A 114,612-nucleotide genomic window follows, 5' to 3' on the forward strand; every position below is an offset into this window, starting at 1 on the left:
TATTTAGACACTCAGTGAATTTGCGTAACGTATTTTCAGCTCTGTGACAGAGCTATACCCATGCTCATCAAGTGAATGATCTTGAGAAATCTGAGGTCTGAGCATCATGCTTCAAGTTCTGTGAGCCATAAGAGGCAGCTCTCTTGCCTGTTGTGAAGAACAGGTTATATGATGTAGATTCAACGTATATGTTTCCAACACTTATTATATAAGCGAGGCACTCCCACATATGTTATTTTATGACCTTCATTTTGTAAATAATGAATGTAAAGCTGTAGTAAATTGCTCAAAGTCATTCACATTATAAGTGTAGGTTCAAGATTCAAATCCCAGCTCTTTCTGTCCGGCACAGTTTTAAGTGTGTATCCCAATTTTCAATGTATGTTCAAGGGTATGTCCAAGTCTAGAATACTTTCTGCTACACCAGATGTGAATACTGTTGGGTTTGGTATGATGAGAACTACTTTTATTTAAAGCATTTACTCTCTTTCTTCCCCTCATTCCACTTCTATGATGGTTTTTGGAATATTTTACATCTATGCAACCTCTGCTTTTTTCCTTGGTGTCTCATAATTACTAGTCCTGGCTCCAAACTCTCATTCTATTCCCAGAGGCCATCCCTCACCATGCTATGGCCTGTCTCTCAGTTAACTTTTCATGAGAAATATCTCCTCTGTGGCATATACCAAAGGGAAAAAAACTCCCAGGCTTCTCTAAATAGCATAAAGTAATGCTTTTCTCATAGTCTTAAAAAGGGTTTTTTCCATTTTTCTTTTCTTTTTTTCTAAGTTGTATGACTTGTCTCATTAGCGGGACCTAGACAGTTTGCCACATGAAAACTATTCAAGTAAACTTTCTTCAAGTCTTTAGTATGACTAAGACTGATTTACTCTCCTTCGCCGTGGGTGATCTCTCGGGAATACGTTATTATTTTCAGAAAGGGGAAAATATCAAGTTAAACATCTGAGATTTATTTTTAAAATTAATGTCTCTGATAAAACTCAGTAGAGGTAAGTACCACATTTGGGTGGGGCCACAATAATTATGCCTGTCGCCTTATGAACTGCTCTGCAACAAATTCTATTTTTCTGTCTTTCTTGCATAAACCCACCCCCACTTGAAGGCTTCATTGAGGTGACCCTTGAACTGAAAAACGAGAGTGTGTCGATAGGAAAGGGGCCATTGCTACATTCAGAAGCTGTTATGTAGTTCTGGAGTTCTATCAAGGGAAAGTTGGGAGAAAGGAAGACTAACACTACTGTGGAAAAGATAAGTAAATGGAAAAGATGCCCTAATCTTATCAGAAACTATCCTAAATCAATGCTTTCAACTAACACCTCTGTGTGCAAAGTAGTAAAAAGCGAGGTGTCTGAACGGCCAGAGGTCAAATCCCATGTCAGCTACGTAACTGCAAGAGACTTAGTATCTCTGGGGTTAATAATCATTATTACCTCACAGACTGTGGGGTTTAAATGAGATAAAGCAAGAAAAGCACTCAGCACAGTGCCTGTTGATCTTTAGTTCAGTAAATATTCTAGCTGTTGCTATCATTATCATTATGTATTAATTATTAATACTCTATTTTCTAGATGTAAATCTTCAGTCAAGTCCAAGTGTTGTGACAGGACATTTCCACTTGGGTATCTAGTCATAACCTTACGTTTGAATCCTGTACAGCAGAAGTGGATTTCTCTGAGATCAATAGGAGAGAACTGGTGGAACAAATAGTATTGACTTAGGTATAGATTTAAGTTGTTCACTGACACCAATCAATTATGCATTTTCAATGCAGGTGCCTTGAGACCATTAGTGTTTAGTCCCCACAGGCATAGGAGGCTAGATTTCCAAAATGCAGAGAAATTCTATGATTCAAAGTGCCAGCATTCACAAACTTAAGTAAGCACAGGATATAAATCCAATGTTTTGAGAGGAAGAGAGTTTGGCAAGAAGAAATTTGGAAGCTATTAGATGATGCTGGGAGTGGTTTGGAGAAGAGAGTTGTACATTGAACATTTGACTAATTATCCAGATTCTGAAACACAGACCTTGCATTCAGGAACTTTTAATTTTAGTCTTTTAGTAGAATTTACTAAAATTCTATATAGTGTTTTCATAAACAAGTGGCATTAACATTTGTGGTACTGCCTACAATCACTCCCCATAAGTAATAAAGGATATACACCCCACTCCACCCCAATCCAACCCCACACACAAGAATATCCAAAGTGAGGAAAAGCTAATTATTGGTAGAATTTGAATAGAGCATAACCTTAAAAGAAATTATTAAACTTTTTAAGGGCTTGATTACTCCAAAAACATTAAAAAATAATCTAAAAGTTCAATTGCAACACTCCACTCAACCTATATGATGAGGAAATAGATGTGGGGACTGGTATTTTACTTTTGACTTGTACTGGACCCTATGTCCAGCCATCTCAAGAATGCAGACCGTTAATATAAAGGCAGGTGAGTGAGTGTAGGCATAGCTCACACCTAACCCATCACCACTGGACAGAGCTCAAAGCCCATGCAACTCTGGTGAGTCAGAAGTAGTATGGCTCAGGCGTGTTCTCTGTGTTTTTGTGTGTGTACATCTCTCTGTGTGCACACATGTACATGTACATATAATCAAAAGCAAATTTATGCATACTTATTCATCATTAATGCCCATGAATGATCAATAAATTGTATTATATCAGCCTGATTGCTACTATTGTCATTAGGAACCATTAGTCCATCAAAAAAGTATATTTGTTTGGGTTGCTAAGGTGCTATAGTGTGCAGTTGCTTTACTCTTCTGTTTCTAAAACCAAGTTTAAGGTAATGGGAAGAAGCCACTTCTTGGGTAAAGTACCCCATTCAGTATTTCTATGCCACCATAGTATTTACCATCCTGTATTGTAATTGTTTACTCGTCTCTACCAACTATTGGGATATAAGCTCTAGGGGGCAAGCAAGCAGCTGTCTTTGTTCAACATTTTATCTCTTGGTACAGTGTGTGCCATGTGCTAGATGCTCAAGAAATAAATATTTATTGAGAGAAATAAGTATCATTCCAATATGTTACATAAGACAACACAATACAACTATCTTTAATTATTATGATCTCCATTAAAATGATCTACTGAGAAAAAGTACAATACGCCCACCACCACTTACAAATGTGCCAGCCCAGGCGACCTGCTGACTTCACATTATCTAATTTGGGGATTTACGTTGAGATCTCCACATGAATGTATACAATGTGAGCTGCGGAGCATATAAGCTCCCTTCATGGTGGGAGATGGGCCTGTACTCACTGCCTATACACACACTCAGACACATTCGTGCTGGACAACCTTGGACTTAACATTGAAATGGTTTCACTGTGAAAGCTCCCCAAGGTTGTGAAATCTAACTGAAATTCAAGTGCAAAATAAAAGTTACCAGAGGAAAAATATGTTTTTTTCCTCTGCATAAAAAAAAGATGATTTCCCCACCCCCACCCCCACCCCACCCCCCAACGATATGGGACCATAATGATTCAATTTCTCTTGCACCAATCAGCATCGGCCTGTGAGATCCAGACCTGGCACATGGAAATTTCAGCCTTAAGTCAAATATTATTTCAAAGTTAATGACAAAATCTATTTTTGCAGTGGTCTTGTTTAAAATATTTCCCCTTAATACTCTTGAAATGCTGTAATTGAAAGCAGTTATTTGAGATGCCAGTGCATACTTCTTTAATTATGTCCTGGCCCATCTGTTTCCAATGAAAGGGCAGTATCTGTTTGCAGTTACCAATCTTATGAAAAACAGGCTTGTCCCGAAATAGATTGGAACTAAAACCAGAAAGCATTTCTTTCAGAGGCATCCTTTCAAGCCAATTAACTTTAATCATTATAGAAATGTTTATTTCCCATCTTAGTCTCTCTTCACATGTAAATTCCTTCAGGGGAAAAGATCTCTTTTTGTGACTGTTTGAATAGTTCCAATTTGGATTAATCAGAACCTGCTGGCCTGTTTATGTTCCAATTGTGAATGCTGGCAGCTTCCTTGATGCAGGAAGCACACAGCCCACGAGAAGAGGAGACCTAGCAGGGCAGCACACCACACACCTACTGGGCAGAGCAAGTTGGCTTAACCTCCCGGGTCCCACGCTGGCTCCTGTGCTGTCTTCTAGGGTGGGAAGTGATGAAGCCACTTGATGGGTGGGGGACTAAGATTCCTAAGCCACGTCACTATGAAACCCATCTCCTCTAAGGAGCCAGACATTCTTTTGGACCGCAAGCTCCCATGTCACTCTCATAAAAGCTATAAAAAGGCTTGGTGACCTTGCAAAATGCAGTATCTGGGATGGTGGCTTACAGCAATATCACACCACCTATGGAAGAGGTAGTTCTAAATTTCCTCTGTTCTTCAGGGAAATTTTCTATCCACAAGTTTTTTTAAAAATGGTGGTTTTTTTTGCAAATTTTTAGTTATTAAGTACCTTCACTCCTCCAAAATGTAAGTTCCTCCAGGGCAGAGATTTTTGGCTGATTTGTACACTGATACATCCCAAAGACCTAGAACAGTACCTGGTCCAAATAGACCCACAGTGAATATTTGTTGCACTTATTCTTCTAGACATTTGGGGATATGTTAACATAAGACAGAGTCTCTGCTCTTATGGTAGCTTGGAAAAATGAAAACAAAATGGTCAAAAGACAAGACATGCCGACCATAAGCATTATGAGGGTATAAAAACAAGTTTGTCTCTGTGCCTAGACAATGTCTGATGCAAAGAACCCGGGTCAGAGTTGGTGTTTAATAAACATTTGATTAATTCAGCTCAGCAAGCAGATGTGTCTTGGCCACCACCTAAGAAAGCTACCATTTACTGAGCCTTTAATAAGTTCCATTCACACACATGAGCTTCTCTAATTCTTAAAACAAACAAACAAACACCCCGTGGAGTAGATTTTAAGTATCTCTCATGTGTAGATACCGCACTGGAGTGTATGTAAGGAAAATAACTTACTGGGGATAATCGGATAATGAACGCCAACACGGGATGAGGAATTCAGGTCTGTCTTTGTTGAAAGTTGATATTCACACATGCTATCTCCTGTCTCTTCTGCACCATTCAAAGTGTCCTTCAGGGCTTGCCTCTGACACACCAAAGCTCAGGGATTTCATGCTCTTGTATTTACAATCTGAAACCACATTGTCATCATCTGGGAAACAACAGTTTCATTCCCATTTCTCCCTTGAAGTTCCTGGTGTTACACCGACTGGGACTCCTATTACCAACGCCATCCTTCAACTCTGGCTTCCTGAAGTACAGTATCTGTATTGAATCTCACGGGTTCGGTCCAAAAAGCAGATATTCTCCTGTTTCCCAAGAATCATGAAGGTGAGTGATATATTTTTTCCCTTTGAAGTCGGACTGTTATTTTGTCAGGATGGATGGACTTGGCAGGCTTGAAATAAAGAAAACCACCCATCTATCCCATGTTCTCTTCCTCTGATGATTTAAATACAAGTGTAACAAAATCCCTTACACCTTAATAATCGAGTTCCATCCCCAACTTTCCAGAAGTCAGACAGGAATTCACTTGGGAATGTCAAGTGAGAGACGGTACAGGGTGTCGCCACAATGGAGAAACATGGAAGGAAATGATGGAAAGTTGGGAAAGAGAACCGAGACACAGTGATTATGCAGTGGCGAGCATCTTACAAATGAGTGGCTTCTGAAATTATGTGGTCAAGGAGGAAGCTGGTCTCCATGTCCTTGAGCCCGGCATTCAGGGACTATGACTCACATGCTGGGTCTGGAACAGACTAGTGAGTTATGAACAAACTACAGGCACTAATTCTGCATTACAGTGTCTATGATTTATTTGTCAACTGTTCATTTATCACTTCATAATATCAGTCACCACTTCTTCATGCACAATGTACTAAGTGCTATCTTAGCAGCAAGAGAGATGGATCTCTACCCAGAGAACATTCCATTTAAATTCATTAAACACACAGATGCACAAATGTGAGATAAAGGTAAGAGCACCCTCAAGAAAATAGGCATGTCAGGATGGGGAAAAGTCAGTATGTTAAAGTGAAAGACACTAATAACAATAACAACAAAAATAGTAAGACCATTTATTTCGTTCCTTCTATGTGCCAGGCACAGTGCTAGGAGCGCCATAGCGGTTTTATAAGGACCCTTTGCAATGAATGTTCTTATCCCTACTTGACAGATTAAAAAATTGAGGCTCAAAGAGATGAACATTTTTAAGAGCCAGAGCTAGTAAATGAAAGAAGCAAATTTAAATCCGGCTATTTCTGCCTCCAAAACCTCTGATCTTTCTATATTAATGCAGAATATGCTAAGGATATTAGTAGCAAATGTGGTGCAGAGAACTCTGGTTGTTGAAGGAAGATTAAGAAAATAGAGAAGTGCCTGGCTGGTGTGGCTCAGTGTTTGAACATCGACCTATGAACCAGGAGGTCATGGTTCGATTCCCAGTCAGGGCATATGCCTAGGTTGTAGGCTCAATCCCCGGTGTGGGGTGTGCAGGAAGCAGCCGGTCAATGATTCTCATCATTGATGTTTTCTATCTCTCCCTCCATCTCCCTTCCTCTCTGAAATCAATATATATATATATTAAAACTTTCTACAAAAATAAAATAGAGAAGTTAAAAACATAATATAGGATCCTGGAAATATTCCTGAGCTATAAATTAGATTTAAGTTCTATTTTTTGCTACTTCACTAACTACTTTATACCTTGGGTAAGTTACTATACCTCTCAGGGCTTAAGTTGTATCATCTCTTCTATCAAATTAAGGAGATGAATTTAATGCTATTAAGGATTTCAGTAGGGCGTTTTAGTGTCCAAATTCCACAATACCCCTAACTCAGAGTTCTCTGTTAAAAAAAAGAGATATGAGTAAGGCTAAATAGCCAAATGGGAAACCATACACCAGAATTTCAGGCGGAGAGCTCCTTTGCTAAGTCAAACTAAAGCGTGTGGGCTCTGAGTCTAGACAGGGCCTTCCTTTCCCTACTTGCGTAAGCAGGGGATGGAGAAGAAGCAGAAGAAAATATTAATTTCTCTCCTCCACAAATGACTTCTAAGGTCATTCCTAGTATTCACAGACCATGATTGATGAAGCCATTGCCCATCAGCATCCAGGGCTAACATTTGATGACTATCATTCAAACTGAGGTGTGTGGTGAAATTGGGATTACCTATGGAGACATGACTATGAGAACCAGGACTGCTCCTGAGCCTCACTTGACAGCTTTCTTCTCTCCCCTGTTTTTTAATGTGCCTCTACCCATAAGGTAGAATATTCAGGGCTAAGGGGATGTACCTACCTGGAAATTGCCTCTCCTTCTAGACCCTGGCTCTGATACCCAGAACCCCAGAACTTGCCGCCCAAACACCCCAGATCCTACTTACAGATCCTATATGGATCTCTTTCCCCAATCAGTTGTCCTAAGAGTGTGAGGTACCACTGATGGTCATACCCCTAGACCAGTGATGGCGAACCTTTTGAGCTCGACGTGTCAGCATTTTGAAAAACCCTAACTTAACTCTGGTGCCGTGTCACATACAGAAATTTTTTGATATTTGCAACCATAGTAAAACAAAGATTTATATTTTTGATATTTATTTTATATATTTAAATGCCATTTAACAAAGAAAAGTCAACCCAAAAAATGAGTTCGCGTGTCACCTCTGACATGCGTGTCATAGGTTCGCCATCACTGCCCTAGACACAAGAGGTGACCAGGAAGTAGCTATTTGCAAGGATTCTGAATATGGCTTGGATGTATGGGAGCGGGGCACTATAAACACGTATCCAAGGCCTTTAAATGTGTGACCTGAAGCCAGAGTGAAACAGGATGGTACAAGCTGAAGAGTAAAGGCCAGGGGCCCACTCCTTCCAAGCCATGAGTTTCTGGCTTGGAAGTCCAAGAAATCTAAATGTGAACCTGGCCTTCTAGCTTTTTAGGAAAATGTATTTGTCAAGAAGGAGGCTAGAACATCATTTATTTAATAATGTGTAGGCATTCTTTACAACTGTTCAATACTGAGGCATAGGTAAGTAGGCCTCCTTTTACTAGTATGTTCTTGATCTAAGTCCTGCAAATATTAGAGGAAGCTGAGAAGAAAAGGGAGCCTGTGGGAAAGGAATGGAATAGAAGAAACAATGGTAGATATGGAAATTAATAACCCATGCCAACAAGTCAATAAATCAGTGATCATAAGAAAACTAATGACTAATTTTTGTAGGTTAAAAGAAGGCCAAAAATAAATCAATAATTTTATATCAGCCCAGCTGGTGTGGCTCAGTAGTTGAGCATTGACCTATGATCTAGGAGGTCATGGTTCAATTCCCAGTCAGGGCATATGCCCAAGTTGCAAGCTCGATCCCCAGTAGGGTTGTGCAGGAGGCAGCTGATAAATGATTCTCTCTCATCATTGATGTTTCTATCTTTCTCTCCCTCTCTCTTCCTCTCTAAAATCAATTTTAAAAATTTAAATAAAAAAAGAATTTTATATCATATGAACAAGGATTATTATTGCAACATAGCATGTAATATTGAAATATTGGAACAACCTAAATGTCCATCAGCAGGCTAACTGTTATATAAATTATGGGATATGTGTTTATGCAATGCATTCCTGAATACATGATGATGCAAATATATATCTATTGACCATAAGGGGTAAAAAGAAGGTTAGCATCTTATAATTCAAGAGGAGGACGCAAGTACTGATTAACTCTATATTCCATTAATAGTCTTGGAGCTAATTATACATGATAAAACAATAGAAAGTTTAGGGTAAGTACTAAAGGGATAGAACTACTACTTAGTTTCTGAACTTAAAGAAGAAAAGAAAAAGGAAACACATTAAACTCTATTAATCCAACAGAGAAAAAGGTAAAGGAAAACTGGAACAAAGAAAGAGAGATACAGAAAAACTGAAAATAAGACTGGAGGAATAAATCCATATCTTAATCCACATTTTTTAAAAATATATTTTATTGATTTTTTTACAGAGAAGAGGGAGAGGGATAGAGAGTTAGAAACATCAATGAGAGAGAAACATCGATCAGCTGCCTCCTGCACACCCCCTACTGGGTATGTGCCTGCAACCAAGGTACATGCCCTTGACCGGAATCGAACCTGGGACCTTTCAGTCCGCAGGCTGATGCTCTATCCACTGAGCCAAACCAGTTAGGGCTTAATCCACATTTTAATAATTAAAATAAATGTGAACATTCAGCTACCTGATACTTACAAGACACCCAACTGAAATAAAATCACACAGGTTGAAAATGAAGTTATGAAAAAAAGATATAGCATATAAGCTCTAACCAAAAGAAGGCTTATTTTTTAATGTTAATGCCTGATAACAGGATTTAGAACAAGAGAATTAATGTACAGCCCGGCCAGTATTGCTCAGGGGTTGAGCACTAACCCATGAACCAAGAGGTCACAGTTCAATTCCTGGTCAGGACACATGCCCAGGTTGTGGGCTTGATCCACAGTAGGAGGTGTGCAGGAGGGAGATGATGGATGCTTCTCTCTCATCGATTAGTCTATCTCTCTATCCTTCTCCCTTCCTCTCTCTTTAAAATCAATAAAAACATATTTTTAAAAGTAAAAAAAAAGAATTAATGTACATAAAATGTGATATAACATAACAATATAAGGAGAAATCAACCAGAGAAGTAATGCAAATAAAATGCAATGCAACAAAATATAAGGAGAAATCAACCAAGAAGAAATAGTAATCGCAAATGTGTATGCACCTAAAAAGCATAATTTCTAATATATAAGTAAAAACCCAAATAATTATTTTCATCAAAGAAGACCAAAAAGAAGCAAGTACATAGGAGATTTGGGCCAAACATTATCAAGGTTAGTTCAATATCCATATTTCTATCTTTATACCTATAGAGATGATCCTTTTCCCTCTAGTTAGAAAATGTACATTTTTTTCAAGAATATAAAATGTATTCAATCACATAGTAGTATAAATTAAAATATCAATAACAAAAAGATAACTAAAATATGCCAGGTATATAAAATAGTTTTAAAGTTTGAAAAAAAACTATGGTTTACAGGAGAAATGATAAATAAAACAAAAAATATATATACAACTAAATAATGATGAAAATACTAAATTTTGTATTTATGAGGTTTGGCTAATGTCATACTTATGTGGAAGCAAGTACAAGAAAAATTAACTCTAAAATAGAACAGAAATTAATAAGACTTACAAAACAAGATAACAGAAAGTATCAGATTGGAGGACAGATAGATGAAATTAATTTTTAAAGAATGAGATGATACTTTTTATGCTATTTTAAAGAAAATGCCCAACATTTTACTTGAAGAAGAGAAATAAATTGCTGAATGTGAGATAAGGATTTCTTATGTATCAGAGTTACTACTTTTAAAAAATCCCTCTAACTTTAAAAGAAATATATGAAGAAAATTATTTGTGTCATTGTCATTAAAAAAACACCATATTTCTAATTTTAGTACAGTTTTTTCTCTTTGCCACCAACATTGAAGCAATTGTCACTGCTATACTTCCTTAGTCCTCCCACCTTCCTATTTGTGTTGCTTATATTATATTTACTTGTTTTAGGGTTATAACACTTATATTGTATTTTGCAACCATAATTCCTGCAACTGTTAAATGTTGCTCTATTTTTAAATGGATTCAATACTCACCAGTGCTTGTTTTTAATTTTACCACAACTTTGTAATCTGGTGGTTTCTAACTTCTTTTAATCTCGCTTAGTTGACCGGTTTTTATTATTGAATGTTTTAGTCAAGATATCTTCACTGAGTCCTTTACATTTTTTTTCACATATGAGGTGTCTGCCTTTTCTCCTATTTTTATGAATGGCAATTTGGCTGGGTTAACTATTCCAGGGTTGACATTTGTTCCTATAGAAGGTCGTAGACATTGCTTCATTACCTCCTGGAAGTCCCCTCCCCCCCCCCCCCCCCCCCCCATTCTTTGGTGACTCACTTTTTCTGCCTAAATATCTAAAGCAATTCCTTAAAAATAAATTTTTTAATTCAGTCATTTAAGCAGGACTCTAGACAACACTAACTTTGTATCATTGTTTCTCATGTATGCAAAGTGCCATCAAGTTGTAAATCATCTTCATTTCAGAATTTTTTTATTTTTACTGTAGTGGATCTTTGGAGGAGGTCTTTATTTCAGGGATGCCAACTGCCTTCAATGCCAGATTATATTTGTCTGTCGTAACTATCAGCTCTGCTCTAATGGCTCAAATCTCTTGTCTGTGATTATTTCAATGTCTTCCCCCGCCCCCTGCCATGCCATTATCCAGTTTTTTTGCCATGCCTATTCCTTCCCTTGGCCTTTCTAATTTATTTATGAATTCTGCCATGCTGTTATTTTAGTTTACAATCTGTTTCATTATTTCTACCAATTCCCTTTCCATCTCCTCCTTTTGCCTCATCCCATCTTTGGGTTCATATTTTTACAAAGTTGTTTTCTATTATGAAGCACTATGCACCATTATACCAGGTCAAAATGGTAGAAAGACGCAGGGGTGCAAATCCCCCATGACACCTAAAACTGAACAAAAGTAATTTTTTTAAAAAATGAAAACTCTACATAAAGCATATATGGTGTGTGTGGAGATGAATTGTTACATCACTGAGATGGTTTACCTGTGGTCCTAGAGGTGAAGAGGAAAGGCTTAAAAAATTTTAATGTCCATTCTAAGCAGAAGTACTTAAAAATAAATTTAGACAAAGCATTGTATTATCTGAATTTTATAGTTGCATGTATGTGTCTATATATCAAATTATCTGTTTCTAGAGGGGGAATTAGGCAATCCAATATAACTCCTTTTAATCCAGTTTATTTGGGTTATATCAATTTAGTTCAGGTCAGATCAGCTCAGTTCAATTTAACTGAATAGTACCGCTTGCTCTAATCTTGGTCCACTTTCATATTAGTATGAGAAAGTAAAGTCCAGCCCCAGATAACAGGTAATAGTTCTGTTGCCAATACTGGCTCCAGGCATCCCCCTCTCCCACTTCCCCACTTACTCACTTGACCAGCTTTGTCCAGCCCTCACCTCCTAAATCTTTGATCTTTTGGCTTTGTGGTCCAGCTCCTATTACTTACCTCCTTTAGATTCCTTTTTGTTTTGACAAATTATTTGGACCAATTTCTGAGTCCTTCCCATTTCAGTCTATTTCACTAATCTGTTGACTTCTTATAATCCATTCAGTTTTGATGACTGCAATTCAAAATGAGAAACACTTTGGCTAAAGACTAGTTCTAAAAAATTCACCAGCCTAGAAGACTATACCTTGACCTCCCTACCAGTGTATATGTGCACCATGTTGCAGTGAGGCATAAAATGGCAGAGAAAGACCATGTATACTGTCGACTGAAAAATGCCTCCTTGTGAGGCCTCTTTGTCCTTCATTGCTTACACCCTAATTGGATAGAGCCAGAAAGGCTGGCCCAACCTAGAACTCCTTTTATGTGTGCTAATGCAATTCCCACAGAATGCATCGGGAGAGGCAAGCACATAACTGAGCCTCAGCATCAGTCCAAAGTTCTCAGAATAAATTACTTTCCAAATAGTTCAAAGAGAATTAAAAAAAAAAAAAAAGGCAGACAGACTCTGTATGGCTGGCAAAAGTTGGCATCAAAGGCAGATGATGGATTTGAATAGCAGTTTGCTGTATTTTTATGCTGTGAGTGACAGCATAAGTGTCTTCCTGTTATTCTTGGCAAGGCAAAAAACTCAAAATTTGCCTTTGGGTTTTTTTTTTTCTTTGTTATTTTTTAAAACTCTAGTAATGCAGTGTTTTCCAAAACGGAGGAAAAGCATGAAGTCACCTTCTCTATTGCTCTGTCCAAAGAAGTATTCCCTATGATGAGTACTCTAAGACTTCTATGAACGAAGTTAACCTTTAATTACAGTAATGCTCTTACTACTCTCTCTGAGACACGTCTCCCAAAGCGGGTGATTCTTATTATCAGATATTTCTTTCTGTTTCCGATTTTCCTTTCTGAATTTCTAAAATTTCTACCCATATTTCTCTGAACTACATATGTCTATATCACGCTATCATCCTGTTGTGGGGTTGTGCCCCTCATATTAAGAAAGGCATTTAAGCATTTCCCTCAGTTAATGGACTAGGAGTGGGGATAATTTATATAGAAGAGTGTAGGATGTTATAGAGTGTGAGAGAGGACTTCCTAACCCCCAAGGCGTAACATCTGATTAAAGTAACATTAGATGGCACCTTGAAAGGAAAATAAAGCGTCAAAAGGCACCCTGGCGGACGAGTATACGAGGACAGTTCCAACTGTTCCTTATGGTGGGGAGAGCACGTCACCACCTAATTAGCTTAGCATTTATTGGGTCTTTATTTGATTCTCATTCTGTTCTAGAGGCCTTTCCATTGCTTTTTATCAAATCTTACATGTTTTCCGCCCTGTGTGACTTATAGGAGTTATTTAGCTCATAGCTTCTCAGTAGTTGTTCTTCCCCCACTAGCTGTTCAGTGCCCAACCTTATAGAATCTTGCCCTTAGTATGTGCAGCTTATGATTTGGCCAAAACTTCAATACAGATTTCTGAAGCTGACAAGGAAAGACATCCACTTACCACTCATCTTAACATTTTACTGAACATCCCACCCGGTTGAATAAGGCAAGAAAAATAAATACAAACACATTCAACAGGAAGATATAAGACAGTGTTTTTTCACAGATGACATAATCACATGCATAGAAAATCTTGAGAAGTTGTCAATCTATTATAACTAATACATAAATTTAGCAAGGTCACAGAATATAAGAATAATTAAAATTTAATTTTATATAGTAACAATTAAATTTGGAAAATAAAATTAAGAAAACAGTAACATTTACAATAGCTTTCCAAGCATTGGAAACGATTGACCTATACATATAAAACTATAAACATTGCTAAACCTGAAGAGCTAAATAAATGAGGACAAATGCCATATTCATAGGTATACAAATTTAATATTGTTATGATGTCAATCCTCTTGAAATTAATCTATGAATTCAAAGCAATATCAATAAAAATCACCAAGCTTTTTAAATAAGATTGACAAGATGTTTATAAAATCATTTCAGAACCTCAGGTTGGCAGCTGTAACTTGAACAGCCAGTGAACTTACACAGTTCAGTGTGTAAGCCCAATGTTGTCTAATTCCTTCTCCTTTCCTTGCACAGAATGCTGAAAAGACATATTAATCTATGCGATTGAATCATTTATATTTTTCACTCTTTCCTACAAAACCTCAATAAAAATCAAGTAACATTTCATCAGGGAAGCCATCAAAAAACAAAAGACAACCTACTGAATGGGAGAAGATATTTACCAATGATACAGCTGGTAAGGGGTTAATATCCAAAATATGTAAGGAAATCATACAATGTCTCTCTCTCTCTCTCTCTCTCTCTCTCTCTCTCTCTCACACACACACACACACACACACACACACACCACCACCACCAACAACAACAACAACAACCCAAATAAAAAATGAGCAGAGGACCTGAATAGACATTTCTTAAAGATAGCTAACAAACAAATGAAAAGATGCTGAACATTACTAATCATCAGGGAAATGCAAATTTTAAAAAACATACTGAGAACTTGAAGCTAATATAATCTTAATAACCAATGTCACCCCAATAAATTTAATAACATTTTTTAAAATGTTGGTGAGGATGTGGGAAAAAAGGGAACCCTTGTGCACTATTGGTAGAATTTCAAATTGGCGGAGCCACTATGGAAAACAGTATGTAGGTTCCTCAAAGCATTAAAAATAGAACTACCATATGACCCAGCAATTCAAAAACACTAATTTTAAAAGGCATATGCAGCCTGGCCAGTGTGGTTCAATTGGTTGAACATCATCCCATGCACCAGGAGGTTGCCAGTTTGATTCCCATTCAGAGTACATACCCTGGTTGCGGTCTTGATCCCCAGTAAGGGAATACAGGAGGCAGCCAATCACAATGTGTCTCATTGATGCCTCTATCGTTCTCGCACTCTCCCTTCCTCTCTCTAAAATCAATAAAAAACATTTTAAAAACAATTTTAAAAATGTATTGCACCCCTATGTTCATTGCAGAATTACTTACAATAGCTAAGATATGGACATAACCTAAGTGTGCATTGATAGATGAATGGATAAAGAAAAAGTAGTACATATTACAGTGGAATATTACCCAGTTATAAAAATAAATGAAATCTTGTCATTTTTGACAACATGGATGGACCAAGAGGGTATTATGCTAAGTGAAATAAGTCATGCAGAGAAAGACAAATGCCATATGATTTCACTTATGTGTGGAATCTACAAAACAAAATAAACTAATAGATACAGAAAGAAAAATTATGGTTGCCAGATGGGAGGGGAGTTGGGAAGATGAGTGAAAAGGGTGAAGGGATTGGGAAGTACAAATTGCCAGTAATAAAAACAGTCACACAGTTGTCACAGCATAGGGAACATAATCAATAATATTATAATAACTTATGAACTATTATAACCAAATGTGGCACAGCAAAAGATAACTGAGCTTAGGTATCAAGGGTAGGGAAAGTGGAAGTGTGTGGAGGTGTTTATCAACTTTCTTTTCTGAAGCCCAAGAACCAATGATGAGACAGTTTTCATAAAATCACAAAACTTTGGAACTAGAATAACCTGCCTTTACTCCTTTCTTTCACTGAAGAGAGAAAACTTGGGCAGTCACACAGGTAGCAATCAAACAGTCCCTAGAATCTAGATATAAAGATTCCAATAAGACAATCTATGTGTTTCTTATGTCTCAGAGTTGTATTTATGTGGAAAGTTCATTCATCCATGAAACCAAATATGACTAGGTATCTTATTTTGAGATTTTCTAAAAAATTGAGAAACAAAGAAAAGAATCGGCGCAGTGGGGCTGAGGAGTCTAGAGCAGACTACCAGAACATCACTCCCTGGCAAGCAGGAAACCGAATCATTCCCCACCACTCATCTCTTTGTTTTGCAGGGTCAAGTTTTCAACCTTAGGCAGTAGAACCTATACTCTGTCTGGTCTCTGTTCTCCTTCCTTATTTGAAACTTCATGGCTAAGGAGATCATCCCAAGATGATGAATGGTCATCCCAAGAACTCAATAATGACAGTGCTATGGGTCTGTTTGGAGGCCTCTGAAAATATCATTTATTTGCCTTAAAATCAAGAAAGAAAACATTTGTGTTATTTGAGAATGTCCTAACTGTTCATGGAGAACACCCAAAGTAAACACTTTCCTTCCCAGTTTTCAAGAAGGGTGTATATTACTCGCACTGCCAAGAACAAAGCTTTAATCTGTGACGCACTTGAGAGCTAAAGTGGATTTCAAATACATATTCAGCTTACCTCTTAATATAGGTCAGTTATTCTTGGAAAATTTCAGTGGCCAAATTGAAGAAGTATTCACAAGGAAATTAAAAATTGAAGTCATTATTTAAAATATTGTCTTTAAAATGTATTATCAATCAAAACGAGCCTTTACAAAAGTCAATCAACCCTTTTTATGTCTCCTCGCCATGTCAATTGTTGCTAGGAAAGAAAACTATGAAGCAGTTACTACTCTTAGAGACCGTTTGCATACAGGGAAGCATTTTGTAAACTAAGCAGGAATTTCAACAGAGTAGTTTAGTGTCTTAAAAACATTTCTCAATAACAAGCATGCTTGCAAAAGAACCACCGTTCTAGCAATTATTGAACTACTTGTAGTCCCATTGACATCATGTCTTTCCATATGCCTTTTCACATATTCGTGGTTATTCTTTGCAACTATACCAACATTTCATAAAAGGTAATGTGTTAAAGGCTAGTTGCACTGTGGAATCTAAAATCATAGCAACAAACATGTCATACTCAATTACATTGGGATGCATTTGTCTGTCTTGAACTTTGAGGATGTCTTTTACTCATGCCTGGCTTTTTGGAACATCACACATTGGGAATTTGGAACATACTGCTTGACTGAGTTATGCAGGTCTTCCAAATGTTGACACAAAATCACATTTATTAATATCACTGACAATTTCATCACAAAAGTCTTTAAGTAGTGGGAAGCTGTTAAACTCATGGTGGTGGATAACATTTTCCAAGATTCTAATTTTCTCTTCAAAACTTTAATTTTATCATTGGCAACTGATACTTATTTTCCCTGAAGTGACAAACTTCATTTGTTTTTGAGAAAATGTCTGCCAAACACCCGAGTCTGAATAACCATAGCGTGTTCTTCTTTCTTGGAAGTAAAAAAATATATATTTCATAACTAAAGTGGTGAGTTTCTAACTAATATACACAACCAAATGCATAGATAGAGAAAATGTGGTATGCATATATAATACACGCACAATGAAATATTACGCAGCAATAAAAAAGGATGAAATCTTGCCATTTGTGACAACATGGGTGGACGTAGAGGGTATTTTGCCAAGGGAGATAGGTCAGACAGAGAAAGACAAATACTATATGCCACATCCTCTTTGTGTGTGTGTGGTGTGTGTGTGTGTGTGTGTGTGTGTGTGTACTATCTGGGATAGGCAGGATTCGGAACTCATTCTCCCAGTAAATGAAATCATGTTTTAAAGGCCCACTGGCAATAGTTCTTGAAAAACATTGTGATGAGTTAAGTGTAAATGAATCAGAAGTAGAAGGATTGGGTTTCCCTGGAAATACACATGGGCTGAGAAATGAAGGGAGGGGAAAATTTCCACCCAAGGTCCTTAAGAAAGAAGTGGAATGTGTTGCCAAGAAATGACAACCTGTTTTTCCAACACTCATTTGAATTCCCTGCCTTTCCTTTTCAGGCACCTGACAAAAAAAAAAATATTTGATACTCAGATGCTTTCTTCCACCCTGAAGTGTGACTTCATTTCAATGAACTAAGGTCCAGGCTTTCTTCCCATTACACACATGAAGGGGGCAACGACAGACCTGCAAGAATAGCTCGTGGAGCAGGGGGAGGCAGGCAACATTCATGAAGTACTGAGACTCTAATGAGCCTTTGATCACCAGCTTCTCACAGGGCCAGAAATGGATTATGTTACCACTCCGAGTTAACAGGCAGAAGTTTCCATCCACAATAAAATCTGCTTTTCTGCAGGTAAAGGTGTAAATGATGGGGGCGTGGTGTATAAGGTATACCCTTTGTCTGCTGGTTCACTTGTGCCATTCTTCATTGAAAGTCGAATCCTTCCTATCTCAAATATTATAATAATGGAGAGAAGAACAATGGCTTCCTGGGTTTCAGTAACTAAGTGTATTGATTAGCTTTGTGATGTAACAAATCACAGCATAATTAGTAGCTTGAAACAATAATGATTTATTATTTCTCAGTATCGTTGGGTTCCTTGTGTCTGGCCAGACTCAGCTGGGGCGTGATGGTTCAGAATGGCCTCACAACTCTGGGTTGCGTCTATTGTCTTATCCTTCCATTTCCACTTGTTCCAAATTATGTATATAATCACTCATTACATTTTTTTGCATATGGCAAGCAATGTTTTGTCTCTTTTTCTTTAATGTTTACGTACTTAGATTCACAATGTATGTCGTTTTGCACTCTGATTTCGTTTAGTAAAAATTACACTGTTAGAGCTTCTCCACTTAAAATAATTCCCCCAAACATAATTTTAGTAGATATATAATATTATTTAATTTGAGGCTTACCGCATAATTGAGGTCATCGGTTTTCTTTTGTTGATATTTGCATGATTCCTATGTTTCACAGTATAAATAATACCATGAGGAAAGTCTTTGTAAACAAAATTTTGAATGAATCTCTTTCTCTTTTAGATCTCTGGAAGTGTGATTGCTGTGTTGCAGGGCAAGAACTCTTCCGAGGCTTTTGATGTTTCAGAATTATGGGGTGGGGAGGTCCAGACACATGTTCCCAGCAGCAGTGAGTGCAGCCCCACAAGGCACCCTCCTGCGGAACCCCTGGGATCTCGCATTTTGATAAAGAAGTGGAGAAAGAGAAGTGTTCTGAGATGGAGAAGCAGCAGCTCTGAAATGTTGGAGGGGAAGAAATCAGCCCCAGTAAGAACAAGACGGAAATGAGAGTGACGTCTTGTGGACAGGACCTCCCTAACTTCACCTCTTCCTCCAGAACCTCATACAGTGTCACATATATAAGGTGATAAAAATTAGTTTGCACGAGTAAAGGCTATTTTTTCCCAATCTTGGCTTTACTTATTAGCCACTGCTTTCCTACAATTAAATCTCATTTAGTTCTGTGTTTCTATCCCTTTGGATTTTGTATGTCTGCATGTGATAAAAACTTGAGGCAGTAGATGACAAGTTTATTTATCTCTGTTTATGCGTAAAGCCCAGAGGTAATTGTACAAGGTTGCCAGGTCAGTTCCATGATCACAGAGCACCTCCAGGTAGGACTTTCACCCCATTGTCCAGTCTGCAATGATCATGTCCTTGCTGCAGCCAACAGGGGGAAAGGACGGGAAGACAAAGCAAGCCTCTCCATTTAAGGATGCTTCCAAGAATATGCACATGGACCCTAATGAGGAATCCTGGGAAATGTAGTCCTTTTTCCAAGCGACCATGTACTCAGCTAAAAATTGGTAATTCTATTATTATAGAAGGAGAATATGCTACAGTATTTAATAACTTTTTGAGGTATATAAAAGATAATTTTAAGAGTACATTAAAGAAAATCAAAATATATATATGAAAAACTTGAGGAAGAACAGCCAGCCAGAAGAAAATGCTAAGCTTGCATCTTGGGATATGCCATCAAATACTTGTCACAAGCACTTCTGAATATGTCAAAAGAATTATTCCAAGAAAGAAACGACTGCCTTCCTTGTCTCTTTTTCTTTTCCACCTTCTCTAACTCTCATTAGGGAGTCGAGGAAGAGTTGAGGAAGAAAAAGGGAAGAAACATTCTTTACCTCCTCCTGGAGGCTGCCAGTTCTACCTTGGGGAAGAAGCAGCTGAGATTTGGAATGAAATAAGTTGTTTTATTACATGAAATTGGACCATTTTAGTTACTAAACCGTGATAGTTCTGCTACTTAAAGTGATTATAGAACTTTTTAGGAGCAACAAGAGATCATAAATGTCACAGATGTATCTGAGGTTTTTTGGGGAGCAGGGAAGAGCTTTCCTACTGAGCAAAGTTGAAATGGACAATGAGAAATAAAAGTAAAGATCACTTGTGATTCCATGAGTAGTGCTTATACAAAGCAATGGATGCAATACCTCACAGGGTTGGGTGTGTTTTCTTTTGGTGAAGATTATATTAAAAATGAACGTAAGCAGAGGATGAAACACCAGGGCCACATGTGCATAAGAGGGATGACCAGCCCTGGCCGGTTTGGCTCAGTGGATAGAGCGTCGGCCTGCGGACTGAAGGGTCCCAGGTTCGATTCCGGTCAAGGGCATGTACCTTGGTTGCGGGCACATCCCCAGTAGGGGGTGTGCAGGAGGCGGCTGATTGATGTTTCTCTCTCATCGATGTTTCTAACTCTCTGTCCCTCTCCCTTCCTCTCTGTAAAAAAATCAATAAAATATATTTTTAAAAAAAGAGGGATGACCATGTGAAGAGACAGCAAGAGGTTTGGCCATTTGCAAGCCAACGACAGAGGTTTCAGAAGAATCCAGCCCTGCTGGCACTTTTTATCTTGAACCTTGAACCCCCATAACTGTGAGAAAACTAAGTTCTGTTGTCTAAGCCACCAGTCTGTGGTACTTTGTTATAACAGTGCTAGCAAGCTATTACATCCACCTATAAAAGAAGTGCTTTCAGTATCCATACTCAGAGGTATGAGACCTCACTGGATTTCTTTAGGCAAGATTACACCAGATTTTATCTATGAATTTCATAACAGGGTGACAGAATTACATTCCTTAAAATTATATAAATAATGCAATACTTTAAACAATAAAGAATTTAAATTTTTTTTAAAAAATTACATAAATTTTAAAAAAATGAATGTAAGCAGCAGAGAACAAAGCATAAAGAGACATTAAATTAATGTTGGTTTCCACCAGGCCAGTGTAGCTAATGGTTGAGCATCAAACTATGGGCCAGGAGGTCACAGTTTGATTACCAGTCAGGGCACATGCTTGGGTTGCAGGCTTGATCCCCAGTGGGAGACATGCAGGAGGCACCTGATCAATGATTCTCTCATCATTGGTGTTTCTATCTCTCTCTCTCTCCTTCTCTCTTCCTCTCTGAAATCAATAAAAATATTTTAAAAATTAGTCTTGGTTTCCTTCCCTTGATTCTTACTATTCATTCAACCAATATGGGTTGAATTCACACTATTTGCCAGTTTTTGGCTTTCAAAATAAAGACACAGAAGGCGGGGGGGAGGGGGGGGCGGGAATCACAGCAAACAGTAGGGATGGATTTTTTAAAAATCTTATCTTGAGTTTCCTTGTCTAAAGATAATTCAATTTACCTTACTTACTCCCACCTGGGGCCACTGTTAAAATTTTAGACATGATTTCCAGGAGAGACTCCATCACATGAGACTTGGAATCTCAACTGCATTTCATTAGCATATGTCTTGAGTTTTCTGAGCTCATTTACTTATTTTTCTGTTAAAAACTGATGCCAACTCAAACAGGTCCACACACAGATATGACAGACAGGATCTGAAACCATTTCCTGGGGGTAATGGGTAGAAACTTCCGTTTTCTCCATTAACATGGAGAATTTCCCTTACTGCTTTCCCAGTTATACTCTCTAATGCAGTGGTTCTCAACCTTCCTAATGCCTCGACCCTTTAATACAGTTCCTCATGTTGTGGTGACCCCCAACCATAAAATTATTTTCGTTGCTACTTCATAACTGTAATTTTGCTACTGATATGAATCGTAGTGTAAATATCTGATATTCAGAATGTATTTAGGCGATCCCTGTGAAAGGGTCCTTCGACCCTCAAAGGGGTCGCGACCCACAGGTTGAGAACCACTGCGAGTCTAATGCCTACAAATTTTATCTTTAGTGACACCTAGTGGCTCCATGTTGTAATGAGTATGTGGTTAGGCTTTGAAGTTTTCTCTGGCTGAGTATTAGGCCAAAAGAGGCAGGGTTTGGATTTGCTTTTCATCTTTATCCTTGTCCAATTGTCATGTGAGAAAAAAATGACTTTGTATTCTCATGGCAATCCAGATTGTCCCACTCCTAGTTATAAAAGAGAATTTAATATCTGTGCTCCCACATCATTGATGAGATGTCAAAAATCTCTGGAAGAGAGGAGCTATGTGGTAATAATTGTAAAGCAGCTCCCTTCCCCTCCTTTGGAAGCTAGGGAGGTGTTACAAAAAACACTGGGGGGGTGGGGGGGGGGGGAAGGGGAAACAATGTCAAAAGTTTCCTTTCTTTGGCTGGAGCAGAGTCATGCTACCAAGATTTTTAGGGAGGAAGACGCCAATGATTCGCATTTTTCTGTCTGGTTTGACCTTGTGATTATTTAAAAGCAAAATGAAAACCAGAATTTAACATTCCAGTTTTGAAAGCCATTTCAAGATCATTTTATAACAGGCCTAATTGTGGTTCAGCACTTATTTATCTCACTCCGTCTCTTGTTCTCTCTCTACCCACAGATTATAAAAAATTGGACAGAGTCAGTAATTCCCAGAGAATAGAGTAATTCAGTTCAATATGACATTCTTCTTTCTGAGTTCTAAATAGAGAAAAGCACAAAAATAATATTCATGCTTTATGAATATTATTCATATTTTTAATTATTTTAAAAGTTAGTTTTTTCCTTCTTCATTCCAATCCCATCCCCCCCACCACCACTATCATCCATTTATCCTCATAGCCCAAGTTTTATAAAAATAATTTTCTGTTTACATATGCACTCATCAAATATATTCTGTGTGTTTTAATTATATAAATATTATACTTCAGGTAGCATTCTATAATTTCTTTTTATGGCTATTCATGTGTAGCTATATAATCTTAGTCTATTATTTTAACTGCTGGGTTCCATTGTATAAAGAGAGCACAATTTTTTGTCCATTCTCTTACTATACGAATTTTTTTCCTATTAGAACAATGCTGTGCAAGGACTTTTGTAATGGTCAAGTAAGAATCTTAAAATATTTGTTCCTCCAAAAAAGCAATAAGAACATTGGGAAATTTGTCAAAATCAATTTTTTCAGAACTTGGAGAGTCAATCAAAGATTTACAATCATCTAACAAACATTTACTAGTAAAAATGGCTGTAAACCAGCAATAGCTATGAAAATCAGCAGCCTAGCTACTATTAAAGAGGGCAGAATAGATTTATAGCTCCCCCCAAATCCTCCATGGAACCATCATTATTTGACTTATTTGTAATATCCCTGAAAATGTACCATTCACAGGACTTGTTTTTATCTCACCTGATGCAAAGCTCTTCCAGAGGATTGCAGGCCTGTTCCAGGAGTATTCGTCAAAACCAACCAGTGGCAATTGTTTAACACGGCAGCTGCCTAAGGTAGCAAGACCAGTGGGGCAAATAAAAAGCTGACCAAATCACTTAAAAGGAAAAATTGGGGAATGAGATGCCCACAGCAGACTTTGAAAACTCTGACATATCCTGGAAACCTAGAAGTCATACACATGTGCCAGGCTCTGCACACGGCAAGAAAAGACCTGAGGAGATTGTATTCTCTTCCCCTCTGGGCGACCTTGAGGTACTTTGCAATTAGGAAGCAAAGGCCAAGGCAGTATGATAAATTGCTGGAAGTGTGGAAAGCATTCCACAACACACACAGCCCCTTGACAAAGGTTGGCAGACATATTGGTTCTAAAGCCTTTACGAAAATCTGCCATAGTAGTAGCTAACTGCAAAGAGAATTCAGTGGACACATGTGACAAAGGATATAAACTTTACAAAATAAGTCACAAAAGATCACTACATTCACAAAATAAATCCAACAACAACAATAACCATAACAATGAACTCTGAAGAGGGGGGATAATATGATTTCCAAAGCTGCTCTATTATATTGTTTTACATATCCAGATTTTAATGAAAATAATCACACATGCAAAGAGAAATAAAAGTATTGTCCATATACAAGAAGAAAAAGCAATAATAGAAAATGTCCCAGAAGAAACTAGACACTGTACTTACTAGACAATGACTTTAATATTATAAATATAGTGAAAAAACTAAAGGGAAACATATCTTTATTATTTTTATTTATTATTTAAAGTTTTACATATGTCCCCTTTTTCCCTGATTGGCCCCTCCCCCAGCCATTCCCATCCTGGGCAAGGCCCCCACCGCCCCAGTGTCTGTGTCCATTGGTTATGCTAATATGCACACATACAAGTCCTTTGGTTGCTCTCCAACCCTCCCCCCTCCCACCTCCCTGCCATTTGTCTCTGGATCTAATTTTGTTCATCAAATTATGTTGATCATTATATTCCACGTATGAGTGAGATCGTGTGATATTTATCTTTCTCTGACTGGCTTATTTCGCTTAGCAAAATTCTCTCCAGTTCCATCCATGCTGTTGCAAATGGTAAAAGTTCCTTCTTTTTTATAGCAGCGTGCTATTCCATTGTGTAGATGTACCACAGTTTTTTAATCCACTCATCTGCTGATGGGCACTTAGGCTGTTCCCAGTTCTTAGCTATGGTGAATTGTGCTGCTATGAACATAGGGGTGCATATATCCTTTCTGATTGGTGTTTCTGGTTTCTTGGGATATAGTCCTAGAAGTGGGATTACTGGGTCAAATGGGAGTTCCATTTTTAAATTTTTGAGGAAACTCCATACTGTCTTCCACAGTGGCTGCACCAGTCTGCATTCCCACCAGCAGTGCAAGAGGGTTCCTTTTTCTCCACATCACTTGTTGATTTGTTGATGATAGCCATTCTGACAGGTGTGAGATGGTACCTCTTTGTTGTTTTGATTTACATCTCTCGGATATTAGTGACTTTCAATATGTTTTCATATGTCTCTTGGCCTTCTGTATGACCTCTTTTGAAAAGTATCTATTTAGGTCCTTTGCCCATTTTTTGATGGATTGTTTACCTTCCTTTTGTTAAGTTGTATGAGTTCTCTGTAAATTGTGGAGATTAAAGCATTATCTGAAATAGCATTAGCAAATATATTCTCCCATGCAGTGGACTTTCTTGTTGTTTTGTTGATGGTTTATTTTGCTGTGCATAAGCTTTTTATTTTGATGTAGTTCCATCTGTTTATTTTCTCCTTAATTTCCATTGCCCTAGGAGCTGTGTCGGTAAAGATATTGCTATGAAATATGTCTGCTATTTTGCTGCCTATGGAGTCTTGTAGGATTTTTATGGTTTCCCATCTTACATCTAAGTCCTTTAGCCATTTTGAGTTTGTTTTTGTGTATGGTGCAAGTTGGTGATCTAGTTTCATTTTTTTGTATGTATCTGACCAAATTTTTCAGCACCATTTATTGAAGAGACTGTCTTGACTCCATTGTATGGATCTTGCCTCCTTTGTCAAATATTAATTGAGCATAATGGCATGGGTCAATTTCTGGGTTCTCTGTTCTGTTCCATTGGTTTATATGTCTGTTCTTGTGCCAGTACCAGGCAGTTTTGAGAACTGTGGCTTGGCAATATAGCTTGATATCTGGTATTGTGATCCCTCCAACTTTGTTCTTCTTTCTCAGGATTGCTGTGGCTATCTGGGGTCTTTTTTTATTCCAGATGAATTTTTGGAGAGTTTGTTCTAGACTTTTGAAAAATGCCGTTGGTCTTTTAATGGAGATTGCACTGAATCTGTAGATTGCTTTGGGTAGTATGGACATTTTAATGATGTTGATTCTACCAATCCATGAACATGGTATATTCTTCCATTTGTTTATGTCTTCCTCTATCTCTTTTTTCAATGTCCTGTAGTTTTCTGAGTACAGATCTTGGGAAACATATCTTTAAAGAACTAAAGAAAAGTATACTAATAATGTCTTTCTCACCAAATACTGAATATCAAGAAAGAAATAGAAATCATATGACCTAACCAAACAGAAATACTGGAGTGAAAAGTGTAACTGAAATAAAACACTGACTAGAGGATCTCAAGAGCAGATTTAAGCAGCAGAAGAAAAAATCAGCAATCTTGACAATAGGTTAATTGATGTTATCTAATCTAAAGAAGAGAAATAAAAAATAATTAAAAAAATAAACAGAGCCACAGGAACTTGTGGGACATCATCAAGCATACGAAAATATGCCTAATATGAGTCATAGGAGAGGAAAGGAAGGAGCAGAAATAATATTAATTTTAAAAAGGCCAAAAAGCTCACCAAATTTTATTTTAAAACCCTAACCTACACAAACAAGAAACTCAGAGAACATCAAGTAGCACGTCTAAAGACAAAAAGAAATATTTAAAAACAAATTAAAAACAACTCAAATCATATAAAGTACTGTCATAAGATCAACAGCTGATTTGTCATCAGAAAGTATGGAGGCCAGAAAGTATTGGGATGACATATACTAAGGGATGAGAGGGGAAAAATATGTCAACCATGATTTCTATATCTGACAAAAGTTTGCCTCAAAAATTATAAATGAAATAAGCACTCTAATAAAAAAGAGATAAGTAGAATGGATAAGAAAATGATCCAAATATTTACTGTTTGTCAGGGATATAATTTAGATTCAAAGATACAAATGAAAGTGAAAGGATGGGGAAAAGTATTCCATCCAAATAGTAATCAAAACAAGCATGATGTGGCTCTAATATTACCAGACAAAATAAACTTTAAAACAAAAATTATTACTAGAGATAAGAAGGTCATGTAATGATAAAAGAATTGATTTATCAGGAAAACATAACTGTAAATGTTTATACAATTAGCCAAAGAGCCCCAAACACATTGAACTAAAAATGACAAAATAGGAGGGAGAAATAGAAAATTCAATAATAATAGTTGGAGACTTCCATACCCCACTTTTAATAATGGATAGAAAAATCAGGAAAACAACATGAAAATAGAGGACTTGAATACCATGAACCAAATATTTCTGAGACATCTATTGAACACCCTACTAACAACAGCAGAAAACACATTCTTCTTAAGTGTACATGGAACATTCTCTGAGATAGACCACATGAAGCCATAAAACAAGCTAGAATGCATTTAACAGAGATGAAACAATGCAAAGTATATAGTGCATAATAATACAAAGTATTCTGTCCACTGAATGGGAGAAAATGTTTGCAAATCTTATATCTGATAAATGGCTAGTGTCCAGAATATATGAAAAATCACTTGCGACTCAACAAGAAAAGACATAACCCAATTTAAAAATAGACATTTCTCTCCCTGACTGGTTTTCTCAGTGGTTAGAGCCCATGGACTGAAGGGTGGTGGGTTCTATTCTGGTCAGGGGCATGTACCTCAGTTGCAGATTTGATCCCCAGCCCAGTCAGGGTGTGTGCAGGAGTCAACCAATGGATCTGTCTCGCTGACATTGATGTTTCTCTCTGTTTCTCTCTCTCCCTTCTATTCTCTCTAAAAAAAATCAATGGATCAAGTGTCAGTACTTTCTAGGCAGGAACCACATCCATTCCAGAATGGAATCTTTGAAATATGTGGTTGCCATGACAAGGGACAACATCTCAAAGGATTCCTTCGGTTGACTGAGCATTTTATCTTTGGCTAAGAGGTAAAGTTTCTCTTCACTACCCTGCCTTGCCAACAATTAGAGAAAAATTACACACATGTAAGTGACTTTTCTCCTATTAATTCTTCAGTCAGTCAAATGCCCGTCTTCTTTCTAGCCTTGGCTACTTAGTTTTTGTTCTGTTTAAAGAAAGAAGTATGGAAATATTAGAATTAACCTCACCATGGGCCCTCCTCTAAAGTTCTTACAAGATTTACTATTTGGAAGAGTTTATCTTTGCTAATTAATCTCCTAACTTCATATACATTTTCTCTTCTACCACCCGACTATATCCCTCCTATTTTGAAGACATCTTGAGCACCTATGTTAAGTAAGTCACCCATTAGTTGACACCCACCAATGTTTGGTCTTCCCCCAAGCACTCCAGCCCTGAAATTGAACTCTGTCCAGAAAACATTTCATTTTACTCAATGAAATAGAAAAAAAATCCATGAGGTGGTGAAAGGCCCGTAAGACTAAAAATCAATTTAAAATGTCGGTCACAATTTATTTATTAAAATCAAATCATACACATGTAAAAACATAGAATAAGAAAAATTGCATTATGGGGAAACTCTAGATCTGTCCTATAATTTCTTCATATATGTATTTAATCCTGTGAGATTTTTAGCTGAATTCTGCCAACAACCTAAAGGACCTTGGGAGAGGATGTAGAGTGTCAAATGAGAGAGCAATCCATGAAAACCACTTGACTCCAGCCATATGAATAAATACTTCATCCTATTTATTTAAAATTCTAAACAGAGCCTGACTTTCTGACCTACAGAAACTGTCAAATGATTAATGGGTAGTTTTTTTTTTTAAAAAAAAAAAGTTTGTGGTAATTTGTTACATAGCAACAGAAAATTAATACAATCTAAAATGAATACCACATAATACAGTAGCATCAAATTGATAAAGCACAACAAAACTATAGGAAACTTATTGGTTTATGTACTAATACAAAGTACTCTTTTGCAGCCTTAGTAGTAGAGGACTAATTCACCTCTGTCATCATGATAGCAAAGATTCAGAAATTAACTAGGAGTCCAAGACGGAGTAAAGAGAAAGGTAAGTGTGTGTGTATGTGTGTGAGAAACACATATATCATACTCTATCCATGAAACAAAAAATATATCTGCTTTTCTAATGCTCACGAAAAGGTATATTCATAAAGGATAACTATATATGTTAGGCTAGAATTTCTGTATAAATCCCAAAATGTAGAAATATTCTCTGATCACAATGCAAAAAAAAAAAAGAAAAGAAGAAACTTATGAAACAAACAAACATATAAACAACCTACTATTTGCCCTCTAAACTATTTTATTTTTTTAAATATATTTTATTGATTTTTTACAGAGAGGAAGGGAGAGATAGAGAGCCAGAAACATCGATGAGAGAGAAACATCGATCAGCTGCCTCCTGCACATCTCCTACTGGGGATGTGCCCGCAACCCAGGTACATGCCCTTGACCGGAACCGAACCTGGGACCTTTCAGTCCGCAGGCCGACGTTCTATCCACTGAGCCAAACCGGTTTCAGCTAAACTATTTTATTTTAAATAATTCTAGGAACAAGGAGAAAATTAATACAGAAATCATAGAATATTGACAATATTTAATATTAGAACCTATAGCATACAGCCAAAATGGGATAAAGAGAAAAATTCATAACCTTAAGTATTCAGAATAATAAATCAGAAAGAATGACAATGAATAAGTCAAATATCCAAAACAAGAAGTGAGAAAAAGAACAGCAAAATAAATCCAAGAAAGGCACAAGGGAAGAAAGCTTACCTACATTAAAGATGAGGCTGTATTCTTGAATTTGAGAAGAGAAAAACAGTAGGACCAAAGAATGAAATCAGCCCAGGCAGCACAGCTCAGTGGTTGAGAATCGACCTATGAACCAGGAGGTCACAGTTTGATTCTCGGTCAGGGCACATCCCTGGGTTGCTGGCCCGATCCCCAGAGGGGTATGCAGGAGGCAGCTGATCAATGATTCTCATCATTGTTTCTATTTCTCTCTCCCCCTCCCTTCCTCTCTGTAATCAATAAAAATATATTTTTAAAAAGAACTGCAATCAACAAAATAGATTTAAAACTTGACTAGAATTTCAATAAAAATTCTCAATAAAATTCTCAATATCAGCCAAAACCAGTTTGGCTCAGTGGATAGAGCATTGGCCTGCGGACTGAAAGGTCCCAGGTTCGATTCCGGTCAAGGGCATGTACCTGGGTTGCGGGCACATCTCCAGTAGGAGATGTGCAGGAGGCGGCTAATCGATATTTCTCTCTCATCGATGTTTCTAACTCTATCTCTCTCCCTTCCTCTCTGTAAAAAATCAATAAAATATATTTTTTAAAAAATTCTCAATATCAAAAATTCTCAATAAAAATTATCATGTGAATTTTCTCTCTTTTTTAAAAGCAATTAATGTTGAGAATTGTATAATAGGTTTTCTTTTATTGACCTATCCTTGTATGTTTGGAATAAATACCACTTGGTTATAGTTCACTATTCTTGTAATGTGTTTCTGTATCCTGTTTGATAATCTTTTTGTTAAGTGCTGTTCAGCAATACTCATGATGAATTTGTCTGAAGTTTTAGTGTACGTGTGGGTATGTGTTGGGCTTGGCTATCAAGGTCATACTAGCTTCAGATTTTGGGATATGCCCCACTCAGTGATAAGAAATTAAATGTACTTCCTTTTAACTGGTCTCCTTCTCCTCCCTGACTAGTAACTAATCTCCAGATTTTGCAGTCCGTTGTGAAATGGCAACACCTGGTAAGTTCTAATCTATAAGGATATTAATGGAACTAAAATCTCTTGGGGGAGGAGGGAATTACTTGTTCATTCTCTCCATCATAAGGCTGTCATAATTAATGTTTAAAATAGTGTCTGTGGATGAAAGTGGGAAAATGGCAGTTTGGTTCAACAGTCTTTGGCTTTTTCTCCCTACAAAGTCATGTTCTTTTGCTCACCCTTGCATGCCCTTGGAAATGACGTTCAACACTAATTTAAAAGGATGAAAGTTTGACCCATCTCACTGTTGGCCCACTCACCCCTCTCCTGACAGGTCTGCTGCAATATCTCATATCCTTCCATTATCACAGTGAAAATCCTTCCCACCAATCTGTTCAAAGTCATGACCAACAGGGAGAGGACAAGAATTCATGCTGCGGGCAGACAAAAAAAAAATGTATATATATATATATATATATATACACACATACATACACACACACACACACACACACACACATTTTCCCCAGTTCACAGTCACAACCCCAGAAAAATAAAGATGAGTAGAGCTGTGAGAGAGAGAAAACCCCTTCCCTGCTCCGTTAATAGCAATTATAGCATGGCATTTATATAGCATATTAGGCATGCTCTGAATGCTTTAAATAAATAACTCATTTAATCCTCACAACAAACAGCCCTACGGGATAAGGTCTACCATTATCCTGACTGGACAAATGAGAAAACTGAGTTTCCTGTGGTCACATAACTACCAAGTATCAGAGACAGGATACAAATTCATGGAGTCTGGTTCCAGAGTCACTGGTATAAGCACCAAGCTAACCTATGTCAACCCTGAAACCAAGATCTCACCTGCACTGGGAGTGGAGGATGAGCTGTACATAAATGATGAGGTTGAAGATTTTAAACAGGATTTGGTATTAATAATAATGGTGAAGTTATTTTAATAACTCAAAGAGTTGAAAAATGCATAGAATCAGAAGTCAGTAAGATAGACAGTTACTTAGAAGGGATTCCAGGGTAGGAGGAAGGGAAGGAAGGGATTCCAGGGTAGAAGGTTGGCAAAGCATAGGGGCAACTATTACAGAAAAAATAGAACCATTTTCTAGTCTTCTCAGCCAAAAGAATGCCATTAACATTCCTATCTATATATATAAAAGCCTAAGCAACCGTTACGACCAAATGACCAGAACAACCGGTTGACCAGTCACTAAGACACACACTGACCACCAGGGGACAGACGCTCAATGCAGGAGACGCTCAGTGCACTCCCACAGCCAACCTTCCATAGCCAGCCAACCTCCTGTGGCTCCTAATCCTCCCCCGCCTCCAGCCAGCCAGCCCTGATTGGGACTGGGCGAGATGCCTCAATCAGCCCCTATCACCATCCAGGCCAAGGGATCCCGTCCATGCATGAATTTGTGCACCAGGCCACTAGTATGAAACCAGCCACAATTGTGCACTCTAGGATGGAAATATGGGTCTGGGAGATGGCAGAGGTGGGAGGTCTTAGAGACTTTGTCCACTGTTTACACATCTATACATGTGTGTGCATTGCTTTTTAAAATGTTTATGTAAGAGTTTGTTGAAAGAGACATTTCTATAGACAATCTACATTCCATCAAAATACGCATTTGTATGTAAATTTGCAATATTAAGGATCAGTGAAAACCAGAAGAACCATAATACTGAGAGTGCATAGTGTAATGACACTGGTTCTGGGGACTTCTACAATAGTGGGGAAAATTTTAATTAGCTCTCGGAGTGGTGGGTGAATTTATTCTGAGTGTAGTCTTCAGCTCTCTCAGTATCTGGCCTTGGCAAGGGTAGTGGGGACATGACACCACCAGCAACAGCATCACTATGTTCAGTAAAACCCCAGCACAGACAGCAAGCCTAGTAGATAAGGGCTTGAAATATTCATGCCCTCACCTCAGATATCCCATCTCTCCGCACTTTTTTTTTTTTTTTGGTCAATCCTCAACAAAGGATATTTTTTTCCAATGATTTTTAGAGTGGAAGGAAGGGAGGGAGAGCGGCAGAAAGAGAAACGTTAATGTGAGAGAGACATCAATTGATTGCCTCCGACACATGCCCCAACCTGGGATGAGGACTGAATCTGCAACCCAGGTATGAGCCCTTGACTGGAATCGAACCTGCGACCCTTCTGTGCATGGGCCAACGCTCTAACCACCAGCCAGTGCTCTCTGCAAATTTTTGATATTTTGCTCTTGTCTAGACTCTAGTGATCTAGAAATGAAAGAAAAAGGTGAAGATTCACATAATACTTCCGAGCAGGGGTGGGGAACGTAGCCCATGGGTTGTATAAGGCCAAGGCATTAGGGTTGAGCTAATTAAATATTTGACCAAATATAGCAAGTTAATTTTTAAGTTGGTAATTCTGTATGGCCCAAGAGTAATGTTATAAGTATCCAAATGGCCCTTCGCAGAAAAAAGGTTCCCCAGCCCGGCTCTAGAGGACCAAGTCTGTGACTCCCTTCAAGTATTCCCGGAATTATTTGGGAATCATTACAGGGGGGTTCAAATTCCCTCAGAATAATGACTATTATGATAATCCTATTTTTCCCCCAGACTAAGGTGGCATCAGAAACACCCATTACATGCTTGTGCTTTGAAACATCTGACATTTAAGGAACTAGTGAAACTGGCATGACTCCAATTTTTTCTGGCCAAGAATGACAACAGATATGGAACAAAAAATGTCAATGATATAACATATATATGAAAAGCAGATGGTCATTTTAGAGAAGAAAGCCAAAATAATACATTTGAAAGCTTAAGGCCCACCAGACTGGCCCTAGAACCTAGTGTTATGAAATATGTTACAAAGTATAGGTTTATCATTTACTGTGGGTTTCCAATGAGGATCCATAGTGATTAGGAAGTAATTGAAAATGAGTTAAAGGAGAACTTACCCATAGAATAGACGTTAAAGCCAGAATGGTAACCATACCTCCCCAGAGAAGGCACTGAAGAGTCTCTGGGAATACTGGTGAGCATGTTATATATTCCAACCAGTAACAAAATGCCTAATTGGGAAAAGCAGCTGAAATTTCTGGCGAATTCTTATAACTTCCTAGAATGACACCCCCGGGGAAGCCGTTTATATAAGCTCGCAAACCCTTGTTGCTCACCAGTGTGTGCACTGGCTTTTGCATTCTATGAACATTAGTGATAATACAGCACACGTGAAAGCATGCCAGCACGGAAGGGACATGCTGTAAGTCAGCGACTCAACAAAAGATGTGAGGTCAAAGTAAAAGGGGAGGACAATGACCTGGTGATAGAGTTATAGTGACACATTGGCTCCATAAAAAAATTTTTAAAAAAAGGAGAAGCTAGCTAACAGCTGGAAAGCAGTGCTCCATGTTATTATAGGACAACAGAATGACAACAGTTACAGTGCTGCGCGGAAAAGCACCTGGTCAAGAGCATTCCTCCCAACACTGTGCTGGGAAATGCTAATTAAAGAAGCACAGTAGTTGGCTATCAAAGGCTGGCCATTAGTATCGTGGGTTTAAATTACAGTTTGCTTATCTCAACACATCAATGAACTTTTGGGCTTGTATTCCAGTTGAATGTGGTCCCATTAGTCCAGTCCCATGTGGTCCCATGATGCCATGCGTCTCACAGGCCTGTTACCATGGATTCTTCTCTTTTTCCTGATACAGGAGTACACAGCGACCTCTCTATGGGATACCTTAGCAACCATCTTCAATCATCAAGCCCTAATCCTGGCCGTAAACTCCAGGTATCATAAACTGTCAATCTCTCTTGTTTCACTGATCGACTACCTTTAAAATGTTAGAGAAGCCCGGCTGGCATGGCTCAGTGGTTGAGTGTTAACCTGTGAGCCAGGAGTTTATCGTTCGATTCCCTGACGAGGCCCATGCCCAGGTTGTGGGCTCAATCCCCAGTGGGGTGGGGGGGTGGGGGAGCGGTGAGCAGGAGGCAGCCGATGGATGATTCTCTCTCATCATTGATGTTTCTATCTCTTTCTCCCTCTCCCTTCCTCTCTGAAAAAAAAAAAAATATATATATATATATATAGATATAGATATAGATAGATATATAGATATGTAAAATGTTATAGAGAAGGATCACAATGGTGAAAAATAAAACATTTTTCCAAATTCCTCCATCCTAACTCAGCAAGTATTTCTTTCTTTCTCATATTCTTTCCCAATCATTCTATATTGCATGGATAGGCAGATAAATTTAATGACTGCAGAATCATAAGCAGATTGCACACACAATGTTCTGTAATACTTTTGATTTTGGCATTTTTGTCTTAAGTTTTTATTCTTCTTTATAATCATATCTTCATTAGCACTTCCTTAGCACTTGTGGTCCAAGGCTCTTCCTACCCTAATCCTCCTGCCTTCCTTTCTCTCTTAGAAACTTTGTGCACCTCTAAATCTTGTTTTGGCCTCTGCTGCCCCTGAACCCCAACTAATACAGATGGGATGAAACTTCTTAGAGCTTTTAATAAAGACTGTCAATCTGTTGTCCGGAAGAACTGCACTAATAATAAAGGCTTGTTCAAAGCCTAACCACCGAAATTTATATACATACCTACTTTTTTCTATTTTGCTGATGTAATAGGTTCAAATTTTTGCCTCGTTTTAATTTATATTACTTTCAATATGAGCAAGACTCAATATTTTCTGTTATGCATTTATGAATTTTCTCATGTTCTTTGCCAGTTTATTGTGATTTTAGTGGCAATATATATTAAATAAGCGTCTTGTGCTGTTTTTATGGATTTTAAATTTGTTCCTCTTTTATCTTGCTACAATTCATTTTATGGTCATAGCTATATTTTTTTCTTTTACTTTTTTGTGTACCTGATAAAAATTAATGCTACGTTGCTCTTTAATATTATGTTCAATATCCCCTAGCTTTTTGTTACTTGATTTTTGTTACTGTCTAGTCTCTAAGTTATTTTTATTTATGAACTAATTTAAGTTGGGCTTCACAATTCCATTATTCAGAACAGAAGTGGACCAATCATGCCCCATGTGCTAAATCCTGTTGTTTTTGCAGCTTCATATTTTTGTACCTTCTGAGAGATAAGAATATTTTTTTTACATTTTTAAATAGTTGGGATAAAAATCAAAAGAAGAATATTTCATGACATGTAAATATTATATGAAAGTCAAATTTCAGGGTCCATAAACAAAGTATTATTGGAAAACAGCCACGCCCATTCCTTCATGTATTGTCTGTGGCTGCTCCTGTGTCAGAGTTGGAGCAAAGGCTAGCAAAGCCTAATTTGTTATCTGGATCATCGCAGAATATGTTTGCCGACCCCTGATACAGATAATACTTATTTAAAATGCTGCATTTCCAAAGGCATATTTAACCCTTTGAGTGATTTTTGTTAGTTGGTGTTTTTTGTTTTTTTTTTGTCTGTCTAATGAAATAGTTGTAGGTTTAAAGGGTTCTGAGCTGATTAGTATCTTGATAGGAATGGTGAATATACGAGTCTCCATGTGTGATAAAATCGTATAGCACTAAATACACACACACACACACACACACACACACGTAAAATGGGAAATCTGAACAAGCTCAGTGGACTGGGTCAATGTCAATGTTCTGGTATTATACTATAGTTTCTGGAGAATGTTACCATTGGGGGAAATTGGGTGACGTGTCTAAGAGGTCTTTCTGTATTATTTCTTACAACCGCATGTGAATCTACAAATACCTCAAGATAATTTTCAAGTAAAAAAAAGAGGGTGGAGGGTTGATAAGATTGCAATGTGACCCAACATGAAATACTGTCACAATAAATTAGTACTACATTTGGCCTGGAAAGGGAGATATAATATTTATCCACATGTTCGCTATTCCTACATCAGGGCATTTTTTTTTCTTTTCTTGTTGTTATTAATTTCAGAGAGGAAGGAAGAGGAAGAGAGAGATAGAAACATCAATGGTGAGAATCATTGATCGGCTGCCTCCTGCATGCCCCACACTGGGGAGGGAGCCCACAACCCAGGCATGTGCCCTGACCAGGAATCAAATCGTGACCTCTTGTTTCATAGATCAACACTCAACCACTGAGCCATGCCAGCTGGGCCATCAGGGCATTTCTATTCTATTCTACTATTCAGACTCTCATTTGGTGCCACCACTACACTGTTTTGATTTAGTGCTATTTTGTAATAGATTCTATTATCTGATTGAGTTGGGTCTTCCTCATTTTCTTGATCTTTTTCAGCAAAGTGGTCTATGATAGCCCTCCCAGTTTATTTTTCCAAATGAAATATAAATGTATTTTATTAGCTCCTGATGAAAAGTTTCTAAAATTGTAATTGCCATTTCAGAATTTGTAAAAATAATTTGAGAATTGAGATTTATAAGCAATCTTCTTATTTATAAATATATTTTTATTTATTCAAAGTTATATCTCCCTTTAAAATTTGAAGGATTTTTAATGTAGATCTTCCACATTCCTAAATTAATTTATTAGATACAGTGCATTTTGTGTTCTGTTTCATTTTATTGTTTGGAAAACAATTACTGATATACTGAGATGTAAGTGGAGTTTAAGGTGGGGTTATATTTAGTCAATATTTGATTGAGCTTAACAAACTTGTTTTTATTAGATCATGTCTTATTAGAAATACAAGAAACTCCAACACAATATTTTAAAATATTAAATTAAATCCTTATGCGGTTCCTGTTTTTAATAAAAATGCACTACTTTTTGTTCTTGGTTTAAATAAAACCTTTCAAGAAATTATTTGCTTTTTTCTTAGAAAATGATGTTGAGATTAAATACTTTTTCAGGTTTGGTTAAAGTACTATTTTATTATTTAATCTATTAATAGATATGTATCAATTAATAGTTTTTAGAATATTGGGCTATTCTTAAATTTCAATGATAAATCATGATTGGTGGTGTTATATTACTTTTATTATTTTTATAAACCACTGTTGTAAAAGTTTAAACTTAAAACTCTTTTTAAAATTTATTTATTTTAATCCCCACCCAAGGATATTTTTTATTGATTATAATACTCTTCAATTTAAATTAAACATTGTGTTATATTAATATGGCCCTCCTGATTTCTTTCTGATCACAATTAATAGAATTTCCTCATACTACTTTTATTAGGAGGCATCTACTTTCTTTTATTCAATAGTGATTCTAGAAATTATACTTGCAAATATATATATATTGCCTTTTGTCTATTGATCTCATCTAAGACTTATTGCTTCATTAAAAAAATTCCCAATTTTTTCTATTATATTTGGTCTACTACTCACTTCAATCTTTGAAATAAATATTTAGCTGAAAACTTTAACAAAAGCAAACTCATACAGTAATTTAGTAAGAAATACTTTTTCTTTCTTGTCAAGTGCCTTTCTATACCACCTGGTCATGCATCCTGGAATATAAGAAAGCATTTACGCTAAGATGTCACTTGTGGTAACACACATCAGTAACTTAATACCTGCTCTTTTGGAAACAAATTACATGCAGACCAAAAAAACAAAACATACAATTGGTCATGTTTACCCATAGAAATGCATGTGACTTTCTTCTTCAGTATGTCAGCCTTCCTCACAGTTAACATCTGAAGATCATTTGTCCTTTATGGCATCAGGGTATCATGCTTTCATAATCCTCGCTCATGACTTGGATCATTTTAGAATTTTTTTTAAGACTGGTGATATGATTTCAAAGTACATTGAAAGACACGGTTTTCTAGTTCATCAAAATCTTAATTTCTTAAACCAGATCATATATCTCTAGATGTTAAATACCTTCCACTGGAAATTCAACTGGAAACTTTTGACAGATAACTGTTCAGAGTCTGGTAATCCATTAGAGCCCATGAATGTCAAAACAATCTTCCAGGATTTGAAAATTACCTAATATATTCCAAGAGATTCCATTTCAAACAGTGAATCTCAGGTAAAGTATCTTGTCCAGTGGAGAAAAGAGATTCTGAGTCCAACACAAGATTTCATACCTTACCATCTAATATCACCATCGTTTTAGAAAAATAATTATTTTCACCTCAAAAAACAAAATCAAGAAGGACTATTATCCAGATCACATAGACCAAATGAATAACAACCGTTTCACAAGTTATTTTTATAGCTGCTGCTGAGTGGGTTTCTTTTGCCATCAATTAGAAAATGCATTCCAATATCAGAAATACTAAAATGTGAGAAACAGGATCATGGGTTAGAGAAAATGTGGCTGTAATATGTTTCAACTGCCTAAAGCTCGGCATGGCTTTGTGGGCTTGGCTGAGACTATAACCACTTTATCTCATTATGTCTATGGAGAAAAATAGTCTGGTTTCCAAATAACTTGTTACATATGACATTTGCAAAAAATTCATCCCTCTATATTTAAAGCACCATTGTCAGTTTTATGAGACTATTTAAAACCCACGTGTCCTATAAAGCCAAAGGCTGAGTCTCCTTTTCTAGTCCACTCTCTCTTATCACTCAGAAAAAGTCACTAAAGTTATACTTGTTTTCTCCTCAACTTAATAATTACACCTCCTTGCCAGCTTTGTGGATCCCTTACTGCAATTTGAGACTCAGTTGAACATCATAGAATCATCCTTTAAAGTAGTATTTGCGATGCCAACTCTGAAAGAAGTGAGAGACATTGGGAACAACGAATCTGAGGAGCTGGACCTGGAGGTGAGAGTTTGCTTCCTTTGATCGAGATGAGACGTCTTCACGCACACAGTCCTGCACAGTGTCTCTCTACAGAGCATGACTTTTGTGGTTTTCTCCTTCACTCTCTTTTTAAAATATATTTTTATTGATATCAGAGAGGAAGGGAGAGGGAGAGAGAGATAGAAACATCAATGATGAGAGAGAATCATGGATCGGCTGCCTCCTGCACGCCCACACTGGGGATCGAACCCACAATGGGGGTATGTGCCCTGACCGGGGATCGAATTGTGACTTCCTGGTTCACAGGTCAATGCTCAACCACTGTGCCATGCCAGCCGGGCTCTCCTTCACTCTTTTAAAATACAATAGATGCATAGCACTTGCCGGCATCTGGCCTACACCTCTGGCCTCATGAAGTCTACAATCCAATGGGATTTAATGGGTAGTATGGGTTTATAGGAACAAATGGGTAAATGGATCTTTGGTTAATTGGTTGACCAAGGACAGGGAGTTTACTGGCAAGTTCTGCAAAGAAGGAAATGTGAGCAGAGAAAGATGGACGTGGGAAGAGTCCCATAGTAAGATCAGCAATATGTGTGGTCTCTGTTTCCTCAGCAAAGCTGCACAGTGCACTGGCTATGTGGGGTGCAGAAGAAACACATGGCATATGGCATTGGGTGAGCTCTCGTCACCATAGCTACCACTGTCCTTTCTTACCTTCAGTTTATGGGAAGAACTCAGGACATCAGGATGCAAAACAATGGGGTCAAATTTTATGTAAGGCTGGCGGGCTGGCTGGTTGTATAACTATTTTTGTTTTTCAGGAATTATACCAAACTATTTTAAACATATTCGAGGACACTCTGCTGATCTTAGTGTCTAAAGACCTCTACAAACTGCAAATCTTAAAGGTAAAGGGAAAATGAGCAATTTTGGTTTTGTGTCATACATCCAAGTATACTCTACTTCACTTATTATTTTCCATTTGCCATACTTAGCATCTCCGTCAAATATCTGGCGGCTGAAAAAATAATAATTTTCCTCCAAAGGTGTGCGAGTATCCCCCAAATGAAATCACTTCCGTTTATTTGAATTACAGAGACGCCTTTTTAAGAATTTAATTTTGGGAGGATGGCATGAACTGACACTTGAGAAGCAAGTGCTATGAGGCAATGTAAGAGGGAACACAACAGAGAATAGGATGACTGACCTAAATTGTGATCATGAAATGGTGAAACCTGCCTTGACAGGGCCTATGTGTGCATGCTCTCCCCTAACAACTCCGGGGCTAGGGAGTTCATGAGCATCCTATCATCTTGGATACCAGGGTATCACAGGAAACCCTAACAATCATCCAAAACCCACTTTCACATCCAGAACCTCCCTGTGTCTTTAAAGTCCCAGCCAGGGATGTAAGTCTTCTCTAGACACCTTAGGGTCTTTATTTTTCATTCCTTACATGATGGCATCAGGGGGTAGCTGTTTGGAAATACTATAAAACCAGATTAACTTACTCTATGAGGGTTGTCCAAATCATAAAATACATTCAAGTAAAGAAGCAGAATTGGTATCTATGAGGACAAGAAGGACTATGAAGAGAATATATTAAGCTAATTGGCTAATTGGTGCCTAATTTGAGCCAAATGTTTTCTGCACCTTTTTTGTTGTTGTTAATCCTCACAGGATGATATTTTTCCATTGATTTTTAGAGAGAGTGGGAGGGAGGGGGAGAGACAGAGAGGGAGAAACATTGACGTGAGAGAGACACATTGACTGGCTGCCTCCCGCATGCACCCCAACCAGGGCTGGGGATCAAGCCTGCAACTGAGGTATGTGCCCTTGACTGGAATTATACCTGGGACCCTTCAGTCTACAGGCTGATGTTCTATCCACTGAGCCAAACAGACTAGGGCTTCTGCATATTTTCAAAATTTTAATTTCACAACTTTTTAAAGTATTGTTCTTGCTCCATGATTACAACCCTCTCCTCATGTGTGCTCTCTCTCACACACACACACACCCACAATCCCCATGCTGCATAGTGAGCAGTTACTCTAGGCACTAAGCTGAATACTTACTACATGGGTTATCTCATTTGATACTTAACCCTGTGAGGAGGTTACTCTTATTTCTCCCACTTTACAGATAAGGAGATGAAAGCAGAGAGAGGAGCAATAGTTGATGAGTGACAGAGCTAACTTGGGAGCCTGTTACTTAACCATCTTAGTCTCATTCCTTCCATGTCTAGAAACTCTCCTGATTCTCAAAAAGCTCTGAACCTCAATCCTGGAAAAGACAGAGACTGACTCCCCTGGAATTTAGATATGTTTCTGCCCTAGGAAATTGACTTCAGAACAGATTTATACAGTGGGAGCAAGGGTTGGGAAGAGATCTGGCCAACCAATGGCTTAAATACCATGGATTCATCAGACTGCCTTATGAAGTCTGTAAACAGTGTATGGCCTGTGAAGTGTATGCAGGTGTCCTTCCCTTCGTAGGGTTCCCTGAGGATTTAGGACAAACAGACAGAAGTTACAGCAAGACAGATGGAATCAAGATTTGCAAGAACTTTTTAACTGAGCCCCCTCTGGGAATGTACTCCACAACCAGAGCCAGGAAATATCTGGGTGATGAATTCAGAAAGAAAATTCTGGGATAAGATGACATATCAGGATCAGATAATATTTCAATTTTTTAAAACTGAAAATCAGATCCTGTGATTTTTAAAAAGAGAGAGAGAGAGAGAGAGAGAGAATATGTATTTTAAAACAAAAAGTGGAGAAGCCACTGATGATCCCCTCATCACCTCATGTTCAACTTTTCAGGACAGCTTCCAACATGACTGTTAGAGTGGATATCAGGAAATACTTGTTGGGTAGAATTAAATAACACCCATTATAGTGGCAGTTACTATAGTAGATGAAGGAATGTACTAGTAGAGATTAGTATACTAGTTGGTTTTTATATATTTTTTAAAATAAATATAGGTTAGGTGTGGAATAATCAGAGACCGTGTTGACCCTTGATGTGGTGATGCTTCCACTGATTTGGAAATGGAAACACCATGGCTCTACAATGACTCTTGTGTTTTCCACAGGAAATGGCCGTGTGGATGAATGAAGATAACTCATACTTGCAGCATAGAGTCTTGGTGATCATCTGCAGGGTGCTAAACTTTGCATCCAGGAAAGCCAAGGGATATGTAAGTGACAGTGTGCTATCTGGCTCCCTGCTTCTGAAACCTGCATTTCTGTCGTGTTCTTTTCCAAGACTTAGGTCTTGAGAGCATGTGATGCCTGCTGGGTCTGACTGTGCTGGTAAGCTGGGATATTGGGAAAGGAGTCAATATCCTGCATGACTCTGTCAATCAGCAGGATTTCTCAAGGAACTGAGACAGATGCCTCCTGCTTTACACCAACAGTAGGAGTGAGTCAAAACCAGGCTTTTGCTCAGTCTCAATTTTCCCCTGTGAACTACAATCAGTGCTATTTACAGAGGCTTCCATCCTTACTTTTCTTCTTATTTCGCCTTTTCTATCATCTTTTTAAACCATTACTTATGTTAAATTTATACAAGTGATTCTTGAGTACTTCCATTTAAACCTGCTAGAGATATAGCTGAAGTCTTCCTTTACTACCTTCTCCACCCCAATTCCTTCTTAGCCGTGTCCGGTGATGTGCGTCCTGCCCAACAGCTTTCAGGAAGACCCACACATGCACACATGGGGTATACTGCTTTGTTCTCTCGTGTTTCTTTACTAAAGTGACCTCCTACTTACCTATGGTTCTGCAGTATTCTTTTTGCACAAACAATACAGTGGGGCCTTGACTTACGAGCGTCCCGACTAACAAGTTTTTTGAGATACCAGCTGTCTCTCCGCCGATTTTTTGCATTGAGTTGATAGAGTAATTTGAGTTAACGAGCTCCTTAACGAGCTCGATCTCAGAAGGAATTAAACTCGTAAGTCAAGGCCCCACTGTATGTCGTGCAGATATTTTCATAGATTTGCTTCATTCTTTAACCACAGTACACATTCCATAAGTTTCATATATTGTAACTATTCTTTAGCTAATAGACTTTTCAACTGAATAGTTTGGTATGTTTTGGTGTGTGTTTTTCCTACTTCAAACAATACAAAAATGGTCATTTTTGTGCAAGCACATGAGTACTTATAAATGCTTACACAGATAATAAATCAAAAACTATGAGTAGATTAAAGTTAAGTGATGCACAAGTGTCCTCCAGTTAGCATTCCCTGAAAATCAGAGTGCCCCTTTCCTCGCACCTTCACAATGGAGAAGAAATCGGTATCTCCTTGTCAGCATTTACTGGGGTTTTCTATATTTTGAGTGTCCCTGCCTGCCTTTTACACTATCTATGAACATGTCTCACTCTTGTGGATACTCAGTTACAGTCGTAAAGGCCGTTGCCCCCCGCACACAGGCCACCCCTCAACAGTGAAAGAATAAATGCGTAAATTCACACGTGCCGCGGAAGGCTCCCGTGCATCGCTGAAGGTTCCGAGCTGTGGCTGAGATTTGTTTGAGAGCCAGGTGGGGATATAACCTATGACTCTGTTCTGCAATGTTTGCTAAATACCACCAGGTGGAAGCAGACCAGCGTTTTCCAGGACATGGAAACAACTCACAGTCCTGGAAGCATCAAACTTGACTAAGTTAACTTTCTCTTTAGATAATGTTTTCTGAGGATGGCTAAGTCAGTGAAATTAATGGGGGTGGGTAAATAAGTATATAAAACAATCAGAGACAGTATAAATAAATTAAGTGTTTAAAATATTTTAATAAATTAATAAGTTCTCCACAGGCTTGATCTTTGTATGTCTATGACACAAAATCAATGAAGATTTGTTCTGCCCGTCTCTAACTAAATGTAAGTGCCAATTCTATACTCGGGAGTATGCACCTAACCCCTAATCATTCCATTTACTGAATAAAGACTTTTTTCTTCATAAATTACCCTAGCCTGTGTCTTCCAGAGTCCGAGGCTCCCGTCCTATTGAACAATCCTGACCATCATTCACACTCAGAAATATTTTTAAGTGTTATTCCTCTTAATGATCCATGTGCCCATCAGGATAAGAAAAAAACTGCTATAATCAAAGAACACTTGTCCCTTATTAAAATATTAAGGAGATGTGAGCTAAACATGTCATCTTACAGCATTAACAGAGATTTTTTTCCCCCTCAGTTTGTCCCTTTGGCACATGAGCATTTTAAAAATGGAAGAAAGATCTCTAGTCAAAGCTAACTAATAGACACGTTTTTATCTCATACCCTATCTCCAGAGTTCTCACAAAATGACAGCAATGAAATTAGTTGAAGGTATAAATCCACAGCAACACAGAGAATGAGTGAAGGGTTTCCGGTGGGCTAGCGATGTCAACAAACTTCTGGATGAGATAGTAGAATGAAGAGGGTAGCTGATAAAGCCTGTCAGGGAAGGCTGAGAGGCCGGAGCACAGGAACTTAGGGTGGGGGCTGAAAGGGAAGGCAGTATGCCCTCTGGAACCACGGAGAGACTGGAGCTGTGGAAGCCCAAGTAATGATGGTGGGTGGGAGGCAAAGGAAGGCTGAAAACATAAGCAGTAACTAAAGGGATTCATTGAAAGTTTGTGCAGAAGAATCTACATTGCCTCTCCTTCCTGACGCACACACTCTATTCTACGGGGACATGAGGCCACTGGCAGGCAAAATCAGAGAATTTTTTTTCTCAAAACAGCTGTCAATTCCCTAACAAAATTATCTTGGTTCTATTGTTTAGATCTACATGACCCCATGCTCACCTCCTCCTCATTCTAAAGTGAAGCCCACTGGTTGACAAGCCTCGTTCACGTAGGAAACCCCACCAAGGAACATCACATTTTTAAATATGACCAGACAACCAAGACCCATGAGAAAACCCTTCAAATACAAAAGACCAACCACCATAAATAAAGGGGGGGGGGGGAGATGATAAGAAATAGGTAATCAGGATACAGATGAGAATTTAGTCTCAAAAAGAGTAGCTAAGACATTTATAGGACTCCTAAAATAGGCAGATTCCAAAGGCATCCACAGAAGCAAGAGTTTCTCTTCCCTTCCTTTGCTGAGATCATCATTCTCAGCATCCTAATTCAGTTATGCTCTGGGTTCATGGCCCAGGTCACTTGAGATTCTTCTTCAGAATTACTGTGTATGTGTATGTGTGAGAGAAAGAGAGAGAGAGAGAGAGAGAGAGAGAGAGAGAGAAGTGTGGGTGGGTCAAGCAACATGAGAGCATGAGGGACAAGGATAAGGGAGCATGAGAGAAGTAGAAGGAGAAACAGGCTCGGGATCCCCCTAGTGGGCTGACTTGAACTCTACTTTTACCGCCAACAGTTGCTCGAATCATCGACGATGATTTTTACCTAGGAAAAGTAATCACTTGTCTTGGACACAGGAAGATTCTGCAGGCCCACTAGCGTATCAAACATTGATACTTATATTTTCACAAAAACAAAATGTTTCTTCCACCTCTCCTCTCTTCTGTCTCTACTGCCTTTTTTTTTTTTTTTTTTTTTTTTTGCATTTGAACAAGCCAAACAAATTTGTTGAGATAAAAATCTAAATATTTAAGCATCCTGTGTCAGAGAAGTTGTGGGGAAAAATACATAAATGTTGTGGTTGTAGGTCTGACATCAGAAGTAAATGCTCTGAATTTTTAAAAATTAATTTCCCTGGGAAGAATCAGAGCCATTCCAGAAGGAAGTCATATTTCTCCAGTGGCCAAAGGAGTCATCTGAAGGTTTTCATACAGGAAGAAGGGAAGCATGATCTACATGCTTCAATCAATCCCTGTACCTCCCCTCGAGTATCCTGGGAATTGGCTATCTGCAAATTGCTACCTGATTTATGAAATACAAACGAATAGTGCCTCCATGAGTGAGTCACTGTTATCTCTGAGCACTTGGCTACAAGCTTTCTTTTCTGTCATCCATGCTACCCTCCCCCCCTTAATCTCCATAATAACGGTTATGAGGTAGAATTTGTTACCTGCATTTCATAGATGAGGAAACTGAGGCTCAGTAACAGAGCCGAGATGGGAACACAGATTCTGTGAACTCGGAAGCTCATCCTCTCGTTCTAGGCTGACATACACACATTAGAGGTTAAGGTACTGACATGTAATGTTGACACTGCACAGCAATCCATTTTTCTTCTTTGTTTTCCGACAGGGAAGTGTGGATGCTCCCTGTCTGGGGGACCTGGCAGCAGAGCTGTCTCTTCTATGTTCCCACACTGATGGGTCCATCACAGAGCAAGCATCCTTTGGAATATATCACCTCCTCTGCATTGCAAACTGTGAGAATGGTAAGAAAGAGTCACCACCTTTCACTAAGAATAGAACAAACCCAATAAAAATTGAAAGCAGAAAAACAATAAGAGAACAGCAATGAAGCCAAAAACAGATTCTTTGAGAACATGGGGAAGGGGGGGAGATTAAAAGACAGAAATTATCAATATCAGTAATGAAAGAGGTAATGTCACTAGAAATTTTATGGGTATTAAAAGAATAATAAGGGATACCATGAACAACTTTATGCCAGTAAACCTGACAACTTAGACACAGTCATTGAAAACACAAATTACCAAAGCTCACTCAAGAAGACATTAATAACGTGAAAACTCTATATCTATCAAAGAAAATGAATTTATATTTAAAAGTCTTCTTACAAAGAAAACTCCCACAAACGTTCAAAGAAGATATTATACCAATTCTATACAAATGCATGCAGAAATGTGAGGGTGAGAGAATACAGCCTCATTCTATGAGGCTGGCATTGTTCTGATATCAAGACCACATAAAAACATTACAAGAAAAATAAAAACAAAAAACTACAGATCAATGTCTCTCTAGAACATAGATGCAATTTTTTTTACAAGTTTAGCAAATCAAATACTACAATACATAAAAAGAATAATATAGCATGACCATATAAAATTTACCCCAGAAATGAAATATAAATTTAACTTTTGAAAAATCAATCAATGTAACATACTATATTAACAAATGAAAAAAGATAACTATATGGTTATCTCAGTAGATACAGAAGAAGCATTTGGCAAAATTCAACATCCACTTCTGAATTTAAAAAATAGTAATAATAAACTCTTAGAAAACTAGAAATAAAAAGAGAGCTTCCTCTACCAGCTAAAGTACACCTATGAAAAACCTATAGCTAACATCATACTTAGTAGCAAAATACCAAGTGATTTTCCTAAAAGATCAAGAAAAAGACAAAAATGTGTACTGTCATTACTTCTATCTAGCATTGCACTAAGTAGATCCAGAAATAGACTCACATATACGTGGTCAAATAAATTTTGACCAAGCTTCAAAGGCAATTCAGTGGCTAAAGGATACATTTCAATAAATGGTGTCTTAAAAATTGGTTATTGCCCTAACCAGTTTGGCTCAGTGGATAGAATGTCGGCCTGTGGACTGAAGGGTCCCAGGTTCGATTCCGGTCAAAGGCATGTACCTTGGTTACAGGCACATCCCTAGGTGGGAGTGTGCAGGAAGCAGCTGATCGATGTTTCTCTCTCATCGATGTTTCTGGCTCTCTATCCCTCTCCCTTCCTCTCTGTGGGAAATCAATTAAATATATTATTTAAAAAATTGGTTATTTCATATGGTGATGAAGGGAGACTAGACTTGAGGTGGGATAAACACACAATGCAATATACAGGTGATGTATTATAGAACTGTATACTTGAAATACATAATGTTATTAACCAATGTCACCTTATTAACTTTAAAAATTGGTTATTTGTAGGCAAAAAAAGAACTTTGATCTATATCTCATACATGTTCAAAAGCTAATTCATAATGGATCATAGGACTAAATGTAAAACTATGAAACTAGAAGAAACCTTTGTACCTTGGATTAGGCAAAGATTTCCCAAATACAGCACCAAAAGCATGACTTGTAAATGAAAATAAAATAATTTGTATTTCTGCCTTTGAAAGACACTGTTAAGCCCTATCAGGTTTGGCTCAGTGGATAGAGCGTTGACCTGCAGACTGAAGGGTCCTGGGTTCGATTCTGGTCAAGGGCAAGTACCTCAGTTGCAGGCTCCTCTCCAGAGTGGGTTCTGGTCCGGGCTTGTTGTGCAGGAGGCAACCAATCGATGTGTTTCTTTCACATTGATATTTCTCTCTGTCTTTCCCTGTCTCTTTCACTCTCCCAAAAAATCAATGGAAAAATATCCTCAGGTGAGGGTTAAAAATAATAATAATTATTTAAAAAAAACAAAAGACACTGTTAATAGGTAAGCCACAGACTGGGAGAAAATATTTTCAAAGTACACATGATAAAAGACTTGTACCGATAATTTTAAAAGAATACTCAAAACTCAATAAGAAAACAGACAGCCAAATCTAAAAAAAAAAAAATAGTAGTTGATTTGAATAGTCATTTCACAGATAGCACAGATAGCAAGGAAGCACATAAAACCATGTTCAATAGAGGAAATGTGAAATGATACAACTTTGGGAAATCATTTGGCAGTATCCCAAAATGTTAAACACGTATCTACTGTATGATCCAGTCATTCCACAATTTACCTAAGAGAAATGAAAACAAATCCTATATAATAAAAGGCTAATATGCAAATTGTCCCCTCGACCAGGAGTTCAACCAGGGAGTGGGGCCAGCCCGCCAACTGCCACGGCCCCTCACCCTGGCCAGCCCCGGCCCTGATTGGCCCCCCACCTCCACCACTATGGGGGGTGGGGGCAGTTCCAATGTCACCTTATTAACAAGTGCCCCTATTGGGGCAGACCAGCTGGACCCCACCCATGCACGAATTCATGCACAGGGCCTCTAGTATGCATATAAAGACTTCCACGTGAATGTGGACAGCACCTTTATTTGTAATAGCCAAAAGCTAAACACAACCCAAATGCCCATCAATCAGCAGGTGAGCAGATAAACAGATGATAGTATTTATAGATGCATTCAGTGAAGAGGAATGAACTATTGACACATGCAACAGCATGGATGAATCCCGAATAATTGTGCCGAATGGAAGATGCCAAACAATGAAAGAGTACACGCTAGATGAATCCACTTACATAACATTAGAATAGGAAGTAGATCAGCAGTTGCCTTTGGATCAGGGGATGGGTCCAGGAAGCAGGCGTGAGGGATCACAAAAGGGCACGAGGGAACTTTTGGAGGCAATGACTATGACCTGTTTTGCTTTACCGTGGTAATGTTTTCATGAATATACACAAAAACTTACCAAATTGTAGACTTTAAATATTTTGTATGTCAATTGTATCTCCATAACTCTGTTGACAAATGAAATCATTTAAAAACTCACCTGCAATGGAACTAAAGACACCTGAGGCTTTGGTTGAGCCCTCTGACTTTCCTGCAACACAGTCCCCCAGCCCTGGCAGAACGAGTCCACGTCTGCTCTTCCACCAACAGATTCACCAGTAGCTTTTCAAGTGCCCCAAACAATGCATCTGATGTCTAAATGTATGGACATCTGGTCAACCTATTAACATGATCTATGCTCTTCATTCACATTTTACAGAAGCCTCTCTTAAATACTTTATGAATTCTGGGTCTGTGCAGTCATAATAGTTTATGTGACTAGGGTAGTCAATAGTCAGAAAACCAGGGCTCCAGAATTAGGCAGAAAGAGGAAATTGGAAAGTGCAAGGTTGGAGAAGGAACCAGGGATCAAATAAAAATGTTTAAAAAGCTTAAGCTCTTTCTTTAACACAGTGAACATTGCAGAAGGCAAACTTACCAAGTGTGATAAGACTGGAAGTTACAATTGGCTGCCTTCGCTCTTGGATACAGAATACCTCCCTGACATCTTGCGAGGAGACAAAACTAAAATTGCGCAGGTAACTTAGCCGCTGCTTCATCGTATGGCTTTTGTGTTATGTGGGGGTTTTTTTGTGACAACGTATTTTGCAAAAGTTATATTTTAATATTTTTTCCACTTTATATATATGGAATATACACAATAAATATATATATATATACACACACAACACACACACAAGGAGAAAATGTGGTTTATCTTTCTTAACTGAGAAATGTATAATCATGTAATTTTGTTCACATTTCATGGTCTGTGGATATTCCTGTAACTTTCAAAGGGGACTGTTTGCATTGTGTTTTTTGTACCTCAGTTACAGACACAGGGGCTTTTTTTTCTCTTCTTGCTCCTTGATCCTTCTCTGGGGAAGAGAAAAGTCTACACCCTTTCCTACCCCACACTCTTCTGAATCTCCTACTAATTATGCTTGCTTCTGATCTGAGCAAAATCATTTCCAAAGCTGAAGAGCTTCACAATGATTTCTAATATGTGAGTAGCTGAGTTGGGGTAAAATCAGTATTTTACATTTCCTTTTCATTGGAATGCCATGGTTCTCCACTTCTCCCTGGCCTGCCCTCAGAGCTAACTTACCCAGATGAAAATGTTTTAATTGCTTTAAAAATCAAGGGGGGAAAACAAATATAATTTAGCTTGGATTACAGTCATCTTAATACCAACACCGTTGTAAATTATAATTTTTAACATTTTGTAATGGAGGAAGAGGCCCACAACAGCAAAAGTGCCTAGAGCCCACAAGAGTCATGGGGCCCTCCCTAGCCCTGGAGCTTCCCCGTGATGTCTGAGGTTACATTGATGTAGATAAGGCCTGAGGTCATGGCTCTCTCTTTTTTTATTTCAGAGTATAGGACACACCTTAGAGCCATCCCTGCTGACTGACTTTGTGTGGAATCTCTTTATGAGACTCAATTCGCCTAATCCTGTAATGGTAAAGGAGGCAGCCAACATGCTAAAACTGACTCTGGAATTCCACGCCAACAAGGTCACCATGGTAAGATCCTTGACAACGAGCAGGGGAGCCTAGCGCTTACCCTCTAAAATGCTCCTGCTGCCTTTGTTATATAGCTACTTCTTTTGCATATATAGTCCTTGCCATTGCATCATTATGTCACTAATTAAACAAGGCTCTTTTTCTGAAATATCTCAAGTGTACAGAAAGCTTAGAAAATAACATTTCACCCACCAATCACACCAAACATAATATTTTCCTGAATTTGCTTCAAATTTTTAAAAAAGCACATTAATAACAATAAAATAGTACAACTATAATTCAAATCACCATTAAGGAAAGTTTCCAAGGTCCCTCATTCTGCTGTAGGGCTGGCTACCTAATTTGTAGAGCCCGGTATGTAGATTTTTCTACTTTGTCAAAATAAATTTGAAGTATATGGTTCCATTGTTATTCTGTTCCACATTTTGACTTTCTTCTTAAAATATTTGAATTATATGTTGTTCTATATTGAGCTTATATGTCTTATGTAATAAAGTCATCTATACTCCCAAAACAAACTTTTAAAAAAAATATTTTCCCACTATCGATAAATGCACAGGTATGTTTATTCCTCATGCAAATACATATTTTGCATTGTGTGGCCATGCACATAAACAGTACTTATTTGTGTGATAATTGCTGCCTTGGTTATTCTGAGAAGGAGCGAATTCTTCAGTCCAAGAACTGCCCAGGAGAGTCCTCTTGACCTGTGAAATGACTTTTCCAGGTGTCTAAGATTGTGAATACTATTTATGAGCAACTGTCTGGGAATTCCACTCACATTATGAAGCAAACTATGTTGAAGGTCATCACCTTATTGACGCGCACTTCGCCGAAGAAGGTCATCTTTCAGCTTATGGACTACCCAGTCCCAGCAGACAAGTAAGGCTCCTTTGCCCCTTCCACAGGGTTTGCTCAAAGTGTCCAGAGTCAGATCTCTCTGGACATGTTCCAGGGGACCATACCCTTATATAGGAACTTCAATGCAAAGAGACTGCGCAATAGCATTCAGAACCCAGCATGGACTGACAAGATACCAAGAATTCCCCAGCACAGAGGTACGCAGAAGTTTTTAAAATGAGCAATGCAATAATAATTTTGAAGAGTGGCCAGGTATGTAGGGAAAGAAGCTAGGGGCCTGGAGGTTGAGAAGCTTGGGTTCTAGTCACATCCATTTCACTAAATATGTGGCATTTGGCAAAACAGCACTTATATTTAATATTCTAATCTTTTAATTTATATAGTTTTTTTATTTAGTTTTTACCTAGTTTGTTTTTTCAATTGGTGTATTTATTTACATATTAATTTGTATTTCCATCCCAGTTTTTAAATATCCCAGTTTTTATCCCTGGACAAACTAGTCACAAGGTGGGAGGAACAGTATTGGGGGCAGAAAGCTGATCAGTGCTTCACATTGAGCTTAACAGATATTTAAACAGGAAATGAACTTGCAGGCTTTGCATACTGTATTTTATTTATTTTATGTAGACAGTATTTTTATTACTGAAATTCTTCCTCTGTTTCCAAAGACAAGTGACTCCAGAGGATCATTTGAAAATGGGAATTTTAGCTTGTTCTGGATTGGTCTACAGTGTCTTTTTTGCTAAAAAACAAAAACAAAAAAGTAAAACCAAGACCATTCTCCTGATTTATGTCCCAGCATTAAGTAGGAAATGAACCACTTATGATTCTCATTATACAGTGGGTTGTGTTGGCAGCACCTTGATAATGATGTGGCATGCAGCTGGGAACGAGTCCAGCGTGGCCCCCTACGTGCTGAAGACAATCTTGTTGATACTGAAAGGAAAGCCTGGGGAAATTCAGGACAGCTTCTTGGAAAGAAGACGTTCCTCTCTGGATGCTACTAATATGATGCCCGTGGCGGTAAATAAGACGAGTGTTTCTTATTCCTGGTGAAAATTCCCATCTACCCTCAGTTTCAGTCATACTTCCTTTCACAGTCCTGCTCTCATTCATTCATTCAACACATATTTATTGAGTGCCTACTATGTGCTACTCTCTGTTCATGAAGCTTTATGCTCAGGTGAGATGCACAAATAATGAACCAAAAAATGTGTCATGTGTCAGATGATAGGAAGCTTAGAAGAGATACAAAGTGCTGTGGTGAAAGGGGAAGGACAGGGAGGGTTTAGGTAAGTTGTCCAGGGCGGGCTTCTCTGCTGAGGTGACATCTAATCAGAGGCCTGAATGAGGTGAGGGAGTGATCTTTGTGGTATGTGGGCAACAGAGATGTAGACAGAGAAAAGGAGAAAAGTTCTAGAGTGATGGGAGCTCACCTGGTATATCACTGAAGGCAAGGAGGACAAACAGAATTGAGCAAGGGTGACAGCGTGGAAGATGGTTTCAAAGAGGTAGCCACCAGCTGATCATACACACTTCTATAAGTATCTTAAGGAAGACCTAATCTCATTTGTGTCCATCATTATACATCTCCCAAGGACCAAAACCACCATTCCTGGGAATAAATTTGAGTCTTACAGAGATATCCTATTGTAATCCTAATATATAAAAACCCAAGGTGTGTAACATCCAAAACGACCAAAGGCTCGACCAACCAGAAGTCAGTGCTGGGTTGCCATGGCAATCCAGCACTGACTGCCACAGCTGTGGGTGCTCTGACCCAGCACTGACTGCCAAGGGGCTGCGGATCAGGCATGAAGAGAGGCCTAGAGAGAGAAGCAGGGTCTGATCCGTAGCCTCCGTGGCAGCTATTGATCAGCACTTGCCTCTCTCTTTCGCACCAGGCCTGGCCAGCAGCCGTGCCTCTCTTTCTCTCAGGCCTCTGCTGGGTCTGCTGATCAGCCCCACCTCTCTGATCAGGCCCATTGATATGCCCGGAGATGCTGACTGGCATAGAAACCGACCAATCAGAACCAAATCTGGGTGAAAAGTATGAGAAGCCAATGGCTGCCTAGGAGGCAGAGCTTTTGACGCTGACTGGCATAGAAACCGACCAATCAGAAGCTAATCTGGGTGAACTGCGAAGACAGAACCTAAGGTGGGGCTGAGGAGGGGTTTTAAGGGCAACAGCTATTTGGTATAAGGTGTAAGAAAACAGTTCAATTTTTTAATGACTGGTTTGGAAGTATAGTGCATATGGCTATCAGCCCAGATATAGGGATTATGTATTTTTGTCTGCCAAGAGCATCTCTTCCTGCTGATAAAGGCTCCCCTCCTCCCCCCCCCCCCTCATTTAAGCAATTCTATCCTATATAATCTATCTATACTACTAAAAGGGTAATATGTTAATTAGACCAGGTTGACCGGCCATCTTCTGGACGTCCAACTTCCTTCCAGACAAAGCCATGGTGGTGGGGGCTGAGGCAGAGGCCATTAGGGGCAATCAGGCCAGCAGGGGAGGGCTGTTGGGAGCGAGATCAGGCCTGCAGGGGAGGGCAGTTAGGGGCGATCAGGCAGGCAGAGGCAGTTAGGGGTGATCGGGTCAGCAGGGGAGAGGAGTTGGGAGTGAGATCAGGCTGGCAGGGGAAGGCCACTGGTGGTGAGAGCAGGCCGGTAGGGGAGGGCAGTTAGGGGCGATCAGGCGGGCAGAGGCAGTTAGGGGTGATCGGGTCAGCAGGGGAGAGGAGTTGGGAGTGAGATCAGGCTGGCAGGGGAAGGCCACTGGTGGTGAGAGCAGGCCGGTAGGGGAGGGCAGTTGGAGGGAACCAGGCCAGCAGGGGAGGGAAGTTAGGGGTAAGATCAGGCCAGCAAGGGAGGGCAGTTAGGTGTGATCAGGCAGGCAGAGGCAGTTGGGGGCAAGATCAGGCCAGCAGGGGAGAGCAGCTGGGGGCAAGATCAGTCCGGCAGGGGAGGGTAGTTAGGGGCGATCAGGCAGGCAGGCAGAGGGGTTAGGTGGAATCAGGCCAGCAGGCAGAGGCAGTTAGGGGCGATCAGGCAGGCAGGCAGGTGAGCAGTTAGGAGCCAGCAGTCCCAGATTGCGAGAGGAATGTCTGACAACTGGTTTGGGCCCAATCCCTGTGGCGGCTGGATATCCCCCAAGGGGTCCCCGATTGGAGAGGGTGCAGGTTGCACTGAGGAAACCCCCCCAACCCGTGCACGAATTTCATGTACTGGACAACTAGTAAAAGCCTAATATGCTAAGTGTCCAGTCATCTAATCTTCCATTCAACCAATCAAAGCATAATATGCTAATGATATGCTAAGGCTGCTCAACCACTATCTATGACATGCACTGACTACCAAGGGGCAGAGCTCCGAATGTAGGTTAGCTTACTGCTGGGGTCTGGCCAATCAGGACTGAGCGAGACAGGCCGGACATGCCCTGGAGCCCTTCTGCAGTCCCTCTCTGGCTGGCTAACCTCCCACGTCCCTCCTCGATCCCGATCGTGCACCAGTGGGGTCCCTCGGCATGGCCTGCACCCTATTGCAATCTGGGACCCCTCAGGGGATGTCAGAGAGCTGGTTTCGGCCCGATCCTGCTCAACTCAGGAGCTGTCCCCTGATGGTCAGTGTGCTCCCACAGGGTAAGGGCAGCTCAGCCAGAAGCTGGGCTCATGGCTGGCAAGTGCAGCAGCAGTGGCAGGAGCCTCTCCTGCCTCCACAGCAGCGCTAAGGATATCTGCCTGCCAGCTTAGGCTCACTCCCCATGGGAGCGGTTCTAAGCTTTCAATCAGATATTCCCCAAGGACTCCTGGACTGCAAGAGGGCGCAGGCCGGGCTGCCCCCTCCCCCTACCCACCAAGTGCACGAATTTCATGCACTGGGCCTCTAGTAGAGAATAATGGAGAGTGCTCTACAAACGTGAGGTTGTGAGATGTGTTTCTCTGATGTGGTTGGTCAGTGGGCCAAACAATGTGTTAGTGACCTGGCCCACCTCCCTTACTATCTCATTACCCTGGATTGTTTAAGCACAGGGCGGACAAGTTATTGGTAGGACTAGTCTTCATGGCCACAGAGGAAGGAGCCCTTGGGATATATGCCCTCCTTGGGGACCAGCTTGCTTCCTGCTGATCTGGTGGCAAGGTAGGGATTGCCCATGGTGTTTTGGGAGCTCAGTGCCATGGAATGGTTGGCACAAAATGGATTCAGCAGCTGCTATTGGATGAAGGAACACATGCATGCTTCAGGCTTGCTTCAAGGAGGTGGGGATGGGGTTTGCCAAGTCCCTCCCCCGGTCCTCACTAAGGCTGACTGGGTTCAGAGGGAGATGGTGACATCCTTGACTCTGTCTCCTTCCCTTGCAGGCGTCCCAGGCCTTGTGCACATTGTTGCCCGTTAGCTCTTACAAGAAAGCGGTGGCCCAATTCTTCCCGCAGCTCTTGATGGCCCTCATGTTTCAACTCTGCTACAGCAGCAACACGCAAATGGATTCAGAGGACAACTTAATGTGAGCTGGCAGTGGTTACTTCAGATTGAATGAGAGCTTGCTTCCTGCTCTCAGTGTTTCTACCCCCTCGGGTTCAAGTGGAGTCTTTATAATCCTGTGGGCAGTGTATTCATTTATTATGTTTTCTCTCGCAAAGTAACTCCTCTGAGTACCTAGAAGTTAGCCAGGACCTTTGCTGAGTGTGGGTGCAGTGTATAAAGAACCACTTCCATAAAACTTGGGTTATTCCTGCCATGATGGGAGGCAACCACGCAGAGAGAGCACAGGGAGCAGTCTGTTTCCACTCCGCCCTGTACTCTCTGATAGGGCTCTGCCAGGGCCATCATACATGTTAGATAATGTGCGTAAGTGTCCTCTGTGGTGTGTGGGCTTGTGATGGCTGCCACTCATGTCCATATTGGGTGAGGTTCAGCTCTTCCCTTTTACTCAAGCGAGTACAGTTAGCTCTGCTGCTCTCTGGGAAAATTTGGACGGACCCAACTGTCTGCTATTTTCCCTTATCTGGTATGGACTGTAGGCCAGGTGGAACTCTAAAATCACGGTCAGTCAGTCCCATTCAGATATTTAATTTACTCTGTCTTCCAAGCACACATATCAGGTACATGAGAATAGGTGCTACTTATGTAAAGCATCCAAGGAATAAAATCAACAGACACCTTGAGCAAGGTATCACATCATTGAACATCTTTTGCTAATAAGCTGTTAAAAAGTGAATAAACAAATAAGCTACTCCAGGGTCAATCCCAGGTTGTACATGCTACAACTTCAGCAGAAACCCATACCCCATGTAGTTAATCAGGAGAGAGTAATAGCATTTAGCAGTCTCCTTCCTTTCAAATACTCCCTTTCCCCAAACCAGGATCCTGCCCAGGATGCAATGAAAAGGCAGGTCCCATGTACTTGGTTATGGGAAGGCCACGGTCAGGTGATGATTTTGCTCTCCTCTGGGGCCCTAGCTATGCCCGGGACGCCCTGAGAGTGCTACTGAATTGCTCCGGACTGCAGCAGGTGGACCTTTCTCTGAAGAGAAAGAATTTCTGGAAACAGGCCTCCCAGGTTCTGTTTCACCTCCACGGGACCTACCTCGTTGCCAAGTAAGAACAGGCTCTTATTGGTGCAGGGCTCTGGGTCTCTGTCCCATCTTCTCCGTCCTTCTTCAGTGAAGCCACGTGGGAACATAATCAATACCCACTCCAACTTCCAAATCTCTCCTAATGAGCTGAATTGCCATGTGATTCCTACTTCTTCACTATCTGGAGGGGTTTATACTTTGGAATAGTTTTCCCTTTCCTGCCCTTGTACCTGGTGATACAGATTCCTAACTTCCCTCTCTCTGCAGGACAGGTTTCTCCTTCTGATATGGACAACTAGAGCTGAATCTGATTTTTCTTTCCTCGATTGTTCACTGTTTCCTGCTCTGTAGGCATCAGTCAGTAATTGCTGTGCTCTCTCTTGAAAGGGGTTTGATCAAACCCGTGCTCAATGAGACAAATAAATTTGGGAAAGCATAATGAAAGAGGACTTCTGTTTTTCTTGTCCTAGAAAGATTCCTCTTTTTTTCTAGTTAGTCTATTAGTAACTAGAAAGATTCTGATTATAGGGGTCAGATTTGCTGATCAAGAATCAGGATACATAGTCTTGATAACATAAAAGACCACGTGAAGTTGTGACTGGCCCAGAAAGTACGTTCCAAATGGTCTCTGGGCTCCTGGTGCTCTTATTTGCACATGGGTTTCAGGAACACACCTAGTTTTGTAAAAGTGTAGTTCACCTACACCCTGCAAATGGCCCCCAGTTATTAAGAGTCACTCTGTCCTTAGTAATTTGGGATCTTCAAAGTGTGGTCCACAGACCAGCAGCCACAGCAACACCTGTGACTTACAAATACAGACTCCCACGGCAGGCCTACTGAATCAGATTCTGCACTTTAGCAAGATTCCCCGGATGATCTGTGTGCACATTAACGTCCAGAAGCACTGGATTAGAGCCCCCATCTGGAGCCTTCAAATGGAATCTGTGCCACCTCATCCTTCCCAATCCTGCCATGACCTATCTAACCCCCACCAGGATGTCAGGGCAGCTGTGAGCCTAGCCGGTGCCCAAGTATGTCATGGAGAATGGCTTAGTGAGTTAGGGCTCACCACCTCTTCTCCAGAGTAACCCAGGATAGCACCAACTCTCTCCTTTCTTGCATCATTTAAAGGAAGGACTTGGTCTATAACCAAAAGGTGACCTGCATGGCCATCTGGAATTGCCAAGGTATTTATTTTCTCTCCCTTTGGTCTGGCACTGATGGGAGGTTGCCGTAATTTAGGGCATTCTGTTCTGAGGCACAGGATGAGAGACAGGAAAGAGCAGTGATGTTAAGAGATGTTGTCGGTGACCCAGGTATATATCCTTCCCCCTGGTCTGTGTAGAATTCATACTGGGGCTGCTGTTTACCATGGATTAGGGTGTTTCAGAGAATATCTTTCTTGTTATCTGGGTGGTACAAAATATAAAGATACTAATTCTCTCTTTACCATCATTAGCATTTATTGATGCAGAAAGTGTTCTTATCTTCTTTACTAATACAGTGCCTCCTCTTTACAGAACTCTCGCTGAACATAACTTTCCGCAATTTCCAGAGACCCTACATTATCTCTACAAGCTCTCGGTGGAAGGTCCTAGAAGAACAGAGGAGGGTGTGATCACAATAATTTTCCTTACTGAAGTGAGTTTTATTAGGAGACTGTGAACAACCGAGTTCTTACTCCCTTTTCTTACCCAAACGTACCCAACACGCTGACCTTTTATCTCCTTCTCTGAATATGTATTTTACACAAGTTAATACAATGACAGATATCTGAGGTTGAGGGGGTAAGGTGGAGACAGATCTGGAATATGGGAGAGTTGAACCCTCAGCCTGCTCCAGGAGTTGGCTGTTGTCATTTCCTGGAGATTTGCACAAACATTAATTATTTTTGAAATAGTATTCATATATCTTTGCATGCCTGTTAAAGTATATTGAGGGATTATTTAGTTTACTAAAGTTAGTAGGTAACATGTGGGATCTAAATAATACTTTAGGCTTTCTAGGGCAGGGGTGAGAATGGGCCAAACAACTGGGTGAAATGAAGGACTTCTGTTTTTCTTGTCCTAGAAAGATTCCTCTTTTTTTCTAGTTAGTCTATTAGTAAATAGACTATGAATATTACACCATAAATTGTAATGCCATACTAGAGTCAAACAAGTTGAGGAAATTCTTTTGGATCTAACTTTAGGTTTCCTAAATAATTAACTATCTAAGCAAGCATTATTTAATTAATATGCATTAAATTCACTACTCACTGGTGATACTACCTTAACTTTATTATTTCATATACATACACACACAAGCACACATTCTAGTGTCTGTCTCAAGTGACTCTCCTGGGTTCCATTTATTTTCATACGTGTGGAAGCATCACGCTGTTAAATTATGGCCATTTGCATAAATGTTAATATCTAGCAAACCATATTCTCCTCAACTCTTCTTTTCAAAACTTTTTTCCTTCCTATATATTTGTTCTTCTAGTTAAATTTTAAAATAACTTTGCTAGGTCTGAGGAAAAATAAACTTTTGCTGAAAATACTGTAATTACATTAATGCTATGAGCTTCTTATGAAAAGTTGATATTTTTATAATATTTTCTTTTTTCTTCAACATTTTGTCATTTTCATATAAACTCTACACATTAATTTTGGAATTAAGTTAGCTTATATTATTTTAAATTGCTAGTGTGAATGTGGCTTTTTAATTTCGATTCTCAAGCTCATTGTTGCTGAATGTTCAGGACAATTAAACTATTTTCTTGAATTCAGCTACTTTCCTGTGCTCTTACAGTAATTCTAATAGAATTTTACATAATCCTAATATACCATAGCTTTAAAATTATGATATCAACATACAATATTAATTTACATGATCCCAATGCATGAAAAATGAGGATAGTATTATTACCTCTGTTTAAATTATTACTTTTTTTTTTTCTTGAATGATGTGTTTCCACCTTGGTCTTTAAAGATCCATTTTATGAATAATCTCATTTCTTCTTTGTCTACTTACCTATTATGACCTTAGTGTTTTCTCAATAAACTGTATGATTCTCTCTCTCTCTCTCTCTCTCTCTCTCTCTTTTTCTCTCTTTTTCTCTCCCGCTCACACACAAATTTGTGAAGGAAATCAAATAACTTTAGAACATAGTGCTTTAACTATACATCCTTATTGAGATATATTTTAAGGACAAAAATATTTTTTAAAATACTCACTTTTACTCAGGAGGTAAATTAATATTGTATGTTAATATCATAATTTTAAAGCTATGGTATGCATTATAAAGCAAAAGGCAAATAAGTACACATATTAGTATTATGAGGCACCAAGGTTTTTCAAGTAAGAGAAAGATGAGGCAAACATAAAACTGTAAAAAGTTAACAGAAACTGTGTTATATTTTAATTTAATATATCAGCATTGTCAAAATGAACTTACAACTAAAAGAAAAATGTATTTCCTAGTTCAAGTAAAGAAAGACCCAGAAGACATAATATGCCAATAACAATTAGTGCACTCTAGTACCCGCTTCTAATGGTGTCTCAATACCATTACTCACTGCATAGAACCCTGTCTCCTTAAAAAAATGGATAATTTCAGGGGGCAAGGAAAATATAAGATGAACCTGGGACATCTAATTTTTCCACAAGCAAAGAAGTGCTCAAAGGTAGATGGATTTTGTCAAAAAAAAAACCATAAGAGTCAATGTGTTAGGGGCCCTACTTCCCAAATTTGAGTATCAAAAGAAATAATAACTGCAAATAACTATAATATATTGAAAACATTTTAATGCATAAGTCCTTGGTAATACTCAAAACTGGAAAGCTGGGGGGGGGGAGAAAGGGGGGGGCAGTAAATATAGAAAAAATGCTAAACATAAAAAAAATCACTATTTGCAAGTCTCAGTGTAATAAATGAATGAATGAAGAAAAAATCATTAACAATTTTAAAACCATTAAGTGAAAGGTTACTGGAGAACACAGTTTTCACATGATACCAAATTATCACTCCACCGATTAGTTACTAAATATAAAAGGAAAGTATGCCTTTTCCAGTTGCTGCGGGGGGATATCACCATGGGAATATATGTGGGAATAGGTATAAGTATTCAGAGTTTGAGTGTGATTTGTGTTCCAGCTTTACTGACAATGTATTGATTTTTATGCCTGAAACAGAAATTGCGCGTTGGCCTTTACTCTTCTTAGGAACGTATTAGCTGTTTTCTTTCAGCTTCTCAACAAATTCTTCAGGGACCCATTCCCAGAAGAATTTCTGGTTCTCTTCAGGAACTGGGTCAAAGACTCCAATCCTGCAGTTAGCAAACTGAGCCTGCAGAAAATCGCCACCATGGCGCCGGTGATCAACCAGGTATGCGTGTGTGTGATTTGTGTCTGCCAGCACCATCCAGGTCACAGTCTGAGACTTGATATTGCTCAATATCCTTACTGATGTTTTAGCACTAAGGGATCTGGGTTGACTGGAAGGAATGTGTTAAGTCAATTTAGTCGCTTTATCACCTAATTCATATTTTTCCCAGAAAATAATTCATAGCACTCAGAATTTATCAGCATCACTCTACATGAACACCCTTCTTATAGTCTAAACTAAACCACACACAATAATTTCCCTTCCAACATATACTTGTGCATGCATGTTAATCACCATCTCCCAGCACTCCCTCAAGCTTTTCCTTCCACTGATAATAACACTTTTCTCCTTCACCCATACATAGTCACATTTTTCTTTTTCAATGGTCAGTTCTAGTCAAATTCCACTGACTGTTCTGATCTTTAGCAGCCTCATCTCTCTCAGAGCCACATCAGCTATGGGCACTTATTTATACAATACAAGAGGTCCAATGCACGAAAATTCGTGCTTTCCTTCCCCCCAGTTGCCGGCACCGGCTTCCCTCCGGGACCCGGGACCCAGCTGACTTCTCTCCAGCCCTGGCTCCGTCAAGAAGGACATCCGGAATGACGTCCGGCCTAATTAGCATATTACCCTTTTATTATTATAGATTTTACATCTGTGCTTATATAATTCTGAACCAGCAGCATCAGCATGTCCTAGAAACTTAAAAGAAATGCAACGGGGCGGGGGGGTTGGAGTGGCTGGGAAGGAGTCGATGGGGGGGAAAAGGAGACATATGTAATATTTTAAATAATAATTTTTAAAAATGAAATGCAACGTGCCAGGCCCGGGGTCAGGCCTATGGAATCAGAAATACTGGGGTTGGGGCCCACGCATCTGAGTTTCCAAAAGTTCTCCAGGCGATTCTGACATTGCCCTATATTATTCCTGCTGAGTCATGTCACTATATCTGACCTTCCAGGAAGTTTGAACCTAAGTGTACCCCTATGTTTTGTAATTCCCTTGTAAACATCAGTGTCCTTTGCGCAGTGCTGAGAGCGTAGCTGTTCTATAAACCACTGTTGGTTTAATAATATATTTAATGACAAATCCTTGTTTGTCTATTAAACATAATCTCTGAAAACTTAAGCCAGTCAGAGGGCAACCATTTTGCATTTGGAGGGAAGTGAGCCAAGGTCTATTTGCTTTAAATAAATCATACAAGTCGATGTACATTCTTTTAATGAACAGAAAGTTAGTTATTGCCTTGTCTAGCACTCTTCCCAGTGTTATGAACACCTGAAGGGAAATTCGGTGTCAAGGTTATTTAGGAGATTGAGATTTCATACGCTATCTCAGTGATGGCGAACCTATGACATGCGTGTCAGAGGTGACACGCGAACTCACTTTTTTGGTTGATTTTTCTTTGTTAAATGGCATTTAAATACATAAAATAAATATCAAAAATATAAATTTCTATATGTGACACGGCACCAGAGTTAAGTTAGGGTTTTCCAAAATGCTGACACGCCGAGCTCAAAAGGTTCGCCATCACTGCACTACCTATTGGTAAAGACTCAATTTTCCTGCCAGACACAGCGGCCTTTGGCTATTATTTTGGCAAATAGTATTTATTTCTTTTACTTTTCTTTCCAGCCTTTCTTTTTCTCCTTTGGTGTCTCCTGTTCATGTTTTACCTTGCCTTACATCCTGATTGTCTCTGATCTTCAACTGACTTCCATGACCTGGCACAGGACCTCAGTGGCTCTCATGTCCAAACAGTGGCTCTCAGGTCACTGTCACCTAGTTTAGAGGGCATGCTGCCAGTAGTAAGTTGGTAAATGTTTAACCATCAGCTCAATGGAAATAAGACCAATTTCCCTGGTTTAAATACTCCCAGCATGACTGACTTCAAGCTATCAAAGGGACATCATTAAACATAGAGTTGGGCAGAGGTGCACCATAGCACTTCATACAGATATAATACAGGTAAATAACCTCAAGGGCATATAAGAGTAAAATATAGTAAAATAAATAGGAAGCGATGTTTTGAGTATTTATTGCCATTGTTTTTGTTTCTAAATTTATGACATTTAATTTTGAGTAGTGATTTCTAATGATCAGCTCACAAAATTTTTGGCCATTGGCTCTTGTGAGCCAGCTCCAGCACCCCGCTGCATGCTGCCCAAATGCAGAAGTGTGCATACCAAATGCTCACTCAAGTCTCCTTCTGCTTCCCAAACCCCACCATTTTCCTCCTTTCATATGTAGATAGAAAGTGGCTGCAGCTTAGTGTTATCCATCCTGGATGCCTTCTATTCCAAAGACAAGACTGTTGTAATTCGGGCCTTGTTTACCCTTCGAAGACTTTTAAACAAACTGGACAAGGTGACCTACTCATCTCTGTGTACCAGAATTGCTACCAGCTACTTCCCTCTGATGGATCATGTGAGTTACATAGTGAGATGTGTGAGATCATTAGGTTTTATAGTTCAGCTGAAGTACCAGCTGAGGCAATGTTATTATATCCCAGAATAAGACAATAGAAGACAGAGCCACCATTTCTTTTTGAGATAACAATATTAGGTAAGTACTGTCTTTTTTTTTTTAATGAAAACCTGGAAAAGTCTACCCATAAGAAAGGAGAATTAAAGAATAGCCTTTGTCCTTGGATGAAAAAGAAATTGTAGCTAAGTTATATATTGGTTAACCCTGGATCTGGATTTCCTGGGTTCCAATCCTGCTCTGTCTCTTACTAGCTATGAAATCTGGAGCAGATGATTCAGTCTCTTAGTGTTCCAGTGTCCCAACTGTAAAAGAGAGGGTGTAGCAGGTGTCTTATGGGAATTAGAAATGATATGTAATGCCCCAAATGGGTTTCTTATCATCATATTAAACTTTTAGTTAAAAATACCTCATCAAAATGTTGTATATTTTGAAAATCCTCATTTTGTATGTTAAATGTGTTCCAGACAAGTTGGATGACAGTAATTTATTTTAATAAGCAAGAACACTTTGGTATGCCATGAGGAAATCTATTTTTTAATTTATCTTTATTATTGAATGGAATCTATTTTTAAAGGTTGTTGGAATGAGTTGTGAACCAGAGAATTATTTCATAGTAAATTATCTTACCAAAATTTATATTCTTAATTACTCAGATTTCACAGAAGAACACATATTAACACATTAAGTGCCCTGTCAGTCACCGGTGATTGACACTAAACTTTCTGTCTGGAAGACAAAACAGGCTTGGCACTTAATGTGTTAAACTATAGAAAGAAGGAATTTGGTGGCAAAAAATCCTATATAATAAAAGGCTAATATGCAAATCAACTGAACTGCAGAACAACCGGTTGCTGTGACATGCACTGACCACCAGAGGGCAGATGCTCAACACAGGAGCTGCTCCCTGGTGGTCAGTACGCTCCCACAGGAGGAGCGCAGCCCAGCCAGAAGCCCTGAGCTGGGCTCATGGCTGGCAAGTGCAGCAGCAGTGGCGGGAGCCTCTCCCGTCTCTGCAGCAGCGCTAAGGACCCCTTGGGGGATGTCAGACTGCTGGTTTAGGGGAGCGGGCCTAAGCCGTCGGTGGACATCCCCCAAGGACTCCTGACTGTGAGAGGGCACAGGCCGGGCTGAAGGACAACCCCAACCCCCACCCCTGAGTGCACAAATGTCGTGCACCGGGCTTCTAGTTATTTTTATAAAGGACATAATGATAGTAAGAGTAATAATAATTGTGGTTAAAATTTATTGAGCATTTACTATGGACCAGGTATTATTATAATGGATTTACATCCATTATCTCATATAATTCTCTAAACAACTCTATCACTATTATCTAGGTTACATATACGAAAACAGGCAAAGAAAAGTGAATAGGGAGAATATCCATGTAAAAAGTTTTTTCAAAATGAAATTATGCCCAGCCAGTGTTGCTCAGTGGTGGAACGTCAACCTATGAACCAAGAGGTCACAGTTCAATTCCCGGTCGGGGCACATGCCCAGGTTGCAGGCTCAATCCCCAGTACAGGGAGTGCAGGAGGCAGCTGATCAATGATTCTCTCTCATTGCTGATGTTTCTATCTCTCTCTCCTTCTCTACCAAGTATCAATATACCCTATCATTCCTTGAAGTTAGAATATTGGGAAAGTATTAGGATATTAATGAGCCTATGTTACCATGTTTCTCCATATTAAAAGTAAAAAAAAAAATGATCACACTTATTCAATCTATGGGAGACAAAACTGGGATTTCAACAGGTACCAGGGCATGTCAAAGCTCTTTCCACCTGCCTATATATACAAGCTGTTTCCCAAAAAAGTAAACACATACTTTGAATAATTATAAAGGCAGTGTTTATTAAAATACATTCCATTTTCAAAACTGAGCTTTATCGGATGTTAAAGTGTGTATACATCTTGGGGGGACACGCTGAATAGCCTTTCTGTGGTTAGCATGTCTTCCTGTAGTCCAAGGAGTCAAACAGGTAGCCCATAGGTGATTGCAACTTGCAGGTGTGTTAAGTTTAGCCCTCAAACAGAATAAGTTTGATTTATTAAAATGTATTTTTATTGATTTCAGAGAGGGAGAGAGAGATAGAAACATCAATGATGAGAGAGAATCATCTGTCGGCTGCCTCCTGCACACCCCACACTGGGGATCAAGCCTGCAACCCAGGCATGTGCCCCGACTGGGAATTTAACCGTGACCTCCTGGTTCATAGGTTGATGTTCAACCACTGAGCCATGCCAGGTGGGCATAAGTTTGACATTTTTAAACTGGGAGATTGCTCATAAAAATCTGAATTGTGAATGAAATGTCAGAAGGTCTTGGAATACTGGACCCCACAAACCCACTAGGCCACAGTCTGCGGGAACAGGGTGTCTTTGAGAGAGAGGCCAGAACTCTCTTCTGTCCCCCATTCCATCATCTCCCTGCTTTCCTTAAATGCCTCCCAGTTGGTTCATTTAGATCAGCGGTTCTCAACCTGTGGGTCGCGACCCCCTTGGGGGTCAAATGACCCTTTCACAGGGGTCGCCTAAGACCACTGGAAAACACATATATAATTACATATTGTTTTTGTAATTAATCACTATGCTTTAACTATGTTCAATTTGTAACAATGAAAATACATCCTGCATATCAGATATTTACATGACGATTCATAACAGTAGCAAAATTACAGTTATGAAGTAGCAACGAAAATAATTTTATGGTTGGGGGTCACCACAACATGAGGAACTGTATTAAAGGGTCGCGGCATGAGGAAGGTTGAGAACCACTGGTTTACATCATTGTCCAGCCCCCGTGACATGATTTAATAGCCATTGCTTTTGGTTTAGAGTAGACTTTGATACCCATTAATGTAAACCCCTGAGAAGGAACATATTAGCCATTGGGTTTTTTGTTGGGAATATTTCTGATATATTCCTGAGGACAGAAAGGAATAGATTTTTTTAAAAAAAAATATGAAATCATAAACTTTTCTGAAAAACTGGGAGGTAATATTATATTTTCAAAATCTGACCTCTTCTCACTTGCAATTTTTCTCTTCTAGAACCTTTATAATCCAATCACCTTCCCATTTGGCATAAGCAAGCCCTGGGAAACCTGGTTCTGTCAGCATGCCAAGCGCTCCCCTTGCTATTCACCGGCCACCCTGCAAAAGCCTCTGGCATTTGAATGCAGCATGGTTTCTCTACGTATCTTTAGAAAAATTATCTCCAAGTTCAACAGGTTATTGAAATGTCTATGTTTAAGACATTATGCAATACTGTCTTCCTAAATTTAAGAAACTTACTGTTCACATTTGACAGGCAAGCTGAACTCTGGTAAGTAAATCTTATTTAAAAGAAAACCACGAGCCGACTCTACAAACCCAAAGTGAAGCTTTTCTAAAAATAGCTTATAATTATTTCATCTATGTGTATGTGTGTATACACATGTAAAATACATACTTATGCAGTGTACATGCACATACAGGTGTAAATAGATATAAATGTTATGTCACACCGTTTAAAGAAAGAAGACCCAGAAATAACCTCAAATGCGACTTTTCTGTGCACAAATCACAGGCTGACGCAGGCATTCAGAGCATGGCCATCCGGCACTTTGGTGAACTGCTCAGGGACATGAACCAGTACACATGGATGTTGAACACCGTGGTTCTTGAATCCCTCGTGCCTCTGATCCTGTTTCTGGAGGATATAGAGACAAGAGTCGTGATGGTAAGTCCTGCCACCTTGTTTTCCTTAGTTCTGCAGAGACGCGCCTTGAACAAAGAGATGCTCACCGACCGCTTTCTGCTTCACAGGCGTGTAAACACACACTGGCGATCTGCGCCTTGGAATTAAAATGGCCAACATTTCCACAGTTCACGGAGCATTACAGTTTTGAGATGGTGGTGCTCAACATCTGCAACAATATTGTAAGTGGCCCTTTGGTGTTTCCTACCGCGCATTTTAGAAAGAACAGGAAAGGATCTCCGAAACGATGGAAAGGTGTGGGGGACAAGGGTGAATCTTGGAGAAGGAAGGCGAAGAAAAATGGGTGATAACGGCTAGGGCTTGCGGCCAGAGAAAATTCACATTTCCCCCTTCCTCTTCCTCAACACTGATCCTCTCTAGCTCTTGTTCCTCCAACCCAGCTGCATGGATCTTTGGGTGGGTATAAAGGTAGGAACATCTTTTCACATCACCAAAAGAAAAAGTGGAAATGTCTGGTCACTCCTAATGAGCTGGTTCTCTGACACCGGCATGAACGGCAGTGACAGCTGGAAGCATGCTAACTGCTAACCAAAGGCTGGAAACACGGGGGGCAGGGGGGGGGGGTTGGAATCATGTAATTAACTGAATGATACCTGCAAACAGAAAAGTTCATACATAGAAATCTCAAGTTTTAAACTGGACCTTATTTGATATAAGCAATTAGGTTCTTTTCTCTGGAAGCTTCTCTGAAAGGGAACAAATGTACTTTTTTAACATCTGAGAGTGTTTTCCCCCCCTATTTATTCTCAGTTTATTTCTCACGGGAGCTACATTACAGATTTGCTATCTGATAGCTTAGGATTCCTGAGGAGTTCCCGAGTATACCTGAGGAGAGCAGCCCTTATTTTAATAGGTAAACAAAATCCAATTCTCATTTCTTCATTTGTCTTAAAAGGTATAGCAAGAAGTCTTCCTTGAAAAAAATTAGAAATTTTTTTGCTTATGATGGACAGGACCCATCATGGCGGTGTCTATGATGAATAGAGGTCAATATGTGTGAACAGCACAAAGTTATATTTTATACTACACAGTGAGTACAGCTGTGTGATTAAATTATTATACAAAGTATATTCAAGAAGGGTGATTTAAAAATTTAACAGGATGGCATGCCACTGCTCATTAATCCCCTTCACTGCTGAAAAATCACCACCCAAGGAATAAGATTAATATCTAAAAATACAAGCACAATCTTTAACAAAACTTGGGCATCAGTAACCATAACTCTAACAGATGAGAAAGAGCTATCAAAGTAGAAAAACAAAAGGTAGGGTTGGGGGCATTACAGGAAGATTCTAAGAGAAGATAACTAAAGTTTTCAATCTTGGACAAATCACACACACACACACACACACACACACACACACACACACACACTCCGGTGTCACAAGAATTAAATTTCAAACCAGAAAGAATTCCTTCTACTCTGAATTCTACCCTGGTACTTTCCACAAACTATACTCTGTATATAACTATTGCAAGATCAAAAAATAAGTAATTTTTAGAAAAAGAAATGGCATTATTTTTCTACAGAGGTATTTCTAGGTGGGGAGGAGAGGGAAGAAGAAAGAACGATGAGAAACAAATTTTATAAAACCTTTCTACAGAGCAGATGAACATCATGATAAAAATCTACATGCCCGGCTGGTGTGGCTCAGTGATTGAACATCGACCTATGAACCAGGAAGTCACGGTTCAATTCCAGGACATGGCACATGCCCAGGTTGGGAGCTCAATCCCCAGTAGGGAGTGTTCAGGAGGCAGCTGATCAATGATTCTCTCTCATCATTGATGTTTCTATCTCTCCCTCTCCCTTCCTCTCTGAAATCAATAAAAGTATGCACTTTTAAGAGAAGATAACTAAAGTTTTCAATCTTGGACAAATCTGACCAAAGAGGTTTTTTTCCCACTAGATTAAAAATCTCCAAAAATCTTCAAAACTTTATTTAAAATAAAGATCTAAAATATAGATACAAGCACACAGTCAATATATGATGGGGTATTGGGAGCACATGAAAAACACACTTCCAAAGCATAGGAGGCACGTGTAAGAAAAAAATATATAATCATCACAAAAGAAAACTGCATTGCAACCAGCAGAAGAGAAAATATATATTGTTGAAACCCCAGTAAGGGACAAGGAGTACAGGGTTGAGAAATACTAGCAAATCAAATGAAAACCAGCAAGAAACAGTTTGAAAAATTAAGGAGCAGTGATTAGATATGGAAGATTTATAAAAGAGATGCAAAAAGGCACAAATAAATAAATAAAAGAAATAATGCGAACAGAAAAAAGCAATCAAAGATATAATTTAAGGAATAAAATAGACTTGACTCAATATACCGAGATGGTAAATAATTTTTTAATAAATATTTTATACAGAATGCAACATTAAAACGTTTCCTGGTAAAGTTATGGAACTTCAGATTTAAAGAATTCTTTGAGAAGTTAAGCAATAAAAAGTCACTTATAAGTTTTAAAACAAAATCTGGCTTTTGATTTCTCTATTTCAGTTTTAACCTCTAAAATAGAGGATGCCTACAAAATCCTAAGTGGAAAAAAACTGTGACTGAAAAATTATACCCAACTATGAAGATAACAGGAAAACATTTTCAAAAAACACAAGAACTCAGGATAAAGCGTTGCCATGAATCCTTCTTGGAAAAAATCATTAAAGGATGGAATTCAGTCAACTCAAGAATGAATGGCTAAACTATTGCAAAAAGAAATGCAGTATTTACTTAACTGTGGGGTCTACTCCAATTCTTGCTTTTCTCTGGGCCTCTGCAGGCTCTATGGTCTAAACCCCCCAGCTCCCTTGCCAGTTTGCTTCCAAGTGGGTACAACATTTAGTGCCCATGAATTCATTTAAAGGGCAAGGATATGCTTAATATTCAGTAATAATTCTGACAATGTTACTCAAAAATTGTCCCATCAAGAATCCCCTCTGCACACCTGTTGAGCAATACCAACCAACAAGTTCTATGTAACTGAAAATAAAAATGCCAACCGATAATTTCATAGACCTTGCCAAGTCTATTCTAAAAGTATGCAGAAGAGTGAAAGGCCAAGATACTTCTGAAGAAAAAATGTAGGCTACGACGCCCACCAGATATAAAGATTTATTGTAAAGCTACAGAATTGTAGACAATTTGTTATTCAAGCAAAGATGGACAGAACGGTGAAACAGAATGGAAAGCCTAGAAATAGACCCATACATATACAGTGACCCTGCAAAGCAGTAGACGCAGAAAAGGACAGTTTTTTTTCTTGTAATGGTGCTGGGTCAATTGTACAGGTACATAAAAAAAATCTTGGCTTGTACTGTATGACATATAATTCCAGTTGGATCTACAATCCAAAAGTGTGAAAGATAAAACCATAAAGCTTCTAGAAGTAAATACAGGAGAATATAGTTATATAATATTCCTGAGGCAGGTAAAAATTTCCTATCAGACCCAAAAAATTCACTAACCATAAATAGAAAAAACAATAAATTGGACTATGTTAAAATTAAAGATCCATGTTCATTAAAAAAACACACAATATAAATGTGAAAGTTTAGCCACAGGGTAAGAGAAGATATTTCTAAGGTGTGTAACAATGAAAAAAATTAGTATCCAGAATTTTTTTAAATGCCTACAAATAAGAACAATATAGGCTACTATATATAAAAACAGGAAAGAGGCTTACTTGAATGCATATGTCACACAAAAAAAATATCCAAATTACCAATAACTATACAAAACTTATGAATTATCACAAAAAAGTGAATTAAAATCACAATGTGATACTACCACCAAGCCCATTAGAATAACTAAAAGGGAGAAAAATTAACAAATGATAACAAATGTTAAGAGTGTGGAGCAATGGAAATGTTCATACACTGATGTGGGGAGTAAAAATTGGGACAACTGCTTTGCTCTGTCTGGCAGTAACAATTGAAGGTGAACATAGCATATCCATGGGTCAGTAAATTCACTCCCAGCTGGATACCAAACATCAGTGCATACAAATGCATAGCAAAATCACATATAAGAATGTCCATAATAATAACATTATTTAAAATAGACCAAAATTGGAAACACACGTTGACCATCATCAGCAGAATGGATTTAAAAATGCTGAATTCATAAAGATAAAATATCTCTAGTACATATTTCAGGCTTGGAGTACCATATGATCTATGTCAGTGATTTTCAACCACTGTGCTGCGAGAACTTTTAAAACATGCAATACCTAACTATTTAATCGAGGGCACTAACCTCTTTTCCCTTAGTGGTTCTCAACCTTCTGGCCCTTTCAATACAGTTCCTCATGTTGTGACCCAACCATGAAATTATTTTCGTTGCTACTTCATAACTATCATGTTGCTACTGTGATGAATCGTCATGTAAATATCTGATATGCAGGATGGTCTTAGGCGACCCCTGTGAAAGGGTCGTTTGACTGCCAAAGGGGTCGCGACCCACAGGTTGAGAACCGCTGCAAATAAATGACAACAGCCAACAACACAACAATAGCCATCTGGCGTGAATGAATCAAAATTATTTTTTTTATCAGAGCGACAAAAATATATATTTTTTGGTATGCTGCGGAACTTCAGTAACTAGTTTATGTGTGCTATGAGATTAAAAAAAAAAAAAAGTTGGAGATGGCTGGTCTATGTCACAAGTCTACTGGTGTGAGTGAAAGCAGCCAGAGGTGATACGTACTAGTACATTATGAGCCGATGAGCATGGCTGTGTTTCAAGAAAACTTCAACGTCCACTCCTGCTATTTAGCAATGAAAATAAATGAACTATTGCCCCATTAGAGAACCCGGATGAATCCCAGATAATGTTGAGCAAGAGAAGGCAGACCCAAAAGAATGTATTCTGAGGGATAGAGGAGCAGACTGGGAAAGAGCATAAGGAAGACTTCTAGGAGGCTAGGCATGTCCCATTTAGGTGGTAGCTAGAAGTCTTAACCTGTGCAATTAGTTTGTGTGCATGTTTACACACATACATATTTTTCAATAAAGAGTTTTATTAACACTCCGGTGTGGGGTGAATTTCCCGCCAAAATATAAGATGGCGCGGGCAATTATTCAGGTTTCCCGCGCAAAATCAGGGATTTTTATGATACCTATTACCCCAATGGGTATGAAACGGTTCGCATACGCAGGTAGGTATCTTTGTGAACGGCAAACAAACAAATATTTGGTAATACGCAGTTACAATCGGCCCGAGTTTACACGTTTCCCGCACTCCACCGCAAATCTATATGAACCGAGTTAAGACGGCTCCCGCGGAGTACGCGCAATTCACGCGAGCCGACTTAACTCGTTTCCCCCACTCCAAGTGTTAAATTAATAAGTATGTGAGAGCACTAAAAGAGGACCCAAGGATAATCTAGAGATGCTTTGCTTTGAAGAAGGCAATGATAATAGGTAGATAACATCAGAGAATGTATTTTCATAATGTGTTTTGGGGTTTTATTTTGTGTATAGGGTACTTGGCAGTATCGGGTAGACATTTACTGCTCAGAGATGATATTGAAGTCATGCTTGAGGGTAAGTATTGAAGGTATAATGAAATCTTCATGCACAGGTCTAAATAAATTAACTATTTGGATTCTAGTCACATGAGTTCTCTAAAGGTGACAGGGATGGGAGGAAGGTGATGGCTAGGGGGGAATCAAAGGAAGAACTGGGTTAAGGGGCATCCCTTTTCCCATTCTCTCTCTCTCTCTCTTTCCCCCTATTTCTTTTTTTTAATAATTTAAAATATATTTTTATTGATTTCAGAGAGGAAGGGAGAAGAAGAGAGATATAAAAACATCAATGATGAGAGAGAATCATTAATCGGCTGCCTCCTACATGCCCCCTTCTGGAGATCGAACCTGCAACCTGGGCATGTGCTCTGACCAGGAAGTGAACCATGACCTCCTGGTTCATAGGTCAACACTCAACCACAGAACCACACAGGCTGGGCTCCCCTATTTCTTTTTAAGGAAGAAAGAAAGAATTTCCCACAAACCCAGGACCTGCAAATAATGATATTAGCATGTCATCTACAATAATAAAAGCATGATATGCTAATTAGACTGGATGTCCTTCCCGGACGTCCTTCCAGACAAAGCCAGCGCTGCGAGGGAAGCCCAGGTCCCGGGAGCCGGAGGGAGGCCGGTGCCGGCAGCTGGGGGAAAGAAGGCCTATTCTTGCACGAATTTCATGCATCGGACCTCTAGTTATATATATAATCCCAGACATTTTTAAAGAATGTAAGTTATTACATGGTTATTTTCAAAACAACCCTGTTTTATAACTTTTTTTACTTATTCATACATAACAGTGCCAGGGATGGGAGGAGGTTGGTGGTTAGGAGGAGAATCAAAGAAAGAACTGGGCTCATGATATTCCAATTTTAAAGTAGTTCCCTATTAAAGAACATTTAGACTGAGTCCAACTCTTTTCATTATTATGAGCTATATTGAACCTCTTCATGAATATATGTTTATGCTATCTAGAAAAATGCTCAGCACATAATAGACACTCCATAAATGTTTCGTGAATATTTCCATTTTTCTTTTAATGATGTCTAGATAAAACTTCCTGGATGCTATCAAATTAATAAAAATTGGGGATGGGGGAGGAAAAGATAGAGGACTCTGAAAGGTGGGGCTGTTCAGAGTTAGAGCTTCTCAGGCCCTGAGACAGATGCCTTGAACTAAGGGCCCTTCTGCCATTACAGCTATCGAACGAGTGCTTCAGGATGAAGACCCTGTGGTTGAGGAGTTGGCAAAAATAACCTACGGACTTTTTAAGAAAATAGCCCATAAAATGACCTCCTCGGTTATTAAACAAAGCTTCCGAAGACTGTTTAACTTAATCTACATCAAAAAAGTGAAGCTTCTTTATAATTATAAGTCACCCGGAAGTCCCGAGGAGATTAAAGAAACTGATCATTATGAAGAAGATGTAGAAGAATGAGACATTTGCCGGTGCCTTGGAGCACAACTCAGAAGAGGAGCGGTTTTCCCTTTCCCTCTTGATAACCTGAGTCTATTTGTAGATGCTTTTCTGAAGGAAAAAGGATATAGGAGCCATTTTACTGTTCCTTCTTAATTGTCTTCAAATATAGAAATATGTTGCCTCTCCAGGTCTGACAGTGATCAGAAGCCTTAATTCATCAAACTCACTAATAAATTTGAAAAATCACACAAGCAAAATGTTTGATGAGAAGCTCTTGGAACTCAATTTAACCAATAAGCATCTATGAAAAACCTTCTAAGGGCCAGACACTGTGCTGGGCAGTGGGGACCCCAGAAGGGTCCCATCTTCAGGAAGGTCGCAGTCTAGTGATACTCAATCTGGATTATTTCCATCCTACTGGGATGAATGTTGCCATAATTAATATTCACAAAGGAGAAAATGGAACTTACAAAGGAAGAGGGACGGGGCAGGGAAATGTATGTCAGGTAGAGACACTGAGGTAAGAATAGTCGTGGGGGCAGCTGGAGAGTTTGTTGTTGATACAAGTGGGTAAGATGGGTATTAAATTTATCAGGCTGATCACTTCGTAAGTTATATAAATGTCTAATCACTGGGTGGTGCACCTGAAGCTACTATATTATATATACATCCACCGTAATTAAAAAAGGAAAAAAAATTATTTAAAACAAAAAAGAATGGGGAGAGCTGAGACCCACAGAGAACATTATGCTGCGCTAATGGCTTTAAACTTTTTGAAATGAAAACTAGATTGTCAATCATAGTTGTTTCCTACTGCCACCAGGATGCAGTGTAATATGTTGACCTACTTTGTACGAAAGCTGGTAGATAAATGCTGATCTTCTTGACTAAAGTGACCTTGCTTGACTAAAAGGCCCAGGCTCATTTTACACTCCTCCACTCCTGTGTTCCCACCCAGAATAAACCACTCCAGTCACAGGAAACTGCTCTGTGCGGTGAACGCCCCCTTTCCTCTGTCAATTCAGGTGTTGTGGCTTTGGAATGTGTCAACTTGGAGTTCATGCACATTCTCATTTCTCTGAGGGCTCCCTCGCTGGTATGGGGCAACAGAGCTCCACCCTCCTGCGGGACCTCCATCAACTTCTTTCTCTGACTTTTGGGCCAGGTGGGTTTAGCTCTGCTGACAAAGGACACCAGCATCTTCTATTTAACACCCATATCATCAACATGGTGATAAAATCCAGGCAGCCAACTGATGATTCCCTCTCATCGATGTTGGAAGCAGAGATAAACTGACATAGTCCCAAGCTTGTGGTTCCACCTTGCCCTTGCTCTCCCACTTGACACCACCCTCTCTTCCCGTCCTGTCCCAACTACCTGCCCTGTGGGCTTCACGCTCCAGCACCAGATATGAAGACGGCAGCTTTGTGGAGACCACACTGAAGGGGCACCCACAATTGCTTATGGCCAAATCCCTGGTTCTGCTTCTCTAATTTAATTCCGACAGACAGATCTGAGATGCATTTTCCAGGCCACCTTGATCAAGTAGGTGTGTGTGGCTGTTTGCTTCTTTCCCTTTAACATACTTGTAACCACGTTCCAGACTAACTGTATGATTTACAGTTTGCTCCCTGAATAAGCCCGTCTCCATATCTATATTTATCATTATCTTCCTGCTTAAAATCCAAGCATCTTTCAAACCTATCTTAAATCTAAACTCTTTCCTCCTGCATCAGACTTTGTACTTGTTCCCCTGGAGTAGGCTGAGGTCTGTCTGGTTATGAATCTAATGGCCACAAAGGGTAGGCTGGGGTAGATCGTGGGAACAGCCATCCTTTTGCAAAGCAAGAGCTCCGGGTGAGGTTATTAAAGAATCTTTAGCATCCCTCAGTCATGGGCAGTGGGTTGCCTTCACTGTAAGAGGGCCTCAGAGTGGCTCAAGGATTCAAGAGTCTCATCTTCATTGAAAGGCTTGATGGAGCTGGGGATGCAGTCTACGTTATGGTTCTAAAATCTGCAAAAGTAAAATTTGTTCTGATTTTCAGCAAGGTTAGCTCTGAAGCTACAAGAAATAAAAGCTTCTTTTAGGTCCATAACAGGAGCTCTCGGCTCTCTGACCGTGAATTGTGCTGAGAGCCTAAAAACTTGAGTTTGTCCTTTTCATTCCTAAGTGCTTCAATGTGCTCGGTAGTAGTCATCCCTCCCATTGACTAAACAAAGCTTGTGTTGCGGACATCATTGTTGTCACACAGGTAAGTGCCCCAGCCACTGAGTCCTCCAAGGCCCTTGCTTCAGTAGGTACTTCCTCACAATCAAACATAGGTAATAATGTGGTTAATATGCCGTGGATTATTGCATCCTGATTCATTACTCTCAAGGAATTCAGCACTACATTCAAGTCAAAGGACATAACCAAACCAACTCCCAAATCTCTTTTGAGGGTCATTTCTGTGGACCCTTTCTTGCACCAACTTCTGCATCGGTCAATGTCTAATCAGGAACTAGAAACCTGGGATCGTGCTCCCTCCTGGCACAGGCCTCTGAAAATATGGCAAGCCCGGCCAGTGTTGCTCAGTGGATTGAGCATCATCCCATGCACCAAGAGGTCACTGGTTCAATTCCTGGTCAGGACACATGCCCAGGTTGCCAGCTCAATCCCCAGTAGGGGGTGTTCAGGAGGCAGCCAACTGATGATTCCTTCTCATTGATGTTTCTATCTGTCCTTCTCCCTTCCTCTCTCTCTAAAAGCAATAAGAATATTTTAATCATTTTAAATTGTTGGCGAGGTATCAAAGACACTAAAAGACCAGAAGAGATAAAAAACATCAGAGGTAGTAACTGCAGAAGGAACTACCACCTCCAGACAGAGCTGAAGAGACAAAGGAAAGAAACTGGGATTATTGAAGACATTTGCTGCAGCAATACTGACAGAAACAGGATTATTGAAGACATTTGCTGCAGCAATACTGATAGAAACAGGAACTAAACAGGAAGAAGCAAGCCCCTTCTTTTCCTGGGTTCTGGATGGCTTTTTTTTTTTTAATATATTTTATTGATTTTTTACAGAGAGGAAGGGAGAGAGATAGAGAGTTAGAAACATTGATGAGAGAGAAACATCGATCAGCTGCCTCCTGCACATCTCCGACTGGGGATGTGCCCGCAACCCAGGTACATGCCCTTGACCGGAATCGAACCCGGGACCTTTCAGTCCGCAGGCTGACGCTCTATCCACTGAGCCAAACTGGTTTCGGCTTCTGGATGGCTTTTCAGAGTCCCAGGCCCAGCATCAGAACGCAGAGCATAAAAGAATGGGTTTGAGGTGGAGAGAAAATAATAATCAACCGGCATTTTTTAAACTCATCTAAATGCCACTCCCTCCATAAAGGCTTTCTTAATTTTACCCCAGGATAAATATGTGCCCTGTTTCCTTTGACTCGGTGTAACTTGGTCTCTATTGGTGTCACTTGGATTTTGGCCTCTACTAGAGTTATACCTGTACTTGTCTTAATCTGTCCCATCACCCTCCTCCGTATATGGTCATATACCTCACTTATTTCCACATATCCTGCCACTTCTCAATACCCTGTCATTGAATTTACTCGCTGCTGAATCCCCAGTGCCTACAACTGTACCTGGCTCATAGTAGGTATATATTCTATATCTATCTATCTATCTATCTATCTATCTATATAGATAGATAGATAGATATCTATATATATATCTATATATATCTATCTATCTATCTATATATATATATATATAGATAGATAGATAGATAGATATAGATATATATATAGATATCTATCTATCTATCTATCTATATATATATATACATAAGCCTAAGCAACTGGAACGACTGGTCAACCAGCCACTATGACATGCATTGACCACCAGGGAGCAGACATTCATTGCAGGAGCTGCCCCCTGGTGGTCAGTGCACTCCCACGGCCAACCTCCCGTGGCCCCTCCCCCCCAATAGGCCTTGATCACCGGCCAGGCTGAGGGATCTCACCCATGCACGAATTCATGCACTGGGCCTCTAATTTTGTAATAAATGGCTAAGTGAGTTAGTGAAGTAATTTAACTGAACTGAATATCAATCTTGGGACATCAGGCTTAGGAGACACCAGGGATTTTTTAACATGGGAATGGCTTGGTTAAAGGGCATGCTGTTTGAGGAGACAAAAATGTCTTCTTTGTGAAGTGACTGACCTAATTTCAAACTCCAGAAGCTTCTCACAGCCTTCCCCCCTTCTCCCCTGAACCATGTCAGAAGCAAGATGTGTGCCAAAACCCCATGGACCTAAGTGGACCCACACCCTGAAGCTAGTTTCACATAACGCAACGAATGCAGAGTATGTGTTTTGCAACCTGTACTAATAAAAAAAATGTATTTGGCATAGATTTGCCTGAAGAGATAAACATAGCATGTTAAATTCAAAACAAAGGAAGAATGACTCCAAACATTCCTCTGGAAAGAGACACAGTCAGTCCCAAATCCCAGGGTACCAAAGAGCTTGCAATCCCCTGGCAGATGAATTAATCACTGTTCTGTGTTACTTATAAGAAAACACTTAGAAAGGGGATGAGTTTTGTCAACATTTACTTATGGAGCTCCTGCTGAATACTCAACTCTTTATTGGGTGTTGGGGAGAGTTAAAGTAAAAGTATACATATTGGTCTCTGAGCAACCCAGCCCCGGAAGTCTACAATGTCAGGTAGTATGGAACATAGTACTCAATCTATGGGGACTCAGCAGCAATATATGCAGGTGTGAGGAAACCTTCTTGAGAAGAGTGACATGTGATAAGGGTCTTGAAGCATGCACAGGACAGGACTTGTATAGAAATAATAGGCGTGGAAAAGTCCTCCACCCCCGAATTCAGAGGCATGTGCCAGGAGGAAGCACGATCCCAATCAGAGATGAGAAGAAATAGGGTGTGTGCGATAGGCATGAGGGCACCAGACATCCTGCAGACAGGGCACATGCAGAGAATTGGTGATATCAGTAAAATGAAGCAGAGCTGAATGCCAGTGGGAAGCCACTTCAATCCCTTAAAGAAGGGTGCAACATAGTGAGTGATTTAGGAAGAATAACTTCCAAAAGCATCTGAGGCCCCAGCTCCAGAAAGGAAGGGGATCCATTCTGACCCTTTTGCTTTCTGGATTGAACAGCTTGGCCTCCTCTTGGCTACCTGGACAGGTCACTACAAGCTCTTCTTTGTCTCCCTCCCTCTCTCCCTGGGATAAGACAGAACCAAACAGGCATAAGCCCAGGCAAGGGAGTGAGAGATCATCTCTGTGATGACAGCAGGCCTGGAGAGGTGACGGAATGAAGCTCGGGGGTCTAGAAATCACAATAAACCTATAGATGTTTTTAAAAAATTGTGTAACCGTCTCATGTTATCTGCTATAAGGTAACAAGGCCCTGCCATAGGCATTTCCTGGAATTGTGAAAGAAATCCGTTTTAAGATATTTGGATTCAAGAAACAGAGGTCAAATAAAAGATTGTCAATTCATTGCCCTTATACCGTTTATTTTTTGTTTTACAAAATTAAATGATATATGCTTGAAGAAAACCTATTCATACTATACGGGTGCTTTGACATAAACTTCATTCTGGCAGATGCTTCCTCAGCAGCCGCTCCTTACATTGGGGAACCCTTGTGCCCCCCGGGCAGCCCTATTGAACAGGAGCTAATATGACCCCATGTTAGCTCCCTAGGGTGCTTCACATCTGGCCTTTAGGAAAACATGCTTGGGCCGGACAGACTGGGAGTGCAGGCCAAACCCAACACAGAGCAGCTCTCCTTCACAGCTAGCCGGCCGAATCTCATCGTCAGATTTCTCAGGCAGCCTCTGGTAGATGAAGGTCCCCCGAGCCCCTAACGTCTCTCCAAGTGGCCTAATTGAGCCCCTCGTCTTATACTGTTGGCCACCAACAGGTCTTTTGCTCCCATTTCTTTGATGGGAAAGGGAAACACAGCACACCAGCAGCTTTTTCCGGAAAGATCCACTTCAAATACTCCAGCTCCACATTCTTGACCTGCTCATACTAAAACTTCCAATTTAACAAGAGGCTCTCAGCAGCCACGTTAAGTTAACTTCTTGATGATGGGAGACACACAGAGTAAGAAAGGTCCTCCTAAGCAGTTTAAGCATATTTGTGTTGTCTTTGGCTTATAGTTTCTATCTCTGAAAAGGTTTACTGAGGTTTACTCAATAAAGTCAGAGATTCACAGGATGTTGAAAGGACTATAGTAATTACCTACTTCAATTTGTTCATTTTACAGATCAGAGAGCTCACATTCGTAGAGTTATCACAAAATACACAACCCATAGGATACATCATCCCTGAATATTTACTGTATTACTATTGGAAAAAAAATAGGAATATGTTTAGGTATTCTGAGGGTGTAGGACTGGCCTCCATTTAATGCCATATGACCCAGAGTGCTGGACACTGTCTAGACTCACCTACCATGGACTCCCTCCTGCATCACAAGGACTGAAAGGCTAAAAACTATATTTTTAAGCGTTTTCAGTAAGATAGACATCTGATCTTGGAAAGCAAAGGGAAGCAGACACCAAATTTTTGAGGCTATTGATCAGCAAAAAATGTTTGAACAGCTGTGTTTACATCAGCCAAACCCCATGGCCCACCCTTTGGAAGGGCCTCTGGTGATACATCCTAGTTTCTTCTCTCTAGACCTTCAATCTATGCAGGCAACTAATTCCCTGTACTGTATGGCTTTCTTTGTGAAATAGATGGTCTCTGCTTCCTGCATGAAATCATGAATGGTATGCATAATAATCATAACACAGACTCTTAAAGATGGAAGGATCTTCTCTGAGGCATCAAATCCATATTCAGTCATCAAGTCTCCAAACATCTAGAATCAGTCCCCAAAATACCTCCTAAATATCTCTTAGGTCCAGTCTCCGAGCTCTATCCCCTGCACTGCTCTACTTTAAGTCTTTGGCTTCTCTGGCCTAGACTATTGAAATAAGCTCCTGGGTTTGGAGATCCCTGATTCTGCTTACTGTTCACTCTCACTATCATCTGAATCTGATCTTTTCTTGTCACTTTTTTGAAGAGATCACCATAACCTAGAAGACAGTATCCAATCCCCTGAAAGTGGCACTTCAATATCGTTTATCATCTGGGTTCTGCACGTTCAATTCTGCTGCTCCCATCTGTGGAAGAGAGACACAACCACTGCCGAACCCCCAGCTAGACTCAGGCCAGAATAGAGGTTGCTTCTCATAAACCCCCTCTGAGGCTGTCTGATAATAATCAATACTCTCCTTGTGACATAAGCCAGTTCCTCTCCCCTGTATCTCATGGCGTGCTGGTTCCTAAACAGGGCAAGCACGTAAGGCATTTCCCATACTTAGGTCTGGTCACATACTCCCTACCCGCCCTGCTCTGTTCTATATAATTCCTTGGTGCCTGCTCAGCAGTAGGGAGGATAAACACTTCATCTTGCAGCTGCCTAGGATGTGCCTCCTATGGAAATGTCCCTTAATAAACTCTGTTCATTAACAGGCTGGAGTGGCCTGTCTTTGGCCTTTCCCTGCCTCTGTTCATGGAAGTAGATTCACAGTCTCAGGGCTTTTCCATGGGTCTGCGTGCACGCACACCCTATGGCTCAGCAACACAGAAGTAACTGCAGCTTGCTCTATCATGTTCTTACTTCTCTGTGCATTTGCACATATTTTTCTTTTAGGCGGTTCTGTTTTCCTGGCCCACTGTCTACCTGGCAAGTGTCAATTCTTCCTTCAAGATTCAGCTCTCTTCTTACTGCCTTTGGAAGCCGCTCTTATTCCTAGATGTTTCTTCCTAACTGTGGGCCCTGCACTGATTCATACTTCCATTGCAATACTGATCATCTCTCCCTCCATGAGTTGTATGTTTCTAGAGGGAAAACACTGTCCGCTCATCGTTGAACCTCTGAGAGATTACTCTGATGCATGACCTGTGGTAGACACTCAGGGAAATGGACTGAAGGGAGGAAGGGAGCAGGGGGACGAGGGAGGTGTACAGAAATAGGATGAGCAGGTATAAGAGTGAGAGGGAGCCAGACAAGTGACTTCACAATCTTGTCCCTTGGGCTCACTAGTTGTACAAACTCACCATCTCCAAGAGTTAGCTCAGTTCCTCAAATCAGGTGCTCTTAAAGTTCCAGAAAATTGAGCTTTTCTTTTTAAACTGTTGGCACAAGAAAACCTTTCCCTGTAGTCCAGGTGCGTAGCCTTTGTTATATATTCTATAATCCCAAAGCAAAAATAAACAAAAGAACCATTTTTTCCTTTAATCTCCCAGGGGCTCACCTTACAGCTCCAGTGACCATATCCGTGACTGCTTTAATTTTGGGAGCCAGGACCAGGGATCTCATTCTTGCCCTTTCCCCACCCTTTTCTTCCTCTGCTCCCCATGCCTATCCCCGTTCTCTACCACACTCAGTGCTTATCTTCCGGGTTTTATCAGGGCACTCTACCATAAAAAATTCAAAGACAAAGGAATTTTTACTTTAAGAATAAAGTAAAAGAGTGCCCTTCCCCAATCATTACATCAAAACACATTCTCTTCTACACGATGGCTATACTCTAATAAGAGGTGGAGTGCCCTTGCTCCCAGCCACAGACTGGATTTACTGAAATACTGCGCAATCAGCTTGAAAAAAACCAAGAAAAGTATATCTGATTGGACATATTTTATCTAAGGATCACTGAAGAAACAACATAGAGACTGGTAAGAGCGGGGGAGTGTGGAAAGGGGGAGTCGCCCTGAAGCCAGTGTTCGGCTGCAAGACCCAAGGGTTAGTGGCTGCAAGGCTTCCTCCCCTTGGGAGTGTGAACTGGCATCCAAACACAGGGATCTCAAACCCTGAGTGATGGAGGTGGGAAGGAGAGCCTGTGAAGCGTTGGGCAGAGGGATCCAGGGAACAGTCTGCCTGCTAGGTAGCATCTGTACCTTCCAAGTGAAAGAACGTGCCTGATGGCAGCAGCCCGGGCAGGAGAGATTTACTCGGAGCTCTGGCCGCAGGAAAGGCTGTGCCATGGTGTGTGGCTCCAGAATAGCAAGGGGCCTGAGGCTGCACTCAGCAGTGACCTAAAGGGATCCTCTGCTTTCCTGTAAGGCATTGTGCAGAGCCCCACAAAGCATCTAAATTGTGTGGCGTGGGAAGGAGAAAGAGGGCCCTCCTGGAGCTGCCAACAGGGCAGATGGGGTTTTTGGACCTGCACTGAAGTGAGCTTGGATTGTGAGTGGGGCTGGGAATCTTGGCCCCAGCTTTACTGAGATCAGCTATGCAGGAGACCTGCCTCCAGCTGAGGGGCAAGGGTGGCGGGTTCTCTCAAGGCAGGTTGCTGCTTGTTTGTTTCTTTATATGTTTTTGATTTTGGATGGCGCACCTGGCATCCACTAGGAAGGTTTATGCTGGGGAGACAGCCCAGCGAGAGCTGGGTTTGTGTCTGCTCTGTGGAGAGGCTGAGCCGAGCGCCCTGTGAGTTCAGCTGGCCAGAACTGGGAAAGGAGGGGTGGAGCTCTGTCTACCTCTCCTGCAGGCTCAGTGCACCACCTGCAACAGGAAAGGGGCTACATCAACTCTCTGAAGCCCCAGCTACTCCAGCTGGGCACAGTTTGGTAGGCAAAGGGAGAACAGCTAAGAGGAAGACATTCCTAGAGTAAGATTATTGTTTTGTTTAGCTTGCTTGTTTGTTTCTTTTCCAATATTTTCTTGATATACTCTGCTTTACTTACAAACATTAAGGACAAAGAGAGAATCTTAAGGGCCATAAGAAACTATCAGTGACCTATACAGGAGCTCCCAAAAGGCTGTCAGGTGATTTCTCAACAGAAACACTACAGGCCAGAAGGGAATGGCATGAAGTATTCAAGGTAATGAAAAGCAAGAATCTGAAATCAAGACTACTCTGTCCAGCAAGGCTATCATTCAAAATAGATAGTGAAATAAAGAGTTTACCAGACCAAAAAAAAGGGTAAAGGGGTTTATTACCACCAAGTCAACATTGCAAGAAATGTTAAAGGGACCGCTGTACTAATAAGAAGAAATATATAGAGAAACATAGGCATAAAGAATAAAAATGGCAATAAATAAGTACCTATCATTAATAACCTTAAATGTAAATGGATTAAATGCTCCAATCAAAAGACATAGGATAGCTAAATGGATAAAAAAAAATATGACCCACATATATGGTGTCTACAAGAGACTCACTTCAGAATAAAAGACTCACACAGCATAAAAATGAAGGGATAGAAAAAATTTCACATGCAAATGGAAAAAAAATCAGGGGTAGTAATACTTATATTTGACAAAATAGACCTCAAAGCAAAGACCATAACAAGAGACAAAAAAGGACACAACATAATACTGAAGGGATAGAGCCAACAAGTGGACGTAACCCTGGTAAACATATATGCATCCAATATAGGAGCACCTAAATATGTAAAAAAGCACTTAGAGATCTTTAAGGGAGAAACCAACAGCAATACAGTAATAGCAGGGGACTTTAACACTCCACTGACATCACTGGTTAGATCATCCAGACCAAAAAAATCAACAAGGAAACAGAGACCTTAAATGACACACTAGATCATATATATTTACTTGACATTTACAGAACATTTCACTCCAAAGCTACAGAATATATATTCTTCTCAAATGCACACAGCACATTCTCACATGTTAGGACACAAGTTAAGTCTCTACAAGTTCAAGAAGATTGAAAACATATCAAGCATCTTCTCATATCACAATGGCATGAAACTAGAATTCAACCACAATAAAACACTCAAAAACATTCAAAACACATGGAGGCTAAATAATATGTTATTAAACAATGAATAGGTTGTCAATGAAATCAAGGAAGAAATAAAAAAACTTCATGGAAACAAATAAAAATGGACATACAACCACCCAAAATCCATGGAACACAGCAAAAGCAGTCCTGAGAGGAAGTTCATAGCATTACAGGCCTACCTCAAGAAACAAGAAAAAGCTTTAGTAAACTATCCAACACTACAACTAAAAGAATTAGAAAGACAAGAAAAGTCCAACGTATATAGAAGGAAGGAAATAATAAAGATCAGAGCAGAAATAAATGACATAGAGACTAAAAAAAAAAAAAATACAAAAGATCAATGAATCCAAGAGCTGGTTCTTTGAAAAAAATATACGAGATTGATCACCCATTAGCCAGACACATCAAGAAGCAAAGAGAGAGGGCCCAAATAAATAAAATCAGAAACGAAAGAGGTAACAACTGACACCACAGAAATACAAAGGAGTATAAGGAAATATTATTAACAGCTATATGCCAATAAGCAGAAAAGCCTGGACAAAATGGACAAATTCCTAGAAAAATACAATCTTCAAAATCTCAATTAGGAAGAACCAGAGCACCTGAATAGGTCCATAAAACTGACCAAAAAAATCAACAAGGAAACAGAGTTTTGTCAAACATTCAAAGAACTATCACCTCTCCTCCTCAAACTATTTCAAGAAATCCAGACACTTCCAAGCTCTTTTTATGAGACCAGCATTATAACAATTCCAAAACCAGATAAGGACAATACAAAAAAAAGAGAATTACAGGCCAATATTCCTGATGAACATAGATGCTAAAATCCTCAACAAAATATGAGCAAATCGGATCCAGCAATATCTTAAAAAGATCATACCCCATGACCAAGTAGGATTTATTCCAGGTATTCAAGGCTGGTATAATGTTCACAAATCAATAAATGTGATATATCACATAAACAAACTGAAAGACAAAAACCAGATGATCATATCAAGAGGCACAGAAAAAGCATTTGACAAAATCCATCATCTATTTTTGATAAAAACTCCCAGCAAAGTGGGAATAGAGGGATCATACTTCAACATAATAAAGGCCATATATGACAAACCTACAGCCAACATCATATCCAATGAGCAAAAACTAAAAGCATTCCCCCTAAGAACAGAAACAAGGCAAGGATGTCCGCTTTCACCACTCTTATTCAACATAGTACGGAAAGTACAGTGATTAGACAAGAAGAAGAAATAAAAGGCATCCAAATTGGAAAGCAGGAAGTAAAACTGTCCTTATTTGCAGATGACAGGATATTGTACATAGAAAACCCTAAAGACTCCACTAAATCACTACTAAATTTAATAAATGAATTCGGCAATGTAGTAGGATACAAAATTAACACCCAGAAATTGAAGGCATTTTTTAAAAACATATTTTGATTGATTTCAGAGAGGAAGGGAGAGGTAGAAAGAGATAGAAACATCAATAATGAGAGAGAATAATTGATTGGCTACCTCCTGCACACCCCACACTGGGGATTGAGCCCACCACCTGACCATGTGCCATGACCTCCTAGTTCATAAGTCAACACTCAACCACTGAGCCACGCCAGTCAAAGTTATGGCATATAACACCAATAATGATATCTCAGGAAGAAACTAAAAAAGACAACCCCATTTACCATTGCAAAAAAAAAATTAAGATATTTGAGTATAAATTTAACCAAGGAGATAAAAGATGTATACTTGGAAAACAGGCCATTGAATAAAGAGATAGAAGAAGATATAAACAAGTGGAAGAATATACCATATTCATCAATTGGTATATCAACATTATAAAAATGGCCTACAATGAATCACAACAGAGAACCCAGAAATCAATCCAAGCCATTATGCTCAATTAATATTTGACAAAAGTATACAATGGAATAAAAATAGTCTGTTCAATAAATGCTGTTGGGAAAATTGGACAGGTACATGCAATAAAATGAAACTAGACCACCTACTTACACCATACATAAGAATAAACTCAAAATGGATAAAAGGCTTAAATGTTAAGTCATGAAACCATAAAAATCCTAGGAGAAAACATAGGTAGCAAAATATCAGACATCTCATAAAGCAGAATTTTCACAGATACATTACCTAGAACAAGAGAAACAAGAAAAAAAATAAACAAATGGGACTGCATCAAACTAAAAAGTTTCTGTGCAGCAAAAGAAACCAGCATCAAATTGAAAAGAAAACCCACTGTTTGGGAGAACATATTTTCCAATGACACATCTGATAAGGGGTTAATTTCTAAAATATACAAAGTACTCATACAACCCAACAAAAGGAAGACAACAATCCAATTAAAAAATGGGCAGAAGACCTAAATAGACACTTTTCCAAAGAGGACATACAAATGGCCAAGAGATATAGAAAATGCTCAACATCACTAATTATCAGAGAGATGCAAATTAAAATGACAATGAGGGCCCTAACCGGTTTGGCTCAGTGGATAGAGCATTGGCCTGCGGACTGAAAGGTCCCAGGTTCGATTCCGGTCAAGGGCATGTACCTTGGTTGCGGGCACATCCCCAGTAGGAGGTGTGCAGGAGGCAGCTGATCGATGTTTCTCTCTCATCGATGTTTCTAACTCTCTATCCCTCTCTCTTCCTCTCTGTAAAAAAATCAATAAAATATATTTAAAAAAATAAATAAAAATGAAAAATAAAATGACAATGAGGTACCATCTCACACCTGTCAGAATGGCTACCATCAATAATTCAATAAACAAGTGCTGTGTGGATGTAGTACACTGCTGGTGGAAATGCAGACTGGCACTCCACTGTGAAAAACAGTGTGGAATTTCCTCAAAAAATAAAAAATGGAACTGCCATTTGACCCAGTGATCCTACTTCTAGGAATATATCCTAAGAAGCTTGAAACACAAATCAGAAAGAATATATGCACCCCTATGTTCATAGCAATGTTATTTACAATAGCTAAGATCTAGAAACAGCCCAAGTGCCCATCAGTAGATGAATGGATTAAAAAAACTGTGGTATATTTACACAATGGAATACTATGCATCTGTAAAAAAGAAGGATCGCTTACCCTTTGAGAAAGAATGGAGGGACCTGGAGAGTGTTATGCTAAGCAAAATAAGTCAGTCAGAGAAAGACAAGTATCATATGACCTCATTTATATGTAGAATCTAATGAACAAAATAAACTGATGGACAAAACAGATCCAGAGACACTGAAACATGCAACAGACTGACGTATTCCAAAGGGAAGGGGTGAGGCGGGGAAGGGAAGAGATTGGCCAAAAAAATTATATGCATAGCCCATGGGCAAACAATAGTGCGGGGAAAGCCTGTGGAGGGGGTGGAAGCTGGGTGGAGGGGGGTCAACAGGAGAAATAAAAGTGACATCTGTAATACTTCCAACAATAAAAACCATTTTCACAAACATTCTCTTCTACATTTAGAAAACTGTTGGTTCTCTGGGGAAAAGGAAGGCGTTGAAATAAGAGTAAGGTCCCTTTAAGTCAAGCATCCAAAGTGTGCAGGGGTGATGTGGTCCCATAGATTGCATCCAGAAGGCTTGAGTTTTAGTTCTGACACCTTTACTTGTTGGCTCTGAGACCTTAAAGAAGCAATTTCTAATCTTGGAGTGACCACTGCTTCATTTTTCATTGAGAGCACTGGATTGATGACCTTCAAGTCCTTCCTGCTCTAGCAATCACTGTCTCGGCTATGTTTGGCATCTTGAATAATTAGGAGAAGAAACCAGATTTAGAATCTTACTATTGCAAAAGTGGTTTTAAAAAAATAATAATGATGAGCCTAAACTGTTAATGTGCTTCTCTAGTTTCTTCTGTTAAGGTGAGGATCCTGACACTTAAACCTCAGCCCGCCATCCCCGGAGCAACAACAAAGGTAAGGATAACAGCTGGGGAAAGGCGCTGATAAGGAAAAGCTCAGCTCTCAGCTGTAGTGCCTGGAGATCTGGCTCATCTCCCCAGTACCCTGACAGTGAATCACTTGGCTTTGTGAAATGGGTTGCTTTCAAATGCCAAACCAAGACTTTGTATACAAGGCTTGCAGTAAAGTGCATGAGACTTTGTAACTTGGCTACTGAAGCATTTTATTCTGCTAGTTATTGAATTACCACGGCTCTAGAGTTTGAAACTAAAGACTCTTATCTTTTACCCCACTGAAGCAGCTCTGACTGATTAACCCTGTGGACAGGAAAGCATGGCAAAGAAGGTGGCAGTGATTGGAGCTGGCGTCAGTGGCTTGGCCTCCATACGGTGCTGTCTGGAAGAGGGGCTGGAGCCCACCTGCTTCGAAAGGAGCAATGATGTTGGAGGCCTATGGAAATTCTCGGTGAGTGGAACACCAAGAGAAAGGAGATGGGTTATACAGCAGATTAAATCTAATCAGTTCTAATTCAGACTTGGAGGAAGGTCACAAAAGTTCCAGATCTGGAAAGTAAAATCTCATCTCTCTCATCTCACTAATGTCCAATCATTCAGAACTATTTCACACCAGCAGGGCTTATTGTGAAAAGACGTCTCCAGCTTATTAAACACTAGAGGCCCGATGCACGAAATTTGTGCAAGAGTAGGCCTTCACAGCCACGATGGCTGCCTGGATCCCTCCCTTGAAGCCACGGCGGCTGCCTCGATCCAGCAGCTGCAGGCCCAGCTTCATCCGGAAGGCCGTCCGGAAGGACGTCCAGTCTAATTAGCACATTGCGCTTTTATTATTATAGATTGTAACCGGTCTGACAAAGCCCAGATCTCCAGGCTGCAAAGAGTGCTAATGTCAGTAATTAGACAAAAATCACCCCACTGCCTCCCCGTGTGACTGACAGGATTCTGAACCTATTGCTCTGAAATCCTAGGAACCTGGAAGAAAAGGAAAAGAAAAACCTAGTTGGGGTCAGAAGTCCCAAGTTCTAGTCTCAACTCTTAGGTTTTCTGGGCAGATAGATTTTAGGCAACTTACTTTTCTTTCTGGACCTCAAATGCTCATTTGTCAAATGCAGAGCTTGGAAATTAAGTTATCTCTAGTGTGTCTTCCAGTTCTAATGGGTTGATTCTATAATTAACTCATGTCTACTGGGAAAGCATTATAAGCTTTCATAAATGATTGTGTGTGTTGGTCGTGTGATGATTGAATATGCTGTGAATTCCAAATCCAGAGGAAAAACAGATTGCCTCTGCCATTCAGCCTCATTGTTGTAGAAATAATATAATAAGGAAATATTCATTATAAACACAATTTTTAAATTTCAAAAGCCAACTTTGGGAAAAAATCTAGCTTTTCTGTTGTGAATTCCCCAACCATTGTTATTGGACGTAGATGATATGTGTTTGGCTAAAAGACATTAATTATATCCACATCATTCACCTTTGTAAATGTCTTCTCCCTTGGTCTGTTATAACCCAACCTGCAACAACAGGTTGCTGTAATAGAGCGTTATCAGTGCGAATTTAGAACACATTTGTATTCACCTCAAAAGCTTATATATAAAAAAACTGGGGCCCTGGTTAGTGTGACTCGGTTGGTTGATTGTTGTCCTATGCACCAAAAGGTCACTGTTTCAAATCCTGGTTAGGGCACATGCCTAGGTTGCCAGCTCAATCCCTGGTAGGGGACACGTAGGAGGCAGCCAAATGATGTATCACTCTCACATCAATGTTTCTCTCTCTCTCCCTCTCTTTCTCCCTCTCTAAAATCAATGAAAACATATTTTTTTTAAATTAGGGGTCCTATAATCCTGAAAATGTTACGTAAGTTATAAGATCATTAATTTTTATTTTTCATTGGGGAATCATCAAGAGGTTATTGTTTTTTAAGAATTGGGTTTTCTGCCCTAGACTGTTTTGCTTAGTGGGTAGAGCGTTGGCCTGGGGACCGAAGGATCCCAGGTTCAATTCTGGTCAAGGGCCCTGGGCACGTGCAGAAGGCAACCAATCGATGTGTTTCTCTCACAATGATATTTCTCTGTCTTTCCCTCTCTCTTCCACTCTCCCTAAAAATCAATGGAAAAATATCCTCAGGTAAGGATTTTTTTTTTTTAAAGAACTCAGTTTTCTTTCTCCCCCGCCCCCCCCCCCCAAATATATTTTTATTGATTTCAGAGAGAAAGGGAGAGGGAGAGAGAAATTGAAACATCAATGACAAGAGAGAACCATTGGTTGGCTGCTGCCTGCACACCCCACACTGGGGATTGAGCCCACAACCTGGGCCTGGGCCCCGACCATGACCTCCAGGTTCAAAGGTCGATTCTCAACCACTGAACCATGCCAGCTGGGTCGGTTTTCTTTATTTACATTTGCTCAGGGAGATATGGCCAGCTTTGCCTAAATCATGAAATGGTTCTCTGTTATCTCATTAGCAACAATTAAATGCTGCTTGAGCATCTATTTTGGCAGAGTTGTGTATTAGGTAGTAAGATGACTAAATAGGTGACATAGTCACTCTACATAAATAGTTTCTGCTCCATCTGGTGAAGCAAGCTACCATATAGGTCCACAATCCTTTTATCAAAAATGGGCAAAAGCTCCTTTGATAGCAAATGTGTCCTAAAGTCTTACAAAGCATGAGCTGAACCCACAAGGCTATTTATAGTCTTCACTTGTTCCACTTTGTGTTTCTCTGCAGAATTTTATTGCATTTTATTTATAGGGTGTGTGTGTGTGTGTCCCCGTGTGTCTCCCCCCCCCCCCCCCCCCCCCCCCGCCAGATCTCACAAGGAGTATTATGGAAAATCATCCCCAAGTCTATAAATTCTAAAATATATGTGGCCAGAAGAGTTTCAAATATGAGATTATGGAACCTTACAACAACTAGATTGTCAACGTGGTGACTGTTAAGTTAATGAGCAAGTGCCTTGAGATTTAGAAGAGGGTGGACTACTGAATCTCAGCAGGTTAGGGAAAACTTCCTGCACAGGTGGCTGTTGGCTGAGACTTGAAGGATGTCCACTATGGGACACACTGCAGAGAGTGCCATTCCCACTGTAGCCTGTGAATGGCACCCTGCAAATGCCCAGTGTCCAACGGGGTGACAGTACCAGGTGGAAGAGGTTTCTAGATAGGGTGACCAGCACTCCAGAGAAGGCACTGAACACGGTGGACCCAGGGGTCCAAGTTAACCAGTGCAGCCAGATCAGATGATAGGTCGGTAAGATGCAAAGTCAGACTCTGTGCTATCCTTTCCATGAGGTCATGTGTATAAGCAAAATTATATCAAAGGCCCTATGTGGTATAAACATTACAAATATTGTAAACTTTAGCCCCCTCCGCATATCACAATCCTTCCTGCTTTTCAAAGAAAAGTGGCTTGGTACAATGTATGATCAGAGAGGGATTTTTGAAAAATGTATTATATAAGCTATCATGTTGCAAGTCCTGTTAGGCAAAGGTGTTCCAGAAGAAAGAAACCTGATCATTCTGAACTTTTCACTGTGTGCTTTTCCTATAAAATAAAAGCCAAATTGGGTTTACACACTAGCAGGTTGAGTATGAGCATGTTTTAAGTTTCACATACTCTCTTACAGGGCCTCCTGGCCTCAAACAATTTTAATCTGCTGTAATAAGAGCTTGCTCAACAACCTGAGTACAATAGGTCAGAATATTTTTGGCTGTAAAGTGGGGAAACAGAACTATCTGAACTTTTGTTCTATTTAACCATTCATTTATTCATTCAACAAATATACATATTTGTGTAATTATGTATATGGCACTGTGTTAAGTATAGCTGCAGATAAGAGGTATGGCAGGCAGCTAGTATTTCAAAAGCAGAGAGAAAAAAGCATTAGGATAGCTATAATACAAGTGAACATGTGAGGAGGGCAGTGAAGACCATCAGAGCATGGTGGAGGGAGATGATTTCCAGTTGGTGAGGGAGAGGGCAAGGAAAGGCATGAGGGAGGAGGCAATTTCTGAGCTGGACCTCAAGGATACATTTAGATCGAGAGAAATGAGACTGATAAGCAGAGATGGAAAACGAAAGGAGATCCAGGCAGACTGCTAAAATGCACGTACAGCGTTCTTGAACTTGCCTCTGACCTTGCCCTCAAGTAGCTTATGTTCTAGCAGCAAAGATGAGACATGGGTGCAGTGATAACTCCAGGCAGGCGGTGAGAAATTGCCTGCAGCTGCTTGGATCTCTGGGTTTAGGGCAAGCTCTCTCAGCCAGAGGCAGAGTCTGAGCTTCATTTCTGCCTTACTGAACCACCCAACATATTGAAATAATGAAAATGGGAGCTCTCTGGAGCAACTGTCTGTTGTTATACAATACATCTATTTCCTTTTGTTTTGGAGAACAGCCTCTTAAGGGGGGAAAAAAATCCAAGGAGCTGTGGGACAAACATTCTTCTCCCTGTGTTCTGATTGGCTGGAGTCCAGGGGCCAAAGGGCATGGATTCATTCAACATGGAAATAATTCAAGAGCAGAAGCTTACATTTTTTTTAACTAGTCCCCAGCCTGGAGCTCAGCCCTCCCTGCCTTCAATGGGCAGCTGAGAAACCTCCTTCAACCCTTCTTCTCTTAACTGTCAATGAAAGGCACCAGCTGTGGGGAACAGGGAAGACAGGCGTGAGAACATCCCAAGCATGAGCCTTCTCTTTCTGACCTTAGCAGAAACTTCCAACTGAGGTTTAAAAAGTTAAAATGTGAGCGTACAGCAACCATGAGAAGACGAAGTGTTATTTCCAACTTCAGGGAAAACACTGAGGCCTCGGGCAGCCCCAAGAGACACAATCTTCCCAATTCTTTCCAGTACTTTTTGTCTCAATCTTCCCGACATCAGTTGGGGCTGGCAGGAGACAGACATCTTGAGTCCAACAGCAACATGACATTCCTTTCTTTTCCATCATTCCATGGGAGTTCCCTCAGGATTTGGGGAAGCTGAGGCTGCCAACTTTTGAAGGTACTTCTAAGGCGGCCTATTGTGTGAACTTCTGCCCTGTGCTTGCAACAGAGAGGAAATGTTGACTTTTCAATTAAGCCTTCAACCACTTCTCAAAAGAAGCTGCTTTTCCATTACACAGTGACTTTAAAGTGAAGTGCCCATGGAACACAAGGGCTGTGGGTTCTGGTTTCCTATGTTGCCTGGTAAAGAGTGAAACCCGCTAATTGGTGAGCTAGGGAACTCCTCAAGCACAGAGTTCACTTCCAAAAAATGCGATCCCTGGACGAGCCACATCAACAATTGCCCAACAGTTGGAAATGCAAATTCTCAGGCTCCATCCCAGACACACTGAGTCAAAAATTCTGGGGGTAGTACCAGGAATCTATGGTCTAAGGTGATTCTGATTTCACCCAAGTTGGGAAACCACTTCAATAGAGGGTTCTATTGCTGTTGAAGAATTTGCTGAACACCATATAGTCAATTAAGTAGGCTAAGAGCTGCAGTCTCCGTTGGATGAGAGAGAGAGAGAGAGAGAGAGATAGTTTAACATAAGTGTCATATCAGAATCACTGCTCTGATTGAAAAAAGAAAGAAAACCCTATGGGACTGAAAAAACAGAGCTGATACTGGGGGTTATTAGAATAAGAGGACTAAGGCTGACAGTGGCCCACTCTGAGCCAGGGGCTATGGCTTTCTTTCCAGATCTTACGGAGACCTGTTCATTTTTTTCATGGGTCTTTGGGAGGTTTTATTATTTTCTTTTACATATTAAAAAGCTTTCAGTCATCGGAGCACTGAATGTCCACTAAGGGCCACAGCATTCTTGTTTTCCTTTTGAAGCTTTGTTCTTCTTCCAGGAACATGTAGAAGAAGACAGAGCCAGCATTTACCCGTCTGTATTCACCAACTCTTCCAAGGAGATGATGTGCTTTCCAGACTTCCCGTACCCTGAGGATTACCCCAACTTCATGCACCATGGCAAGCTCCAGGAATACATAAGGACATTTGCCGAAAAGAAGAATCTTTTAAGATATATACAGTTTGAGGTATGAGCCTTGTGACTTGTGCTGTTGACATCAAAATGTGTATGGGTTAGAGAGAAAGCAAGGGCACAGCACTCACCTAGAGAAATCAGAGCCAAATGGTTGGCCACCACCCCCACTGGAGGTAAGCTGTGTTGGTGCAGACTGTAAAGTATTCATGCATTGTTGATGTGTTTTGTTTTGTCTTTGTCCCTAAACATGTTCCCCATGAATCTCTGAGAGCTTTGAAAATGCCACAGAAAATGCTGTCACAGTGTGCATTCCACCCTCATGCTCTCATATTTTAGCAACAATCTCAAATTCTCTAGTTCTTTTTTTTTTTTTTTTTAATATATTTTATTGATTTTTTTACAGAGAGGAAGGGAGAGAGATAGAGAGTCAGAAACATCGATGAGAGAGAAACATCGATCAGCCGCCTCCTGCACATCTCCCACTGGGGATGTGCCCGAAACCCAGGTACATGCCCTTGACCGGAATCGAACCCGGGACCTTTCAGTCCGCAGGCCGACGCTCTATCCGCTGAGCCAAACCGGTTTCGGCAAATTCTCTAGTTCTTATTTGTGTCAATACTTTGTGGCTCAGGAAAGCATGGCATTCATTAGAAATTCTTCCATTATGAAGAAAGTAGCAACTTAAATGAGTGATTAATACAGTTTTTTCCAGCATTGTCCACCCACTTAGCTCCTTAGACTAGGAGCCTTGGGAATTATGGCACAGAGGCACTGGCTCTGTAAATAACATCAATGCTTTACCTTTGTTTAGAACTCTTTTTTTTTTCACATTTTATTTATTTTTTTTAAATCTTTATTGTTCAGATTACATTTGTTCCTCTTTTTTTCCCCCCCATAACTCCCCTCCTCCCAGTTCCCGCCCCACCCTCCGCCCTCACTCCCCACCCACTGTCCTCATCCATAGGTGCACGATTTTTGTCCAGTCTCTTCCCGAATCTCCCATTCCCCTTTCCCCCCCAAGAATAGTCTGTCCATTCCCTTTCTATGTCCCTGATTCATTATAATCACCAGTTCATTCTGTACATCAGATTATTTATTCACTTGATTCTTAGATTCACTTGTTGATAGATGCATGTTTGTTGTTCACTATTTGTATCTTTGCCTTTTTCTTCTTCCTCTTCTTAAAGGATACCTTTCAGCATTTCATATAATACTGGTTTAGTGGTGATGAACTCCTTTAGCTTTTCCTTATCTGTGAATCTCTTTATCTGACCTTCAATTCTGAATGATAGCTTTGCTGGATAAAGTAATCTTTGTTGTAGGTTCTTGCTATTCATCACTTTGAATATTTCTTGCCACTCCCTTCTGGCCTGCAAAGTTTCTGTTGAGAAATCAGCTGACAGTCGTATGGGTATTCCCTTGTAGGTAACCGAGTTTCTTTCTCTTGCTGCTTTTAAGATTCTCTCTTTGTCTTTTGCTCTTGGCATTTTAATGATGATGTGTCTTGGTGTGGTCCTCTTTGGATTCCTTTTGTTTGGGGCTCTCTGCGCTTCCTGGACCTGTAAGTCTATTTCTTTCACCAGGTGGGGGAAGTTTTCTGTCATTATTTCTTCAAATAGGTTTTCAATATCTTGCTCTCTCTCATCTTCTCGTACCCCTATAATTCTGATGTTGGTACGTTTGAAGCTGTCCCAGAGGCTCCTTACACTATCTTCGTATTTTTGGGTTCTTTTTTCATTTTGCTTTTCTGGTTGGGTGTTTCTCGCTTCTTCGCATTTCAAATCTTTGACTTGATTCTTGCCCTCCTCTGGTCTGCTGTTGGGAGTCTGTATAATATTCTTTATTTCAGTCAGTGTATGCTTACTTTCTAGATGGTCCTTTATCACACCATCGAGGGTCTCATTAGATTTCCTGTACATCTCATCAAATTTATCGACAGACTCTAGAAGCCTCTTGAGAGACCTCAAAAGTGTGGTTCTGAACTCAATATCCTCCCTTGATAGTTTTGTCCTGTTTCTTTGTCTCCGCATTTTTTACGCTTTCTTGGTACACCCCCTAGTAGTCTTTGTGCGCAGTCTTGTTGTAGTTAAACCCTGATTGTTGTAGTTAATACTAGAGGGATTTGACCACCAGGCTGACGGGCTCGGAGAATCAGCTGTGTGGAAGACTTCTGTCCTCTGGGGAGGTGCTAATCTAGCCTTTGCCTGAGGCTATCCGGCAAATGGCTCTGCGCAGGGCTTGGGCGGGGCGGGATCAACAGGGCGGGTGGAGGGAGCAGTTATGGCTGCTCTCAGTCCCGGTCCTAGAGGCTCTGCTTCTCAGAACCCCGGCTGCCACTGCAAACCTCGGAGAGAAGGCTGCCCTCAGATTCCAACTGATGCCGGACAATCCCGCTTCTTCCATCTGAGTCTGAGTCCCTAGAGACTCGCCCGGATCTGGAGCCCAGAGTCTGAGACTCCCTCCTGATTGAAAACGACAACCGCGCCCTCAGCCACCGGCCTGCTTTGCGCGCGCACCTCGGTACCTTTATATTTTCCACACTGCGCCTCTTCTGAGCTTCGGTATGCTGTTCTCTTTCCTTCTAGTTGAAGAGTCTCTCCTCAGCCAGCTTTCCTGTGGTTCTGGGTGATGTCCGTTCCGTCTTTTAGTTGTATTTTTGAAGTGGTTGTTTGCGGCAGCAGTCTCCGGTGTTTACCTATGCCGCCATCTTGGTTATTCTCTGTTTAGAACTCTTAACCTCAATTCTTTACTGTTAAATACAGAGCACATATACCTCAAAAAACAATCAGAAAAATTATGATGTTGGATTACATATATAATTTTATTTGTTGTGTTAAATAACAGTAAATAAAATTATTATCTATTGTCCCAATTATGATTATTAATTATAATAAATGTTATAAATTAAAATACTTTAATTAATTATAATAAACATGATTGCAATTGTATTTAATATTTTATTTGATTTTTACATATACTTACATAATAATGATACTGTGAAAGTGGCTAATATTTCCAAAGGAACAGTATCTATTCAGAGCAAAGGAGACACTGTCTTGAACCCTAAGACATTCTCATACAGATGGAATAGATGGGAAATGAGAACAAAGAGGAAGAAGTCATGAATGTCGTGGAGGATGGCAGACTGCAAATGGCATTTTCCTCCAGAATACCCACTGTTAGATATCCCAAATTTACTAACTTCTTGTCAAAAGAGTAAAGATACCCCAGTAAGGAATTTTCCCCGTGAGATTTGAAGATTCACTGTGACTCCTATTTGAATGTCTTCCCATACATGTCTCAATGACCAGGAGAGCTCACAACAGTTATTTCCTCCACAGAAACACGGCTAAAATGTTAAATTCAGAATGATAACTAGAATAAATTTCTTTCTGATTTTCTTTAAGACCCTGGTTTCTAGGGTAAAGAAATGTCCCAGCTTCTTAGTTACTGGCCAATGGGAAGTTGTTTCAGAAAAGAACGGGAAGCAGGAATCAACTATTTTTGATGCTGTAATGGTTTGTTCGGGACATCATGTGTACCCCAATCTGCCAAATGATTCTCTTCCTGGTAAGTTTGAGAAATATGTAATAATTTTAGGACTTATACACAAACATCAATGTTGAAATAGATCTTTCCATAGATTGCATATTCATTATTCTTAAGGTCTCAAAGATTTCAAAACAAAATTTTTAAGTTTGATGTTATGTGAAATGTAGTAATAACTGGCCTCCTGGACCTCTATACTAAACGAATCAAGGACCTGTAAGTCAGAGTTAAGATGAAGACACAAGTCATATCTTAGACTCGAATGTAAGTCCTGACAGCACATGGGATCTCTGAGTGAAGTGATACATTCACAAAAATAGAGTCCAACTGCAAAATTGTTTAAAGAAAGTCATTTTCTTATTTATAACATAAACACATTTGTTATTTATAGAGGAAATTTGGGTTTTCTAATTTCATATATATCCACATTTTGCAAATTAACTTTAAAATTCTCAGTGTCTGTGTGTGTGTGTGTGTGTGTGTGTGTGTGTGTGTTGGCACACTCCATTACTATACAAAAGTAGCAAACGTCAAATAATACAATACACAAACAGCCTTTCTTTCTTCCTTCCAACAGAAACACATGTCCACTCAAAAATATTAGAGTTCTCAGCTCAAGGCATGATGTTCATAGGCCAAGATAATTAAATGAGTAGAGATTCTGGGAAAATAGAAGGTCAAAACCACTAATGTTAAGAGGCAGTATATATCCTTTAGGCTTACAATAAATAGTGTAAGCTTAGAACACCTGGCCTCAACTCCTATTCCACTGGTTCCTTACCACGTGAATTTAGTAAGCCACTTATTTGTCTCAATTTCCTTGTCTTTTAAAATTGAGATAATACCAATAGCTATCATTCAGAGATGTTATCAAGATTAAATGGTTAAAATATATAAAGCCTTTAGCAGAAGGCCCAGCCCACAGTAAGTTCTCAATAAATATTAGCTATTATTATCAAAATAGAAGTTCTCACCCTAGCCAGTTTACTCAGTGGTTAAAGTGCCAGCCCACAGACTGAAGGGTCCCAGGTTCGATTCTGGTCAAGGGTGTACACCTCCATTGTAGGCTCGATTCCTGGGCCTGGTCTGGGTGCATGCAGGAGGCAACCAATTGATGTGTCTCTCTCACATCAATGTTTCTCTCTCTCCGCCTCCCTCCCACTCTCTCTAAAAAATCAATGTTGGGGGCCGGGGGATGTCCTTGGTGAGGATTAACAAAATAGAAGTTCTCTTATCTTAAGGGTTTCTTAAAGGCACTAATAGTAACTATTTGAAGGTTTCTTATCAAAAACCATCAAAAGGATAAATGCATTTCAAATAGGGACTGTTTTTAAAAATTAAGACTGCTAATAGGAGGTTTAAAAATAAAAATATCAAAATATGTGAGTCTTTATAATTTCTTCTCAAATCAACTCAAACTATTCCCCATGTTCTACTTAGGCCTAGACCAGTTTCAGGGCCACTACCTCCACAGCCGGGAGTATAAGGGCCCAGAAGCCTTCAAGGGGAAGAGGGTCCTTGTGATTGGCCTGGGGAACTCGGGATGTGACATTGCTGTGGAGCTCAGTCGCCTGGCTACACAGGTAAACGAACAGAAAGGTTTGGGGAAAACACACCTGGAGTATGGCTGTGCTACTAAACCAAACACTGAGGACGGTGTCTGCCATGTCTTACCACAAGGAATCCCCCTGCTATATATGCCCATTAAATCAGGGGAGACTATAGACCAGGGGTCCTCAAACTTTTTAAACAGGGGGCCAGTTCACTGTCCCTCAGACCGTTGGAGGGCCGAACTATAGTTTAAAAAAAAACTATGAACAAATTCCTATGCACACTGCACATATCTTATTTTGAAGTAAAAAAACAAAACGGGAACAAATACAATATTTGTATTTGCATGTGGCCCGCGGGCCATAGTTTGAGGACCCCTGCATAGACATTCTCCCTGTGAAGCAAGGTAATGTGGCCCATGCTTATATGGAAGTGCATTCTGCTGGAATCAGAGGTAAGTGCATGTGCTATACATATATGCAAGTGCGCATTTCTTACTAATTTTATGTTCTGATCACCTCCAAGCAAACTGGTGGCTAGTCAAGCTCTACCTTTACGTATTTAATAGTAATTCTTATCACTTACCACCCTGAAGGCCTGGAAGATACACAAGATATAGTTCTTACTGTTTATCTATTCAACAGCTACTGCTCAACAAATATCAGGCACTTTTTTTTTAATGTAGGAGTTTCAGATTTGTTTTTTTCTGTTTGTTTATTTATTTTAGAGAGAGGAAGGGAGAGGGAGAGAGAGATAGAAACATCAATGATGAGAGAGAATCATTGATCGGCTGCCTCCTGCACACCCCTTACTGTGGATCGAGCCCATAACCTCGGCATGTGTCCTGACCAGGAATTGAACCATGACTTCCTGGTTCATGGATTGATGCTCAAACACTGAGCCACACCAGTGGGGCACAGGTTTGTTTTTTATAAACAAACACACAAACAAGTCAGACTACTGCCTGACTTCAAGGAGCAGGCAATGGGTGGAGTTGGGATGACAGGTATGCACACCATTGCAAAAGGAAATAATGAGACATCAGCGACATTAGCTGTGGCAGTGGCCGCACCATGAAAGAAGAACCTAACGTAGCCTGGATGGAGTCAAGGAAGGCTTCCCAGAGGACTCCAGGCTGCATCATACATGACCAGTAGACCCTGAAGAAACAGCATATTTTTAAGGAAATAGGTGCTCAATAAATAAATTCGTAAATATATGGAAAGAAAAGCTTAGGATTTTTAAAGTCATTTTCCCTGGGTTATTACAAAAGTGGTACGATAGGCAGGCAGCCGGGCTTGACTCCAGGCTGAGGCAGCTGCCATGTTGTGGGCTGCCCCACAAGGTGCTGGGTAGGTGTGTAGAGAGAAATGGCAAAGGAAGCCAGGGACAGAGAACAGAATTCAATCCTTGGCATCTCCTCCGCCTCATTTCAGCTAGAGATTTAGCTACATTTCCCACACACAACCCAGCAACTCCACCACTGACATCCACTGTTCTACCAGACCTACCATCTTATTCTCTGAGTGTATGAAGATGAAACATGTTTGTGGGCTGAATACAGAGCCCTCTGATTCTGAGATAGTAGGTTCTCATTCTTTCAACAACTATGCACTAGCCCTCTAGGATGGAGAGGGGAGTAGGTCTGCCTCTACTGGTTTCAATTATGAACCCACCTTTTTAGGGGTGCTCTTGCCTGGATAGTGAAGGAAATAAATACATGGATATGTATTTGTAGAATTCTGTTGTATCTGCTTATTTCTCACAGAATGATATTGAAATCAATGTTGCTTCCCCCACCAGGTCATGATCAGCACCAGAAGCGGTTCCTGGGTCATGAGCCGGGTTTGGGAGGACGGCTATCCTTGGGACATGGTGTACATTACCCGGTTTGCATCCTTTCTCCAGAATGCCCTTCCGTCATTCCTCTCTGACTGGTTATATGTGAAGAAGATGAACACATGCTTTAAGCATGAGAACTACGGCCTGATGCCTTTAAATGGGTACTGCAAATAACACATACTTATCATTCAAAAGAGTGGGGCTCTAGTTTAAGTGGAATTTTTCCTCTCTAGATCTTACTTTAGTTATTTCACTGAGGCTGGTGGGATTAAATGGAGGACTATATAGGAGACGCGGTAAACCCAGAGATCAGGTATGGGATAAAAATCTTACTGAAATTAGTCAAGTGGGGAAAGGCATATGGAAAAGTACAAAGGGAATGGAGCAGGCAGCTAGATCACCCTGATGTGCAGGATTTGGTTGTGGTAGCTACAATCTAGACAGAGGTTTGTGGACTGAGCCAACTCATAAACTCTGTTTGTGATTTTTTAAATATATTTTTATTGATTTCAGAGAGGAAGGGAGGGGAAGAGAGAGATAGAAACATCAATGATGAGAGAGAATCACTGACTGGCTGCCTCCTGCATGCCCCCTACTGGATCAAGCCCACAACCCAGGCATGTGCCCCGACCAGAAATCAAACCCTGACCTTTTGGTCATAGGTCAATGCTCCACCACTGAGCAACACTGACTAGGCATAAATTGTGCGGGGGGTTTTTTTGTTTGTTTTTTTAATCCTTATCCGATATTCCATTGATTTTTAGAGACAGTGGAAGAGAGAAGGAAAGACAGAAACAACGATGTGAAAAAGACACATCAATTGGTTGCCTCCTGCACACACCCTGACCAGGGCCTGGGCCAGGGAGGAGCCTGTAACCAAGGTACATGCCCTTGACTGGAATCAAACCCAGGACCTTTTGCTCCACAGGCCAGCGTTCTATCCACTGAGCCAAACTGGCTAGGGCTAAATTGTGTGTGTTTTTTTAAGGAATATCTTGTCTATGCTTATGGGTGAATGGGGATAGAAATAATAATACTTACTCCTCAAGACTGTTGTGGTATTCAGTAAGATTAAAAAGATATACAACTTACTTTGTAAACTATAAAGCTTCACAAAATATTGGTTCTTAATAGCCTCAAATGTTTAATATGGTTCTATGGAGCAATTAACATGTCTTAGCAAGTAGGAAGTCTCAAAACAAAAGCACACACCGCCTCCTCCATGGAAGAGTTGGCATTTTTTCAGGATGGTCAGAGGGCATGGGACACACCAGGTATTTGAGATCCACAGAACTGATGAAGTCGATAAATGTAAAGAGATTCATGTATGTGTTTCCTATGGAGACAGAGCCCAACCCTTTCTAATGAGAAAGGCATTCTAGGTAGAAGAATCACTGTATCAACAGAAAGAAAAAATTAAATGGGTAAGAAAAGAGAGGATCCGCAGAGAAATTTTATATTTGGCCCACACTAGCAAAAGTGTTTCATTGTGTTTAGAGAAAGGGGTTAAGGAAAAGTAAGAGGGAACTGGAAATTGAAATAGCAAATGCCAGGCTTGGGAGCCAGAGCCTCACTCCACAGCACTTATGCTACCTAGTCTGGCAGACTGCTAGGCCCCTAAGGAAAAAAGAAAAGGTGATTTCATGCATTTAAAATTATGTTTAATGTAATAGAACTTCTAACGCTCGAGCTAGTTAAGGTTTTTTTTGTCCTGTAACAGTAACTGCAAATTGTATTTTGCCTTTGTTCTTGAGACAACTGAAACACAGTTTTGGAAGTCTACTACTAAGAACTAAGCTCCTTCCTAGAAAGGGTTCCAAGTAGCCTAAGGTATTGACATACTCTCACTCCTGCCTTGGAGAGCAGAGGTGGCAAAGGGGAGAGAAAAACAATCTACTTGTTGTCACCTTATAAGGTAAAAGAAGAGATTGCAGGGTTAGAGAGGTGGAGAACAGTGTGGAAGTATAGGGACAAATTCTAAGATTTAAAAAGTTCCTTAGGATTTGAGATAGAAGAAATTCCCAAATCCCTGAAAGTTAACTCAAAATGAAGAATATCATAAAAAAAAAAAAAAAAAAGGCCTAGAATTTTGGCAACAGAAGTGCAGTATCCAAGTTGTTATACTTTCTTCTGTGACCACAGCTGATGAAAGGCATGGCAATAAAACACCCCACCACAACGAATCTGATTTCCTCACGTACAATGCGACCTCAGCTACAGTAATAGTTCACTTATAATAATGATGCTCTCGTGTGCCAGGCACTCTGTTAAGTGCATTATAGAACATTGTTTCATTCTCAGAGCTACCTCATGAGGTAGATTCTATGTTATCTCCATTTTACACTGAAGAAAACAAGTGCAGAGAAGTAGCAGCCAGAAAGAGATGGAGCTAGGTTATACATTTAGGTCATCTAGTTCCAGAGTCAACACTCAACCACTTTATTATGCCTCCGAATTAGTGTCATTCTAACCCATTTGATGAGTTTCCAAATAGCGTACATACCCATAAGAGCATTTTCAAGTTTCCAGGCACCAAAAGAGGCAGCTCAGACAGAAATTCTTAGGAACTGCTTTAGGCAATAGGAAAGGAATTACCCAAAAGAAGAGAGTTCCGTTGTCCTCATGCTGATGTTCACCTGCTCAAATTTGGTTGCAATAGTAAGGGCTGTTGTAGATATCTCTTGGAAATGATGTACTTTACAGCAAAGGCCTTGTCTCTTGTTTCTGCACAGTGCCCTGAGGAAAGAGCCTGTGTTCAATGATGAGCTCCCATCACGCATTCTGTGTGGCACACTGTCCATCAAGCCTGGTGTGAAGGAGTTCACAGAGACCTCAGCCGTGTTTGAGGATGGGACCGTGTTTGAGGCCATTGACTTTGTCATCTTTGCAACAGGCTATGCATACGCCTACCCCTTCCTTGATGACTCCATCATCAAGAGCAGAAACAATGAGGTCACCTTGTTTAAAGGCATCTTCCCCCCAATGATGGAGAAGCCAACCTTGGCCGTGATTGGCTTTGTCCAGTCCCTTGGGGCTGCCATCCCCACAGCGGACCAGCAAGCCCGCTGGGCTGCTAAAGTGTTTGCAAGTAGGTGGGCCATTCTTTCATTCAGTCAGTCAGCAAACGTTTACTGAGATACCAAGCTAGGTGCTAGAGATATACGTAAAGGGGACCAGATAGACATGCTGCTTGACCTCAGAGAATTTAAAGTAGGGTGAGGGAAATGCCACAATAGGGGAAACCTTAGGGTTTTCCGGTGAGGGGAGCTAGATAGTGAGTTATTCCATGAAGAGGGAAAGGCATAAATGTGAGAACAGCATAAAGTGTGAGAGGATCGAGAAACATTTTGGTGTGAGGCAATATAAAGCAGAGGCAGGGAGTGGCAAGAAATGGAGGAAAGAACCAGGGTGTGGGAGACCCATATAAGCTGTGTTAAAGAGCTTAGACTTCTAGTGGGAGAATTGGAAGGACTTTGAAAGGCTGTAAGCAAGAGAAGGATGGCAGTGGGTCACTGAAATGTCAAAGGACATGGCAAAGGTTGGAAAGGACATGTCAAGTACATGCTGGAGGTCTTCTTGCTATCCATGTGTGTCAGAATAACAATGTCAGCTCACTCCTACCCTATGAACAATCTTCTCCCCTTTGGGCTACAAGTGAAAAAATCAAGAATACAAGAATTACATGGGAAAAGGCAATGTCTCAAATATATTGATTTAATTTACTCCAATTATACTGATCATCACTGTCATTAAGAGTAGTAGCCTTTCATTCAAGGGTTCAAGAATCTTGGCCAATATAGGAATACCTTACTTAACATACTATTCATAAAAGCTTAGACTACAGGTAATGAAGAAAGCGTTATAATCATAGGGTGTATATATATGTTTTCTAAAAATGTTGTGGATAAATTAGCTTTTCTTTTATGTGTACCTCGAAGGAGAATTACCGCTAAAAGCCCTGTCATGTGATCTTTTGTAACAGTGCTCCCCTATAAAATACTCCTATTGTCTTTTCTCTTGAAAGGCACAACAGCGCCTCATGCCTGAGGTATTGTAGGAAGATTGGACACAGTATTTAACACCCCCACCCCCAAAATTTATAAGAAACAAAGGGTATTATTTATTCATTCAGCAAATATTACTTGAGCACCAACTATGTGCCAGGCTCTGTCTTGGCACTTAGGACACAACATCAAACAACATAATTAAAATTCTAATAGAAGTACAGCAAATATCTGACCACAGTGCACCACTACGCTGAGATAACATGCTAACAGGGACTGGGATGTGTTTGTACACTGTGAATGTCACAATAACTTCTTGCCATTGTTACAAAGGCCAACGAGCTACCATCAGCAAATGGAAAAAACCTCAGCTGATGTAGTGAAAATCACAAAAAACTAAAAAAGATTTTGCTGCCCCCTTTTAAAAATGTTTTATTTTTCAATTACAGTTGACATACAATAACATATTGGTTTTGGGTGTACAACATAGTGATTAGATATTTATAGACCTTACAATATCCTCTTTGGCTGCAGGCTGATTCTGAAAAAAACCATGCTTCTGTCTACTGTCCCATTTTCGTTGCCATGTACCTGAAGAGTGAACTATTTCACCAGATTATTTCTTGAAAGAATCCTTAATAAGAGGAGGTAGACAAGAAATTTGAAGAAACTCTTCTAGCTATTATGTGCATGAAGGTTCCTGAGTATATTGAGGATGAGGCCCTCCATAAGGTCACAGGAATATGAGATTGGGTGATTTAAAGCTACGAACCCTTCCGCTGTCACTATTTCAATGCAGACCAGCTTTGTGATTCCCAAAGCAGGTTTCATTTGCTTCTCAAATCTTCTTTCTATGAATTTTTATTCTACTAAAGATACTGAATAAAATTCATCATGTGTCAATTATACATTTCTGATTTGCCTTTTTCAATATTTCTCTCATTTCTTCTCTAGACTCATGTACCCTGCCAACTACAAAGGAAATGATGGATGATATTGATATGAAAATGGGGAAGAAACTCAAGTGGTAAGAGATTGTACTTGCTAATGAAACAATTAGAAGACTAACTATAATCAAACAATATTAGGTGGGAAAATAATAGTCATTACATTTCTCCTGTATAAGACTAAGTTCTCAAATGGGTGATTTTGCCCCCCAGGAGACATTTGGGAAAGTCTGGAGATATTTTTTGGTCATCACAAATTAAAAAGACATGCTACTGGCATGGTTAGATGAGCAGGGATGTTTCTAAACATCCTACAGAGCACAGGACAGTCTACCTAAACCAGCAGTTCACAACCTGTGGGAAATGACCCCTTTGGGGGTCGAACGACCCTTTCACAGGGGTCGCCTAAGACCATTGGAAAACACATATATAATTACATATTGTTTTTGTGATTAATCACTATGCTTTAATTATGTTCAATTTGTAACAATGAAATTGGGGGTCACCACAACATGAGGAACTGTATTAAAGGGTCACAGCATTAGGAAGGTTGAGAACCACTGACCTAAACAAAGAAGTGTCCAGTTCAAAATGCCAGTAGTGCTGAGGTTGAGGAATGACTGTAACACTTTCCCGAAGAGCTCCTTTCTCATTAGCCACATGTCTGTCCTAGCCACAGCAATCAGACAAGAAAAAGAAATAAAAGGTATCCAGATTGAAAAGGAAGAAAAACTGTCACGATTTGCAGATAATGTAATACTCTGTATAGAAAACCCTAATGATTTCACCAAAAAAACTATTCAAATAACTGAATTCAGTGAAGTTGCAGAATATAAAATTAATATTCAGAAATATGTTGCATTTCTATATGCAAATAACACACTATCAGAAAGAGAAATTACGAAAACAATTCCATGTATAATTTCATCAAAAAGAATAAAATACCTAGGAATAAATTTGACCAAGGAAGCGAAAAACCTGTACTTAGAAAGCTATAAGATACTGATGAAAGAAATTGAAGAAGGCACAAATAAGTGGAATTATATACAGTGTTCATAAATTGGAAGAATTAATATCATTAAAATGTCCATACTACCCAAAGTAATCTACAGATTCAACACAACCCCTATAAAAATATCAATGGTGTTTTTCACAGAACTAGAACAAATAATCTTAAATTTTATATGGAACCACAAAAAAACCCTGAATAGCCAAAGAAATCTTGAGAAATAAGAACAAAGTTGGAGGTATCACCCTCTGTGACTTCAAATTGTACTCCACATCAGTAGGTACTGACACAAAAACAAACACCTAAATCAATGGAACAGAATACAGAGCCCAGAAATAAATCCATGCTTATGGTCAATTAATCTACAACAAAGGAGGAAAGAATATATAATGGGGGGAAAGACAGTCATTAATAAATGATGTTGGCAAAACAAGACAAATGCAAGAAAACCTGAAACTAGGCCATTTTCTTACACTATATACAAAAATAAACTTATCTACAATAAGATTAAAGACTTAACTGTAAGTCCTAAAACCATAAAACTCCTAGAAGAAAACAAAGGCAGTAAATGCTTTTACATCAGTCTTTGCAATGTTTTTTAACATGTTTCCTTGGGTAAAGGCAACAAAAGGAAAAATAAACAGATGGGACTAGATCAAAGTAAAAAGCTTTTGCAACAAACAAAAAACTCATAGATACAGACAACAGAATGTTGGTTACCAGAGAGGAAGGTGGTTGCTGGGAAGATGAAAAAGGTAAACAAGATAATGGAAGGAGATTAGATTTGGGATGTTGAGCACACAATAGAGTATACAGATGTTATATTATAAAGTTGTACCCCTAAAATTTATATGTTATTAACCAAAGTTACCCCAATAAATTTAAGAAAAATAAAGCTTTTGCACAGTGAAAGAAACCATCAATAAAACAAAAACGCAACCTACTGAATGGGAGAAGATATTTGTAAATGGTATGTCCAATAAGAGGTTACTATCCAAAATATATAAAGAACTCATATAATTCAATAGCAAAAACAAAATATCTGATTAAATAATGGGCAGAGGTCCTGAACAGACATGTCTGCAAAGATATGCAGATGGCCAATGGACTCATGGAAGATACTCAACATCACTAATCATCAGGGAAATGCAAACCAAAACAACAATGAGATATCACCTTATACCTGTCAAAATGGCTATTACCAAAATGACAACAAGTAACAAGTGTAGGCGAGGAATATCAGTAGATATTCCTCAAAAAATTAACAATGGAACTACAGTACGACCCAGCAGTTCCACTTTGAGGTATTTATCTGAAGAGAATGAAAAGAATAATCTTAAAAGATATATGCACCCCTATGTTCATTGCAGCATTGTTTAAAATGGTCAAGATATGGAAGCATCGTAAGTGTCCATCAATAGATGAATAGATAAAGAAGATGTGGTACATTTATACAATGGAATTCTACTCAGCCACAAAAGAATAATAAAATCTTGCCATTTGCAACATGGATGAATCCAGAGTGTTCAATTATATGTCAACTAGAGTTAAAAATGAATTTTAAAAACAGAATAATCACATATTAAAGAGAAAACTAAACTAATCAGCCAAATTGGGAACCCAGTTCACTTCAGGCCACATGGCCAGAGGCAAAAGCCTAAAATGACATCAAAGTTGAGTAGATATTAGGAAGGAAAGAAAAATAAAAGCTTATTTATAGCCAAAGAACAAATTATAAATTTAATGTTGTGGCAAAAGAGAGGAGTATGGGTGTTACTAGAGGTGCTGACTAAAATTTGAGTTTTTCTGAGATAGAAAATAAGAAATCGGTGCTTCTGTTTACGATTCATTCCTATATGTTCTTTTCTTTCCTCAGGTTTGGACAAAGCCAGACTTTGCAGACAGATTATGTCACATACATGGACGAGCTGGGCTCCTTCATAGGGGCCAAGCCTAACATACCATGGCTCTTCCTGACTGATCCCCAGCTGGCGCTGCAGGTGTTCTTTGGTCCTTGTAGCCCATATCAGTTTCGACTTATGGGACCAGGAAAGTGGGAGGGGGCCAGAAAGGCCATCTTGACCCAATGGGACCGGACAGTAAAGCCAATCAGGACAAGAGCAGTCAGTGAAGCTCACAGACCACAACCTTTTTACAACTTGTTTAAATGTCTTTTATTTCCACTGCTTCTTCTACCTGTTTTGCTTGCACTTTATTAATGAGAGAGTTCTTGGGTCTCAGAGTTCAGCCTAGAAGTTCAATTACTGATATGCCTATACATGTACACGTATAAAATCTCATACCTGCTCTTTCCCTTCCCGTAGATATAAAAATGAATTCTGGCCCATTTGACTCAAAGTCCAAATAATGAAAAATACTCAGCATCTCCTTTTTCATGAGAATCTAGACTCTAAAAGGCTGGATTGGCAAGTTTAGAGATGCTCGAGGTAAAGAAGATGGGACAGTAAATGGGAGGACAGCTTTGTAGGCAGAACAAACTTTAATAAGCTTTTTAAAGGTTGTTTTGTCATGGGGAGAATTGATATCACAACCACATTGAGTCTTCCAACCTATGACACACTATATCTTTCCATTTATTTAGAACTTCTTTAATTTATCTCGGTAGTATTTTATAGTTTTAGTGTATAAGTCTTACCCATCCTGTTTCAGATTTATCCTATTTCATATGTGGGATGTTATTATAAATAGTTTAATTTTTTAATTTGCTGTTTATTGCTAACATATAGAAATGCAATTATCTGTTCTATGAACTTTTATGTAGATTCCATAATACTTTCCACATAGACGATCGTGTCTAAAAATAAAGATAGCTTTTGTTCCCTCCCATTCCAATTTGGGTGTTTTTTATTTCTTTTTCTTGCCTTATTGCACAGGATAGAAACTCAAGTATAATGTTGAATAGAAGTAATGAGATCAGACATCCTTGCCTTATTCCTGATCTCAAAAATAAAGCATTCATTCAGTCTTCTATCATTAAGTACAATGTCAGTTGTAAATTTTTTCATAAATGACCTTTACATTGAGGAAGTTTCCTTTAATTCCTAGTTTGCTGACAATTTATATCAAGAATAGATGTTGGATTTTTTGTCTGATGCTTTTTTTTTCTGCACCATTGAGATGATAGTATCATTTATAATTTTTAGTTTATAAATATGGTGATTTCATTGACTATTAATCCAACCTTGCATTCCTGAAATACACCTTACTTGGTCATGATATATTATCTATCCATCTATACATATAAAAGCCTAAGCGACCAAACATCCCACCGACCCAACAACTGGTCGACCGGTCACTATGATGCACACTGACCACCAGGAGGCAGACACTCAACTCAGGAGCTGCCCCCTGGTGGTCAGTGCACAGTGCACTCCCACAGCCAACCTCCTGTGGGCCCTCCTCCCCCTCCCCACCCCCCACCTCCCCCCCCCCCCCCGCCCCCGCCCAGCCAGCCCCCATCAGCCCCTGGTGCTAAACCATTCGTAGAGACCTGCTTCTGGGTCGGGGTTTCATACATAGCAGAGCAGCTCTCTCGCTGCGATCTATCGAAAGTCAGCCCTCGAGCCCTGACCGGTTTGGCTCAGTGGATAGAGCGTCGGCCTGCGGACTCAAGGGTCCCAGGCTCGATTCTGGTCAAGGGCATGTACCTTGGTTGCGGGCACATCCCCAGTGGGGAGTGTGCAGGAGGCAGCTGATCGATATTTCTCTCTCATTGATATTTCTAACTCTCTATCTCTCTCCCTTCCTCTCTGTAAAAAATCAATAAAATATATTTAAAAAAATAAAGTCAGCCCTCGACACAAGGGTTTGTCTTGCTCCCGGCCTCTCCCTTCCTGGGGGGCCGCCCGCCCACTGCGGTGGTGGCATTGGCAGCGAGGGAAGGAGGGGGGGGAAGGCAGGGAACTGCATTCTCCTCTCTCTTCCCCAGGGGCCGCCTGCCCACAGCTGGTGAGGGAAGGAAGGGGGGAGGCAGGGAACCGCGCACAATGATGGGGCACCAACGTCCGTGTCTGGTGTCCGTTCCTTCCGCACCCGACCCCGCGACCGTCACCTCCTCTCCTGACCCTGCCGGGGCCTTGAGGCCTGGGCTAAAACAGGGAACCTGGGATGAGTGGCAGCAGACATGGCCCCTTTCCCAGGGAGGCCAAGGGCCAGCTCCCTCCTAGGGGCTGGCGGCCAACCTCCCGCGGTCCCTCCCCCTCCAGTTGGTCAACCTCCCGCCATGGTCCCTCCCCCCTGGTCAGCCAACCTCCCACTGCAGTCCCTCCCCCAGCCGGCCAACCTCTCACAGTCCCTCCCCACCCCAGCACCCCCCCCCCCCACCGCCCCTGTGCACAAATTTGTGCACCGGGCCTCTAGTTTTTTAATAAAAGAACACTGAGGACTAACAAGGGGCTAGGGAGCACGCTAAGCCAAAGGGCACTTCATTCTTGTGATTGGGTACTTAGCTAGATCACCAGTGAAATTCTTGTTTTGTACATGTGACTGTGTATAGTATGTGGGTGTGTGTATATGTTTGTGATTGAATCTAATGTAAGGACTATAGCAGGCAAGCTCATTAACAAATTGAATAGATAAAACCTTTTTTACCAGCTCATTATCAATGACAGTAACATTTCAAATCAGATTGGTAGAAAGGCTAACAGTTAAGAAATTGTTCTGTTTCAAGTTATCAGACACAAAAGAAACGATATATTTTTTTAATTTTAAAGTGCAGTTGGTAAACAGTATTCTATCCGTTTAAGGTATACAACATAGTAATTCAACATTTATATACTTTATGATATGATCAACACAATGAGACTAGTAACCACCTGTCACCATGCAAAGTTATTACAATATTACTGGCTATATTCCCTGTCATGTATACTACATCCTGTGACTTATTTATTTTATAACTGAAAGTTCGTTTCTCGTATTCCCCTTCATCTTTTTCACCCATCCTCCTCCTGCCTTCCCTCTGGCAACCATCCATTTGTTCTCTAAATTCATAAGCCTGTGTCTGTTTTGTTTTGTTTGTTTGTTCTGGGGTTGTTGTTGTTTTTTCAGATTCCCATATAAGTGAAATCATGGTATTTGTCTTTCTCTGAGTTATTTTACCTAGCACAATACACTCCAGGTCCACCCACATTGCAAATAGCAAGATATAATTGCTGAATAATGATATTTCTTTATTGTTGAATAATAATCCAGTGTGTGTGTGTGTGTGTGTGTGATCTTATTTATCCATTAGTCTATTAATGGACACTTAGGTTGCTTCCATATTTTGGCTATTGTAAATAATACTGCAATAAACACAGGAATGCATATGTTTTTTGAATTAGTGTTTTCATTTTCTTCAGATAGACAGCTGGAAGTGGAATTACTGGATCATATGGTAGTTCCTTTTTTGTGTGAGAAACCTCTCTATTGTTTTCCACAGTGGCTGTACCAATTTGAAATCTCACCTACAATGCAAAAGGGTTCCCTTTTCTTGACATCTTTGCCAATGCTTGTTACTGTTTGCTGTTTTTATAATAGCCAATGTGACAGGTGTGAGGTGATATCTCACTGTGGTTTTGAGTTGAATTTCTCTGATGACTGTGATGTCTTTTCATGTGTCTGTTGGCCATCTCTATGTCTTCTTTAGAAAAAAATGTCTATTCAGGTTGTCTGCCAATTTTTTAATCTAATTGTTTGGGTGTTTGATATTTAATTATATGAGTTCTTTATATATTTTGGATATTAACCCCTTATCAGGTATATCATTTGCAAATATTTCTAATGCAGTGGGTTGCCTTTTCGTTTTGTGGATGGGTTCATTCACTATCAAAGCTTTTTAGTTTTATATAATCCTATTTGTTTATTTTTGCTTTTGTTGCTCTTGCCTGGGGAGACATGTCCAAAAATATATTTCTAAGAC

The 114,612-nt window shown here is 39.8% G+C and overlaps 2 protein-coding genes across 3 annotated transcripts; both read left to right on the top strand.

The window, feature by feature from the left end:
• Positions 1-28,713: 28,713 nt before the first annotated feature.
• MROH9 (maestro heat like repeat family member 9) lies at positions 28,714-75,325 on the top strand. The gene is made up of 21 exons (XM_070397102.1): positions 28,714-28,768; positions 30,442-30,488; positions 34,157-34,236; positions 39,029-39,164; positions 39,968-40,054; positions 42,241-42,345; positions 46,357-46,492; positions 49,924-50,048; positions 50,886-51,035; positions 51,763-51,917; positions 52,754-52,919; positions 56,261-56,403; positions 57,360-57,497; positions 58,996-59,116; positions 61,707-61,844; positions 64,098-64,274; positions 67,904-68,056; positions 68,143-68,256; positions 68,846-68,948; positions 73,585-73,647; positions 74,828-75,325. Exons 1-21 carry the CDS (start codon positions 28,714-28,716, stop codon positions 75,064-75,066), a joined length of 2,631 nt encoding a protein of 876 aa, XP_070253203.1. The 3' UTR covers positions 75,067-75,325.
• Positions 75,326-90,118: 14,793 nt separating this feature from the next.
• FMO3 (flavin containing dimethylaniline monoxygenase 3) lies at positions 90,119-111,525 on the top strand. 2 transcript variants are annotated; one of them, XM_070397704.1, is made up of 8 exons: positions 90,119-90,253; positions 95,651-95,839; positions 99,195-99,357; positions 100,777-100,919; positions 102,691-102,890; positions 105,462-105,817; positions 107,688-107,760; positions 110,566-111,525. In XM_070397704.1, exons 1-8 carry the CDS (start codon positions 90,122-90,124, stop codon positions 110,906-110,908), a joined length of 1,599 nt encoding a protein of 532 aa, XP_070253805.1. In that variant the 5' UTR covers positions 90,119-90,121; the 3' UTR covers positions 110,909-111,525. The 2 variants fall into 2 exon arrangements, with proteins under 2 accessions (XP_070253805.1, XP_070253804.1); XM_070397703.1 differs by lacking the exon at positions 90,119-90,253 and adding an exon at positions 95,053-95,187.
• Positions 111,526-114,612: the final 3,087 nt, after the last annotated feature.

Source organism: Myotis yumanensis, unplaced genomic scaffold, assembly GCF_028538775.1.
Source record: "Myotis yumanensis isolate MYYU_CA2020_CCGP unplaced genomic scaffold, mMyoYum1.0.hap1 SCAF_17, whole genome shotgun sequence".
NCBI lineage: Eukaryota > Metazoa > Chordata > Mammalia > Chiroptera > Vespertilionidae > Myotis > Myotis yumanensis.

Bases quoted from the DNA above. Each gene is read 5' to 3' on its own strand.
- MROH9 (XM_070397102.1), top strand. From the start codon at position 28,714: ATGATAGCAAAGATTCAGAAATTAACTAGGAGTCCAAGACGGAGTAAA. The intron at 50,049-50,885 runs GTAACTTAGCCG...TTTTTATTTCAG, and splicing joins ACAAAACTAAAATTGCGCAG to AGTATAGGACACACCTTAGA. The intron at 73,648-74,827 runs GTAAGTATTGAA...CTGCCATTACAG, and splicing joins TATTGAAGTCATGCTTGAGG to CTATCGAACGAGTGCTTCAG.
- FMO3 (XM_070397704.1), top strand. From the start codon at position 90,122: ATGGCAAAGAAGGTGGCAGTGATTGGAGCTGGCGTCAGTGGCTTGGCC. The intron at 90,254-95,650 runs GTGAGTGGAACA...TTCTTCTTCCAG, and splicing joins GAGGCCTATGGAAATTCTCG to GAACATGTAGAAGAAGACAG. The intron at 102,891-105,461 runs GTACTGCAAATA...GTTTCTGCACAG, and splicing joins GGCCTGATGCCTTTAAATGG to TGCCCTGAGGAAAGAGCCTG.